We start from the raw sequence: 144,179 nt of genomic DNA, 5'->3' as shown, positions 1-144,179 counted from the left end.
AAATGATGACAACACTCTTGCGAAAACTCTTGGCGCCTTCTGAGATCTGCCATCCAAGTAGTTAATTAGGCCAAGCAACTCAGCGTCGTCACGTTGTTGCTGCGCAATGGCGGTCGTGTCGAGGACACCGAGAAATGCCATTTCCTCCTCTTCAGGTAGGGTTGCCGACTCAATGGGTGAACGGGACAAACAGTCGGCGTCCATATGTCGCTTGCCTGACTTGTGTACGACTACAATATCGAATTCTTGCAGCCTGAGACTCCAACGTGCTAATCGCCCGGTAGGGTCTTTTAGACTTGTTAACCAGCACAATGAGTGGTGGTCGCTAATTACTTTGAAGGGGCGGCCATATAAATACGGGCGAAATTTTAAAACCGCCCATACCACGGCGAGACATTCCTTCTCAGTTGTAGAGTAATTGGCCTCAGCACGTTTTAATGTTCTGCTTGCGTAAGCGATTACCCTCTCTGTGCCCTCTTGCTGCTGCACAAGCACAGCTCCCAGACCAACATTGCTCGCGTCTGTGTGAAGCATCGTCGGGGCTTCTTCATCGAAGTGGGCAAGCACTGGGGGCGTTTGAAGACGTTGACGCAGGTCATTAAAGGCAGCCTCCTGTTCTTCGTTCCACTCAAAGGCAACGTCGTCTCTTGTGAGACGAGTTAGTGGCGACGCGATGCGGGCAAAGTCTGCGATAAATCGGCGATAATAGGCACAAAGGCCCAGGAAGCGTCTGACAGCCTTCTTATTGGAGGGTACTGGGAACCGTGCGACAGCGGCAATTTTTCCAGGATCGGGTCGGATGCCTACGTTACTGACGACGTGACCGAGAAACTGAAGTTCATGGAAACAGAAATGACACTTTTCCGGTTTCAATGTTAGGCCCCCAGACCGTATGGCACGTAACACCACTTCCAGCCTTTGGAGATGCTCGTCAAAAGTTGTTGAAAATACTACAACGTCGTCCAGATAGACTAGGCACGTCTTCCACTTCAATCCCGAAAGTACCGTGTCCATAAGCCTTTGAAATGTCGCGGGCGCGGAGCACAAACCGAAAGGCAAGACTTTAAACTCGTATAAACCATCTGGCGTCACAAAAGCGGTTTTCTCTCGGTCTCTTGGGTCTACCTCGATCTGCCAGTATCCACTCCTCAAGTACATGGAAGAAAAGTAGCGAGCGTGCCGAAGTCTGTCAAGGGAGTCATCAATACGTGGGAGCGGGTACACATCTTTTTTGGTCACCCGATTCAGCTTCCTGTAGTCCACGCAAAAACGCAGCGTGCCGTCCTTTTTCTTTACTAGCACTACAGGCGATGCCCAGGGGCTCTGTGACGGTTGAATTACATCATCTTCAAGCATTTTCGCGACTTGTTGTTGTATGGCTTCGCGTTCCTTTAAAGCTACACGATAAGGGTTCTGGTGAATAGGTCTCGCCGTGTCCTCGGTGATTATTCGATGCTTTGTCAAAGGTGTTCGACCAACTCGTGAGGTCGATGAAAAGCAGTCGTGGAATTCGGCTAGTAGCTGAAGAAGTCTCTGTCGGTCATCCTCTGACAGAGTGGGGCTAACATCGAGAACGGGTTCTGGTTCTTGATTAGGCGCTTCATCTAATACCGATAAACATAAACTGCTTCGCATGTCTACGATATTGTCGTAAGAAGCGATAGCTGTGCCCTTCGGAAGGTGCCGGCGCTCAGTACTGAAGTTGGTCAAAAGTAAATTCGTGCGCCCACCAGTGAGACGGACGATACCTCGTGCGACCAAAATGCCATGGCTAAATAGCAGCGAGCCAATTTGGTCGGCAATGCCTTCGCCATCAAACGGTTCGTGCCCTTCCACCGAAACAAGAGTGCATGACCGGGGCGGGACGACCACATCATCATCAATTATACGTAAAGTGTTACGTATTGCGTCTGAACAGTCAACCAAACCAGGGCTGTTGCGGAACGTAATTGAACGGTCCGGGATGTTGATGACGGCACCATATTCTCTTAAGAAGTCCATCCCTATGATCAGGTCCTTGCAACATGAGGTGAGGATGACAAACGTCGCCACGAAAGAAGAGCTGCCGATGCCCAGTCTCGCTGTACACCTTCCGACAGGCATCAACAGCTGGCCGCCTGCTGTCCTCAGGTGAGGTCCCGTCCACGGAGTCTTCACTTTTTTTAGGCGCACGGCAAGGTTTTCACTTATGATAGAGAAGTCGGCACCGGTGTCAACTAAGGCTGTTACTTGCTGTCCGTCTACAAAAACGGTAAGATCTGTGGTCACAGTTTCGTCAACGTTACAACTAGTCGGCTTTACGGCGTCCTGTGGTAAGAGTAACGGGGGCCTTTTTTCGTCGCCTTGGCGGCCTGCAACCTCACCCCCGGAGGTCGCCGCCTTCAGTTTCCCCGGCGTGGACTTGGTGACCTCCTTCCGCTGGCGTCGGCTGTAGTGCGGTGGCGCGACGAAGGCGAATATGCCGGAGACGGAGAACGTGGTCGACGTCCCAAACCTGGCTGGTAATTAGGCTCACCGTCGTCATTGTTGGCTCGGCGGTTGTCAAAATGGAACCGAGACAAGGAAGGTCGTTGAGAATCAGCGTCCCGGCGTGGTGGGTAGTCGTCGTTGGGGCGTCGATCGTCAGACCATTGCCGAAGAGGTCGAAACGTGTCGGAGCGGTGCCAGCAATGACGAGAAATGTGGCCGACACCTCCGCAAGTAAAACAAAGCGGACGTCTATCCACGGTGCGCCATACGTCTGTTTTACGAAGCTGTGGACGTCTCAACGGCTCATAATGTTGTAAATGCCGTGTCTCGTTGGGAGATGGCTCTTCGTACGGCAGCATTTCATACGGTGGCACGACGGAAGGGCGCCGCGGTGTCTGTTCTTGCGGTGGCGACCAAGGAACGGCTGTCGATGGCTGGCGGTACGACGGCGGAACGGGGGGCGGGCGGCGAAGCGCGGCTGCGTATCTCATAGGTCGCTGATCGTGAGTAGAATCAGCTGCCGAAAACGCTTGGCGTATTTCTTCGCGGACGACTTCAGCGACAGACGCCGTGAGTGGTTCCGTGACCAGAGTCCGCAGCTTCAGCAGCTCTTCGCGAACAATCTCTCGTATTAAGTCGCGCAACGAGCTTTGATTGTCAGATGTCGTAGCGGCGACTTGCATGTGGGCGTTGCTGGACAAGCGATCGTATTGTCGGCATCGCAGGTGAAGCGCCCGTTCGATAGCTGTTGCTTCTTTGATGAAGTCTGTCACGGTGCTTGGCGGGTTCCGCAAAAGTCCGGCGAACAATTGCTTTTTAACGCCGCGCATGAGGTAGCGCAGCTTTTTGTCGTCGGTCATGTGCGGATCAGCTTTACGGAAGAGACGGACCATGTCCTCTGTGAACATTGCGACCGTTTCATTGGGTTTCTGAACCCGTAGCTCGAGTAAATGCTGCGCACGTTCGCGCCGGTCGACATCGGCAAATGTGTCAATCATCGCTCTTTTAAAGTCACTCCATGTTGACAAACTGCTTTCTCTGTTCTCGTACCAAGTACGAGCACTGTCGTCGAGATAGAAATAGGCGCGGGAAAGCCTTTGTTCAAGAGACCACTGGTTGGTGTTGGCGACACGTTCATAGTGATCAAGCCATTCTTCGACGTCTTCATGTGCTCCACCACCAAAGCGATCAGGCACCAGCGGTGAAAAAAGGGTTACCTGAGATGGGGTCGGCAAAATACTGTCTCGTAGTAACTGTTGTGGGCTGGCGGTGGCCATTGGTAGATGTGAGCGGTGCCTCGTAGAGTGTTCCTGTGAGAGGGTGAACTCTGGAAGGAGGCCTCGCAAGCGATGACTGAAGCGATGCACGGGAGTGTCGACAAGAGCTTCTGGGCTGGATGAACGGCTCCCCGTGGGAGTGTGGAGCATCAGGCGGGGTCGCGGGCCAGCACCTCCACCAGTGTCGCAGTACAACGCGAACAAAGTACAAGTACGCCTTGAGGAAGCGAAAGCAGCGTGTTCTCAACAGCTGAGCCACAAGATCTTCTTCGTTGCTGAGTCAAGCCAGAGGCCCACTACTTGGTGTCTGCTAAATCCCCACATCATCGTTGTCGTTCACACGCAGACACGGGTCAATATGTGCTGTGAAAGTGGATGGAAATGTCATAATATTAATATCATGGAAGAGATGTAGTCATCGCCGCCACGACCACGGTACAGAGGTCATGCTACGGATGACCTCAAAATATCGGGTGAAAGCTATGCACATCTTTTAAAAAGGTGAGAAGTGTATGCAGTTTAAAAAGCGGATCCCTATCGATGAGCATCCCAGGGTGTAGTGGGAGCTGCTGTCGGTAGAGCAGTAAAAACCGCTTTTTCCTTAGAGCATCAAGCTCATTGCACTGGACCAGAATGTGGAGAACAGTAAGTGGTTCTCCACATCTCTCACAATACGGTGGATTGCCGGTAGACAAGAGATAGGAATGTGTAGAGTATATATATCCTGTTCTAAGCCTTGTTAGTGTTACTTCTGTGTGTCGTGATTTTGATAATGGCGGCCAATAACCTAGTTGCGGCTTAATAGCATGGAGTTTATTGTCTGTGTGTTTATCCCACGTGCTCTGCCACTAACCCCTGAGCTTTCGTTTTAGAAAAGGTTTTAGGTCAAGTGCAGGGATTGGTATTGATGCATTGGGAGTGGTGTCGTTGGCGGAAGCAGCCACCTTGTCGGCCAATACGTTCCCAGCAGACAACAACGTGCTGTTTTGATGTGTACAGTGTGCACAAAAGTGAGTAAAGTGACACCAGCACGGGGTTCTTGTGTTTTTTAAAAGTTTACAGGGATTTGACCACGCTTAGGGAATCTGTGTATATTACCGCCTTTTGTAATTTTATCTGTTTGATGTGTTTTACGACCGCCAGTATTGCGTAAGCTTCTCCTGTGAAAATGCTTGCACCAGGATTAAGAACGCCAGCCTCGGAAAAGGATTGGTCTACTGTAGCATATGCCACAGAAGTGTTTGATTTTGACGCGTCGGTAAAGAACTCGGGATATGTGTATTTATGTTGTAGTTTTAAGAAGTATGTATGTGTGCAAGTGGTGCGTGCTTTGTGACTTCAACAAAAGAGACATCACAGTCTATAAGCTGCCACTGCCATGGTGATAGATGTGTTGCAGGAGCCATCAAACTGTGTTTGAGGAGAGGCACACCTGTTTCCTCGGCCAGGCCCCTTACACGGAGCACGTAGGGTTGCCTAAACGAATGACGGTTCTCGAACAAGCCAGAACAAGACAAATCATTATATGTGAAATGGGAAGGGTGTTTCTTGTCTGCCTTCACCTTCAAAAAGTACAAAAAGGACAGGAAACATCTTTGTAGGTGGAGCGACCATTCATTCGAATTCACGTACAAGCTCTCCACAGGGATAGTTCGGAAAGCACCTGTAATGAGGCGAATGCCTAGATGGTGGACGGGGTCGAGAATCTTCAAGGCTGATGATGTTGCCGACTGATTGATTATAGCACCATAATCTAGGTGTGTGCGTATAAGGCTTTTATATAAGTTCATTAGACATTTCTTGTCACTACCCCATGTAGTGCGTGACAACACTTTCAAAATGTTCATTGTTTTTAAGCACTTGTCCTTCAAATACTTGATGTGTGGGATGAAGGTTAGTTTAGTGTCTAATATGAGACCAAGAAACTTGTGTTCGGTCTTCACTGACAGAGGTTGACCATGCAGGTCAATATCGGGGTCAGGATGGTGGCCCCTTTTTCGGCTGAACAAGACACAAGTGCTCTTTTGCGCATTGAGTATAAAACCATTCTCATTTACCCATTGAGATATTTTGTTCAACCCTAGTTGAACTTGATGCAGGATGGAGGCCCCTCTTTCGGCTGAACAAGACACAAGTGCTATTTTGCGCATTGAGTATAAAACCATTCTCATTTGCCCATTGAGATATCTTGTTCAACCCTAGCTTAACTTGATGTTGGCACATTGAGATGTTGCACGATTTGTAACCAATCTGCACATCATCGACATATATGCAGTAAAACATACTACGTGGGAGAGACAGGTGCAAGGAATTCATTTTAACTATGAAAAGTGTGCAGCTCAATACACCTCCTTGTGGCACTCCTGTTTCTTGGAGAAATACTCGAGATAGGACAGTGCCAACTAGCCCACGGAATGTACGGTTGGACAGGTAGCTTTCGATAATTGTCAGCATTCTACCCTGCAGACCTAAATGTGACAGGTCTCGCAATATCCCAAAGCGCCATGTAGTGTCATATGCCTTTTTTCTATCGAGAAACACAGAAAGAAAAAAAAATGCTTATGAACAAAAGCGTCGCGAATCTGTGCCTCGATACGGACAAGGTGGTCAGTGGTGGACCGAGCCTCTCGAAACCCACACTGGTATGGGTCAAGTAGGCCATTCATTTCAAGGAAGTGCATCAGGCGCCTGTTAATCATTTTTAGATGCGGAAGCATCTTATACTCGCGCCTTGTAGTGCGCCGTCCGCGCCGTCCGCACCGCTTCTCGAACATTCGACAGCTGACGCGCGCGCATGCGCCGTCGCGCCGTCGCCCACTCTTCCACCATCTGTGCATCCCTTCCTCCTCTACACACCGCGCGCGCTTCACTCCTCCACCATCTGTGCACCCTTCCTCCTCTACACACCGCGTTCGACATCTACAATTCTCCTGATTCTCCAGTGGACGCGCGTGTGGCGTCGCGCTTCGAGAACATTCAACAGCTGACAGTGCATGCACCGTCGCGCTGTATATATACTCAAGGTCGGCGCTCGCTCGCTCAGTTGCCGCTCGTCGGTTGGTTTGTACGGCGCGTCGACGTCCAAGGTCGCGGAGAAATGAATTCCAACGAATCGACAAACACAATGATCGACGTCTCTTCGACCAGCGCCGCCCTTTCGCATACGTGTGTACGTGTTCACTCATTTAACACCCCCTCCTACAACCACGTTAACCAATTTAGCCATCGACCCAAGTAAGTCGCAATTTAACACCCCATTTCACAACCACGTTAACCAATTTAGCCATCGACCCAACTAAGTCGCACTTTAACACCCCGTTAACCAATTATATGCTCCGCATCCTCCTCAGTGTTCCCCCGAGGGAAGCTGCGGGCAATTTTTTTCAAAGACTTTGCAAATACAGCTGGTTAACGCTATTGGCCTGTAGCTGGAAACTGAGGCCGGGTCCTTGCCTTGTTTTAGAATTGGGGTAACGATAGCTTCCTTCCAGGCTGAGGGTAGCTCGCCAGAAGACCATATTGCAATATACAGAGAGAGGAGAGCTTTCTGGGTTTCAGTGTGCCGGTGTTTTAACATTTCATATGCCACACGGTCCGGGCCTGGGGCAGATTTATTGCAGCAGGCAAGTGAGGACTGCAGTTCAGCCAAACAGAAAGGTTCGTTGTGTGCCTCATGTGTTGTGGGCTTGCGCTCTAATCTGTTTTTTTATTGCGGTTTTGTATCGTCGGAACGCTTCACTATAGTGTGTTGAGCTGGAGACCTGTTCAAAGTGCTGTCCGAGAGTATTTGCCTGGTCTTCCAAACTCTCCCCTTGTGTGTTCACTAGAGGAAGCAAATGTGCTCCTCGTCCTGCCACCTTACCAACCATGCTCCAGACTCTCGACTCATCTGTGTATGAATTAATGCTTGATAAGAATTTATGCCAACTTTCTCTTCTCGCCTGTAGGCGCACCCTCCTTCCTTGCGACTTGATCTTCTTAAAGTTTATAAGATTCTCGGCTGTAGGCGAGTCTCTAAGCAACTTCCATGGTTTATTTTGTTCTTTGCGCGCATTACGGCACTCATTATTCCACCATGGGACTCGTCGTTTGTTTGCCTGACGGTTCACATGTTTGTGGTATACATTTCGTTGCAGCATCAATCAAAAATGCTGTCAGGTAGCTCACAGCAGCTTCTACGCCTAACCCCTTCATGTAAGTCCAAGTTAGGAGGGTCATTTTTTGATACTGTTCCCAATCGGCTTTGTCGGTGAGCCATTTGGGAACCTGTGCAGGACATATATTCGTTATTGATGTGCCGATAACGATAGGAAAATGGTCACTGCCATATGGATTATTAATCACTTTCCATTTAAGTAGAGGCAGGAGCGATGGAGATGTTATGCTGAGGTCTATGGCTGAGTACATATTGTTAGCGATGTTGTAATATGTTGGCTCTTTCCGATTCAGAAGGCACGCAGTGGAAGAAAAAAGAAACTGTTCAATCAGGCGACCTCGCACATCGCAGCGAGAGTCACCCCATAAGCTACTATGAATATTAAAGTCCCCTAGGACGAGATACGGTTCTGGAAGTTCTGCTATCAGTGACTTAAACTCGTGTTTAGTCAGTTGATGGTGTGGCGGTATGTATATAATGCAAATTGTTACCAATTTGTTGAAGATGACAGCTCGGACAACTACTGCTTCCAGGGATGTCTGAAGGGGTAACCGTGTACAGGCTGTTCCTTGATTAACAACTAAAGCAACACCACCGGATGACGTAACAGCATCATCTAGGTCTTTTCGAAAGATAATGTAATTTCGAAGAAAGTTAGTGTGTTTTGATTTTAAGTGTGTTTCTTGCACACACAGCACTTTTCGTGTATGTTTGTGCAGAAGTTCTTGGATATTGTCGAGGTTCCTCAGTAGGCCTCTCGCGTTCCACTGTATTATAAGTGTCATTTTAAAGATGTGTGGTGCTGTGTGTACAAGAAGTGTCACTTCAGGTTACAGGGCCCGTAACTTCATGTTTTTCTTCCTGGGCACGCTCCAAAGAGTTGCGCCTATCCTTCGGCGTCTGAGGCGCCGGAGGAGTGGGACTTGTATTGATCACCTTCTGCGAGGTGGCGGTGGTGCCTGATGAGCAGGCACATTCACAGAAGTTTCGGACGCAACTGCAGGTGCAGTGGTCCGGGGTCCGGCAGACCCTGAAGTCTGCTGAACTTGTTTGGCAGGAGGCGGAGCAGCACAGGCTACTCCAGCCTTGGGCGCAGATGACGCGACCGCGGTCACACTTCGAGTGACATTCGCAGACGCAGAAAGATGTGGCACGGCGCCCTGGGGCGTCACATCTGCAAAAGAAGGAGAGTGCTTGTACTGGAGGGAGAAGTGCTGGCGCGCCTCTTGAAAAGACAGATTGAATTTAACTTTGAGTTGAAGAATATTTTTTTCCTTTTTCCAGGATGGGCACTTTCGTGAGTAGGCGGGATGGTCTCTTTTGCAATTCGCACAGCGGGCTGCAGCAGTACAATTGTCCGACGGGTGTTCGTTGGAGCTACAGTTTGCGCAAGCCACGCGCCCTCTGCAGTTTTGCCAACCGTGTCCAAAGCACTGACATTTGAAACACCTACGAGGATTTGGTATGTAGGGCCTGACTCGAAGCTTGCAGTAGCCGGTTTCGATTGAATCGGGTAAATCGCTAGTACCAAAGGTGATTGTGATAGTGTAATGTGGGCCCAGGATCCGGAATAAATCAACCGGCAGTCAGGTGACTGTACACACAACACAGACTTTAACACAACCGATAACTCTTACAATTCACACACAACACACTATAGCGTTCCTTATTCGCATGCCAAACGTCCTACGCGCCTCGGCACACGAACTGTCCTACTCGCCGTTATGACTGTTGCCGCTGCGGCGAGGTCGGTCGTCACCGGTGTTCCTTGTGCAGTCACGCTGCCTTGACCGTGGTGAGGTGGTGGTGGTGGTGATGGTGGTGCTGCAGGCCGGTAGATCACCAGGCCACTGCAGTGCAGGTTAATGGCCCGTCGCCAACATGAGCCGCGGCCACCTCGTGCCACCACTCGGGACCCAGGACCTCAGGCCACGAACAGACTATGCTGCCGGTCCCCGTGTCAGCGCCGGCCACAGAGCGGGGAGCCAGCTCACCAGGTCCGCAAGGCTGCCGGACACCTGGTTGAGTGACGCAGCCCGAAGCAGGAAGCCAGCTCACCAGGTCCGCAAGGCTGCCGGACGCCTGGTTAAGCGATGTCGCGACCCGAACCGCCAACCAGCAGCTGCCGTTCCCCGTGTCAGCGCCAGCCACAGAGCGGGGAGCCAGCTCACCAGGTCCGCAAGGCTGCCGGACACCTGGTTGAGTGACGCAGCCCGAAGCAGGAAGCCAGCTCACCAGGTCCGCAAGGCTGCCGGACGCCTGGTTAAGCGATGTCGCGACCCGAACCGCCGACCAGCAGCTGCCGTTCCCCGTGTCAGCGCCGGCCACAGAGCGGGGAGCCAGCTCACCAGGTCCGCAAGGCTGCCGGACACCTGGTTGAGTGACGCAGCCCGAAGCAGGAAGCCAGCTCACCAGGTCCGCAAGGCTGCCGGACGCCTGGTTAAGCGATGTCGCGACCCGAACCGCCGACCAGCAGCTGCCGTTCCCCGTGTCAGCGCCGGCCACAGAGCGGGGAGCCAGCTCACCAGGTCCGCAAGGCTGCCGGACACCTGGTTGAGTGACGCAGCCCGAAGCAGGAAGCCAGCTCACCAGGTCCGCAAGGCAGCCGGACGCCTGGTTAAGCGATGTCGCTACCCGAACCGCCGACCAGCAGCTGCCGTTCGAACTGTGTCACGCTCCAACTTCCTTTTCCTCGTCTTCGCCTCCAAGGCATACCGCAGAGCAGAACTGCCGTTCCCTCTTCGCCCCGTCACGGGCCACACAATCCGCATCATCACACCACCCCCCACTCAAGATAGTTGTGAGCAACTATTCCACTCCACGCCAGGCGGTGAGTAGGCAAAAGTACAGGCGCGTTTGTAAAGAGGGAACAAGTTCACACGAATCCGAATGGTTGTGCTCCACACAGCACGTAATGAAAAAAAAACACACATGAAAAATACACAAGTGGAGAAAGATTAGAGCAGTTAAGATGCGACTTAAGTAGTCCGCTCCTACATTGTCTGAGCCTTTTATGTATTCTACGGTAAAGCTGTACTCTTGCATTAGTAAGCTCCATCGTAACACTCGATTATTGATGTGTTTGGCTGACTGCAAGTACCGGAGTGGCTGGTGGTCGCACTGAATAATGAAGGGTTTGCCGCATAAGTAAATGTGGAACTTCTGAACAGCCCACACGAGCGCTAAGCATTCACGCTCTATTGTGGAATAGCGGGCCTCTCTAGGCAGCAGATTGCGACTAGCATAAGCAACCGGATGTAAAATATCGTCCCCACTGTTTTGCAGAAGGACTGCGCCGATGCTTGTGCTTGAGGCATCAGTACGGAGCACAAAAGGCTTCGAAAGATCCGGTGCTTGCAGTATGGGACTTGCGGCGAGCTTGTCTTTAGCACGGTGAATGCTTTTTTTTGCGTCGGTCCCCACAATACGATGTGATGTTGGCCTTTCTTGGGAAGGTCAGTCAAGGGCTTGGAAATCTCTGCGTAGTTCGGAATGAACTGCCTGTAATAGCCCGTAAGACCGTGAAAGGATTGTACAGCTTTCTTCGTCGTGGGGCGCTTGGCGGCTAGGATCTTGTCCAGCGTTTTCAGCATTGAATCTACCTTCGCCTCGCCAATGCGATGTCCGAGGAATGTAATGGTACGCTCTCCGATCTCACACTTGCTCGGTTTGATTGTGAGGTTTGCATTGCGGATTCTTTCGAAGACAAGTCGTAAGGTTTCCATATGTTCATGCCATGTGCTAGTAGCGATGACCACATCGTCAAAATAATAATGCACATTCGGCAAATCGCCTTGAACTCTCCTCATAAGGCGTGCAAATATCGCTGGGGCAGTCTTAATCCCAAAAGGCATGTATTTGAAGTGGTAGAGCCCCGACATGCTTGCAAATGCCGTCTTTTCACGACTGTCTGGAGCCATGGGCACTTGCCAATAGCCCTTCGTGCAATCAAATTTCGAGAAAAATTTCTGTTTCCCCACAAGACCTAGAACAACATCAATTCTCGGAATGGGTTCACTGTCGAACACCAAGGTCTTGTTCAGCTCCCTAAAGTCAATGCACAACCGTATGGTGTTGTCGGGCTTCTTGACGACAACGATCGGCGCATGATATGGCGACTTTGATTTCTCGATTATGCCCATTCGAAGCATCTCCTGTACCTCTTTCTCGACGTTCTCACGCAGCGCTAGAGGAATCGGGTGCTGAGGCACGTGAACCGGCTTTTCGATGACGAGGTCAAGAGAGCATTCGACAAGTTGTGTCTTGCCGGGAAGGTCCGAAAATATGTCTGCAAACTCTTCGCACAATTGTCGAACATGTTGAAGTTGGTCTGTCTGCAGTTTGGGCGATATCTTGACGTCTGATGCCGTTTGTGTTTGGCATAGACTGAGAGAGGGGATGTTATCTTCAAAGTCGTTGCTCTCACTGTTCGCCTCTTACCCAGGTGTTGCACATGTAGTATTCACTGCAGCCACCTGATGAGGAGACGTTATTTCTCTTTCCTCATACTTCTTCAGCATATTCACGTGGAAGACCTTGATGCTCTGCCCTAAGTCAATTGCATAATCAACATCATTCTTGGCTTCAGCAACTTTGAACGGGCCCTTCCTCTGCATGAGAAGCTTATTGGTGTCTGTAGGAAGGAGAATTAAAACCTTGTCACCGGGCCGTAGCCTTCTGTGGCGGGTCTTACGGTCGTAATAAAGCTTTTGCTTTTCACGTGCTTTACCAAGCTCTTCATGAGCGAGCTTACAGGTGTGTTCGAGTCGGTTTCGAAGGTCCACAAGGTAAGTGTACGTTGTTCGCACTTCATCCTCAATGTTCTCGTTCGTCCACAGCTCCCTTAAAACACTCAAAGGTCCACGCACATGTCTGCCGTAGATTAACTCAAATGGTGAAAAGCCCAAGTTGGCTTGCGGTACTTCGCGATAAGCGAAGAGAAGAGGAGCAATGCAGCGATCCCATCCCCACGGCTTCTCCTGACCCACCTTTTTGAGCATGGCCTTGAGCGTACCGTTGAAATTTTCGACCAATCCATTGGTTATGGCATGATATGGGGTGGTACGAAAAAACTTTACAGTTAGTAGTCGGCCCACTTCTTTCATGAGTTCCGACGTGAAACTTCTACCTTGATCGGTAACTACTTCTCGAAGCAGGCCCACCCGGGAAAATAATTCAAGGAGGGCTTCTGCAATACTGACAGCGTCGATGCTGGGTAGGGCTACTGCGTCAGGATAGCGAGTAGCGAAGTCAATGAGGGTAAGCACATAGCGGTTTCCCTTATCTGATCGAGGAGATAACGGTCCGATCAGGTCAATGGCGACTCTTTGGAATGGTGTCCGTATGAGAGGCATGTTGCCCAACGGAGCGACTCCGACTTTCCCTTTCGGCATTGTCCTCTGGCAGACGTCGCACGGCTTGACAAACCGTCTGATTTCTTCATGCATACCTGGCCAGTAAAAATTCCCAAGGATATGGTCTGTGGTACGTCGCACGCCTTGGTGACCAGCCATAATGCCCTCATGTGCAACCTTCAAAATGTGTTGTCGAAGTGTCCTTGGCACGACTACTTGCTTAAAGGTCCTCCCCGTAGAAAGGCGGTAATGTCGATACAGTAGACCAGCCTCTTCAGAAAAGTGGTACATCGTGTCTTTATTGGAGGGAAACTCCTTCCCAATCTTGCTGAACAACTCTTCAGACTTGGGTCGTCTTTTTGGCTCTCAGTTAGCTGCACTCGGGTCACTTCTAGCGAACCAACTAGCGGAATCTTCATCATACTCTCCGTCTTCCCCTGCGTCTGGACGACGGCCGAAAGCAAGGTTGACTTTTCCCAGCATGCCGGGATTTTGCTCGAACCAGTCGATTCAGGGAACAGGGCGTCAGAGTACTCCCAGGTAGTATCTGGCTCCTGTGGTCCTTTTACTCCTGGAATATTGCCGAGCACGAGGTCGTACAAAGGGTTAGTCATGCATAAAGCGTTTACATCACCAACGAAGTAGGGCGTGTGTATCTGTATGTTTGCTTCTGGTAGTTCCTTGGCCTTTCCATCCAAAAGCATAACTCTTGCCATCTTCCCGGTCAGGCATCGATCCGGCACGAACTCGCGTCGGATGATGGTCGTGTTGCTCCCTGTGTCTCGTAAGACACGTGCGCGTTGTCCAAGTACCCGTCCTTCGACCACTGGCATGTTGTCGACTAAGAACATAGGCTGGTTCTCGCACTTCTTGGGGCATTCAGCAGCGCATGTCTCATCTTTGGACTTGGCCATAGGGAAGTAATCCTGTTTTTTCTGTTCTATCATGGCACAAGACACCGACTTGTCTTTGCTCTGATCCTTGCAATCGGTGGCTTTGTGGCCAAGCCGCCCACATGTTTTGCATTTCACAGACTCTTTCGGAACCGCACGACAATCCGGAGCGCTATGTCCTTTGCGGTGACACAGAAAGCAACTCGGCTGTTTGTACTGTGACATAGCACCGGGTTTATTTGCCTCCTTTGTATCATCTGCAATTTTACCGATGTTATTGACTCCCTGTGCTTCGAGAAAGCAGTCGGTGCACTCTGAAAGGGATGTAAGGGTTTTGCTTTCCCTCTCTTTCAGGAAGATGGCCAGCTTCAGATTACAGCAACGCAAGAATTGTTCGGCTATAACATGGTCACGAAGACCCTCAAATGTTTTGGGCACATCAGCCATCTCAATCCAGTTATCAAAATAGCTCGAGATCCTTGCTGCTAGTTGTTTCCCTGTTTCGCCATCTTCAGGCCGGGCTTTCCGAAATTTGTCTTTATATCCTTGTGCCGTGAATCTTAAGCGCTGAAGTAGGGCTTTGTTCACTTTATCATAGTCGAAGGCCTCGTCAGCAGTCATTCGACCAATGACAGTGAGTGCCTCACCAGTTAGGCACATGCTTACGGCTACTCCCCATTTATCTCTTGGCCATTCTTGCCCAGTATCCACGCGTTCAAACCTCTGCAAATACGCGTGCAGGTCATCGCGTTGCTCGTCAAATAGCGGTAGTAACTTCTGCGGATTCAGGCATGACGGGTTTGCCGATGGGGCGAGTGCTGCCGCCGCAGATGGCTGACTTTGAGCACTTTCCTGAAGCTGGAGCTTAAGTTGGAGGATTTGCAGCTGCCTCTCGTCTGCTAACCATTGCCTCTCGTCCGCTAACCATTGTCTCTCGGCTGCTTCTTTGGCCTCTTCTCTCTGAGCTGCGCGCTCATCTCTCTGCCTAACTTGCTCTCGCTCAATCCATTCGCGAAGTTCCGCGCCAGACAAGCCTAACTGAGCTGCTACAGCCGCTAACTTATCGAGATCCATGTCTCTCGTCTTGTGCTGCGTGCACACACCTGACTGGCGATTTCCGCGTTCGGTATCCTGGCAGGCTCGCCAAGTTTGTGATGGTGTAATGTGGGCCCAGGATCCGGAATAAATCAACCGGCAGTCAGGTGACTCTGTACACACAACACAGACTTTAACACAACCGATAACTCTTACAATTCACACACAACACACTATAGCATTCCTTATTTACATGCCAAACGTCCTACGCGCCTCGGCACACGAACTGTCCTACTCGCCGTTATGACTGTTGCCGCTGCGGCGAGGTCGGTCGTCACCGGTGTTCCTTGTGCAGTCACGCTGCCTTGACCGTGGTGAGGTGGTGGTGGTGGTGATGGTGGTGCTGCAGGCCGGCAGATCACCAGGCCACTGCAGTGCAGGTTAATGGCCCGTCGCCAACATGAGCCGCGGCCACCTCGTGCCACCACTCGGGCCCCAGGACCTCAGGCCACGAACAGACTATGCTACCGGTCCCCGTGTCAGCGCCGGCCACAGAGCGGGGAGCCAGCTCACCAGGTCCGCAAGGCTGTCGGACGCCTGGTTAAGCGATGTCGCGACCCGAACCGCCGACCAGCAGCTGCCGTTCCCCGTGTCAGCGCCGGCCACAGAGCGGGGAGCCAGCTCACCAGGTCCGCAAGGCTGCCGGACAACCTGTTGAGTGACGCAGCCCGAAGCAGGAAGCCAGCTCACCAGGTCCGCAAGGCTGCTGGACGCCTGGTTAAGCGATGTCGCGACCCGAACCGCCAACCAGCAGCTGCCGTTGATGATGATGATGATGATGATGATCCTTGACACTCTGGCGCACACCCACAAAGGGGGATCGGCCAAGAACCGGGCGGCAGGATCTTAACTAAAAGGCTAATGGTTTTTCAAAGAAAACGTAATTTTGGGCTAAAAAAATATAGAAAGGAAAGCCGAAAATCGAAAAAGGAGTATATCTGAGCAGGGAGCGATGCAGGCCATCAGATGCGATTTAAGACAGAGGTAATGGTGGGTATATATATATATATATATATACATACACATATATATATATACATATATAGGCAGATTAACATGGCAATCGCTTTGTTTCAATTATGTATTCAAATACCGCAGAGCAGACGTCCCTGTGGCTATAACCAAATTTAATGCTGCCAAACGACAAAATTACTGCCACATTTAATTCTAATCCCAATTTTTCAAGTGGAGCTACCAGGTATCTTTTCCGCTGATGAGAATACCGGCGACAGAACAAAAAGAAGTGATCTATCGTTTCCATTTTTTGGCAAGTCTGACATAAAGGTGACGCCTTTAGACCAACTTTATGCAAATAATAATTCAGTTGAGGAATTCTGCAACGCAATCTTGTAAAAGTAACTTCCAAGTGCCGTGTTGCACACCACTGTCTATTCCAACGGCATCTTAGATGTGCGAAATCTCGATATTTATCCAATGAGTAGCAGTCGTATTCACGCAAACAGAGGTTTCTAAACCTTATTGCTGTCGCGTAAGCCGTATCAGGCAAAATCGGGATAATGGGACCGCTAAGAGATACTGTGGCTAGTGCATCCGCCATCTCATTGAGATATATGCCACGATGACCTGGTACCCATAAGAGCTGCAGTTTTTTCAAGTTTGTCGGTATGAGTTGTCGAAACATGTGCATAAGTGTTAAGTTGGCTCCTGAAGACAGAGCAGCACGTTCCAACTGTGTCACGCTCCAACTTCCTTTTCCTCGTCTTCGCCTCCAAGGCATACCGCAGAGCAGAACTGCCGTTCCCTCTTTGCCCCGTCAAGGGCCACACAATCCACATCATCACAGTGATAATTATAAGTTTCGTTGGTGTTTCTTTTTTGTCTCGTCGTATTACTATTCTTTGAACCTTCACGGCATTCGGGTCTTGCCAGCTTTCCAATAATTCACTCTCTTATAATCCAAGAAGGTCGTCGTCAGAGATGACACCGCGGACTGTGTTCAAGGACCTGTGGGGGCCTACGGAAACTGGGACACCCCCGAATGCTACCAGTTTAGTTGAATTGTCATATTGCAGCTTGTCGCGAACCTCCAAAAGGAGGTCGCCGCTTCCCAACTTGGTTACACGATATCCTGGCCCGTTTGCTTCTGTGAGTGTTTTTGAGACAAGAAAGGGTGAGATTGCTCGGAATGTTTTGTTTTCTTTCTAGCTATGCATGACATGAAACTTGGGGAAAGACTGCTTTGGTTTTGAAAGGAGGAACGGGTCTTCGGTTCGTCACCTTTTCGGGCAGTGATCAGAGAAAGGAGGGAAAAAATTAGCCATACAGATTGTTTAAAGTTCGGCGGTGATGGTTGCCACCCACCACCGACCCCAACAAGGGGACGCTACAAGGTTTAATAGTAAACACTTGGAGACGCCAGCCATGCATCGCCGCTATAACTGAATTTAGCTACCCAAGGTTGGGTAACTACACAGGGTTAACCCTTGGCGCCTGGAGGATGGAAGTAAACAGAAGTGAGGAGATGACAGGAAAGATCGATAGAAATAAAAAAACAAAGATCAGGGGAGAGAGAGAGAGGAAAAGGCGACTACCGATTTCCGCTGGGTGGGTCAGCCCAGGGGTGCTGTCTACGTGAAGCCGGGGAAAAAGAGGTGTGTTGCCTCTGCCGGGGGGCCTTAAAGATCCAATCACCCAGCGTCAGCTCAACCCCCAGGATCCCCTTTTCCCCGGACACGGCAAAGCCGTGCACGGCTAGGCGTGGGAGGGGGTCGAAACCTCCCTGTTAGCTCAGGTCCGTGGTGTCACTACACACCAAACGTATGCTTGCTCAGACGCCCCTGCGGGGTGTTGGGACATGCAAGAGAGTGGCAGCTGCTTCGCAAAAGCTGACTCTGAAGCATGACGAAGCAGAAACATCTGGCAAAATAATGTCCACCAATACAGCACGCCCGAATCCATTGCAAGGAAAATTTCTCTCTACCTTTCGGTGGTAACTTGGGAAGACATGGTTAAACCGCTGACCTATTGGAAAGCGAATGAGATCCGATTTCCCGCCTCGCAAGCGCTGTTTTCACTGTGAATGCGAAGTTAGCTGAGAGGTATAACGCGTGTTTTCTACGGCACAACAGCGAAGTGAAATCTGTTGTGATGCACCTCTTTTGAGTAGCTCATGCTTGCGGAGCGCGACTCTTCTCGGTTTTTATTAAGAACCAACTGTTGAAGCAACAGTAATTTACATTTTGATTTTTTTTTCAAACTAGATGGCGAAGCGCACATTTACCGTAACAATTCGTTGCAAAGTTTCGGCGAATAAAGCCAAAACGAAGCCGTTTTGTTTTGTTTTTTCACCTTGCACTGCTTGCTATGGTTATAGGAGCATTTGAAAATTACGAGGACACCGGGGCACTCTTTATCACCTGGTAATTGCCAATAAGCTACTGATCAATTGCCGGGCTTCTTGTTGTTGTAGAAACGTGTGTTTGAGCCGATGAAAATAAAATAAACCTGCGTGACCTCTTCGAAGTTCACAAGGCTGCGAGCGACCGCGGCTGCTCAATTGATTGATTTGTGGGGTTTAACGTCCCAAAACCACCATTTGATTATGAGAGACGCCGTAGTGGAGGGCTCCGGAAATTTTGACCACCTGGGGTTCTTTAACGTGCACCCAAATCTGAGCACACGGGCCTGCAACAATTCCGCCTCCATCGGAAATGCAGCCGCCGCAGCCGGGATTCGAACCCGCGACGTGCGGGTCAGCAGCCGAGTACCTTAGCCACTAGACCACCGCGGCGGGGCAGCGCGCGGCTGCTCAAGCCTGGCCTTTCTGAATCTCGGAGTGCAAGCTGGTTATCCCGCACTCCCAGTTCTGTAAGGCGGAATCATTTTATCATTATCGTTATGTTTTACGTGCGAAGCTTCTTAGGCCGTGGGTCGTTCTCTCCTGTGTAGTAATGTGTAGCCTGTAATGTGTAGCCACATCTAGTTTATGAGTTGCTCAATAGATGGTGTTGTGCGTGTATGTCCTTGGGAATTATATAACTAGGTGGCGTTAGTGACTTTCACGGCATATTCACGGAGTGAATGATTAGGAGTTGGGCGAAGCGTCCGTCCGTCGGATCGATGGACTCATGGATGGACGGATGGACTTTTCGCCACACTTATCTCAATTCACTCCGTGTATATGCTGTGATTTTTTTATTTTTTATTTGCACATTTTCTTCGCTGGGTTGCTACACCATCAATCGCTACTACTGTAATATGTTCAGATTAGGTATGGAGGCCTCAGTGCATGTTTCTTTTTTTTCAAAATCAAAGGCCACAACGCATTGTCTAAGTTAATCTTTATTAGCCAGGGCCAAGGGTATGCGTGATGTAAAAGTGTGAACGATCTGCCAATTCATAAAACAGAAATCGAGGCATAACAGTGTACAAACAAATGCATTATCACAGCGTGCACTGAAAGGATAAAGCAATTATCTATGAGCTTTGGTTCGCACTGCTACTGCTTCGTGAAAGTGGCGAATACTTTATGCACAGCCTGATCTTTTTTTTGCACGAGCAGTTTAGTACCTGACACATGAAAATAACCTTTGCGACGACGAAGAGGTTGCATACCTTTGTTTTTCTCGCCCCAACCTGCTAAGAGCGCTTGACAAGTTCGAGTACTGACGAGCACTGCAGCCAAGTCTTACTTACTCGATGCAAAGGCAGAGGGTGCCCGAATGGTGCACTGTTACAGCTAGTACCAGTAGATCTAGAGTGCTTCGTTCACCATTAACCAAATCTTAGTTCACCCCATGTCGACCGCTCCATGTGCGTGGCAAAACTGCTTGGTCTTCTCGAACGCTATTTCTGTGCGCTATTTGTGTTTAAGCAATAGTAAAACATCAGATCATAGATCGCATACACAAAATAAGGACATACTGGGCCAGGACTAACCTGTGCGCTTGTTTTTTGTGAAATCTAGTGACTGGAACAGTCTTCTGTCTGAGCAAGTGTGCAGTGACAATGAAGATGTTTTTTTTCATGTTTGTAACCTTCTGCTGTAACGCCTCTTGGTAAAGCGGGATTATGTATGAATAAAGAATGAAGCATCGTCATTTGTTCAAGAACGCTGACCATGCAAGAATAGTAGGTAGCGGGATAAACTGTTCCTATCGGAATTAGTAGGGTGTTTTTAGCGCCACCGACCTATTATCACTCTACCTTGGTAACGTATTTTTCGTACTTTCCCAGTTCTTGAAGCGTGTTCTGACATTACCTTAATGGGGACTTCATTCTTATCTCAATAGCACTATCGATATGACTTTCCTACGTTGGAAAATTAGAGGAAAGGAATTGAATTGCGTGGCCATTCCCAGATTAGAATGCTGAAAAGTTTTTATTTCTAGGAATTCAAAATAATGGAATTGAGGTGAGTTGTGTTTTTCCGGAACGGAATCGGAATAGAATGGAGGCACCCATTTCGCTACACTGCCAGTGTCGAGATAGTTTGCGGGATTCAGCCCTTCGAGCGACGAAACGACACAGTGACGTCATTACGACATCATTATGTCATTTGTGATCGCGTGATTTTATGCAATGACACGTCATTAGGGAAAATCGCTTTTCTGGGCCGGAAAATCACCGAAAAGGAACATTTCACGTTTGATGAAGCATCTAAGGCTTTCGCAGTAAGAAAAAAAAATAAAAGGTTGGGCTACAGCGTCGAATGCGCAGCAATAACAGCAGGGCATGACATGAAGTCATGGCCTTTCTAGAGCCTTTTACAGCGAAAGTTATGAGATAAGAACACGGGTCACGCGCGGTGCTGTAATAGTCCACCACCGCCGGTGTCCGTAAGCAGTATCGATTGAAAAAAACTGAGTAAATGAAAACGATAACGACACAATCGGTTTCGAACCCGGGCCCGCTGCGTGCCAGCTCAGTATTCTCTCACTCAGTCAAGCCAGTACTTGGAACACGTTTCAAAACTTAGGCAGGCTTGATGTCGGAAAAAAAATTTAGGTAATGTGAGGAACAAACTGTTTCAGAACATCAAAGAAACAGCCAGGGGTCACACAATGTGATTTGCGTAACGAATAGGTTGTCCAATGCTACAATCATTTAAAAAACTTGTTCTTGATCACCTATTAGCTGTGACGCATACAAATTTCTGGCATAATTCTTCATCGTCGTTAGCCACTGCATAAAAAAAACAGGGTGACCATTAAGCTTCACCTTTAAGAGTTGAATGCGAGAGCGAAATGCGGCCCCTAATGCGCCCATTAACCGCTAAGTGCATACATATTAATATGTTTTGTTGCATACACACACGCACGCAACCCCGCCGCGGTGGTCTAGTGGCTAAGGTACTCGGCTGCTGACCTGCAGGTCGTGGGATCGAATGCCGGCTGCGGCGGGTGCATTTTCGATGGAGGCGAAAAATGCTGAGGCCCATGTGCTAAGATTTGGGTGCACGTTAAAGAACCACAGGTGGTCGAAATTTCCGGAGCACTCTACTACGGCGTCTCTCATAATCATATGGTGGTTTTGGGAAGTTAAACACTACATATCAATCAACCAAAACACACGCACGCGCGCGCACACACACGTACTCTGTAGATTGTACCAGCGCGCGCGTGCCAATGGCACATACAGCTTTTTGATATATGGGCCAAACCTCATAGGCGCGAAAATGCACGCGTCAGCGACGAGGGATGCGACGTAGATCGTCTTCGCGCGATCAGTCGCTAGCGCAGGCAAACCTCATTCACGCGACGGCTTCGGCGAGCAAACTTCACTGTTGCTGGCATGAGGTCGTCTACTCGCACCAAAAAAAAAAACCGCGTAGTGAGCAGTATGCAATTTAAAAATTAGATAGATTGTTGTGTAATGGAACGGAAAGAGTTTATGAGTGCCTTGCAGCACTTTTTTTATATGCACATGCGTAAACATTGCGTTATTTCTTGTTGGGCATACGTGACTCGGGCAGGGTCACGTGCACCTATGTAGTCTTTGTCTTTTCCGGTTTTTCGCTACTGCCTGCTTGAGCCCAGCACTTCCGGGCGATGAGCGACGGTTTCCAAATCTGGAGAACCGAGCAATCGCGCGAGAACGAGCACGCGACACGTCGCGCGAACGCCCTGTTTCATCGCTCATAGTATCGCTCGTCGCTGTCGCGTGCATTTTTGCGCTTATGAGGTTTGCTCTTAAAGCAAGAGTCGCATTGCCTCCAAGATACGTGCTGCACGCTTGCCATCTCGGAGGCTATAAAGAGTCTGACAATGCCTCACAGATTTCAGCACTTTATATAGCGCTTCTAATTTGCTTGATCAACACCTCTCGAAAGGCATTATATGTTTTCCGCTTGATGGACATAGCCGTCCATTTTTAGAGCTGTTTGAAAGTTCCTTTGTTGTTTTAGCGGCGATGGCTGTATTATCCCGGCCTTTTGGACGTAGTTTGAGTCCTCCCAAATGCGCCTACAAATCGCCGAACGGTCTCGTTTTTGTTGTGACACCTGTCGAACAAAATGCGTTAAAGCGGTCCTGAAACACTTTTTCAAGTGACCATGGAATGAATTCACTAGAAGAGCTTATTGGCTCATGAATTCAACGAAGCAAAAATTTTAGGAATCGGTCCAGTGCGAGTGGAGTTAATAATGTTTGTCGCATGATGCAATTGCATTATCTCTTCTCTCGTCCCGATGAAAGTGCTGGAAGCTAAGCAGGGGGGTGGGGGGTGGGGGGAGGTGTCAGTGGCAAAGAAACTTCATCATCCGTGCCTCATCACCTTGAGCACTTTTTCTTCTTTTTTTCTTTGTAAGCGCAGCTTTTTCAGTGTGATCATGCGCGCACAAATAGCAACCTCTCGCAGCGATCTCTGTAACGAGCTTTCTCGCTCACGGACAATTTTTCGCTCACAACCAACAGGGCCGAGGTAGACGGCGGAATTTTTTTGACACGAGCTCTCTAACACTATCGCGTTAAAATTGCCCTGAATTCTTAACTTGTGTGTAGCGGATACCACGCTTCTCCAAAGGCTGACGAAGGGTAGCACAGTGAATGCTCGCCTACTACACAAAAATTATGATTATTTATGGTGTAGTGGGTACCGAGCCGTGTGTTTGTAACAGTTACTCAAAAAGTGTTCAGAAAAGGCTCCGAAAGGCCACTCTTCTAGCTTTCGCTGTGACAGTGCTGCGCGTTCCACGCAAAAATAAGCCTGACCTTTTTTAAAAACATTTTTGGGGCAACCAATACAAGCAGAGTTACATGGTACCCACAACGCCATAAATTATTATTATGGGGTGTCCCATATGCCACTATACGCCATTCTTATTAGAAACGTGGTTTCTTATTAGAAACACTTTAAGACATTACGCGCACTTTTTTAATTCTGTGGCTTCTTTACGCGACATGAAGCTCGCACAGGGTCAATATGGTACAAAATTGGAAGTACGGGCGTAAATAGAGGGAGAGAGAGAAATGCAGGGAAAGGCACGGAAGTTAACTAGCCGCATGACTGGTTTGTTTCCCTGCACTGGAAAAGACATACAAAAAAGGAGGGGGGGAGAAGAAGAAAGGAAATCCAGGTTCGAACCATGCACGTCACATCCTGGACTTTTTGTGTGTTTTGTTTCTTATTTCGCGCGAAAGCACTTACGAACACTGAACGCTCTGGGTGAGTGTAAAGGGCCAGTTCGAATTGGAGCGGTGGTCGAGTTTGCATCGGTGCTGCCATATTGATTATTAACCGCATGCAGCTACTAGTGGATACTGATACAATAAATGTTTTTGGTGGAGGCGAAAATGCTGTAGGTTCATTCTCAGATTTGGGTACACGTTAAAGAAGCCCATGTGGGCGAAATATCCGGAGCCCTCCACTGCGACGCCTCTCATAATCATATGGCAGTTTTAGGACGTTAAACCACACATATAAATCAATAATACTATAAGTGAAGAAATACGACGTAAATATTTTTGCGGAAGAGAAGAGACGCCGTATCGACGAGCAGTGGATGAAATATATTTCGAACCAGCAGCGGCAGCGACATAACTGGTAGATCAGACACCGAGCGGAGACCACTCTTCGTCCTCTTCGTCAAGAACACATGCGCATCGTCCCACAAAATGTCAACAAGCATGTAGCATAATCTCCAGTGGGAGAAGCGCCGTTTCGGCGCATCTGAATGTCGACGCCAGCGGGAGAGTGGTAAGACTTCAAGCGTGCCACATGTGCCATATCGGTGGTTCTGCGGGCAGTTGAAGGCGATGAGACAGCAGGGGCAATTTAGTATGTCACAGGAGTAACCTCACGAAGGACTCAATATGGACCTTTGTAGCGGTAAAGAAGTTTTTTCGACAAGCCGACTTGACGGCTGGAAGAACGGTTCTGACGGAATGTCAAGTGGTTGAAGGCATCCGGCGGGAAGTGTCGATGGTGTTTCGCAGCGCTGGCATTTCTCCCAAGCCGCAACGCATCTTTTGACTGAGCGTGCAAGCAAGCTCTGGCCGAAAGAAGCGTCGGCGTATTCGGTCGTAAGTGCGTGACACACCAAGGAGGCCAGCAGTTAAAAAGTCATGAATTTCATGTAGAACTTTCTAGACTTGGTGTTTTGGAATGACAAGCAGCAGGGCCGGTCTATCCGGTTCAAAACTTTGGCGGTACAATACACCATCGTGGAGCATGAATGAGCGATGGGACTGATTGGAAGATGGTGATTCGAGGCGTTCAATGATAGCACGAAAGAACGCATCATGGCGCTGCTCGTCACCAATGCATGTCATTTGCGAAAGGGAAAAGACGCAAGGCTCGGTATCGGTGTCAGTCCTAGTGCTCGCCTCAGCAATCGGGTAGCGGCACAGGCAGTATGCGTCCTGATGTAGGCGTCTGGACTTGTACGTCACCGTGTAGGTATACTCTTGCAGTCGCATAGCCGAGTGCCCGAGTCAGCCAGTAGGAACCTTCAGTGACGAAAGCGAAGATAGCGCATAGTGGTCCGTTATTACAGTGAAATTCGTGCCTTATAAATATGCAAGAACAAGACATTCACACTCTGTTATTGACTAGTTGCGCTCGGCAGCTGTGAGTAGGCGGCTAGCGTAGGCGATAACTCGGTCGTGTACCCGCAGGCGTTGGGCTAGGATGGCTGCAAACCCATGACCACTCGTATCGGTGCGGACTTCTGTCGGAGCGGACGAGTCAAAGTGAGGCCAATATAGGTGGAGTCGTGAAGTGGATGATGAGGTGAGAAAAAGCGGCAGCTTGAACTGAACCCCACGTAAAAGTCACGTCTTTCTTCAGAAGGTTGGTGAGTGGTCGAGCGATCGTCGCAAAATCTTTCACAAACCTTCTAAAATAGGAACAAAGTCCCATAAATCTCTGGACATCTTTGACAGACTGGGGTACAGGAAAGCTCGTGACGGCACGAAATTCCTCCGGGTCAGGCTGCACACCTGAGGCGTCGACAAGGTGGCCCAACACCGTAATTTGCTGGCGACCGACGTGACATTTCGACAAGTTTAGTTGAAGGCCAGCAGTGCGAAAAATGCCGAGAACCGCTGAAAAACGCTGAAGGCGTGTCTCAAATGAAGGCGAATATTCAAGAACGTCATCCAGGTAGCACAGGCATGTTGACCACTTAAACCCTTGTAATAGTGAGTCTATCATGTATACGCTCAAACGTGGCTGGGGTGTTGCATAGCCCAAATGGAATCACCTTGTATTGGTATAGGCCTTCGGGAGTTACAAACGCAGTCTTTTCTTGGTCTTTCTCGTCCACCGCAATCTTCCAATAGCCAGAACGTAAGTTGATTGAAGAAAATTATCGCGCGCCATGAAGACCATCGAGGGCATCATTGATTCGGGGCAAAAGATAAACGACCTTTTTCGTGATTCGATTAAGATGGCGGTAATCGACGCAGAAGGTCCACGTGTCAGCTTTCTTTATAACGAGCACAACAGGAGATGCCGAAGGGCTCGAGGAGGGTTCAATACTTCCTATAGATAGCATCTTGTTGACTTCTTCTTGAATTAGCTTATGCTCTTGGGCAGACACCCGGTATGGTCGGCGGTGAATGGGAGGAGAATCACCAGTAATAATGCGGTGCTTAACGAGGGAAGTCTGACCGAGTGGAATGCTGTCGATGTCAAATATGTCGCGGTAGGAAGCCAGAAGGCGGAATATGGCATCGGATATCTCAAGTTTGAGTTTCGGGTCGATCATGGGGCGCAAGACCGCATCGAGGGATGTGGCATCCTGTGGGTGACATGGGAGATCGGAGCATGCGTCTGCCGCAAAAGCAGTGACATAGGCGTCTATTAAGGGTCGAAGCGTGGGTACCAAAATTCTGTGTGGTAGAACTTGCTGCGTGAAACTGAAATTGATAATGGGCAGACATGTTCGGTTAGATGCCATGGTTACGATGGAGTGTGGCACAGTGATGTCGGGCACCAGGAGAACATCTTAAATAGGCGTGAGGACGTAATCATCGTCAACAACGGGTGAGCTTGTTGCCAATTCGATAAATTTTGGGGCCTTTGGCGGTATCCGACTGAATTCTTTAGTACAGAGGCTTTTTCGGCAGCTCGGGGCAAGAATCTGAAAGAAGAGGAACATCTAAACAGAGAGTGGCGGCGGAACAGTCGATCAGGGCAGAATCCGTCGATAAGAAGTTGATTCTGAAGATGAGGGCATGAGGGCGATTTTGGAGCATGGTCAATAAAACACGAACATGTCGGCTGGCAAGGCTAATACGAGCGGTACACATTCCAATGCCGGCCAAAGTTCCACCATCGGCGACATGGACGGCTGGTGTTGCGGCAGGCGTGAGGACTTTTTTGAGGCGGCGACAGAGTTGAGCACTCATTATAGACAGCTTAGCTCCAGTGTCAACTAAAGCCGTCGAAGAAAGACCATCCACATGCACGTCCAGCAAGTTCTTATTAGTACGTAGCGTCAACGGAAGATTCCAATCAGTCGCACTTGATAACTAAATATGTTATTGATGTGTGTGCAGCAGCAGATGCTTAACAAGGGCAAAAGTCACAACTTTACCAATTGTTAGGCAATTATATGTGGAACAATGTTTTTTTGCGCAAGCGTGTGTCAAAGCTACGGGGTCATTACACCCTGTAGCTTTGACAGTGTTGAGCCGTAGTGGTGAGGCAGAGCATCGAAAAACCAGGTGGTGTGCAAAACTGTGTACAAAACATCCTAAAGAGTTAACAAACTCGTAGCATAGTAATTTACAGCTGTCTCAGAATTGACCGATGATATTTTATAAACGAACGCATCGCTCCCCACTAAAGTATTAAAGGTGGCCACAGTTGGCTTGGCGCAGACCACCTGACACGTCAATAATCGCGCGAAACTGAGGTGGAATGCTACCAGACTGCGTAATGCAATGCCACGAAAGCGAAACCGCGGCAAATTGTAATGTATACATTCAGCTTTACATCCATTCATTCTATAGTGCTGAAAACAAAGGTACCGAGGAAGGAAACAGTGCGCGCTCTCTCGGACCGTGTGTCTTCAACATTATCTATTCATTGAATATAACGAGCATATGCTTGTGCTGCTGGTATAAGCCTGGGCAGTGTAACATAGCGCCACAAGATGGCGGTTTCACGCTCGTACGATTAGTGAAATAAACTTGCTGCTGGCCGCATACGTCAGTCAGCATTTGAGCCGAGCTTCGTCTGTGTGCTTCTTCGGGAGAAAATAAAAACCGGCGACGAGATTGATATAAAATCTGCAAGGTGGGTGCGGCAGCAAACACCCGCGCCTGAATTCAACAAGAATGTCGTTCGTGGGCCAACTAGAAGCGTTCGACGCAAGCAAAAGAGAGTGGCCGGAATATCATGAGCGTGTTTTGCTTTTTTTCGCTGCGAACAATGTGGCAAAGGATAAAAAAAGGTGGTATTCCTGACAAGCTGAGGAGCAGTGACGCACTTTGTTGCTACGGGACCTGCTGTCGCCTTCAAAATCGAGTGATGGGGTAAATGCAGCTATCTTCACGCTCCTCGGTGCCACTTCAAGCCAAAAATTTCCGAAGTGGCCGCAAGTTTTTTTTTTTGTTTTCCTACAAAAAGACACGAAGTCGAGGCCGTTGTAATACTACGTAGCTGCACTTAACAAAGTAGTAGGCGATTGAATCTTTGGCGCAGTGCGTGAGCGAATGATGCGGGACCAGATTGTCTGCGGAATAAACTATGCCGGAACGCAGACTCGCTTTTCGGAAAGTTTGGCCTTCTCAGGCGGAAAGTTTCTCCAAGTGGAACCGCTTGAAGTGGAATATTGAGCCTGGACTTGAAGTGGAACCACCTTCAAGTGGAACCACTTACAAAGTGGTTCCATTTGAAATCCAGGTTCATTAATCTACTTGCAAGTAAACGACTTGCCAAGTGGTTACAATCTAGGTTCAATAATCCACTTCAAGTGCTTCCACTTGCCAAGTGGTTTCACTTCTCTAGTGACGCCTGCCTAATGTATCCTCTTGTCAAGTGGAATGAGAAACCACTGGTGCACTTTCACGAATATTAGAAACAAATCTTATTTCTCTAATAACCTATTGATAAGTGAATGGCACTTAAAAAAGAAAATTATTGTGAAGTCAAAATAAAACATTTTTTGAAGCATTCAATCTTCTTTTCTCTTCGTCCGCCTATATACTGAATTTTTTTAGACAAAATGTTGGACAAATTGTCCAGCGTTTCTTTAACTGGGACTCCGCCCCTTGACCCCCAAATGTCTCAGCCTGTCTGCAAAGAAGGCAGAAATTAAACAGTCATGGGATATATAATTATGTGCAGCAAAAATCAACCACTATCCTACCAATAATCAAACCAACATTGTGAGGACTCGGCTGCTTCCACACGACTGCTTAGGGATACTTGTGCTGCTTAAGGGCTAATTTGCCTCTATAACTTTGCTCTGCCAATCCTTTGTGACGCCCTATAGCTTGGGCCCTGACCTTTACAACAAGTGAAGGTTTTTTATGGCCCAGGATTTTTTCAACCTGCTTGCTGCCAATCATAACGCCGTGTTTCACATGATACTGTAAATGAAAACAAAAAAAATTAAGAGAGCGCAGTCATGCACTTACCTTGGCATAACCAATGTCAGTAAGAGGAGTGTGGGCTTTTGAGTCTGCAGATGATGAGAAACAAAGAGTGAAGTTGGTGTTTACACCAAAATAATAGCAACATAAAACATTTGGGCGTCTATCTTCGGGGAGTGTGTCTCCAGCAGTCTTGAATGTCCTGCCCATTTTTGCTGGTGGGGACGTTGGTGTGGGATGTGAAATAATAGGTGAAAGTGTTTACATCAAAATATTAGCAACACAATTACATTCGAAACGTTTCGGCTTGTGATGAGTGTAGTTCAAGATTACGATGTTGTCGGTGTAGTGTTCTCGGTGCGGTGCTGTTGTGGTGGCGCGAGCGATGCAAAATCGTTGTGCAACGCGATGGTGGCATCACACAACGGACACGTGCACAACGAAAAGAAGGACGACGATGTCGGGGCACGGCACGTGGTGAGCAGACGAGGGAAATCAGACAAAATAAAAACCAATGGAAGCTGACACGAAGACGAAGAAGAGGAAGAGGACGACGGGCTGGAACGTGGACAGGGAGATCTGAGGAAGCGATCGAACAACACGGTGCTGGTACCAAGGTCCGTACTGTCCACCTTCGGGCACGAGTACGAAGGGCCCGAGAGCAAGGGTCTCCTCTACCAGTTGTTCACTGGTCTGGCTGCAGCCTGCTTCACCCATCCCTCCCAGAAAGCTGTTGCCTTCCTGCGTGCGGCCTGCGTGGACGAGGGGATCTCCGGCCGCCGTGCCAAGACATTGACTCTGTGACGTCGCAGCATGCCTGCCTTCTCGTCCGCCCTACCAGTGGCCGTGTCACCGTTTCACCATGTGCGCAATGACTACGCCGCCCCAGCTACTGCAAGCATCGCAACAACTGGTGAGTGTTTCTTTTCCCTTTGAAACGTTCAACAGGATTTTCTTTAGTCTCGTGTGCGGGTCAAAGTAGCTTTGTCGTAAACTTGGCCTAATCATTTCTTACAGTTGCTTGTATATTTTCCATCTTTATTTTTTCTCGTGTGCTATAAAGTTAGACTTCTTGGTGCTGTTTGAAAATGGCTCCACTCCTTCCCGGTCTGAGCCTTTGTTTCAAACGAAAACTTTGAGTACACAAAAGCCTGCTTAACAGGGCTTCTACTGGGGGCGAATGCGCCTGCAACAGGCTTGGATGCCCCGTTCATGTGTGCTTGTGGTGGCGTTGGTGTGGGGCCTGAAAATAGAAAGCAAAGTGGATGTTTACTTCAGAATAATAACAACACATTGGCATTCAAAGCGTTCGGAAACCTGTGTGGAGTGCGCCTGCAGCAGGCTTGGATGTCCTGTGTAGGTTTTCTATGGATGTAGTGTCCATGTGTGCTTGTGATGACAGAGTGGGGGTTGTCTTTGACGGTTTAACTTCATAATCCAAACCATTAAAGTCTTTGCCATCCTTCCACAGATCTACACCCGTAGGATAGAAATGTACGAAAAAATTACAGAGGATATTATAAAGATACAACTATAATTCGCAATATCTAGTCAAAAAGCTGAAGGGTTCTGCTTTTGACCAGCAAAACAGTTAAGCTAAATTATAGTTCAAGCAGTGCTGCAGACTTTACCCATAGGGGACTGTTGTGCTTGATTAGGAAGCGGGGCACTTTTTCGTACCTTTTGAAGCTGAGGGGCACTTCTCTCCTGTAGCATTTCGACAAATGCAGGTATAGAAAAGAACATTTGTCAAACATATGCCAGTAACACTATAGACAAATGTAAAGAGCACATAAAGTAAGATGTTGTGCTTTTGGCGTGAACTAAAGCATGAGCAGCCGCACACAATCGAAGTGCTTTAGTGTACGATGTTCAGACCATTGACACTTTTTTGGTTTCTACCAAAAGAGCATTTGACAACGAAGCTATAGCAATATAAGAAATGGCAGCATACTTACTTATTAAAAGGTTCAAGTCTATTGATCAATTTATTCATTGATTGTAGTAACTATTAGTCGTATTTCATTGCGCTCTTTAAGAACACTCTCATAAGGCTCCTGCCAAGCCTGTCTCCTCATTTTGCTTGTGTTAGATTTCTTCGTTTGTGGTGTCTTCTCTGAAATTCACACACCTTTTCGAGAATGTCTGTGCACAAGAAAAGAGAGCTGGGAGTTGGAAAGGGCCGCCCAAAACCGAGAAGTGTACAGTGTAATGCCTTCTTGAGAAGCTCGGGCGGCTTTATTATTTTTTTTCTGAGGCACTGGAGGCCTGCTGGTCAGAATTTCCTCATAGGCAGCACTTTTTGATGCCGACTGATAGTGCATTATTTTTTGTGCCTGCAAAGAGAAATAGAAACCAATAGGCATTTTTGGACTGAAACTTGACAAAAGTTTGCGCAATTATGGTAGTACTTCTTTTTCAGTCTGCTTGGTGTTTACTGTTGACAGCTGCACATCAATAAACTCTCCCTTTTGGTCAATATCTGACTGGTGTATCTGAGGACGTGGAAGGCACTTGCTGCCACTTTAATCATGTATCTCTTGTTCCAAGTCTGTTAGGCACAATTGTAAAGTCGAAATTCACAAATATTTGTCTGGAAAAGATGGTATATATGTACACGCTGCGTGTGTGTTCAGCAGTTTCGTGCCAGTGAGAAATGCAACACAATTCAACATAGGCTGTAATTATAGGATAAAGGCGAGAAGCCATAGTTTATATCGGCGTTATTCAAATGACATAGTTTGCGATACAATGAAATGCCCGAGGTTTTTTTTTAGCAAGAGTAATGCTGGTTGATGGAACATGGCTGGCGCTTTTCAGCAAGCAACATAGTTTAGATGAGGACTCCTATATTGATTCTACAAGCATGTGTCAATAACGAAATACGTTAGTTGTAGATCACATGACTGTACGCACGTGAAGCACATGCCTCTAGATCGATAAGGCTCTATTGCGTTGGCGCGGGCACATGTTTCGGCCAGAGCTCGTAGTGATGGGTGATGTTTTTGGCACGCAATGACGCTACATACGCAGCATATGTCGAATCGCAATAAATTTCTAGCTTCATTTACTTACCTGCCAGCAGTGAAATTCGACACGTGTACGATTTTGTGTTTTCCGGGTCTTCATCATCAATTCACTCTTTCATGTACACTTTAGTTTTAATGAAGTAAAGTAATGAAGTGGAGTAATGAAGCATTTTTTTATATTTTTTGAAGGCTTTCGCCAAGATTAATCATCACCTACAACTCTATAGGCTTAGGACCCTAATTATTTATGGCGGCATTCTTTCTTAGATCGAGTTTTTTTTCATTATACGCTCACAATTCGTTGTTGCTAACATTTACAGCCCACCCTCCTTTCCCGTTACTTCTGGTGTGCCCTAGGGCTCTGTATTGGCCCCTTTACTATGCCTTATTTATATTAACGATTTACCCGGGATGTCGTAAATTTTTGTTTTTACTCCTAGCTACATTACGGGTGACCTGTCTTTTGTGTGATTATTAGGTCTCTTGTTTTCAAAATATATAATGGCCCTATGGCTTCTTCTTTATAGTTAAGGTGACTGTATAAATTTCTGCGAAACCGCTTGTTCGGAAAATTTGTCAGAATATGTTGCACAATTTCAATGTGCATCCACCTTTAATTATACTGAATTACACATATAGATAAGCTCTGCTGCTGAATATATTGCTTGGGTGGGTGTATATGAAACTATAAGCTTCATAGGTGCCCTTTTTCGCATATACTTACGCCATTACTTCTGAAAATCGATCGCGTAAATATTCGTTTCTGTTCCTTTTCGCGCTGAATAAATTTTTTTTGAAGTTCAGCAGACTGTCAGTATATTATGCAAGTGCATGTCGCATGCATTTCATATGTTATAAGGGTATAGCGCACCAGGACAAGGACACACAAAAAAAGAGACGCGTCTCTCTTTTTATGTCCTTGTCAAGAAAGATGCTTGGGCTAGTTTGTGATTGGGAATCAACATATTTGCACAGCTCAAGGCTACGAGTAGTTACGTCGTAACTACTCGTAGTCTTGCGCTGTGGAAATATGGCGTCTTTGTCGTGGGGCGCTATAACCTTATAAATGATGAAACGTGATCACTTTGCCCGGCTACGTGCCTTAGCATTCCATATAGCAAAACTTGAGCATGTTTAACTCGTTCTATAAGGCATGAGTACAGAAGAACGAAATACCGAAATGCTCAATGGAGCCTGTTATGGATCGCTACCTCGTAATATCCACTTGACAGCAAGTAGGACCACTTTATAAACTGCAAGTTGAACAATGCAACTTATGTAGCAAGTGGTACGGAAATCCACCTTATGGCAAGTGGAACCTGTTAATAGGTTCCACTCGCGTTGAAGTGGTCTCACTTGAAAGCATGTGGGACCACTTTCTGGCAACTTGAACCCTTAGTAGGACCACTTGGCAGCAAAGGGGACCTGTTCATGCATCCAATTGCTCTGAACCGGTCCCATTTTAAAGCAAGTGGAACCACTTGAGAGAACTTTTAGCAGCAAGTGGGACTACTTACGGGACCACTTGACGGCAAAAGGTACCACTTTAGAGACTACTCGGCATCAAATAAGTAAAACCACTTGAAATCCCACTTCAAATTTTCACCTGGGTTCGAATCTTGAAACGGCGAAAAATTTTGTCATGGCGATAGAAATTGCAAGAAGAAGCACATTAAGCTCCCCGTCTCTTTCTGCAGATATAGAATAGTCAGCAGACTTCATAGAGCAGCCGACAAGGAAGATGATGGAGCTAAGGTGCACCCGGCACAGTGGCAGACACCAGACGACACGCTGCCGGCACCGCAACGCTACCTGCTTTAAGTACGGGTTTGCAAATCCTTCCAGTAAAGGTTTGCAAGATAACTGCGATTATTGGAAGGAATGTGACGAGTTCCCGCTTCGTGCAGAGCATGAACGACCTTCCCGAACAACACAGCTGAGGCAAGGTCAGGAATACACTTTGTGGTCTCATCGTGCCATCGAACGGGAACCAGTTAAAACTGAAGCTCGTGTGAATAACGTGTCGCTAGTGATAAAACTTGGCACCGGAGGCACTGTTTCGTTATTAAGCGATGCGAATTTTAACACCCTTTCCCCAGGAGAGCCGTTGGAGCATACCGACATGCAGCTGAACAGCTATTGTAGAGAGATGTCGGCAGTATTGCGGAAAAGGCCAGCCACAGTAAATGTGGCCGCCCTGGAGGCAACGTTGCCGTTATTAGTTGTGAACGGAGCGTTCCCGACACTTTTTGGAAGAAACTGGATGAAAGCAATCGGTATTACCATCTGGAAGCCGTTGGACGTGAAAACAGTCAGAATCGTTTAAGGCCTGGTCGGGCAATTCAGGGACGTTTTTTTCAGACAACCTTGGTACAATGGAGGAAGCCCTGGCCAGAATAACGTTGCAAAAAAGAGCCAGGCCAAAATTTTTCAAAGCGCGACTGGTGTCGTTCACGCTTGTTTACAGGTATATCAAAAACGATTAGAGCCTGAAGGCATCATACGCCCTGTAAAGTCGTGTAAATTGGCCGCGACAGTATATAGCTCCAGTAATGGACCAAGAGGGTGGACTGCGCGTGTGTGGTGATTTTAAGGTCACTATCATTGCCGCCGCGACAAATGTTACCCGACTCCCAGGATCGAACAGCTGTTCGCCAAACTGTTCGGTGGAAAGAAGTTAGAACAATTGTATTTGAAGGACGCCTACTAGTAGATAAAGTTAGATGCGCAGTCACAGGAGCTGGTTACAATCAACACAGTGAAAGGCTTGTTTCAATTCACAAGGCTTCCGGTTGGTGTCGTTTAAGTGCCAGCATTGTTCCGGTGGGAAATAAAAAACTTGCTTAGCAACCTTTTCGCACGTCGCTGTCGATTTTGGCGATATCCGGATGACAGGAAACACTGACAAGGACCACTTGAAAAACGTCAGCGAAGTTCCCAGGCGCCTACAAGATGTTGCTTTCGCCTGAAGCTAGCGAAGTGCGAATCTATGAAAGACCGCGTTGAGTTTATAGGACACGTCATCACCGGCAAAGACTTGCATCCCTGCACCAGGAACGTTAGAGCCGTCCTTTCGGCACCAAGGCCAAAAGACGTCACAATTCTTTAAACCTTTACAGGGGCGATCAACTTCTACCAGAAGTTCATCCCTAGCTTGTCAGTGGTGCTCAATTCATTGAATGGTCTGTTGGTATCAAGTACACCATAGACCATGGCACCTCTTAAAGAGGAGGCCCTCCGCGGGAGAAAGGAACTTTCTGCATTTGCAAAGGTATTACTGCACTTCAACCCGAAGAAATCTACAGTGGTTGCTTGTAACGAATACGTCGCCATATAGTCTTGGCGCAGTTCTTGCCTTGCAGGAAGCGTGGTGAGAAAAACGGCCAATCGCTTTCGCGTCCAGAAGCTTGGCCACAGCTGAGCAAAACTGTAGGCAGCTCGACAAGGAAGCCTTAGCAGTTGTATTCGGAGTAACACGTTTGAAGCAGTATCTTTGGGGACGGCGATTCGAGATAGCAACCAATCACAAGCTACTTTTGGAGCTTCTGGTGGCAAATATGCTGATTCCAGAGTTTTGCGCACCTCGACTACTCCGCTGGACACTCTTCCTTTTGGGCTATATTACGTGTTCCGACCTTGTGATTACATTCTACACGCAGATTCCCTAAGCCGACTTCCGCTTCCAACAGTTGATTTTCAGATCAAGAACCTATAGATTCTTATGCTCCAGAGGTCTTACCCCAGAGTGATGTCAGGGCAATTTGTTGCGGTCACTACAATCAAAGACCTGCTGCTGTCACTTCTTCGCGAAGCTCTTTGGGCTGTTAGGGGAGTTCTCCTAGAAGCTCATTGGAAGAAACACGCCCCTTACCCTCATAAATCTAACGTGCAGAATGACTGAATTCTGCTAGCAAGGAGGGTGGTTGTGCCCGCGTCTATCCAGGTCGACGTGCAACGACTGCTACATAAAGGGCATCCAGGAGTGACGAAAATGAAAGCAGTGGCTCATAGCCATGTTTGGTGGCCAGCCAATGTTGACGACGTCATGGCAGTGGTGCAATAACGCCGCACCTGCAGAGAAAATCGACGATTATAGAGACAGGTGCCAATGAAGCCATGGCCGTTCCTGGAGAGACCATGGTCCCGCATTCATGCGGACTAATCTGGACCACTAAAGAAAACCTACTTGCTCATAGCGGTCGACGCATACTCGAAGTGCACAGAAGTGTTCCCCGTATCGAGCCCGTCAAACGCAGCGGGTACTAGTTGCTTGCGAAAAATGTAGGCTATACATGGACTCTCTGGCGTACTCATATCTGAAAATGGCCCAGCGTTCGTGAGGGAAGAATACAAGTTGTTCTTGCGTAGAAACGGTGTCCACCAAATTCTTGTATCATCGTACCACGCAGTCTCTATTGGAGCAGTGGAGCGTGCAGTGCAGACCAATAAACAGAAGCTGAACAAAGCACAGCCAGGAGATGATTTGCACGTACAGATAGCAAGAATTTCGCTCACATCCCGGGAGACTCCGCATGAAGTAACAGGTTGTAGCCCCGCTGATCTTCTCAAGGGCCGGAAGTTGAAAGCGGCATTGTATTTACTACGGGCTGACTTACAGGCCACGGTGATGTCTTAACAGATCTCCCAGATTCTCCGGGTCAACACAGGATCAACAGGAGCTGTAGCCATGGCACCACGAACCTCTGCTTTCGCTCGCAATTTCGGTCCATGTCCTGCCTGGGTACCGCCAATGGTAGGAGCGTAGAAAGGACATGCGGCAATGCTACGACCACCAGATGGCCACAAACCGACATGGCACCACGATCTCATGTACGGCCGTCGCCGTGACAGCCATAGCTGTCAGATTATTCTGGCCGCTTTCATACAGACCCTCCGGATGCTGCAAGCGAGAAACGAACTGTGCCTCTGGATGCCGTGGGTGCATGCTGCCACGGCCTACGCACTAACAGGGAACACCTGTAGCACTGCAAATACGAGGGTTTCTTCTGGGGAATCCGAGGACACATGTGACACCAGTAATCTGGTTGGTTGTGCCAGTTTACCGGTGATTGCTCAGAGGCCCGGGGCCCTTCTTCAGACTCCACTTCGCCGCATCTCGCGAGTGCGGCATTCAGTTATGTGTTTATACTCCCCAATCATCAAGCTGAACTCTCTGCTTGCCCTTTGTACTGCTCGTTGTTTACTTTTGTTCTTGTTCTTCCCTTCTTGTCCTTATTTTGTCAAGGAATAAAGGAATGTTATGTTGCTGCAATCAGTCAGGGAAGTTCAACATATCGCCGCAAGATGTCGCTGTTATCGCTTTTATAATACAAATATTGCTTTTAAATACAAATATCTGGGCGTATGGATAAGCAATGGGGCCGAGTACCTAAAAGAACACGAAATATACGTGACGACTAAAGGTAACAGGAATGCAGCGGTAATGAAAAACAGGGCACTATGGAATTACAATAGGTATGATGTTGTGAGAGGAATATGAAAAGGGGTCATTGTTCCTCATCTGACGTTCGGCAATGCGGTCTTGTGCATGAGATCAGAAGTTCAAGAAAGATTAGAAATTAAGCAACGTGGAATAGGTAGGCTTGCCTTAGAAGCTCACAAGAATACACCAAATCAGAGAGTACAAGGTGATAAGGGATGGACATCATTTCAGGGCAGGGAAGCTAGCAGCAAGATAAAATTTGATAAGCGATTGAGAGAAATGGGAGAGGAGCGTTGGGCTAGAAAGGTATTCAGCTACTTGTACATGAAGAATGCCGATACAAAATGGAGGAAGCGAACCAGAAAATTGACTAGTAAGTATTCTGAAGACAGCAGGGGGCCAAACCAAAAAAAATATCGGTTAAGAAGAAGGTGAAGGAAGCCGAGACCAATATGCGGAGAATCGGCATGATTAAGAAGTCAGCACTAGAGATCTGTCAAAGTTTTAAGCAGGAAATTGCCAAGGAAAGGATGTATGATAATACTCGGGGTAGTTCTCTACTGTTTGAGGCCAGGACGGGAGTATTGCGAACCAAGACATATCGAGCCAATTACGAAGGGTCAGACACGGTATGCAGTGCATGTGTAGAAGAGGAGGAAACTGCCGAACACTTGATAATGTTCTGTAATGTGCTTCATCCTATAGTTCAGGATGATGGCGCAGAGTTTTCCAAAGCACTGGGCTTTAGGAACAGGGAGGGCAAATCAGATTCTAAGCGGGTAGAATTCACTAGAAGGAGGTTATCTGATTGGTGGCTTAAGTCAAGGCACGAGTGAAAATTAAACCGTTCACTGCAAAGTACCAATCCTCAACCTCACTATATAAAGGATAAAAAATAAATGTAGTTTTTGGTTCATTAAGTATTACGGCTTGGTGGCGCTAGCCACTGCCCGATCTAAAGGGTATAGCCATATCCATCCATCCATCCGTGCGTCCGTCCGTCCGTCCGTCCGTCCATCCGTCCATCCGTCCATCCATCCATTCATCCATCCATCCATCCATCCATCCATCCATCCATCCATCCATCCATCCATCCATCCATCCATCCCTCCCTCCCTCTCTCCCTCCCTCCCTCCCTCCCTCCCTCCCTGAAACTGGATATCATTATAAAATATGATAGATTACAAAAGGGCATGTTCTCGCCTCGTCACCCAAAATTGAAAAAAAGCAGTCTGTCGAAAGATGGTGGTTACAAGCTAGGACGGATCTGAATCCTGCGCTCTCGCACATTATATCCCGATGTATATGGAACAGACAAGTGCAAGCGTTGTGAATACAGTGCCATGCACTTCGGAGCATATATGCTGGAAAGGCCTAGATATTAGTGCCCATAACGAATACGCGGCATTTAGTGACAGCCTTCACGTGCGCTGGGAAGCCGCACTGCTTAGCCTCGCCCTTGAAGATCAGTTGTCGGCCGTCCAGTGGGAGAATGAGGCCGCCAGGATTCAAGGACTCCTTGCCGTAACCTTGGCGGGGCTATTTGCCCACTCCACAACTCGCCGGGCTCTAAATAAGTTTTTTTCCATTTATCCATTCATGATACAACAGACTCATGGCCAACTCCAGGTGGGTAGTTGCGAATCATATACCAATGAAGCCTACAGGTCACAGATCTGTGACAACTGGGATTTCTGTACCACTCACGTTATTCGATTGTGTATGCCCCAGAACATGACATACCTGTTGGCTTCAAGTCAATAAGGCCACTGAGAACAACCATTCGAGACAGCTGTGCCCTGCCAACCAAACCTATGGTAACCTTTCAAAGTGTTACAGCCAGTGCCGTGGACAGATAACTGCAGCAATATGAAGAGTAACAGGTTTCAGGCAGTCAAAACTGCTTTTTTTCACAGTTCCGAGCAGGTGGGTGCCCTTAGAGTTCCTCGCCACCATCGTTTTGTGCACCCTCAGTAGAGTTGGTGCCAAGCCCCTCGCAGTCATCGAGGGTGGCTTACATCGTGAGGGCGGCTAAGTCCTCCATGGCCTCGGAGAAAAAATTTTCGTCCATCCCTTCGCCGGCGTACTAGCGGACGAATTCCCGCTTGGCGTTTATGAGGTCGAACTTGTGGCCGGGACATGCCCAGGCCTCCGCAATGGCTGTTGTGCTGGGCAGCATGCACGCTGGACCTTGGTGAGGTCACCACCGGGTACAACAGTTGGAAGTTGGTATTTGATGACAACCTGCAACACAAACAAGGTGTAAAGATTAACACCCGAGGACACACAATGCAACAGCAGACGATTGCAAGGATACAAGAGGGAAGCTATTGTTTAACAGCAGCCACTTTTGAGGAATATGGAAACAGTTGGAACTTTTGGAATCGTAGGCAGTTTGGAAAAGAGTCAAATAAAATTGTGCACTAAAATCTTGTCAGAAAGTCTGACCTTTAGTGGTGCTTCTTTGGGGGCTAGTTGGTATGGCATCGATGCAAAACTGCTCACAATTCCTGGCAACTTATCAGCACACTATTCGGATTGTAAATGCGCCCCAAGTTTTCAAAACACAAGGAATGTAGCACATGAGTGAAATAAAAGCATAAAAGAAGTGATGGAAGCGTCCTTCACGAACGAGATAACGGGCAGCGATTGCGTACGCACACTATCGGTGGCGTCCGGTTGGATGAACTGATTGATATCTTGAAGGACACGTGCTCACTGGAGCTATTGCGTCCCACTGCTTTGTTGATATTTTTTTATTTTGTCATTGCAAACGTCGTCTTCCAATATATATATATATATATATATATATATATATATATATATATATATATATATATATATATATATATATAAACTGAATTATGATGTGTGCATTAACATGTGAAATTCGGAAACCACTCGTTTGATTCCATTAAGGTTACACTCATACAAAGCGGTTTCTCCGGTACAAGGGAACCTCAACAGTGCGAATAATATATGTTATAAATTTAATACATTAAAATGTGGTCTAAATATCACCTCAGGTATACTGTCTTCGATTCGCGCTCTGGAAGATTGAGGATAATATTTATCCTAGCTAAAATGTTTTCCTATTTTTCTGATATCGCCAAGAGCACGTGTTCGGGCATGAACATATGCCCACGCCTTCCGAGAAAGGTGGGCAACTGTCGAATAATCCTCATTTTCCCCCATCCTTATGAAATCACTCTTCAGACAACTGAGTGAATGAAATATGCTGCTCCTACGGCAAAATTTGAAAAAAAAATTGTCTTCATTCTTTTCCAAATATTCATTCTTCAGTCACAGACCAGAGATAGTAGCTGTACAGTGTACTAGAGTGTAGCTGCTACACATGTGCCTATCCTCCTCTTTTTTCTGTCTTTTGCTGAGCTTTGACACGCGTCAGCTGTATTTTTTTAGCATTTAGCACATCGTTTCAACGTGGACCTCCTCCCTAGACTTAAAAAGCAACTAAGGAGAAGGTTGGGAGAACTGGTGGGATGCGAGAATGATCGCAAGGAATGTACTTTGTTGTTTTGTTCAAGCTACGGGGGAGATGATGAGGGGTGAGCCCGAGGTGCGCAACTTCACAATTTACTAATGAAATGTGCTTAATTTATCCACCTGGACCATAGATGTATATATACTACATATTTGTTGTTTGTTCAGTTTTCTTCTTGAAAACATGTGCGGTTCTTACACCTGAGTATGTGCCGAGGGTACTTCTAAGATAAAAGGGTGGCATTCATCATGACCGAGGGCACCACAGGGAGGTACTTCATGTGTCCATTTGGTATTCTATCTCTGTTTCTTTATTTATTGAAAAAAAACTTTTCTTGATGTCTACGTAAATGCATGTGTTGTTTGACCACTTGTTTATGTGTACACCTTTTTATTGTTTTCTGTTTCATTTTAATTTTTTTCACGGAATGAACGTGCTATGCATATGTGAAAGTGCGCACACGCGCACGTTGACGTGTGACCATTTATCAGTAGGAACCGTTCACTCTGTGGCGTTTTTTTTTGTTTTCTCACCCTCTCTCTCAGCTCGGCGATGACATATAAGCGCATCCGAGCATAGTAAATTTTGTCTGATCAAGATCGGTCTCCGATCGAAGCGTCACAAATAAAGGTTTTTAGAAAGGTTCCTATCAAAACACCGAAAATGAAAAAGCCGAACTATGAAAAGGCCGAATGTCAGAAGGACAAAAAATTGAAATGCCGAATAAGTGACATGCCGAAAAATCAAAATGTCGTAAAATGAAAACACCAAACAGACAGAACGCCGAAACAACGTGTGGCTAATTTTATTGAACCACGTGGAAAATACACGATGCGCTTTGTGACTACTACTTGTTTACTTTCTGCCGTGTCACTGACCACTGACACGAACTTAGTTGTTTAGCTTGTTGAGCAAATGTACCAGCATCATCATATCAAAATGACGTAAAACTTTGTCTTTCTACCTGTTGTGAAAATAGGTATATCAGGTGGACAGAATGGCTTTTACGGTTCCGCAGAAAAAAAACGGTGCTGTTCAACGTTCGTAGTACAAAAGCAGCAGTAATGTGAGATACCTGTCATTCGATTGAAAATGGCAGAAGAAGGTTGTTTTGGTTTGCTCCTTGAAGAGAAAAACAAACTTTGATGCAAAGATGATTATGTGCATGTTCTTGAAAAAAAAGTATATGTCCTAGACACTACTGGAGGTGCGAGAGGCTAGGCAGGTGTAATGCTAGTATGACTACCGACCTTAAGGAAAATGTACTTCCGTATACGTTCAGAAAAAAGCGGTCCATGCTCCGGATGTGTCTATAGCGACAGTTCTTCGCACTCTAGAGCAGATCAAAGCTCTGGTGGTGTCATCAGGCAAGACGCCCGTGACGCTTGTGCAGTAATTCACGGCATATGCACCTGTGTCTTCAAGGCAACACCTTCCGAGGGATGAAGCCGTGTGCCAGATTGGGAGAATAAAAAGGAAAGTGGACTTACCACTTAAGTCATACAGGAGCTCAGCCTAGAGGGTGAATCCTGAACATATACATGGTCGTGAGTTTCGAATGGCTGAACCTTATGCGAAGAGAACATGGCTATAGGAAACGAGGGTGAAAGTGCATGCATGTTGTACAAAGCCGATAAAACTTTTGTTGCCTTTTTCTTGTTATTATGCATCATCTTCGTGATGTCGACATTTGGAATGCTTTGGTGTTTTGATTTTCCAGTATTTTAAATTTCGGCATTCCGACAGTTCAGATTTTTGAATGCCACCCTTTTTACAAGCGTCTATTCATCATTTAGCCTTTTACTAAGGGAACCGAAGCCAGACTCTTCAACATATATATATATATATATATATATATATATATATATATATATATATATATATATATATCTTATAATAAAGAACTGAAACAGTCAAAACTATGATTTGAAACTAGGTAGCAGCGTAGGCTTAGCCAGCGAAAGCAGCGATAACATTCGACGCGAGAGTCGTGCTTAGCACTGACGATGTGTTTTCCAAGCTATGTATGACCCACTACATTCATCATTACAATATATATATATATATATATATATATATATATATATATATATATATATAAGAGAAAGAAGTGTATACCTAAGGGCTCGTATACCTAAGATGTGATCGGATATATATTTATATATATATATATATATAGGTTATCAAGAGTCTGGCTTCGGTTGCCTTAGTAAATAGGAAAAATGATGAATATACGCTTCTATAAAGGGTGACATTCAAAAAGCCGAACTATCGGAATGCGGAATGCCACCCTTTTCAGAAGCGTATATTTATCATTTTTCTATTTACTAAGGCAACCGAAGCCCGATATATATAAATATATATATATATATATATATATATATATATATATATATATATATATATATATATATATATATATATATATATATATAAATGAGGTGTTTTAATGCTGCACTCTTTTATATAACAGGAGAGCGGTCACGACAAGTCAAGTGGTAATGGCGGAATCAGCCTGTGGACCCATACTCAGCCAACCAAACGTGACAAGAGAGGGATCGTAATACGGTTTTAGGCGGTGTATGTGGACGGTCTCACGTCCACGGCGTCATTGTTCATGGGGCTGCTCAAGCGGCTCCATGATATAATTAACGGGTGATGTTTGTTTAACCACACGGTAAGAGCTATTATACTTGTACATCAGTTTCGTTGAGAGACCAGGGCTGGTTGAAGGGATGCGAAGCCAGACAAGGTCATCCAATGCATAAGAAGCAGGAGGCGTCGGGCTATCACGGTGGTGTTTCTGGCGTTGCTGTTCAGCACTTGAGAGGGAGCGAGCAAGCTGACGACACTCTTCAGCGTATTTAGCAGATTGTGACATCGTCGTCGACTCTGCAACATCCGGGAAGTAAGGAAGGATGGTGTACTGTGTGCAAGAGGGCTCGCTACCATAAAGGATGAAGTATGGAGAGAAATAGTTGTCTGGACAGCAGTATTATGCGCGTAAATTACAAAAGGGAGAATACTGTCCCAGTTGGAGTGATCGGTTGCGACGTACATTGACAGCATATCTCCTCATGTATGGTTAAAATGTTCTGTAATGTCATTAGTTTGAAAACGATACGCGGTGGGGGTGCGATGAATGACTTGGCATTCTTTGAGAAGCAATTCCACGGTGTCCTACAAAAACACCCGCCTTTGGTCACTCAGGAGTTCACGTCTTGCACCGTGACGCAAAATGATCCGATGCAATATGAAACGACCGACGTCCCTTGCTGACGCAGTAGAGAGTGGTGATGTGTCTGCGTAGCACGTATCGTAATCGATATCGACGATTACCCAGCGATTTTCAGCCGGTGTAATCGTAATAGGTCCATACAGATCGGTACCAACACGGTCAAACGGTCAGGCAGGACAAGGTAAGGATTGTAGTGGAGCTGGAGAATGTGGAGTGAGATTCTTCCGGCACTGGCAGCGAGACAGGAACGTACGTAGCGATGAAGGAAGCGATACATTCCATGCCAGTAGTAGCGGTGGGACAGGCTAGTATAGGTTTTCAATACTCCAGCATGGGCGCATTGTGGGTCGGCGTGAAAGGAGGTGCGTATGTCTTAGCGGAGACGTCTGCGAATAACTAGGAGCTATTGGCGTCCGCCGGAGAGATAATTCCGTCTGTACAGCAAGCCATCTCTGACAACGAAATGCTGTATTTGACGGCGCGTACCTCTAGGGATGTCTCGCGAGGGAGTTCGACTCAACAAGTTCATAAGTGAAGCGATCCAAGAATATTTTCGTTGCTCCTGTCGCATGTCGCTGACACTATGTGCAAATACGTCGGGGGCAGGTGAAGACGGTGACTTGTCACTACATCGTAGAGGTGATCGGGACAAAGCGTCTGTGTCGGGATGTTTTCGCCCAGATCGGTAAACAACGTGAATGTCGTACTCTTATAGCCGAAGCGCCCAACGGGCGAGCCAGCCGTTGGAATCTTTTAATAAGGAGAGTCAACATAATGCATGATGATCTGTAAGCACGCTGAATGGGCGCCCTTAAGGATAGGGTCGAAACTTGCCTGTGGTCCATATGATGGCTAGACACTCTTTTTCGGTGACTGAATAGTTGGCTTCTGCTTTTGTGAGTGCACGGCTGGCGTATGAGACGACGTACTCATCAACGGCAGATTTACGCTGGGCGAGCAGAGCACCGAGACCAACTCCGCTAGCATCCGTATGTGTTTCCGTCGGGGTAAGAGGATCAAAATGTTGCAGTATTTGAGGTGAAGTAAGAAGGTGGCGGAGTGTGGCGAATGTATCAACACAAGCTGACGACCAACTAGATAGGTCGCTGTTGCCGGCAAGAAGGTCAGTCAAGGGCGATATGAAGGAGGTGAAGTTGCGAATAAAACGACGAAAATATGAAAATAAACCGAGGAAGCTGCGAAGTTCTTTTAAGGTATTTGGCTTAGGAAGTTTGGCAACGGCACGGAGTTTTGTCGGATCCGGAAGAATGCCATCTCCAGATACAACATGGCCCAAAATTAGGAGTTTTCGAGCACCGAAGCAGCACTTCTTTAAATTTAGCTGTAGACCAGGGGAGGTGAGGCAAGCAAGCACTGTCTGTAGGCGCTGAAGATGCGTTGAAAAGTCGCTTGAAGATATCTTGACATCGTCTAATTAACCCAGACATATCTGCCATTTAAGGCCATGGAGGATGTCGATCATGGCCTCGAATGTGGCCGGCGCATTGCAGAGCCCGAATGGCATGACATTAAATTCGTATAAGCCAGTGGGGGTAACGAAAGCCGTCTTGGGGCGATCAGCCTCAGCCATGGGAACCTGTCAATAACCTGAGTGCAGATCTGGTGACGAGAACTCCGCGCCTTATAAGCAGTCAAGGGCATCGTCTATGCGAGGTAGCGGTAAACATCTTTGCACGTGATCTTATTCAACCGGCGGTAGTCAACGCAGAATTTCATTGAGCCATCCTTTTTCTTAACTAGAACAACTGGGGAGGCCCACGGTGTTGTTACTTACTTTATTCATCCCTCGCAGCAGAATACCAGTCATCATCATTATTGAGCCTCCTCACGAGCAGACGCTTAGCCTCGTAGCAGCGCCGGCTCTACCTTGTCTTTTTCTTTCTTCTTTAGCTCCAATAAAGCCTTTCATCTGGCAAGACGTGTTTTTGCTTGATGTGAGCCGCGTCGCAGCAGAAAGGATCAGCGGTTGAACACATGGTGCCGGAAACCCCGGACCTTTGACGACGCCAACATCATCGACGTTACGAGCCGCAACACCTCGGAAGACGGCGCCTGCGATCTTGGCGAGATACATCGACTGCGGGCGGCAGAATGAAACGACATCTTAGACGACGCCACAGCCTGCGGTCTCAGCTGGATGTCCTGTTGTCCGAGGCGGCAGACCACTTGCGAAGAAATTAAGCCGTCACGGCAGCAGCAGTAAGTGTATTCCTTGACTGAATAAGCTCATTTTATGGTTAGATAGAGAAAGTGGATGAGGCAATTTTTGAGGAGACGCCAGATGACCTGTTGGACAGCGAGACGTTAGACGCTGGATAATACCGCGATAAGGTTGTTACTCTCACAGCGAATCTACGAGTCAAGCTGAATGAATGTCTGGCTCCTCTAGGCCCGCTACTTACGAATGTTCACCCGTTATCATCTGGCAAAAGCAAGCTTCCCCAACTAGAACTCGTAAAATTTGATAATAACCACAGACTATGGCCGAGATTTCGGACGCAGTTTACATCAGCAGTGCACAACAACAGCGAGTTAAGCACAGCTGACAAGTTCAAATACTTGAACAGTTTGGTTACCGGAGCGGCCGCGTCGGCCATATCGGGATTACAAGCTACCGAAGCGTGCTATAAATACGCTATTGAAATTTTAAAGAAGCGTTTCAGAGATGAACAGATGATTGTGCACGACCATTTGCAAGGTTTGCTGGATCTTAAGGCAGTGTCGTCGTCTGCAGACGTTCGTAAGCTGAGGCAACTTTACGACAAGGTACCGGTTCATATTCGAAACCTCAAGGCGCTTGGCACAAACTCGACAACTTATTGCTCCTTGCTTCGGGAAATCCTGCTAAGAGTTGTACCGACGAACATGGTGCTGCGTTTTCACGAGATGCACAAGGCATCCTCGTCGGCTGCATCCTCTTCGAATACGCAAGACAATCTAAACCGCGTAATGGTTCCAGAAGATAACGATCTTCGAAAGCTTCTGGAATTCTTCGAACTTCAACTCACTTGTTGGGAAGCTGTTGCTGAACGAGATGTAACAGAAACTCGTCGAGCCCCAGATAAGGGAGGACTAAAACACAGTCATCCACGTGACGTTTCCACGACAGCTGCTCTACAAAGTTCAACAAAAAGTCCACAACAATGCCTGTTCCGCCGGTCTGAAAAGCCTCCTGCCGAAGTCTGCGATACGAAGAACATCGGGTTCTCAAAAAAAGGGAGATGCTCATCAAAGCTGGACGATCTTTCGTTGCCTAAAGCAGGGCCACATGGCTAAAGATTGCAGAAGCCGGTTAAAATGCGGCAAGTGCGCAAGAAGGCACGCAACATCTGTTTGCGCATCCGACGACATCAAAAACGACAAGAAGGTGATATCTGCATCGATCAATCTGGTGTCCAAGCAGGCAAGGTCAGTCGTATCTCCAGAGTTCATGACTTCATGTGGTTCATGACTTCACCTCAAATGGACAGCGCACTACCAGAAACAGAAGTTTGGAGAATGACGAGAGTGCCCTTTGGAGCTACTTCAAGCCCTTTCCTATTGACTGCAACCTTAAAGCACCACTTCAGATCCGAAGAAAATCGCTTTCCTTCGACAGCCCGGCTATTGAAAGACTCCATATATTTGAATGATCTTCTTATTGGCACTGACACCATTGAACAAGCTAGTCAAATGCATAAAGAAATAATTGAAATCTTCAAAGATGCTTCAATGAACATTCGTAAATGGGCCAACAACGACCCCGTTGTATCTGCCGTCTTCGTACAAGCAATAACGTCTTCCGAAAAATCACTTTGCTCACCTTCTGGACCTCTGAAAGTCCTGGGACTTTATTGGAACAAACAGACGGATACCTTTTCGTTTAGGCCCCAGGATATTCTACAGTTTATGGAGGAGCATCGAATTACCAAACGCTTTGTGCTCCAAGCTGTTGCAAGAATCTACGACCCTTTGGGGTTTCTGTCACCCTTTATAGTAAGGGCAAAGATCTTCCTACAAGATTTCTGGAGGGAAAACCTCGGGTGGGATGACACCATGCCAATGAAGCTGTCAGCTGTCTGGAAAAAATGGAGCAAGGAGGTAGCCATGTTACATGAGATCAGTATTCCCAGGTTCCTCGCAGCGGGCAGCGAAGGCACTTATCAAGAGGCAGAACTGGACATCTTTTCCGACGCTAGTAAGTCAACATACGGTGCTGTAGCCTACTTTCGTACCTTTGACTCAAGTGGTACCGTCCGCACTATACTATTAATGGCAAAAAAAAGCGCAAAAGACGGTTACCTTGGCGAGGCTGGAATAAATGTCAGCTTTGCTTGCAGCCCGCTTATATGCCTACTTCATCAAGAACTGTGACCTGGGCATTGGTGAAGTAACATTTTGGTCAGATTCCCTGATTACCCTTTGCTGGATTTACAAGGACCCCATTTCTTGGAAGGCATTCGTACGGAACAGGACGCAGGAGATCAGAAATTCGACAGAATATTCTCGATGGCAATTTTGTCCCGGAAAAAAAACCCTGCAGATTCGCTCACTCGAGGCTTGACTGTACACAAACTGAGTAAATCACAGTTGTGGTGGTGTGGACCCGGATTGCTTGCCATGTCTTATACATTTTGGCCTGAATTCAGGGGAAACCTTGACCTCGAAAACGGAAAACTCGAAGCAGCTGAGACGGGGCCAGAAATCAATATCCACGCTGTTAACACGAGAACATCGATGCCAACGTTGATTGATAACGAACGATTCAGCAGCCTCACAAAACTTGTAAGAGTAACGGCATGGGTTTTCCGTTATGTTAAAAATTGAGGAAGGAAGGCGATAGGTTCAAAGAGCTGTCTGCTGAAAAAATTCAACAGGCGGAGTGCTACTTGATTCGCGTAGAACAGAGAGCTCACTTTGGTAACGAAGCCAACTGCGTCGCAAACGAGAATCCGATTCCTTCCCAAAGTCCAGTTGGACAATTAAGATTGTTCCTCGACAACAACGGGCTGCTTCGGATACAAGGAAAAGTTCAGATTACGGACGACTCGTACAGTTCTCGCCATCCAAACCTCCTACCAAAAGTCTGTCACCTCGTTACTTTAATCATCAATCATGCTCACGAAAAAGTCTTCCACGGAGGAGTACGAGACACCCTGACTCAAATAAGGAAACAATACTGGATTCCACAATTACGACAGCTCGTGAAAAAACAATACGACGGTGTGCCATCTGCCAACGCCTACAGTCCAAACCAGTTGAACAAGTTTGACCTTGTATGCCCCAGGATCGTTGTAAACGAACGCCTCCGTTTCATGTAAGTGGAGTAGATTTTGCGGGTCCACTTCACATCGAAGGGCATCTTCACCAGCGCTCTTACATCGCTCTTTTTACTTGTGCTGTAAGTAGAGCTGTTCACTTGGAACTTGTTGAAGATTTGACGACGGTGGCTTTCCTTTGTGCACTTCGGAGATTCGTATCACGTCGAGGCCTCTGTCACAAAATGTACAGCGACAATGCCCGAACTTTCGTCAAATTGTCCAAAGATCTAGAGAAGCTCTGGCGAACGATTCGGCATCCCGATGTACTTGCATATTTCTCTTCCTCGAAGATTCAGTGGAATTTCATTTGCCCGAGTGCTCCTTCCTTGGCGGGGCGGATTTTACGAGAGACTCGTACGTTCTGTGAAGACCTGCTTGAAGAAAATGCTTGGTCGACGTTTGGTAAACAGACAGAGTTGGTCACTTCACTAACGGAAGTGGAAGCAGTAATGAATTCTCGGCCTTTAACATATGTGTAAAATGATGTGGATGAGCCGTGCCCCCTATCTCCAGCAGATTTTCTCGTTGGAAGAAGACTGACAACGCTACCACCTTACGACCTCAAAATCAAAACCGAGTCGACCAACGATCAACTGAAGAAACTTTGGAGCAAGAGAGAAGATGATCTGCAAACTTTCTGGTCTCGTTGGTTGAAGGAGTACCTCAATGAACTCGGGAATCGCACATTTAACCAAGCACAAAAAAATCGCATATTAAAGGAAGGCAATGTGGTTCTACTCGGAGAAAAACATTGTCCCAGGCAACTGTGGACCCTGGTTCGCATAGAAAAACTGATAGGTGGACGTGACGGCATCATGAAGACTTGCTTTCTACGCTTGCCTGACGGCACTGTTGTGAAGCGTCCTGTGCAGCTACTCTACCCATTGGAAGCCACCTAGCGTCATCTGTCGGCGCGGGAGACTGTTGGGACTTCCTTTATTTATCCCTCGCAGCAGAATAGGAGTCATCATCCTTATTGAGCCTCCTCACGAGCGGACGCTTGGCCTCGTGGCAGCGCCGGCTCACCCTTGTCTTTTTCTTTCTTCTTTAGTTCTCTTGAAGCCTTTCATCTGGCAAGACGTGTTCTTGCTTGAAGTGAGCCGCGTCGCAGCAGAAAGGCTCAGAGGTCCAACACACGGGATTAGAGAGCTCAATAAAACCGCGCTACAACATGTCGTCAACTTGTTCCGCGATTATACGACGCTCAGATGCCAATACCCGATACGGACACTGACGTAAAGGAGCGTGAAGGCCAGTGTCGATTCGGTGACATACTGTGGAAGCACGGCCCAAAGTCAGTTGCTGGTGGTCGAAGCTGGCGCGAAAGTGCTCGAGAAGGGCGATGATGTCGACGCGCTGCGGGGCTGTATGGTTGGTGTCGACGCAGTGCGAAATTGCGTCGGTGAATGATAGAGAAGAGGGTGACGCGGAGCAATCAACAGCGTCAATAGGTAGCGTTGTCGAGTGGTCAGGAATTACACGTGCACTCGAGGAATCAATGTCATCAGCAAAGCCCATGCACTCTCCGCACAATAAATGTAAGGCGAGGGAAACAGATTTGAAACATATATTGCACTTAATTCATCGTGAATGTTCACAACGACGAAAGGGATCAGGAAGCACTTGCGTCGGACAGCGGTTTCAGAAGGCGTAAAAAGAACTGAAGAGCCATTATAGACGTCACAGGAAAGCGCAACTAGGGCAGAAGAGAATGCGGGAATGGAACTGTTGGCGGCAACAAAAACTTTAGCAGGTGAAAGGGCTAGTCGAGTGAAGCAGCGTCGAAGAACGGCGAGAACTCCACTTTGGCACGAGCACAGTCGTTGACGGCATGATGAGTGCAGAGAAAGTCCCAGCCTAATGTAATGTCATGGAAAAACTGCGAGAGCACTACAAACTCGATGACGTAAATATTGTCAGCAATAACGACGCGTGCTGTGCATGCAGCCCCGCCGCAGTAGACATGTGGCTAAGGTACTCGGCTGCTGACCCGCAGGTTGCGGGATCGAATCCCGGCAGCGGCAGCGGCATTTCCGCTGGAGGCGGAAGTGTTGTAGGCCCGTCTGCTCAGATTTGGGTGCACGTTAAAGAACCCCAGGTGGTCGAAATTTTCGGAGCCTTCCACTACGACGTCTTTCATAATCGTATGGTGGTTTTGGCACGTTAAACCCCACGTGAAAATCTTGTGCTAGCAGCAAAAGGGCGAATTCGTTGCTCGCTCGCAGTGCTCAAAACAAAGTAATGAAGAAGCATTGTTACTTTTTTTAGTCAACGGCAAAGTTTTTCAGTCATTACAGACTTTGTGACGCCAGTATCGACTAATGCAAAAACAGGTATACCTTCGACAGAGACAGAAACGACGTTGGACGGCGAAAAACAAGGTCTTGTGGAGTTCGAAAGATCCGCAGTTCTTGCCCCCAGAATGGCGGCTCTTGGTTTTCCTCAGAGACAGGGCGAGGTCGACGTAGCATAGGGAAAAAATAACGGCGTTGAGGTGAAGGCGACCGGTGTCTGTTGAAGTTCCGGTGAGGTGAAAATATGTCCATGGGGGCAGGCTCGCTAGATACAGCAGGCTCAGGTCGTGGTGGGAAATCATAATTGTTGGGTCGGACGTCGTCAAACAAGAAAAACTCACACCATTGACAAAACCGTGCCACGTGACCCGCAATTCCACAAGCGAAGCATATGGGGTGGTTGTCTTGAGTGCGCCAAGGGTTCTGGAAGCGTAGTGATGGTGGTCGGGAGAAAAGATGGGCAGCCTGGTACATAGGCTCAATCGGTACGACAAAGGGGCGCGTGGACGTAGGCGTTCGCGACAAAGAAACGTGGGCGTTCGCAATAGGCGGACGTTGGGTTCGATTCAGTGCTTTGGCATTGGTCAGTGGAGCAGCCACAGGTGGTGCGTGAGCTGCTGGTAGCGCCTCAGACACTTGCTCCTGGTCTACTCACTGTATTGATGGCGCTAAAGTAGATGGGGCACCTTCGGAGGTTTAAGGCATGAGGAACAACTGGCATGCGACCTCCTCTCGTACAAATCGCTTGATCTCGAGAAGCAAAGTGGTGTGGCCTACAGCAGTGCCAGCCGACGTTGAAGCGGAGATTGTTGAACATGGCGTGCTGGCACGACGAGTGGTGTCACGCTGTTTCCAGAGCTCGTCATAGCTCTTACAAAGTTGGATCACTTCCACTACCGTTTGGTGACTCTTGGCGACAAGCATCTGAAATGCATCGTCAGTCACGCCTTTCAAGATGTGTTTGATCTTCTCGGCTTCTGTCATGGCCGAGTCGACACGCCGGCAAAGGTCGACCACATCTTCGATATAACTGCTGTAAACTTAACCATTCTGCTGAACGCTAGTTTGCAAGTGCTGTTTGGCCCGTAGTTTGCGAAACGCTGGACGGCTAAACAAGTCCGCAAACGCCGTTCAGAAGGCTGACCAGGTGGGAAGGTCTCTCTCGTGATTACGGTACCACAGACTGGTGACGTCGGTCAAAGAAAATTGGACGACGGTAAGCTTGTGCGCATCGTCCCACTTGTGGTGCTTGCTCCCCCGCTCGTATTTGTCGAGCCAGTCTCCCACTTTCTTGTCATCGGTTCCACTGAAGGTAGATGGATCGCGTTACTGAAAGGAGCCAAGACAATTGGAGCTGCAGTAGTTGGAGCCGAGGCGGCCGCCTGCTGATCGTCGTCCGTGGACATCGTAGCAACTGGAGGCAACGTACGGTTTCGCCTTTCCACGATTATGCGTTACCCAGCAGCTCCACCAATTCAAATGAGGCGTTTTAAAATGGCACTCTTTTATACAGCAGGAGAGCTGTCACGACAAGTCAAAAGTGGTAATGGCGGAATCAGCCTGTGTACCGAGCCAACCGAACGTCGTCTTCTTCACAGACTTAGTGATACCCTCTGTGCCTTTCTGAGTGGCACTCATCTTATTCACTACAATATATATATATATATATATATATATATATATATATATATATATATATATATATATATATATATATATATATATATATATATATATTAAATTAGAGGGGTTGTACGTCGAGAAAGGTTCAGACGCAGCTTGGCAAAGTGTGCTTTATCAGGCAGGTCTGGCTATTGGCGAGCGGCGTGCGCGAGCTACTACCACAGCCACCGATCATCATTGCCTTCATCATTACCAGCAGAGCGTCCGTTATTCAGATTCATTACAATTACTCCCCGCAAAATAAGGAGCCGTCCTGGCGACCTATAGACAAGAAAACACGGGAGGGTCGTAGCAGGGCTCAAGTCTCGATACGTGGACGATTTCCTGGCCACGACGACGTTGGTCAGAAGATGGTTCCAGTGGCTCAAGGAGGTAATTCACTGGTGACGTTTTTTGTAGCACACGATATGGGCCGTGATACTTGGGGACCAACTTGGTAGAAAGGCCAGGTGTAGGAGAAGGGACATGCAGCCAGACGAGTGAACCTGAATCGTAGTAAGTAATGTTATTTGATGCGTCATGGTCGTGCTTTTGGCGTCCTTTGTCTTGGGTTGTGAATGATCTTGCGAGTTGGCGGCATTCTTCAGCGTATGTAGCGGCTTGAGACAAAGTCGTCGACTCTGAGGAGTCAGGTTTGTACGAAAGAATGGTGTCCATAGTGCAAGAAGGTTCGGGTCCGTAAATGAGGAAAAAAGGTGAGAACCCAGTAGTGCTTTGAATGGCGGTATAAGAGGCGAACGTGATAAACGGAAGCACTCGGTCCTAATTGGAGTGGTGTGACGAGATATACATAGACACCATGTCACCAAGGGTGCGGTTGAAGCGCTCTGTCATTCCTTTGGTCTGGGGATGATAGGCGCTTGTAGTGCAGTGAACGACGTGGCACTCACGCAGCAATGCTGTGATGACGTCTGACAAGAATACGTGACCACGATCGCTCAGTAACTCCCGAGGGGCTCCATGACGTAATACGATGTTGTGAAGAACGAAAGTTGCAACGTCCTTTGCTGTAGACGAGGGAAGGGACGAAGTTTCGGCATACCGCGTGAGATGGTCGACGGGAACTATGATCCAGCGGTTACCGTCAGCAGTGTTGGGAAGGGGACCGTAGATATTGATGCCGACGTGGTCGAATGGTTGGGATGGGTATGGTAAGGGTAACAAGGTACCACTGGCGTGATAAGGGGGAGTCTTTAGTCTCTGGCACGTCGAGCAGGCCCGAACGTATTGTCGTATAAAACGGTACATGCCACGCCAGTAATATTGGAGACGTATGCGAGATTAAGTCTTCAGGCAACCTACGTGGCCACATTGGGGGTCGTCATGAAACGTGGAACAAATTTCGAATCGCAGATGACGTGGAATAATGAGTAGCCAGTGACGTCCACCGGGTGCGTAGTTGCGTCGGTACAGCACGTCGTCGCGAGTGGCGAAGTGCTCGACTTGCTGACGCAACGTGCGAGAAGGGGGGAAAGCCGTCCGCCCAGCCAGGATGTCTAGAATCGAAGCAACCCAAGGGTCCTTGCATTGCTCAGATGGCATGTCGGCGATGGCGACGGCAGTGGCATCACAGGTTAGACTTTTGCAGCAGTCCGGGTCAGGGCGTAGGGACGAACGGCATAGGGCGTCTGCGTCCGAATGTTTCCGGCCGGGGCGATAGACCACGCGAATATTATATTCTTGGAGGCGTAATGCCCATCGGGTGAGGCGACCGCTTGGATCCTTCAGGGACGACAACCAGCAGAGGGCGTCGTGGTCAGTCACGACGTCAAAAGGGTTCCAGTACACGTAAGGTCGAAATTTCTCTATTGGCCAAATAATGGCAAGGCATTCCTTTTCAGTGACGGAATAGTTGATTTCGGCTTTGCTAAGAGTTCGGCTTGCGTAGGCGACCACGTACTCTTGGAAGCCATCTTTCTGTTGTGCAAGAATAGCGCCTAGCCCGACACCACTAGCGTCGGTGTGGATCTCTGTGGGTGCCGATGGGTCGTAGTGTCACAGAATAGGAGGCGACGTGAAGAGGCCGCGCCATTCATTGAAAAAATCGTCCCAGGTGGCAGACCAGGCTGAAAGGTCTCTAGAGCCGGCGAGGAGCTTGGTCAAAGGAGCGATGATCGTCGCGAAATTGCGGACGATGCGCTGGAAGTAAGAGCAAAGGCCTATGAAGCTTCAGAGCTCTTTCATGGTGATCGGTTTGGGAAACGCTCAAACGGCTGTAAGTTTAGCAGGGTCAGGAAGAATGCCGTTTTTTGAAACCACGTAGCCAAGGATCGTAAGCTTTCGAGCAGCGAAATAGAACTTCTTCAGATTCAGTTGCAGCTCCGCGGCAGAAATACACGCGAGGACTTTCTCGAGGCGGGTTAAATTGGTTGCAAAATCACTTGAAAAGGCGACAATGTCATTTAAGTAACAAAGGCAAACGTTCCATTTGAGGCCTCGAAGGATAGAGTCCATCATTCGCTCGAAAGTAGCTGGCGCGTTGCAGAGGCCGAAGGGCATGACTGTGAATTCGTAAAGCCCGTCGGGCGTGATGGAAGCTGTTTTTTTCGCGATCGGCCTCTGTCCTGGGTACCTGCCAATATCCAGAGCGCAGATCTAAAGAAGAGAAAAATTCGGCTCCCTGTAGGCAGTCCAAGGCGTCGTCATTGAGTGGCAGCGGCTAGACATCCTTGCGCGTGATTCGGTTGAGATGTCGGTAGTTCACGCAAAACCTGATGAATCCGTCCTTCTTCTTCACCAACACAACTGGAGAGGCCCAGGGACTACTTGACGGTTCGATTATGCCTCGTGTCAGCATGTCGTCAACCTGTTCATTGATGGCACGGCGTTCGGTAGTTGACACATGATATGGACGCTGCCGTAATCGCGTCTCTTGATTGGTATCTATACGGTGAACAACAAATGACGCTCGACCTAAGGAAGGCTGATTGTGGTCAAACGAGGCTCGAAAACGCTGTAGGAGCTTGATCAGCTGTTCCTGCTGCCCAGGCGTAGGTTGCAATCAATGAACTTGCAGAATACATCCATAGGTTCATTAGCGTCAGTTGCGGGTGTAATGGCACAAGTCAGTAAAAATGGCTTGTCTAGATAGATCAGGTCTTCAAAAATACAATGTAAGGTTTCGAGGCTTCCCAGACACTCGCCGCGTAGGAGGATGTAGGGACAAACAGAAACGTTTCACGCATAAAGTACCGCCGAACCATTGGAAAAGTTCATAACGGCAAACGGGAGGACGATGGTTTGGTGTTGCACACTAGCTACAGTTAGTTGGAACAGGAGCGTCGAGTTAGTGGCAGCAGGGGAAAACACAGGCACTAGAACAGCGGACAACGGCGCGATGCGGACGTCAGCTGCGGCAAACACTTTCGAGGGACTGTGGTGGTCGATATCAAGGCACGGATTCGTCCACGTGAGTTCAGCACGAGTGCAGTCGACGAGGGCCTGATGGGTAGAAAGGAAATCCCATCCTAGTATGAAGTCGTAAGATAAACATGGGAGAACAACAAAGTTGACGGCGTACCAAACATCTTGAATAAGAACGCGTGCTGTGCACTGAGCTGTCGGCTCGATGAGATGAGAGGTGGCTGTACGCAGAGCAAGATTTGTAAGCGGCGTTGTAGCTTTTCTCAAATCGCGACACAGTTTTTCACTAAATACAGAAACGACGGCGCCTGTGTCGACAAGTGCACGTACAGCAACACCTTCTACTAGCACATCAATTTCGTTTGTCGTACAAAGAGGAGGTCTTAGAAAGTTCGACGACGACGCAGTTTTTGCCTCCGGAACTGCGGCTGTCAGTTTTCCTCTCGACCGGGGCTCGTGCGCCGAAGCATCGGGGAGACAGATTGGCGACGGGGCGGTAATGACCGGTGAAAATCGAGAGGGCTTCGTGGGGACAATCAGTTGGTGATAGGAAAAGATGGTGAATGGGGATTCTGGACAGCCTGGTAGTTTGCAGAATTCCCATGGTCTGGAGGCTGGAAGTTGCGACGGCGACAGTAGCGTGCTATATGCCCCATGAAACCGCATGCGAAATAGATGGATCGATTATCCAAGGTGTGCCATGGGTTAACGACAGAAGGTGCAGGGGGCGAAACGGGATGGGGTGCCGAGTATGTAGGCAGCGTCGTAGGGTAAGAGGACCCGGTGCCCCGGTATGCGCCAGAAACAGGTGGGGCTGGGGGTCTAGCAACGACGACAGCGTAGGTCAGCGGCGTAGGGACAGATGGCGATGGAGGCAGTGCCTGCGTGACCTGTGTCTCAATGACCTGGAGTAGACGTGGATCTAATGAGGTCACTGGGGCGGATGCTTCGGCCACGAGAGAAAGCTGACGCGCAACTTCTTCACGAATGAATTGCTTGATGTGGGGCAGTAAGATGGTGTGATCAGCAGTGACGTCGTGCACGAGGGCGGAAACTTCAGCCGTATCTTCAGCGGCCCTGCGCGTCGAGACACGCTGCTTACGCAACTCGTCGTACTCCTGACACAGCTGGACAAGATCGGTGACGGTCTGTGGATTCTTAGCGATGAGCATCTGGAAGGTATCGTCGTCAACTCCTTAGATAATGTGCTTGATTTTGTCGCGTTCGGTTAGAGATTCATCGACGCGCTTGCAAAGAGACAAGACATCTTCAATGTAACTTGTAAAGGTCTCGTTCCTGCGCTGGACTCGGCTACGGAAACGCTGTTCCGCGCGAAGCCGGCGCATGGCGGGACGACCGAAGACCGCGGTGATGGTGGTCTTGAAGGCGGACCAGTTGGTTATTTCGCCTTCGTGGTTCTTGAACCAGAGGCTGGCCACATCAGCGAGGTAAAAGCGCACGTTTGTGAGCTTGTCGCAGGCGTTCCACTTGTTGGAAGCGCTTACAATTTCGTGCTCGACGAGCCAGTCCTCGACGTCTTGTTCGTCGTCGCCGCGAAAAATTGGTAGGTCGCGTTGCCGAGGCACGCCAGTACAGTAGACTGTCGTTGGTAAGGCAGCGTGAGAAGGGCCAGGAGCAGTCATGGTGAACGGTGAGGGTAGCGTCCGATTGCGAAGTTCCAGGTTGATGAGAACCCCGGCTCCTAAACCACTTAAAGTAAAGGTGTTGTACGTCGAGAAAGGTTCAGACGCAGCTTGGCAAAATGTGCTTTATTAGGCAGGTGTGACTAATGGCGAGCGGCGTGCGCGAGCTACTACTACAGCCACCGATCATTATCGTCTCCTTCATTACCATCATTACCAGCAGAGTGTCCGTTATTCAGATTCATTACAATATATATATATATATATATATATATATATATATATATATATATATATATATATATATATATATATATGACGTATGAAGCGATGATTGGTAGAAGCAGAGAAGGAAGAAGTGAGAACAGAATAAACATGGCATATGAGCCGGGCCACGTCACCCATTCATCGTAGCGTCACACGAGTCGACCGGACGAAGACCTGGCGGCCACGTCATCAACCAGCCACACATCATTCACGAAGCCACCAGCAATACGCCTCAACTGAATATCGACCACAGAAGAGGTGATCTCAGGCGCAAGCAGTTACCGGCATCATGGCAGAACCATCGACCGACCTTCCCATCCCCAAGTACACCGGAGCAGCGGACGATGGACCTGTACAGGACTGCTTCGACCAGTTCGAGCTCCATGCTACCGCTGCATCTTGGTCGGAACGGGAGACGGTTACGAACTTCAGCGACTATGTCACCGGTGAGGCATTTAGGTTTTACCTCACCCACATATTCGACAACGACGAGTCTTGGCAAAAGATAAAAGAAGGAATGATCATCTGGTTTCAAGACTATAATGAAGATTCGATTAGCACACGCACTCTCAATGCATTCAAGCTCAGTCATCGCAGTCATAAGCAGCCTTCACGCACTCGAGTACAGAACATGAATTTACAATTCCCATCAGGTGAAGTTAGCCACATGCTCACGGACAGACCACGTGGTCGTGTTCCCAACCTTCCACCTGGTTCCTCATCCGCGGATATATCACCAATGCTCAACTCACCGCTGCATAAAAGAATTGAATCCGCTATTAATGACCGATATGCATTTAATACTTCATGCCACATGCATACTTTGCAAACTGATTTGGCATTCAGCTCAGCAGTGCCACAAAGACAGAAGAATTCACAATCAGCATCTTGTGAAGGAAAGTCTTCTGCAGAAGCGTCTAGTGTTAATCAATTACAAGATCGAAGTGACATGAATCTAGTATACAACCTCACTGCCAACAATGAAAACAAAAGCAGAGGTGCGACTTCTGATGACACAAGTAATCTTCAGGCAACCACCAACAATGAACGATTTATGAATACAGAAGATTCAAGTGCACGAAACCCCGCACATTGTTTTGTGCCGGAAACATCTGCATTGGTTCACGTCGTAGAAGCCTGCGAAGGACTTGCTAAGAATCCTGACACAGCACGATCAATGTCACACCACAAGCAAGTCGACAAAACCAAGAAACTACAACGTCAACGTATACTTCAACATTGTCAACGACGAAAGAAAACCTCATCAAAACCACTTTTAAGGCTCAAAGAACATTGCAAAAAGGCCCATCGTCGTGAATACATTCTCCACCAAAGATCAAGAATGTGCCTTCCATCAAACCATCTGCGACATGCCATAGAAAAATCTCCAAAAGCCACAAAAGCACCCCTTGTACTCGGCAGAAACACAGGCAGCGCCCAATCAACCTCGATCAACGCGCACGCAAGCTGCCTGCACAACCTGTGCCACGACGAAGAATCCCATGCCTACGACACCCGAACTGTTCATTCTGCAAGGTGTTCAAACCTCGTTTGTTCTTCACAAGAATCCCGGCTGCAATTTCCACTATCTCTACGTCCAAAGCATTCTTGTGTTATCCAGGACGCAACCATCAGCCTCGCCCACCAGAACTCCTGCGTTAACCGGACTGCTGCACTCTTTCCTGAAGTTTTGCGAGTTTACGGAACACCATGGGGCCATGAAACCAATTGTGCATGTTGACATTTGTGACTTCTCAACCTCTCCATGTGTACTTTTCCTTGTTCGTAATCCATGCCTTCTTTCGGAGGGAGGGGGAATCGTGTGACGTACGAAGCGATGATTGGTAGAAGCAGAGAAGGAAGAAGTGAGAACAGAATAAACATGGCGTATGAGCCGGGCCACGTCTCCTGCATCTAGCGTCACATATATATATATATATATATATATATATATATATATATATATATATATATATATATATATATATATATATATATATATATATATATTGTTACGCATGCCTGGGAAGAAAACGAAGATGGGTGAAAATGCTGGCTGCCCCAAGCTGAAGGAAGAAAGAAGACGACGAGACTGCGATCATCAACCTGTTGGCCGCTCCGGCGCTTCTCTTCGTGACCAAAATAAACGGCCTCCTTCAGCCGTATACGTCCCGGTCCTCCTTGTGCGTAACAGATTGGTGGAAGCGTGCTGGGTAAGACAGGCCCAACGACGGGAGCTGCACTACCTGGACTACGCCGCAGCCGCCGCCTTGCCGGACTGCCGCCTGCGCCCATCGTAATGGCCCATGATCAGCCATCTAACGCTTCAAGGCCAACTCCAATGGGTTCGGTGCCCTACTACCGAGTCCCGCCAACCTTCGGAGGAAAATCGGGAGAGGATGTCGACGCGTGGCTCGTCCAGTACAAACGACTCAGCAAGTCCAACGGCTGGGATGCCACCGCTCAGCTCAGCAATGCGGTATTTTGCCTTAGGGATACTGCGCTCATGTGGTACGAAAACCACGAGGACACACTGACGGCGTGGGACAGTTTTGTTGCAGAGCTAAAAGCGTGTTTCGGTGACTCGAGCATCAAAAGGAAGCGGGCAGAGCAGTTATTGTCTCAACGCTCGCAGCTTCCAGGTGAGACATGTACCACGTATATAGAGAATGTGCTGAAGCTCTGCAAGGTGGTCAATGATTAGACGTCAGAAGACGACAAAGTAGGGCATTTGCTGAAAGATATAGCCAAAGATGTCTATAATCTTCTCATCGGAAAAGACCACCTGAGCTCGGTGTCCGACGTGATTCAGCATTGCCGAACTTTCGAACTGCTGAAAATGCGCAGGATTGCTCGAAAGTTCGGCCGGTTCACTTATGTTACAACGGTCGCCAGCATCGACACGAGCACCTGCCCAGACCTGTCCTCGACCAATCGAGAGATTGTTCGCGAAGAACTTTTTCGCTATAGAGAACAGACGCATTCAGCAGTGGATCGCCATTCTGTAAACGACCAACATTCGGTAGATGTGCCACGTGAGGCTGTGACTGCGCTGCCGCCTTCTACGACTCCTTGGCAATCGATGGTTAGTGCAGCAGCTGTTGAGAACAACGCACCCCCACAGCCAAGGAGAGCACCACGCTTGCCAGCTCCTCACCATGGCCGACGCCCCGAGATTCCGCCTTCTTCGCGACGCCCGGTCTATCCCTATGATATACGGAACAAACCGACCCACTACGCCAGGGAAGACGATGTTCGATTCATCGACGAACAAAGAGAGTTTCGACCTCTCACAGTTTGCTACTCCTGTGGTGTACCAGGACATATTTCGCGATTTTGCAACCGCCGACGTGTAGCCCCACGGTATGGCTACCCACCACACTTTGCACGGCCTTACGAAGGACTTCGCGATGACCCGCGAGCAACGTACTATGGCCCACCACCACACTTCACACGATCGTCTGATGGACCGTACGACGACCCTAAGACAACACACCTGCTGCCTCGCGACGACTACTGGACACGCAGCTTCCGGAACCACTCCCCTACATCTGACAGGAGGTTGACGCCTCCACCGCCTCGTGTTCCCCGTTCTCCTTCACCACGGCGTCGCAGCACGTCTCCTTTGCCACAGGAAAACTAGCAAGCGCGGCCGATGAAGGTGAAGTCATCGGAGACGTGCTAATATCAGAAATACCTCCTGTGTTGATGCTCAAAAACAAAGTACGTGTTTTTGTTGACGATGTGCCTGTGTTGGCTTTGGTGGATATGGGGGCAACCATTTTGGTCATGAGTGCGTGTTTTAAAGATACCTTGGGGCAGAAGGTTTTATTTAAGTGGAATCAAGCTTCGAAGTTTTGCGGAGTGAGCGGTGAGGCACTGCATCCTGTTGGTGTGTGTCAAGCTGACGTGTTTCTCGGGGGCCGCGTTATCCCAACGGATTTCGTGATTATTGCGCAGGCGACACATGATGTTATTTTGGGTATGGACGTTTTGAGGGAGTGTGGTGCGACTGTCGACTGCCGCACAGGGACAATACTCTTGAGTGATCACGTTCCGCCAGCACTCTTGGAACTCCCTGTGGATGGTGAGACGGCATTGTGTGTCTGTGGTGACACTATCATACCACCGTTATCAACCGTTTGTGTACCTGTTGATTGCAGCGACAGCTATTCCGCCAACTTTGATGCCAACGTAGAACCAGTGTACACCAACTGCATGAAGAAGAATGTGTTGATCTCACATTGTGTGGGTTTGATCAGACGTGGACGCGCTGGTTTATGGACTGTCAATTGCTCTACAGAACCCGTGATGTTACCAGATGGTCTAAAGTTAGCCGTCGTCAGTGAACAACACGAGGCCTTACTGGTGACCGAGCTTAGAGATGCGCCGAAAGAGCATCGTAGTCACAGTTTTGAAACGGCTCTTCTGTCAATGGTGAATAAGTCGCTGAGCACAAGTGAACGCCGAACATTGGTCAATGCTTTTTCGAAGCACGTCTCTGCATTCGACTTTGCGCAGAAAGACAAAGCACCCCTAATCCCTGCTTCTCGAACATGTCACTCTATCAACACGGGTTTGGCCAATACGATTAGACAAAAGCCATACCATGTTTCGCCATCCGAGCGGCGGATTAATAATTATCAGGTGAACGAAATGATTGAAAACGGTATCATTCAAGAGTCGGTAAGTCCATGGGCAGCTCCTGTAATTCTCGTTAAAAAGAAAAACGGATCCTGGAGATTTTGTGTCGATTATCGCCGACTGAATGCTGTAACAAAAAAGACGTGTATCCACTTCCACGCATTGATGATGCCGTAGACTGTCTGCATTCGGCCTCTTACTTTTCCTCTGTGGACTTAAGATCGGGCTACTGGCAAATTCCCATGCATCCTGAAGATAAAGAAAAGACAGCCTTTGTAACCCTTGACGGCCTTTTTGAATTCAACGTGATGCCATTTGGACTGTGCAACGCGCCGGCGACGTTCGAGCGATTTTGGACACTGTTCTTCGTGGCTTGAAGTGGAACATTTGCATATGCTATCTAGACGACGTCGTGATCTTTGACCGCACCTTCAGCGAACACAATTCACGTCTGGATACTTTACTGACTTGCAAAAGAAACGCTGGCCTTGTTCTTAACTCAAATAATTGCCACTTCGGAGACCAACAAACCCTTGTTTTTGGACACCTAGTTGATCAGGAGGGCATTCGTCCAGATCCCCAGAAGACAGCAGCCGTTGAAACGTTCACTGTGCCAAACTCTGTGAAGGAGCTCCACAGTTTTTTGGGGCTTTGCTCCTATTTTCGCCGCTTTATACCTAAATTTGCCGATGCCGCTTATCCGCTGACATGTTTGCTACGGAAGAATACTCCCTTCGAGTGGACTCCGGAGTGACACTCCTCTTTTCGTCAACTGAAGTTCCTCCTGACGTCGCGGCCTGTTCTTCAACACTTCAACCCATCAGCTCCAACCGAACTGCACACAGATGCCAGCGGCATAGGAATTGGTGCCGTCCTAGTTCAACGCTATGATAACCGCGAGCACGTGATTGCATACGCAAGTCGTTCCTTGAGTAGGCCCAATCAGAATTACACTGTCACAGAACAAGAATGCCTCGCGGTAGTATTTGCGATTCAGCGGTTTCGGTCTTACCTATATGGACGCCCTTTTACAGTCGTCACCGACCACCACTCATTGTGTTGGCTCGTCAACCTTCGGGGTCCTTGCGGCCGTCTAGCGCGCTGGGCACTTCGGCTTCAAGAGTATAACTTCATAGTCTCGAACAAAAGTGGTCGACGACACGCCGACGCAGATTGCCTTTCGCGCATGCCACTGAGCACTACAGAGTGTGACGCCGATGACCTCGATCACCTCGTAGCTTCTGTGTCACCAAGGTTTGCCGACCTCAGTACTTTCAAAGATGAACAGCGAAAGGACACCAGGCTATCATCGCTTTGCACAGTTCCTACGGCATGCCATTTCTGTGTACGCAACGGACTCCTATATAAGAAGAACTTTTTAAGCACTGGCGCACGTTTCCTCCTGGTAGTGCCAGAAAGCCTTCGGACAGCTATTTTAGGTGCTATGCACGACGATTCTACGTCCGGACATTTAGGTTCTGCGCGGACGCTTTACCGTGTTAAGGAACGCTTTTATTGGCAAGGAATGCGACAGTCAGTCGGGGCGTATGTGGCCACCTGCACACAGTGTCAACGCCACAAACGCCCATCTACTACTCCGGCTAGTCTTCTACAGCCCTTGCCACCTCTGAGCACACCTTTCCTACAAGTGGGCATTGACCTCTTGGGCCCTTCTCTAAAGTCGGCTGAGGGCAATCGCTGGATAATTGTATGCGTCGATTACCTCATGCGTTACTGCGAGAAAGCGGCCATACCAACCGCAACGGCCAGCGACGTTTCTGTGTTCCTGCTACAGCACGTATCCTCCGACATGGCCCATCTCACGTTATCATCAGTGATCGCGGACGACAATTTGCAGCAAATATAGTAGAAGAGCTGCTTCGATTGAGTGAGTCCCGCCTTCGTCACTCGTCACCATACCATCCGCAAACAAATTGGCTCACGGAGCGCACCAACCGCACAATTGTAAACGTGATCTCTATGTATGTGGCATCCAACCACAAGAACTGGGATGACGTGCTACCATTTATAACGTACGCGTTCAACACGGCTAAGCACGAGACAACAGGCTATAGCCCCTTTTTCTTGATGTACGCACGAACACCATGGCACACACTCGACACAGTTTTGCCATTCTCGGCGCACGAGAACCTCTCAGTCACCGAAATTCTCTGCCTTGCAGAAGAAGCGCGTCGTATTGCTCGTCTACGCACTTTGTCATCACAGGAAAAATCGAAGGTACGCTATGACGTCCGCCACCAGCCTGTAACTTACCATCCAGGTGACTTAGTATGTCTGTGGACTCCGCTACGAAGACGCGGGTTATGCCAAAAGTTCTTGGCCACATACGACGGACCGTTTGTAGTTCTCGACAAAATCACGGAAGTCACATACAGAATAGCTCGCCTCACGAGAAGTGGTAGAAGAGCCGCTAAAACCCAAGCAGTCCATGTCGCTTGACTGAAGTTGTACACACCAAGGTTAATCAGTTACCTTGCCCGGCGGGCTTCGTCTTCAAGGGGAGGAATGTTACGCATGCCTGGGAAGAAAACGAAGATGGGTGAACATGCGTGCTGCCCCAAGCTGAAGGAAGAAAGAAGACGACGAGACTGCGATCATCAACCTGTTGGGCGCTCCGGCGCTTCTCTTCGCGACCAAAATAAACGGCCCCCTTCAGCCGTATACGTCCCGGTCTTCCTTTCCTTGTGCATAACAATATATATATATATATATATATATATATATATATATATATATATGTATATATATATATATATATATATATATATATATATATATATATATATATATATATATATATATATCTTAGAGCACAAGGTTTTTGTTCGTTTCCTGTTCTTATATCATTCATCTCAGTTCATCTATCCAGGGCATCGTTATCGTTTCATGTCTGTGAACACAAGTGTAGTTTCATATTTTGGACACATTGTGTTGAAAAGGTGAAATGGCATTAATATGTCTTCTCAGACACTCTGACGATTTTGAACAGGCTTAATTTAATCTCTGGCTCCCTCAGCTGTTTCGTCCTAGTCCTTAACGAAAAATAACATGAGCTTGACCTAAGAAGAGAAGAAAAAGAGAAGAGAAAAAGTAAGGCTTTTATTTGTCCTCATTCCCAGTTTCCACTACAGTTTTCACTACTCTCCCAACGTTTACGTAAGTTCGATGCCTAGAATCACAAATGACATCTCTCGGGTTCCTTGCCATTATAATGAGTTATCATTGACATTTAGCCCCTTGATAATTTCCCGGTCTTTATAATTACACGAGCTACAATACAGCAGCAGCAAACGCACCTGAAATCCCAGGGGGGGGGGGCGAGTCCACAAACTTGATTGTGCGCATTGTCTTGATAGTCGCAATCACTTCCTTTACATCATTTGGCACAACGTCCCAATGGTACAAAAGACAGCAGGCCATGTACTTTACGCCACGAGGATCGCACTTGGCAATCTGGTGGGCGGGCATGAAGCAGGCTATCGTGATCTCGGGGACCGTAAGCTGCTCGTGGTATGCGTTTTCTGCAAAAATCGCCAGAGCATAACTCACGAGGGAGAAGTGCACGCGAGGGTATGATTCCAAGTCGGTCTGGAACTACGTCAAGTTGACGTTCAGGGCGCCGTCAAACCAAGGAGAGGCAGTGATGAAGGAGACTGACTGGACGGTAAGCCTGCTTATATTCGTGTAGGTGGGCCACTCAATGTCGAGGCTGCGGCTGCAGATGCCGTAGATCACCTCGTTGTCGAACATGAAAGTACAGTCTGAATAGCCTATAAAATGTTGTGCGTGGATAGATCCGAGTTGTATGGGATTGCACGATCTCAGGACCTTCTCGATCAACCCATGTATTTGACTCAATAGCCTGAATGAAACTGGTCTTACGTTGCTAATACTCATTCGCATTAAAGACTACTGACGCACATATCATTAGGGTATAGGCAAAGTTGTGCACAGTTAAGCGCGAGATACTATTTTCCTTTTGTCTGGAGTGTGAAGCATAGTATGCATATAGAGCTTCACTTCGGCAGAGGAGTTAAACTGAGGTTTGTGGCGCCCACCTCTGACGTCGGTGGTGTGAGAACGGGGCCCCGCCTGTAATAAACTTTGGTTTAATAATTGTTGTATGAAGACGGGATTGGTTGGCTGTAAGTCTTGATCGTGCCTAAGGCGCGCAAGCTGGGACGTGTTGTTAACTTGTGTTCATTATTTTAGCACGCCTATACACTGTGAGATATTAAGTTACCGTGTCTAAAACAGTTTCACAAGCGGTACATTCCAATTTCAACAACAATGGAATTATTAAATGTTATGACTACCATCAGACGTCCTTTGCTTGCAGGGTATCTACGTGTGTCGGTGTATGCATCCGCGTTGGCACGATTCCTTAAACATATATTGATAATCGAGGTTTTGCGTGTTGCAGTATGTCGCTTTGTATTACGTAACGCTCGCAAGGCTCGAATATACGTCAAAGTGTTCATGCAGCCCGTTGCGTGAAATTCGAGCTCATTTTTTTCAATTCTTCCGCAACGTAGGTTGACGGATGCGGCCCACACTCTTGCATATTGCGGAGTTCGTTAAGAACTGCATTCGAGCAAATCCATGTCTGTTCACGGCTGAATTACTGTCCTTTAAGTTTACATTCTAAAAAAAGGAAAAAAATGGCGGAGAGCTTGAAACCACAAGCGTAGAGTTAGTAAAAGAAGCTGTCGCTAACTTTTTTAGGCATTTATTTTCTTTGGTGACCTTTTTACTACGTAAGTTTGCAAACGCTTAATTTTGCAGTGGTTCATTGTTCACTGTTGCTAGCTTTTTGCCATGCACCTGTCTAACGAGGTATAATTGCGGTAATATTATTTGTAATATTATTTTATTAAAAACCTACGCTACGTTACCTCCGGCACCTAATATAATTGTACACTGTCTAAACAAACAGGCCTTTAAAAATATTTATTCTGGAGAATTAGCGCGCACCAGCAACTTACGTTCACCAAATGTAGGAAAATAGCCAGAAGCATGTGCGAGCCGAACGTGTCATGTGGACATATCGTTGTGTGCAAGAGTGGATGCCGAGAGCCGTTAGAGTCTTGCAATTCAAGTTGACGCTTTGTGGTGAGTGATTCGAGCCCGACAATGCCCTTGTACGAAGTTTTTTGCTTTTAGCCGCTTTCTAGGACAAGGAATAATTCGCTCCTTACCTTTTTATTCACTATTTTACATTATTAGGCTAACCGTAGACGTAATTACTAATACGTATAGCTGACTCCTGTCTGAGGGCTACTGTCTACTTCTATATCTATTTACCAGAGTTTTTAATTTCTACCCTAACACTTCAGCAAAATAAGATGTAGCCTTAGAGACAGTGCCTGCCCATTATTTAGCGGTTAGAAACTTTTCGCGTTTAACTTTCATGCACTCCAACCGCCCGTGATGTATGTGTTTAACGTAAGAATAACATGGAAGTGGCCGATTTGTTGCAAAACAGGTGCGCGCAACTCGTCAGTTGATAGGATTGCAAACACTGTCAATATTGAGCGAGGCACGAAGGGATTAGCAGAGAACAGACGCGTGAGAAGAAGGGGCATCCATTTAAGGCACTGATCCGGCCTAAGCTCGCAAGGTCAGAAGTTCTAAATCATGCAGGGTGATTTTTTAAGGAAAATAGATTTTCAAACAGATATGAAAAGAAGGCGAGGCGAGCTACGAGTCAGATGAAGTTGGGAGTTGATAGGCAGTCAGGTGGTATTCCATTGCTACAAAAAGTGCAACAGAACCCCCTACTTAGAGCTAGCGCAGCAGCCTAGCATGCCATGACAAACTTCTGTTTGAATGGAGATGCCGGACCATTCACAGTCGTATATTCACTTAAAATGTGCGAGAAGGAAATTGTTAAAAAAGAAGAACAAAAAGTGGTCTGGGGTGCGGCCTCAACTGCATGGCGACCAGCTGCCGGTAATGCCCTCCCTCACTGGAGCAGGATTGACCACCCAGGTGCAGTACATGGCTCCGACCTCCCATGAATACAGCAATTAACTCTTGGCCCTCAGTACCCAGTGGCTGCGAAGCAACTGTCCAAAGCGGCGGTGAGACCTGTGACGCAGTGGAGGGTGCTAAGAATCCCTGGGTCCTGACAGACCGCCATTGGAATCTGAATTTGGCTGCCTTAAACGCTATGTAGTGAGGCTTTAATAGCTGTGCTCTTAAAGGAACAGGTGTTAAATGGAATGTAATAAGGCTCAGCGAAGTTAAGAGGACACGTGAAGCTTATACAGTGCTGAATAACGGACACGTCCTATGCCACAGTGGATTAGTTAACAGAAAGAAACTAGGGGTGGGGTTTCTTATACACAAGAGTATCGCTGGCAACCTAGAGGATTACTATAGCATCAGGGAGAGGGTGGCAAGTATTATAATTAAGTTTAGCAAAATGTACAAGAAGTAGTTGGTACCGGCCCGCGCGCCTCATCAAGCCATGATGATAATTCAATTTAACGCTTCTATGAAGACGCATAGTAAGCCATTAATAAAGTAAAGACAGAGTATACTATTCAGATGGACGAAAATAGGCAAGATACAGGCCGGAGACCATGCAGTGGGCGAATATGGCATTGGCTCTAGAAATGCCAGAAAGGAGTTGTTGATAAGGTTCGCAGAACGTAATGCTTCACAAATCTTGAATAACTTTTTTCAGAAAACGGCCTTACCGTAAGTGGATGTGGTGCAGCCGTAATGGCAAAACTAAAATTAGACGTCATTCTGTATGCACGCCCAGACATTGTATAAAATGTAGAAGTACTTGGCAAGAGCAGATACAGCAACCGCAGAATGGTGAGACTTCGTACACCAAGATTTAAAAAAGCAAAGGCATAAGCTGATACTCAAGATAAACTGGCGGTGAGAGGGAAAATACAGGAATTCAGAGTTTCGCTTCAGAATAGATTCGAGGCACTAAACGAGATAACCTACGTTAGCGTTGACACAATGAATGATAACTTTACTAGTATCATAAAAGAGTGCGCAATTGAAGTTGGAGGTACAATCACTAGAGAGGAAACTGGCAAACTATCTCAGGAAACGAAAAAAAATCTTCTTAAGAGACGACAAACGATGAAAAAGTCAAACGCAACCGACAAAACAGAGCTGGTTGAGCTTTTGAAGTTAATAGGCGTAAAGTAGCCGACATCAGGAGGTATAACACGGAAAGAATTGAGCAGGCTGTAAAAAGCGGCAGAAGGCTGAAAGCTGTGAAGGCTGACTTGTGCATAGGCAAAAACCGGATGTACGCATTGAGGAACAGGGAAGGCAATGTCATAAACAATATGAATAGGATAGTGGAGATGGCGGAGGAGTTCTACAGAGAGCTCTACAGAAGTCAAAAGAAGCAGGATAATATTCTGAGAAACAACAATGGACCAGAGGAACTCGAAATCCTACCAGTGACGACAGGGGAAGTTGATTGGCGGATTATGGAAGAGGCCTTTGCCCTACAGTGGGCATTGTCAGGCTGATGATGATGATGATGATGATGATGATGATGACTTCTACAAGTCTTTCAGCTCCAGTTGGGGAACGGAGAATAAGGGAACAGAAAGCAGAGGAAAGGCAAAGATATGTCAACCATTTTGAAATAACCAGTATGCTGCCCTGTAAGGGAAAAAAGAGAGAGACAGGACAGGGTAAGAGAGAGGTATAAAAGTAGGGAGCACACACATACCGTGACAGTTGATCCGTCTTGTGCAGTAGCCATAAGCGTCGGGCTCTGCTCAGGCGGCACTGCGAAAAGAACCGCCACCAGCGCTCTCATCGCCGCGTTAGTCATAATGGGTAGTGCAAAGATTGCCATCCACAAGTGAACGTTCCTATATAGACAATCTTTTTTTGTTGGTGTTAAGGCAAGAGTTCCTAAAAATCAAGGACCTGGCAAGCTTCTTCCGTCAATCAAACCTCGCTCCAGAAAAGTGGGAAGCTCATCAAAGCGAACTGCGGGTGCAATGCAAAAGATGTTTCAAATATTTTGGCGTGCTGGGACTAGCAATTTCAGTGCAACCAAGCATCATATGACATCGAGTTCGAGGCGAGCATTCCTACGTGCGTTCTTTAGAGCTTAAATTCGTTAAATTTTGGCGCATGCATGATGCCAAAGCGAAGAAGTACGTACGCGAGGAAGGTATCTCACGATACTCGGTTTATCAGATGGCCACGGCGATTTTCGCCTTTGTAGTTGCATTATACATCAATTTCTCCCTTCCTGTGCGTTGAGCTGTTTTATTACGCATCCTAGAATGTTCTACTCATGGTTGTTGTCAGTTTGTATATGTTCCAAATAGGGATACATGGGTTCCCACTTTCTCGGTGTACGATTGATTTATATGTGGGGTTTAACATCCCGAAACCACCATGTGATTATGAGAGACGCCGTAGTGGAGGGCTCCGGAAATTTCGACCACCTGGGGTTCATTAACGTGCACCCCAATCTGAGCACACGGGCCTACGACATTTCCGCCTCCATCGGAAATGCAGCCGCCGCAGCCGGGATTTGAACCCGCGACCTACGGGTGAGCAGCCGAGTACCTTAGCCACTAGATCACCGCGGCGGGGCTTTTCTCGGTGTATGATGTATGCAGAACCGAGTCCTCCGAGATGCCACAGACAATCGCAAAGACCAACAACAAGAAAAACCTGATAACAGTCACGACCAAATTTTGCGATTTACCTGCATGACGTATAGGTGTTAGCATTCACTAATTTTAAAGCCGGACTTTACATCCTACGTGCGCGAAGCAGTGTGGTAGCGACCACTTCATATTTGCGGTGGTCGTGCACGGCGTGTTCGATGTTTCTAGCACGCTACTAAAAACAATAACAGCACTCCTATATTATCGCACTTTCTCATGCGACCGGCGGTAGAGAACGTGAGTAATTCGGTTACTCAAGGCATTCGCAACGGCCCGTATCCAGTGCACTCCTAAAAAAAAGTTGGTGAAAAGGTAGCAACTACAAGGTTACGGGTAGTAAATGCAGTGGTTACCACCTTTCTTGAGCCATCACTACCATTTTGCTACCTGTTTATTACCTTTGTTAGTAAACAGTTACTAGCTGCAACCGTTACTAGCTTTGTGCGACCTGTTTACTATCTACGTTAGTAAACAGTAAGTGGGATGAAATAGGTAGTACTTCAGCCTTTGCGACCTTTCTTGCCCCGTTAGCACCGTTTTGCTACAGGGCTGTTGACTATCTAATCTAAAATATTGTGTGGTTCCGATTCTGATAATTAATGAGAGAAATCATCTCGCCATATCAATAAACCAAAAAAATGACGCTAAAGATCATCATCATCATCACCATCATCATCATAAGCCTGACTACGTCCACTGCAGGACAAAAGCCTCTGCCATGTTCTGCCAGTTAACCCGGTCCTGTGCTCGCTGCCACTTTATACCTGCAAACTTCAATCTCATCGGCCACCTAACCTTCTGCCTCCCCCTAACCCGCTTCCTTTCTCTGGGAATCCAGTTTGTTACCCTTAATGACCAGCAGTTATCCTGTCTACGCGCTACATGCCAGGCCCATGTCCATTTCTTCTTCTTTATTTCAACTATGATATCCTTAACCCCCGTTTGTCGCCTAATCCACTCTGCTCTCTTCTTGTCTCTTAAGGTTACACCTACCATTTTTCTTTCCATTGCTCGCTGCGTCGTCCTCAATTTAAGCTGAACCCTCTTTGTAAGTCTCCAGGTTTCTGCTCCGTAGTTAAGTACCGGCAAGATACAGCTGTTATATACCTTCCTCTTGAGGGATGGTGGCAATCTACTTGTCATAATTTGAGAGTGCTTGCTGAATGTGCTCCACCCCATTCTTATTCTTCTAGTTATTTCAATCCCGTGGTTCGGCTCTGCGGTTATTACCTGCCCTAAGTAGACATAGTCTTTTACAACTTGAAGTGAACGATTACCTACCTTGAAGCGCTGCTCTTTTCCGAGGTTGTTGTACATTACTTTCGTTTTCTACAGATTAATTTTAAGACCCACCTTTCTGCTCTCCTTGTCTAACTCCGTAATCATGAGTTGTGATTCGTCCCCTGAGTTACTCAGCAATGCAATGTCATCGGCGAAGAGCAGGTTACTAAGGTACTCTCCATTAACTCTTATCCCTAACTGTTCCCATTCTAGGCTTGTGAAAACCTCCTTTAAGCACGCGGTAAATACTATTGGGGAGATTGTATCCCCCTGCCTTACATCCTTCTTGATTGGTATTCTGTTGCTTTCTTTATGAAACACTATGGTAGCAGTTGATCCCCTGTAGATTTTTTCCAGAATGTTTATATACTCTTCATATACGCCCTGATTCCGCAGTGTCATGCAGACACTGCGGAATCAGGACGCAAAAGATATCCATAGATAAAAGATACATTTTGTTTTAAATTACGCTATTCAGATATGTAAACGTCGTTTTGATATTGTCCAATCGGAGAAGCAAAAGTTAACGAGCCATAAGCAAATGCTAAACGCGTTGTAATAGACAATCACAACAAACCTATTAATACACAGCAAATTACAGCAACAAGCGAAATTACAGCAACAAGACTGGTAAACGAAAATAACCAGACTGTCGCAATCAGCCCCGAGGACGGGCATAACAATCCACTGCGGCGTGTCTCCAAATATTGTCATTGTTTTGGCGCGTCAAACCCCAAGAACGATTATTATTTTTTCACCGCTGATATACTAGCTTTTAGAAGCATTGAAATGCACTGAGAATAAGTTCGGTACCTTGTTTCTGCCACTGTACATACCGCCTTTTTGTGACTGTTTTATAATAAATAGATATGACATATAATTTTTATAAATAAGGCTGCCTAAAAGTCTTGATCTACGTTCACAAATACACCTAACCAGGTAGTAGAATATATTGCTATAGGTTCAGAGTTGTTATGTATCCTGAAACAGAAGTGCTCCTCTGTGCCAGACATGCACCTGCAAAGTAGGGGCTATATATATATACCGGACGCTTACTTCATGCTGTATGCTTAAAAACTAGTAAACGTGTTAGGTCTATGTATTCTTTGCGATCATGGCACACCACGCTACGTTACCCAAAGCTGTGTAGTAATGAAAGCATGAATTCACTAACATTAATAATGAAGAATTATTATGCCAAAATAAATGAACAGGTTAATAACGGTTACTAAAAACCATCAAAAGTTACTACCCATGGGTGGTAACAGTTACTAAATGCTGGTTGTAACAGCAGAGATAGTAATTGTTACCGCCCTCACCGTTGCTAACTGCGCTTACTACCTGGGTTGTAACATATGTGACAAACCATTACTATCCCGAAGATAGCAAATACTACTACGTTTTTCTAAGAGTGTGGTCTCGCCGTTCTCGGCTTCGCGAAAGCTATGATACGTAAATCGGTAAAACTGATGTCCTTTACGTCCGTGGCAATGCAACATCAGCGTTGGCTGAGGTCTTTCTTCGTAGAGCGCGGTGCTGTTACGTCTGCTCTTGTTTTCGCTGTTGGTTTGGTGAGGTAACCAGCAAATACTTCATGGCACTCTGGTGACGCATCCGGATATAGCGGAGAGAAATTTGTATCTCTTAGTGTTTCATGCGGAAAGGCACGTAATATCTAGATCAATCGTTGTTTCACACGCGCTAGTTGCTCCTGGTTGCGCACCCAATAGTGCCCGTTTGCACTACCCAAAACTGCGCCAACAAGTGGCGCTACGGGGTCGGCAAAACTACAGTGTCTGACGTCTGTTCTTATTATGGTTGGCCTATAACTGCCTCAAAAGCAGGTGTGGGTACAGGGGGGTCCTGGCTTTTTGTTTTCAGTAGCACACGAACCTTATCATAACATAAATACCGTTAAATTGTGCTCACAGTCATAAGCGTGTGCATAATTCCCCTTCAAAGGGGGTGAAGGTTCGTCGCAACGCCGCCCTCCCTATCATGTCAATGTATGGAGACGTCTTTGCACTTTCTCTCACCCCCTTCCCTATAAAGTCAATGTATTGGGTTGGCTTTGTGCCCCCTCTCGCCAATTCTGTGCCCCCTTCATGCACATGCCTATGCTTTCAGTGGTGCCACTCATATGGTCTCAATAGTAATAAGAGGGGGATGACAAGCACGGAAGAAAGAGAGAGGGTCTTTTGTGGAAAGGTTGATTGCCCCTCCTCCCCCCTCTTCTGGATTCAACACTGCTTGGAAGTTTGTTGCTTTCAAAAGAGTTGCTTTCGGACAATAAACGTGTCTGAAGAAGAAGACACGTTTGCAGTGAATATCTTACTTCCATACCTACATGGCAACGTGTCGTTCCACTTTCAGTAATTTCTTTTGCTGATGAACCAACTTCATTTTTTTCAATTAAATTTGCCGTAAACAACCCCTTAAACTTGCTGCGGCTAACCATAAATATTTCTGTGGGGCCCTGTGAAGGTTAACTTTAACCCGTTTCGCAGTCTTCTTACACTTAACTCACGCACTTGAGTACTGTTCCTGGCTTGGGGTCTCTCACTTTTTTTTTATTTTTCGCTTCACAAGCCTTCATAATATAAATGTTTTTTGTCTCTTTCCCTCTCGTTTCTACAATTCAAATAAGTATTTCGCAAGCTAACTGGTGCCTCTCGATGCTTGAGCTATCACGTTCGTAGATTCGCATCATAAGTGCGGTTCATTATCAGCATCCTAACTATAGGTTCTTGCAGATGCAAAAGTTACAGCCGCCATCATCAGCATTGCGGAGTTCTAGTGTACAGAAATTGCACCGTCTATAAACGTATTGCAAAACTGGTGCGAGTGAAGCCAACTTTGCTAATACAATTTGTTTTAGTGGCCTTCTTTTGCAGGTAGCGGGCCCAACGACAGGAGAAGTAGAGAGGCAAAAGAAGCGTAATCCGCAGTGGTGCTCACGCGGCTTGCGTGTGATAAACGCGTGGACTTTCCGCAGAAGACGGTCAGTCAGCAGTGTTGTCTTTGATCTCTGCTTCCTAAGTGCACTCCTCGATTTGTTGTCGCGTACGGGAGCAGCTTGTCCGGCCCTAGCCTTACTCGAGCTAAGTTTGAGCATTGACGAGAGGGGCTCACAGCTATCTGCTGGTAGGTGATGGACTTTTGTGTGTTTGCTTGTTTGCTTTAACCGTTGTTGGAACCTTCGGATGCAACGCTACGTGCCACTTGACTTGGGTGACTGAGACGGCAGTGAATGGGGGTTGTAGAAAATCCCTCGAAATTAATAAGGTGTCAGCGTTTCGACAAGTGTACTTGACGTCTTCAAAGACGCGTTGTCACGTTGAAACGTTAGTCATTGACAGCATTTCACACCAATGGTTGACGTCTATTGAAATACTAATAGATTTCCCCAATACTTATTCCCCTGAAGCACTAGCAAGCCAATAATAAACACATAATGAATTCAGAAGTTAGTCCTTGTGGAACGAGTTCTTGTGGAGCCCCGCCTACGCACCCGCGAGCACCACTCTCCCAGCGCGGTGGTTACGTTCGCGCACGCGGGCGTGGCCAGCTCGTTGTCGTTGTTAACGACGGGGAGACCATAGGCCCCATATGGGCAGATGGGCAGGGAACCAGGTGATGAAGTGGGGGCCGTCTTCCGCCGAGATCGAACCTGAGGCGAAGGCCCGAACGACCACCCGGCAATCCGTATATATGTGCGATCTGCTTTCATCCTTTCTACCACTTGCTCCACCGGAACCACAAACGAGCCCCGCACCAAAGCGCTGTCGAGTAGGTGCCACTGTAATTTATCACAGTCGCCACAAACTGGTTGGATGGGCAGAACGTCGACGAACGTGACGGTTTGAGGATCACAGGTGACTTTTCATAACTGGCGAGTACTTTCGCCGTGGGTTTGACTGTGCAGTTGCTTTTGAAATTGCGCCATATGATAGCTTTAGATACTATATTTTACAGCGATTGAGTAAGTTTGTCGCTTCTCCCAACATACATGGTTCCACCTTAGCCACATTCGCTACGTTCGTCTTGAGCCTTGAACTTACACCTCAGCTGTCTTATGAGCTCGTCGCTTCTTATGACATAGATGGTTCCACCTTAGCCAAATTGGCTATGTTCATCTTGAGCGTTGAACTTACGCCTCAACTGTCTCATGAGCTCATCACGGTTGGTTCGGACTTAAAATATTAACTGTTGAAGTTTAAAGGGACACTAAATGCCACTATTAAGTCGATGTTGATTGTTCAAATAGTGGTCTAGAAACTTCGTAGTGTTACTTTTGTGCCAAGGAAGGGCCTATTTCGAAATAAAATCACGTTCTAGCAGTCCGCGTTAGGTTAGCGCACTTCAAATTACCCGCCTTAAGAAGCAGACCAACCGGACCTACTCCCGTCATTGGTGCCGTGCACAACGTTGCCTGGCTTTACTGCGCTAGTAGCAGCAGACCAAAAATAGTAGGAGCCACAGCAGCAACAACGGTCATTGATGAATTTACCACCATTGGCTGCGAAATTTCAGACGTTTTTTTTTTGTTTCAACGCACCCCGCTAGACGGCACCACCTGTCCTGTGTAACCATGCGACAATCGAATTTTTTAATCACTCGCACCATTCCCCATAGTAACGTTTGACAATTCTTTTTTGCATGAATCAGACAGAAACGAACAAGCAGCATTTTATTGCGTCTCTTCATGTACGGAAGGTTCTTTCTTTAGTGCAGTTAGATCAATTACTAGTGAATTATTGTAGACGATATGTCTGATCTCATCAGAAGAACCGAGCGTGTCAACGACACGCTTTTGTCGCACTGGTTCATGACAGCGATAAGCAGTCACAGCGATTATCCTTTTTATGGTCGATAGCAAAGCGTGTTCATCGTAAAGGCGCGACCATTGTTGCGGCCCTGTCGAGACAGCACAATGGGGCAAATGTTATGGTCGTTCGTACGCGGAACGTTAGGGAGCACTAGAATCATTGCGCCCATTGGCGCACGAGCGGAGTTGTCACGTGGTATTTTTTGTACTTCGCGGGCATTTGTAATTAGCAGAAAAACACTAATACCTAACAGATATTAAGATCAAAACTGTATAATCGAACGTATTGCAAGCCGATCTACAACTTTCTCATTGAAACTTTTTATCAATCTTCATTTCTTGAAAAGTTAGGTAATTAAACATATTTAATAAACAATATTTGAAAACACAAAAAAATAGTCCAACTCCATGCAACGGTGAACATGCATTTGGTCGCGTCGTGATTACGTGTTCCGGCATATTTTAAATCTCTGGCTTAAGTTACGTGGGACATCCTTATATATGAAAGCGCAAGAAAGAAAAAAAATGCCAGAAAATAGACTCCGGCGCGCGGAATCGAACGTGGGACCTCCGTGTCACGAATGCGAGGCGTTAATCACTGTGCCACCAAGAATTATTTGTTTGTTATGAGCCACCGAGAGGTATACCTCCTACAACGTTTGAACGGCAAGCTATTCATATTTACCACTTACCGCTGTTGGCGGGCATCTCGGAGAAAAACTATCGTGTTTTCAGCATTATCGGCAAGATGGCGCAGTGAGCACACGGCGGCTCTCATATCTCACGCGTAATTAGGCTCGCGTAGAGAATAAGGGGGTGTACGTTCGATCGCGCGCCCTTATCTTGCAGTGGGGAGAATCGTACATCTTGGCTGGCATTTGAGTTTTGTCGGAACAATTCTGTAAAGGTACCAGGCACACAAAGTTCTCTGCAATCGTTGCAGAGCCTTCGTTTGCCAAAAGGGCACGCTTTTCAGACACAGCGAAGTAACAACTGAGGCGCTCAATCAAGTTATAATCTGTACCTGTCAATGCGTTTCGTGCGTCCTTTATGCGGCAGAAACGCAGGGTACGTTTCGATCTGCTTTTTTTAAAAAATAAAGTGTACTCCTTGCATGCAAAACTTCATGAGTATATTTATATTCATGTTAAATGTGTTAACATAATCCTGTAGTTATTTTGTTGTTCATCTGTATTTCCACCCCTCCCATCTATAATGTACAAATGTAATCTGAGGGTTTTACAAATAAATAAATAAATAAAAATACGCGTGACCTTCCGATTTGTTGCTATCGCTTTCATTGCTACGCCTTTGTAGCAAAGCTGTGGCTTTTTTTTTTTTGAAACTTCACGCGATGTGGTTTCGGACACCGGTGGAGGCGGTGGCGGACAATTACGGCGCTGCGCGACACCCGAGTTGTGATGTCATAACAGCTTTCGCTGTTAATTGTGCGCTGTTGTGTGGGTAAACGCGGTTGTAATGTTACTGAGATAGAAAACCGGGTTTGTCTAACAGCACGGTGAATCTTAGTAGGATAGAGATTAACACATAGACAAGTGGCAATGCAGCACAGCGGAATATCTTCAGCTCGCGGTGGCGATTCTGACAATTCGTAGGCAGCAAGCTAGACGTAACTCGCATTACTTAGAAATCAAACGCTTTGAAGTCCTCCATGACACTACTGTCCCCGAGGCAACAGCGCGATATATAAGTAGCTTGGACCTTCGTAAGTCATGTAGTTGACTCCCCATTTAGACGTCTTCGACTTGTATCGCTACGGGTGGGCTTTAATGACTGCGTGCTGAATAGTAAAAGTGCCACGTGACAGCCTGCGCAGGTGTTTGCCGAATCCTGCTGCCGTTGGAGCACCGAGGCAACGTGGCCTCATGCACCGACAACGACTTGCACAGCGAGGAGGAATGTGACAGCGATGAAGAATGCGTTGGGGACGCCAACCTAAATTCTAGCCTGGAGTGCCACTTACCGAACGGCTCGGTAGCGCGCTCCGGCTCGGCCTCATCGGTACGCTGACCACTCGTATTCACTCTGTTTATGAATATCTAAAGGGGAGTGCAAGCCCCCCCCCCCCCCTGGCATTTCGGATATTTACTACATAGTAACAATAGGCCACCGTGACCAGTGCATGCAGGTCGTGGCCTGCAGGATTGCCAGCCAATTTCACCCTTTATCGCCTATCTTGCCGGCCGTGTAAGGGTAGTGAAAAAAAGGCTGCCATTTGGTCTTATCGTGAATCATGGACTTGAAAACACGTGAAATTAATCCTGTTTGCCAAAAGAGACTAGAATAGCGCATGTAGTAAAATGCACGGCACACACATATGACAGAATGACAGGGACATGTACCGTTCTCTAAAAAGGTTTACTTCGGGTGGCTTGGTCCCACAACAAAAATAATTGTGGTTGCTTGCATTTCCTTTTTTCGTGTCTGTAATGATGGAATGTTATTCATCCCCTGATTTATTCATCAAATCGGTGTCATCCGCGAATCGCAGGTTAATAAGGTATACCTTATTAGTATACTTTTCATGCATTAACTCTTATTCCTACCTTTTTCAAATCTGGGGCACAAAAAAGCTCCTGTAAATACGTGGTGAATAGCATTAGAGAGATCGTGTCTTCCTGCCTTACACCCGGAAAGCAGGAAACTAGGCCTGAAAATTAATATGCACAAAACTAATGTGCAACAGTCTGAATGGCAGAAAACAGTGTGTTGCGGTAGGTGAAGTGACGCTGGAAGTAAAGGAATATGTCTACTTAGGACAGGTATAGTAACAGTGGAGCCGAACCATTAGAGAGAAGCAGCTAGAAGAATAATGATGGGGTGGATCACAACCGGTAAGCATGCTCAAATAATGAATGGTAATCTACCACTAGCCCTCAAGAGCAAGGTATATGACAGTGACATCTTTCCGGTACTTACCTATGGAGCAGAAACCTGGAGGCTCATGAGGAGGGTTCAGCTTAAATTGAGGATGACGCAGGAAGCGATAGAAAAGAAAACGATAGGTGTAACCTTAAGAGACAAAAAGAGAGCAGAGTGTGTCAGAGAACAAACCGGAGTTAAGGATACCATATATTGAAATTAAGAAAAAGAAACGGACACGGGCTTGACACGTAGCACGTATAGGCAGAATAACCACTGGCCATTAAAGGTATCAGACTGAACTCCCAGAAAAGGCAAATGCGCGAGGGGGAGACGGAAAGTTAGGTGGGCCGATGAAATTGAAGTTTGCAGGCATAAAGTGGGAGCAGAAAGCACAAGATCGTGTTGAATGGCGGATCATAGGAGAGGCCTTTGTCTCGCAGTGGGCGCAGTCAGGCTGATGATAATGATGATGATTTCCCTTTTAAAACGCGCTCGTCTCTTTCCTGTAAAGAATGCATGTCACAACGTTGGCGTGCAGGCCGTCCGCCACCTGCAATTGTAGGGCGCGTGCGATAACGCAAGGAAGGGCACGCAAGGCAGGTGATGGTTATCATTGCGGGACAAAGACACCCCAAACACGCCTTTTGATTTTAGTGTGCATAAACTGAATTAGTTCGTTCATACTTAAGGAGAAAAAAGACACGATGCAAAGACTACGGAGATTAAGTAAAAAAACGAACTGACAGCCAAGGGCGCGAAGTTCTAATAGTTTATTCACAGGAACCACGATATATTTATAAAGGCTGTCAAACAAGGTAATCTCATCAGGAATAGGCGCATGAGAACACTAGCAAATTATAATGAGCTACTAATACAGAGTCTGGTTTTTTTTTTCAGTTTGGCTGAGTATAGATTCCGGCGCATGGTTTAACACTGTTTTAATGACTGATGATAATTTGATTGTGATTCCATGTGCTTATTCTTGATATGAGATTGTTTGATAGCCTTCATATATTGGTGTTGTTCTTGTGATTTATTAGTTGTAAGTTGACCTCCATATCTGTCGGTTCGTTTCTTCACTTCGTCTCCGTACGCTTGATTAATATGTGGCGTTTAACGTCCCAAAACCACCATATGATTATGAGAGCCGCTGTAGTGAAAAGCTCCTGAATTTCAATCACCTGGAGGGGTGGAAATTGCCGGAGTGGTGGCTGCAGAAATTTCGAATCCTGGCTACGGTGGCTGTACATTCGCCTTCATCGAAAATGCAGGCGTCACAGCCGGGATACGATCCCGCGACCTGCGGGTCAGCAGCCGATTACCTTAGCCACTAGACCACCACGGCGGGGCCGTCCCCATACGCTTTGTTCCCTGTCTGTTTTTTCGTTGTGTTGCCTCCCCTTAAACTGTTTTTTTTATGATCTAGCTTGATTTTCAATGCTTTAAGAATCATTAGACATTCAGAATCATGCTGTGACAAAAGTTATGTCTTTTCGGTTCTGTTCGAGAGTTGTTTGTTCGTTTTTACAATTACTGGTAGACCTCCATGAAACCGAAACTTATATTTTGTGTAAACGAAACACATTTCAATCTGTTGAACATACTTATGTTTGTGCGTGAATTCGCAGTATGCATTTAATTTGCGGTGAAGTACACTACAGCCTAACAAAATTAAGCAATGGTAATTTCTGCTATTTTTTTATTTGAACTGCGCTAAATGCCAGGCGGGAGCACACGAAGTGACACCGTCTTGACACTGCACCGATATGTTATACAAAAGTTTTGAAAGCATTTTTTGGGGCGAAGCTTCTTAGGCCGTGGGTCACTCCCTCCTCTGTAGTCGTAGTAGTATTATGTAGCCACCTGTAGCTCATGAGTTGCCCAATAGATAACATTGCTTGAATATGTCCATCCGTCCGTCCGTCCGTCTGTCCATTCATTAATCTATCCATCCATCCATCCATCCATGGTTTCGAATCCCGGCTGCGGCGGCTGCGTTTCCGATGGAGGCGGAAATGTTGTAGGCCCGTGTGCTCAGATTTGGGTGCACGTTAAAGAACCCCAGGTGGTCTAAATTTCCGGAGCCCTCCACTACGGCGTCTCTCATAATCATATAGTGGTTTTGGGACGTTAAACCCCACATATCAATCAATCAATAAATACAGGAAGTCATGCTAAAGATAGTGAAAAATACAAATATCAAATATCTATTCAAATATCAAATATCCATATCCAAATCCAAATATCAAATATCAAAAATATAAATATCCATCCATTCATCCATCCATTTTGGGGAATAATATAACTTGATGGCGTTTGTATTTCACAGACGATAGTCTTTCTTGGGAACCTACGACGACAATATTTTGATTGGTCTGTCTGTTTGTCTATCTGTTTGTCCGCCGTCACAACACCCTACACAGCACCAAAAGATACCCCAAACAGCCAACTCGATTCGCAGCAGCTACCAATATTGCTCAAGTTTCAGCGTTCATACTTGTGCGATTTTCAATCAAAAAGCAATTCCTGCGCATATCTGAGGCACCATAACAACACGTGTCGATATTTTTTATGTGTGTCTTTATACTAGAGAAGGCACACATAAGTAATTCTAAGGCACACATAAGTAATTCTAAGCATGTCGTGGTGACAGTGCAATGCGATGCTCAAAAAGGTAAGTGTTTCCAACGCTTTGCTATGACGACATAGGGGTGGCACCTGCTGTCGCTTTGCATTCTAAACCTTATCACCGCCGAGACAGGCACGCATCTTTCTCCATGGGCGCGTACGCCTTCTTTTGTTTTCCAAGATAACTGTCAGATAGTACTCGTGTCTAACGTGTCTCGATATGCCCGTTCGTCTTTCCTACACGGATTGTGACTAACGCAGTGCTTCCAGAATACAATTCACCGATTTTTGCGCGCAGAACATCAAATAAACTTTTTGTTCGCTCCCTCCCTACGCAAGACTATCGTCTTTTGACGTCATTTGCAGTGAAACATGCAGATACAGGGCCAGTGTTTTGCACAGCATATCCACCGAGTGAATGATGATAAAAGGCATGAAGCGTTCATCCCCCCATCCTTCCGTCCATCCGTCTATCCATTCATGCTTTAGTCCGTTCATCCATCTGAACGTCTCTTCATGTGTTCGTCCGTGCTTCCGTTCATTCGACCGTCTGCACGGACGATCGCTTCGCCGCACTCATCATCAATCGCTCCTTGAGAATGCTATGATTCTTTTGTCAATCGGTGTCGTAGATTGTTGTCATAAAGTATATAACAAGATGTGGTTTCTTTCAGAGTGAAACAAAGGTCGAAACGCAAAATGTCAAAAATTGGTGTGCCTTAAACCGAGTGAAAGCTCTGGCTAGAGGACAATACAAGCACAAGAGAGGCATTTACAAGACATCCTGAACAAAAAAAAAGCTGTGTGAGAAGGCCTCTGTTTAGACGATATATTTTCATGAAACATGCTTGCAGGAAAACTCATAACGTGAATAAATGCTTTTCTGGGACGCTTTGACAGCGTGTCCCAGAAGATGTCAATGTAGAGTCAATGTAGTTTGGCAATGGAAATGGTGTCATGCTGGATATATATGGGCAAGCAGATGTCAATGCTGGCTTCTACAGCCCCGCATGGCTTGCCTCAGCAGGGACAGAACTCGCTTGAACACTTGTAGCCAATTAGCGGTTGACGAAAAACAAGCTTAATACAAAACTAGTAGCTGCCAAACCACCTCACGGTGAACTTGTCGCAGCTAAGGAAGATGTAGGAGCCTCGTGGCTCCTAGCGTCCCACAACCTTCGAACGATGTCTATAACACGTTCAGAGAACTTTCTCGTTTTTTCTAAACATAATTTTAGTTGTTTTTTTTTGCACAAGACATATTGACTTCTGAATGATCCAAAATTTCTCAAAAAAACTTCCTACGCTTCTTTGTGGAACACTAATCTCTGCGATGAACTAAGACAAGTGAAAACCACCTGTAACTTTTGATGTTATAAGGTTTCGACTGAAATGAAACCACCTGAAATTACACAATTTAGGGTTCTACATCATCGCACAGTTTTAATGTACAGCTACATTGCTGCCAATTAATCTGTGTTTCTGGTATCAAGATCGGTAGTTCACTATCGCACAATGGGCACCTTTTGGGCAATTTCTGTAATTAAATTGTGATAGTTGCACTTTTTTGTCAAACATACTTGAAGTGTAAATTTAAACAGTCCTTCTTAAAACAAACACAAAACAATCAATCCACGATCAAAATAGAAAATGATTACCCTAGAGGTGACAACATACACTCGTTCCATAGCCCTGCAATCAGTATATAACCAACGGCCAACGCAGCCAACACTGTCACACGACCATGTAGTGATATGTTCCATGGGTTCATTTCAGACACCTTCGGATCTGTTTGGTGCGTCATCCGAAAAGACTGCACTGTCTCCAGAGTGAGCTGCCATTTTAGTCATTTTTATACGCGTGAGCTGAAGTGTACCGTACTAAGGCGCGAACGTCGAACTCGAACGCGGTCAGATGCATGCTCGTAGCCCAAAAGGTTGCGGTACACCACCCCCCTCCAGTAAATTTCTTTTAGGGTGGTGTTTTACCAAAAATGTGTGATTAAAATTACAGCATATCTGCGGAGTGAATGATGATGAGTGGGGCGAAGCGTCCGTCCATCCATCCCTCTGTGTGTCCGTCCGTACGTGCATGCGTCCATGCGTCCGATCGCGTTTGAGAATGCGGATGGCGCTCGGGTAACGCCAACGAGACGCGAGTCAAGAAGCCGAGCGCAAGCGCCTTCAACGTACCAGCCACTCTGCTTTGTCCATGCCCCACCAACGATCCGCGACGTTCGGTGACTATGCAGGAGACAGAGAGACACTCGTTCTCCGCGTACCCAGGCACAGCCCGCGAAGCAGTCAATCGGAGAGTAGCGGTACAGCGCCATCTAGAATATACTCGCTCAAATGCAGTTTGTATGTACTTATATAAGACAGCACCGTCTATCATACTGTTCGGGAGATATTGCCTTTGTTTCTTTATCATATATTTTTCTCTCGGTTACGTGTGATGCATGACATGGTTAGACTAAAAGAAGCTTCGCCCCTAAATTAGGCATAAGCGTGTGCAGGGTTCCCCTTCATAGGGGAAGCTTCACCGCAGCGCCCCCACTCTATATCATGTCAATGCATGAGACTGACTTTTCGCCCTATTACTTTGATTTATTCAGTTGTTTATTTATTTCATTTTACTTATTTAGTACATAGTGCTAATTCCATCAGTGGTTATAGCAGAAAGAACACAAGTTTATAAAGGCAAAAAAAAGAAAAGGCAATTCATGCAAAGTAAAAGTTTTTGTGTGAATGGCAGTGTAACAGTCAACACAAAATTTTATATATGTAAAACGTCTATATACAACTGCGAAATCTAACTGTAAAAGACTGACACATTATAACACACCAATATAATTACGGTTAGGTTATACAATTGAACTCACACGTACATAGGTAAGCTTTACAAAAAAAGTACCAGAAGGTATACATTTCAATGGTATACTCAATCGCATGTGGGTAGTGGTAGAGGTACTAAGTTTAAGGTACATCGATAAGAAATTGTGGAAAATATTTGTAGTTTTATGTTTCTGTATCATGTGTGTACTTTTCAAGAGGTCTTCGAAAGGTGATTACTGAATAGGTATTGGTAATAGTGGAAGGCAAGTTGTTCCCCTGCCTTATGGCTAGTGGGAAGAAAGAGTATTTAAAAGAGTTAGTATAAAAGCGATATTCGTTTAGCGTGTAAGAATCCTTTAGTCTAGGTACTCTTGTCGGCAATAAAGATGTGTTAAGAACTGTTAACACGATCTTCTTAGGAATTCATTTATCAAGCAACTTCCATCGGGCGAGCGTAATTCAGTTGTCAATTGTGAGTAATCCGGCCGATTTAATTAAAGCTTTTCGAGAGGCTGTGATTTGATATTTATTTGTTTAGTGCATACTGCAGTCCGTACTACAAGCAGGAGGGGTAAAAAAGGGAACACAGTGAGAACAAAGTTAACAGGTTATACAGCAAGTTTTGTAGCTATCTGGCGCTAAAACTGAAAACTGAAAAACAAGTACGTACTAAGTAGGGGGAAATAAATAAACACTGCTAGAAAAAACGAACACATTTGTAGAAACAGTCTCAAGCACAACATTAAAGCAACGCAACTGAAATCAAAGTGAAACCATGAGGTGGCGTTATCTATCATGGTAGTATAACCAATATTGTCGAAGCGAAGAGATGCATGTATTTTGCGAGGTCAGGACTGCCATGTTCAGGAACAGCATATGTAGGCTATGTATTCCACTCGCTAATAGTTCGCGGAAAGAAGTAGTGTTTGAAAAGGTTAGTACGTGCAAAGTATGGTGTCAGATTATGATTGTGACTATGTCTGGTTTTCCTGGAAGAAGACGGCGTGAGAAACTCACGAGGATCAATATATAACTGCCGATTTTGAAGCAGGAAAAGAAACTTGAGTGTGGCGATAGCTCTACACCGTTTCAAAAGTGGAATGTTGTCTGTAGCCATAGGTCATGAAGGGGAATCAAAATTGTGATAGGCATTATAGACGAATTTTACCGCGATCCTCTGCACCATTTCGCTTTTATAAATGTCATTAAAATGAATTTAATTGCTTTCCTTTGCATTTCATTTATATTGGTAAAAATTAATTAGTGGATGGAAATCAAGCAGGAGTAGCATATTCTAATACTGATCTGATTAGTGTATTATAACGCAGTAATTTAGTATCACGGGTGTATTATAGTGAGTGTAATATAATGAGTGGCCCCGCCGCGGTGGTCTAGTGGCTAAGGTACTCGGCTGCTGACCCGCAGGTCGCGGGTTCGATTCCCGGCTGCGGCGGCTGCATTTCCGATGGAGGCGGAAATGTTGTAGGCCCGTGTGCTCAGATTTGGGTGCACGTTAAAGAACCCCAGGAGGTCTAAATTTCCGGAGCCCTCCACTACGGCGTCTCTCATAATCATATAGTGGTTTTGGGACGTTAAACCCCACAAATCAATCAATCAATTAATATAATGAGTGATCTAATAAATGTATTAAAAGCCATTAACTTCGCTTCGTATGCTAATGTATGGGGCTTTGCGCCCCCCCCCTCGCCCCCTTCCCCCTCCAAGCGCAGGAATATAAAAATAGGTGTTTTTCTCATATACTTGAGGTCTTAAGCAAGTGCCACCCTTCCGTCTTCAATTCCTTCCTCCAAACGAGAAATGAAGAGTAATGGTTACGGGCCTGTTCAGATGTAAGATGAATGTGTTGGGAGGTGAATAGTAAAGGTAGCACATGTACTTGGAAACGTGAACTGGTAGAAGACAGGATGGTATTACGTTATGTGCAAGTGATAAACACTCGTGTGAAACGTGGGAGACAAATAAATGCTTTAATTCACACTATAAAAAAGTTTCTCGTGAAAAAAAAGAAGTCCCTGCATACACTGCCCACTATACTGCGAGGCTGTGTAGTGACCTGTTTATCATTTATATGCTAATTAAGGAGCTGGATAATTAAACAGGTTCGAATCTAAAATTGCACAGTATGTAGAGATTCACCATGGCTGCGCCAAAGAAAAAGTGTTTGCACCTTGTCAGTGTGTTATAAGCTCTAAATCATGAGGGCGCGGCTTTCATCACACTATACTTAATTTCACTCATTATTTAGAGATAACTGCTAGCGGGCTCATATAATCACGAATAGGCGCTTGACAGTGAACAGATGTTTGTGTTCTGACATGCTTCCTCCCAGCAAGGAGAGTCTCACAGACAACCAGTGTGACTTCCAACCAGGCGATGACATGCCCATTCCAAGACTCTCACCAGTGCTCAAGATCACGACAGATCCTCTGGGTATGTCAGTACGTTCTGCGCGGTTCTTATAAGCTCTTTCGTGTGAGACTTGCCTATTAAAAACGCGGATAGTGACAGGTAAATACCGTTGTTCTTTATTATACGTATATATATATTAATATATATATATATATATATATATATATATATATATATATATATATATATATATATATATATATATATATATATATATATATATATATATATATATGCTGCACTGTCAAGCTGCGCTGTCTGATGGCAGGTTTCCATATCCTAAAGAGCGAAGTAAATGAAATTTAATGGCTTCCGTGACATGCGGGATAATCGCCACATCTGATCAGAAACATCATGCATGTCTTACTGTATGATTTGTGTGATACGTGAGGCCCCTGCACTGATGCTGGCAAGATAGTGAGAATCGCGAGGTGGCCCGGCATGGTCTATTGGCTGAGTGTGACAGGTGCCAGCCACGAACACTGGCGAAATAGCGGTACTTGTGCAGCAGCTGTCCTTAGAGTTCAAATTCTGGTTTTACTACGACGTCACAAGTGATGTTTTTCATCATATTTTGTTTTATATGAAAAGAATATAGCCATTATTCAGCGCCCAAAAAGCCCTAAGAGCATCTTTTACAGATATATGCACGTGAACACTAACACATATAAAGAATTTTTGATTGCGCTCTTAACGAGTCGAGGTAAGCATGATTGATTGAAGGTCGTGAAATGGGTTGAACATGTGACTTGTATTCATGTGAAGCGATATTCTGATGTAGTCTGAAGTAGCCCAGTTACTGCCCTGCAGTATAGAGTGTTCTTTCTTCCTATGCACTCTGTTTACTGCGAAAAGGTCATAGAGGGCAGTGTTGGTCATGCAGAAATACCATGTATCCCGGAATAGAGGTATCAAATTATGTGTACAGATATAAAAAAACACATTGAGATGCATTTGTCGTTGACATTACGGGATATTTCCGTAATTCTTTTGAAAAAAAGACAACGAAAATTATTCCAGAATACAGAAAAAAATGCAAGTACCACAATGCTGGTTTCATTTCGGGGATACTGATGCTCTGCAAAGAAATTCGTTAGGTGCAGGATAATATCGGGAAAAATGTTTCATTGCATTGAAACTTGTTAGTGAACCATATCTCTCGAATCCTTAATGAACATTAACTCAACAAAAAAGTATACATTTATTCTAGGTACAACATCTGTATTGCGGATATTATCGTTCCATTAGCTCCATTCGAGCAACATCAGATTCTCAAATAGGGTGTCGTTTGGACAACGCTAGTACGGCCTGAACAGGAGACTTGCGAAATGACTTGCCACCGAAAAATATAGGCGTGCGGCACCTGCCTCCGCGATGCTGCCGTCGAAATGTCGGGTGCTGTACCCTTCGACGTCTTCCACTTTGTCGGCGACAAAAGCGTGCCTTTGCTTGACGTAGCATGAAATTCTTCCGTTGCCTCACAGAAACATCTTAGATGATTTCGACAAAAAAAACAACGATATACGCAAGTCCTGCACAATATCCCGATATGATCAGTACATCAACGTATTCTACGACAGAGATACGAATACATTTTGCAAATATCTCTGAGGTTTCTCTCAATATGTATCTCTCAATACAGAGATACAGCTACCCAAAAATATATTTATGACTTATCGCCATACTGGCTGGCCCTAATATAGGGAATGAAGCAATGCGCGTAGGTGGATGCGCTTATTTTGAACGACATCGTTCAAAATGTGTGCCGTGAACAAGATAATATACACATGCGATGGCAGGAATGTTGTACTGTCTGTTACCGTATACATACATTTGTTAACCTCACAGACCGCGATGAACAAAGCAATCACTCATAGGCGAAGAATGACATGTGCTTTCGTTACATTTGCACGTTTTTTCGCCGTTTATCATTTGCCCTTCCCACTTGCCATCAGTATCGTACCCAGAATTTTTTTTCAGGGGTGCAAGGTGAGTAGAAGTTTAACCACGCTTTATATATATGCGCGCACGAGTTTCCATATATTGCGCGTATATATACGCATGCAAAATGAAAAATTTTCAGAGAAGGGCGCGGTTGCACGAATCCCCACCCCTCCCCCCACGGTCACGCCAGTGTTTGCTATAATCTATATTTTGTCATGCGAGTGATTTGAGTGCCGTGCCTTCGACCGCAGTGGCAGACATCAGTTGTTTGGAGGACGATGAAGGGCAGTCACCGTTCCAAAAGTATCTGACGGAAATACCCGAAACAGAACTGTCACCTTTTTTCCTGTACATGCCGACGATACCCGAGGAGCCAGACCTGGAGGCACAGATGGCCATTGAGCATCTGACCGAATGTTGCCACGAACAACTCAGCGTTCTCACGGAGGAGGAGCTAGTCCCCCTGAACCTCGACGTGCTCTTCAGCGAGGACCGCGAGGTCACCACAGATGCCGAAAAAGGTACGAGACAGGGCTACTATTGCGTCTAGTTATAACGCACTAGAATGGCACCGCCGACGTGTCAGTAAACTATAGAAACTTCCACCATTTTGGTTGCTTGCAGGCATACACATTCGAGGTGCTGTGAAATCACGTTTGTTGGGGCATTATGTACAACGATCGTGCCACTCAGAGTTTCATTAGGGATCATGGGGGCCAGTAGCTATGGAGTGCGGCAGCGCGTTGCAAGCGTAATCTTTTGGATGCGAAGCAGCTCTGTGACTAGCCTGTGTAACGCTGTTCCTCCGTAAGAACACGCGGCGCGCCGCAGGTGTTGGCGCGGTCCCAAATAGGTCACGCCGCTGATGCGCATTGACGTCACGCTGTCCTCGCAGTGTGCTCTGACGTCACTCTCTCCTTCACCTGCCGCGCGCTCGTCGCGGCACCCGGAGCTGCCACCTCGTCCGTTCGCCTGCAACACCTGCCGCAACCACCGCTCCCTACACCGCCGACTCGTCGGTTCACACGCAATAAACCTGACGCGCTCCTAACGTATGCGTTGAAATATGTTTGTGTGTCACCTACAAGACCTACGCTAGCCATTGATTCAAACAAATCTTCCAGCGCTCACCGCAGCGCCCTCGTTAGCGCCATTCAACCTGTGTCGCCACCCACGCGCAACGCGGCTACTGCGCATCCCATCAGGGTTTTTTCTTCAGGGAAATGGTCGAAGTTTTTTTACCACAATGCGCTTGTATAAAGTTCTGTTATGCGGCGGTCGGCCGCTTCACTTCACATAGTGTAGTTAACACTTAGTTATAATCACACTACCATGGCCCCTACAAAGTGTTACGACAACTTAGTGACGTGAGCTACGAGATCGCACCCCTAAACAATGCCTTTTCGACCACCTCACTCCAGACACACGTTGTACACGTTTCCAGACTGAAACCGTATCACCCTCCTCGTTCGTCGCCGCCGTACTAAGCGCCGTGACGGCGCTTCCGCCGCAGGGGAGTGATGTTACGGTGCATCATCGACAGGAGCAAGCGTGGCACTTAGCGAAGATGAAGAAGACGCCTGTGCGTTAGGCGCTTGCACGAGAGGCAACTCAGACATCTTGTTCGGCTGCCGACTCTCGGTGGACGCTGTCCTGTAAGCCAAGACCTCGCTCCGTCACAATATATATTTATATATATATATATATATATATATATATATATATATATATATATATATATATATGTGACGTATGAAGCAATGATTGGTAGAAGCCGAGAAGGAAGAAGTGGAGGGTAGAATAAACATGGCGTATGAGCCAGGCCACGTCACCCATTCTTCATAGCGTCACAAGTCGACAGGCTGAAGACCTCGCAACCACTTCATCGCCCGGCCATCATCATCGAAGACCTCAGCGAGACGCAGTGACCGAACGCGGACCACCAAGACCACCAAGCATCATGACAGCATCATCAGACGACCTTCCCATCCCCAAGTACTCCGGAGCAGCGGACGATGGACCTGTACAGGACTGGTTCGACCTGTTCGAGTTCCACGCTACCGCTGCATCTTGGTCGGAACGGGAGATGGTTACGAACTTCAGCGACTACGTCACCGGTGAGGCATTTAAATTTTACCTTATTCACATATTCGAGAACGACGAGTCCTGGCGAAAAATCAAAGAGGAGATGATTACCCGTTTTAATGACTATGACCAAGACTTCCTCATTGCCAACCATCTAGAGACAACTGCACACTATCGTCAATTTCCTAAGCAGTCCTCAAGCATTCGAAAGTCCAGTGCGAATCGACAAGTGCCTCAAGACGAAGTGGCACATGAGTTTACTTTCAGAAGACCATGCGCGTTTTGGGAAAAACCTAACCATCAAGCACGCCTCCCTTCTGCACAAAAGCTGGCATTTCGAAAGTCCTCACTCCAGCCTACGACGCGAGACATTGCCCACCGACCTGATGCTCGTAATTCTTCGTCTCGCATACGTGGTCCACCACGCGGTTTTCCATCACGCGGTTCTTCAAGCGCTCCTGACGCTCACCGTTTGCCTCATAAGGACATCATGTTCACGATAGACGAGTTTACAGACCGAGAAAATACACAGTTGAGCCATGCTCCTTCCGCACGGGTTCATGCATCACCGCCCTGTGCATACACACTAGACAGTCGAAGCAACACCGAAGAGTTAGGCACATCGAACGTCAGACGCTGCCATGCGCAAGAGCCTCTCGTAGTGAACAGTGCAGAAAAAGCTTCTGAAGAACTTTCTGTCAACTCTGAAGCATCATCTTCATTGCCTGCATTGCATGACAACTGCTCAAAGACTACCAGCTGCCGACTGGAGACCCCATCAGGTTGTCATGAAAACCAGCGCGATGTTCAAGAAGGGCTTCCACCGCGATATGGTCCACAGCAACGTCAGCAACGCCAGCAAAAGCAAGTCCGTGAATCGCAGACACTCCAACGGACACACCAACAAGCACGACGACGCAAAGCAAACCTCTTAAAACAAATTCAAAAATCGAGGCAACTTCGCATAAAGGATTGGCGCCAGAAACGCATTTGGAGCAAAATATCAAGACTGCGCCTAAGATTACAGCTCCGAAACCTAAGGAAACACCGAACAAGACAAGAAGTTACCAGTTCTACCATGCAAAGATTCAGACACCATCCCATTAATTTACGACAATGGAGCCAACGCCACAGAGAACTACGAAAGAGACTGAACGTTATAATTTGTACAACGCACGAACATAGACATAATTCCTTGAACTTCAGTTCTTGTACACGCAGGCTGCAAGCACTAATTCTGTCTCATCCGCGACACAAAATACAGTGCGTACGACAGAGGATTCGGCGCCCACGACATTCGACCTTCAAGTGCTCCAAGGACTTAGAACCTTGTTCGTTCCTCCCAGCTGCTCAAGTCATGTCATGGTCAGTGCAGTTTTGCAAGACGCGGTTACCATCTCCAGAACGCCACAGCCAACCTCGCCCACCAGAACTCCGCCATTTACCGGACGGCCGCACTCATTTCTGAAGTTTTGCAGTTTACGGAACACCACTGGGACATGAAACCAATTGTGCATTTTGACGTTTGTGACTTCTCAACCTTGCCTTGTTTACTTTTTCTTGTTAGTAATCCATGCCTTCTTTCGGGGGGAGGGGGAATCGTGTGACGTATGAAGCAATGATTGGTAGAAGCCGAGAAGGAAGAAGTGGAGGGTAGAATAAACATGGCGTATGAGCCAGGCCACGTCACCCAGTCATAATAGCGTCACACATATATATATATAGGGAAAGAAGTGCATACCTAAGGGCTCGTTTTTCGTGTTTTAACACAATATTAATGAGATCTAACAGACAGTAATGCCAAGGAATGTACAAGGGAAGTTATTAGAACCAATGGAATGTAAATAAGAAGACAGAAAAGTGGATGAAAAATAACTAGCCGTGAGCAGGAATCGAACCTTCGACTTTCGAATAACGCGTTCGATGCTCTAACCACTGAGCTACCACAGCGGCTTTCCCTCCATCCCCTTTTGTTGGGTTTATATGTGAATTTAGAAGTAGGAGTGACAGTCAGTGCCATCTATAAGCCAAACGACGAGTGTGAAAACACTCTTATGCGCATGTTTGGCGTCACGTAGCACGTGAACTTATTATGAGCGGGCAGCTGATTAATTGTCCCTCTTATACAACCTAAACACACCAAGTCTGCCAGTACGAGACCCTCGTTCAATGAAATAAGGGAAAGAAGTGCATACCTAAGGGCTCGTTTTTCGTGTTTTAACACAATATTAATGAGATCTAACAGACAGTAATGCCAAGGAATGTACAAGGGAAGTTATTAGAACCAATGGAATGTATATAAGAAGACAGAAAAGTGGATGAAAAATAACCAGCCGTGAGCAGGAATCGAACCTACGACTTTCGAATAACGCGTTCGATGCTCTAACCACTGAGCTACCACAGCGGCTTTCCCTCCATCCCCTTTTGTTGGGTTTATATGTGAATTTAGAAGTAGGAGTGACAGTCAGTGCCATCTATAAGCCAAACGACGAGTGTGAAAACACTCTTATGCGCATGTTTGGCGTCACGTAGCACGTGAACTTATTATGAGCGGGCAGCTGATTAATTGTCCCTCTTATACAACCTAAATACACCAAGTCTGCCAGTACGAGACCCTCGTTCAATGAAATAAGGGAAAGAAGTGCATACCTAAGGGCTCGTTTTTCGTGTTTTAACACAATATTAATGAGATCTAACAGACAGTAATGCCAAGGAATGTACAAGGGAAGTTATTAGAACCAATGGAATGTAAATAAGAAGACAGAAAAGTGGATGAAAAATAACCAGCCGTGAGCAGGAATCGAACCTACGACTTTCGAATAACGCGTTCGATGCTCTAACCACTGAGCTACCACAGCGGCTTTCCCTCCATCCCCTTTTGTTGGGTTTATATGTGAATTTAGAAGTAGGAGTGACAGTCAGTGCCATCTATAAGCCAAACGACGAGTGTGAAAACACTCTTATGCGCATGTTTGGCGTCACGTAGCACGTGAACTTATTATGAGCGGGCAGCTGATTAATTCTCCCTCTTATACAACCACTTTTTCATCCACTTTTCTGTCTTCTTATTTACATTCCATTGGTTCTAATAACTTCCCTTGTACATTCCTTAGCATTACTGTCTGTTAGATCTCATTAATATTGTGTTAAAACACGAAAAACGAGCCCTTAGGTATGCACTTCTTTCCCTTATTTCATTGAACGAGGGTCTCGTACTGGCAGACTTGGTGTGTTTAGGTTGTATAAGAGGGACAATTAATCAGCTGCCCGCTCATAATAAGTTCACGTGCTACGTGACGCCAAACATGCGCATAAGAGTGTTTTCACACTCGTCGTTTGGCTTATAGATGGCACTGACTGTCACTCCTACTTCTAAATTCACATATAAACCCAACAAAAGGGGATGGAGGGAAAGCCGCTGTGGTAGCTCAGTGGTTAGAGCATCGAACGCGTAATTCGAAAGTCGTAGGTTCGATTCCTGCTCACGGCTGGTTATTTTTCATCCACTTTTCTGTCTTCTTATTTACATTCCATTGGTTCTAATAACTTCCCTTGTACATTCCTTGGCATTACTGTCTGTTAGATCTCATATATATATATATATATATATATACATATATATATATATATATATATACATATAAAATGCATCTTAATTGTCATGGCAAACCATTTTGTTTTTTTACATTATAACTCTTCTTCAGAATAAGGTAAATACTACGCTTCGAAATGAAAAAAAAGTCATACAGCAGGCAATCATTGACATGAGAAGCACAAATAAGGAAGGTTGATATGTCCCTTTAAAATCAGCACAATATTACGAGGTGGACGTAAATTATGCCGTACATCACTTCCATGTCATGATTATCATGTTTGGAAGTGTCGTTCACCTTTGTCGTCTATTCGAATAACGTGATACCAAATTCGGTAAACGGAGAGCTAGCGGAACGGCCACGAGAGCGCTATGAGTGTAGCATGTAGTAATGTCTTTACATGACACGAATCTCATGATTATTATTTTCACCACTCATGTGCATTCATCTATTCATGTCCCGTAGTAGTAAATTTGGTATATGTGAAGCTAGCGAAATGACCGCAAGTGCATCATGAGCGTGGTATGTTGTCATGTTCTTACTTGTAACGTGTGTGAAGATTATAATGTTTGCACCAGTCATATACTTTCGTCATTCATTGACGTCACGTAACACCAAATTTGGTATATGTGAAACTAGCGAAACCACCGTGAGCGCACTATGAGCGTAGCATGTAGTCATGTTTCACATGACACGCATGTAAAGTTTTCCACGTTAGGGTCTGTCACTTATGCTCGCCATGCAGTCATGTCATACTATACCAGTTTGCAATATGTCTTGTGAACGAAACCAATGCAAGACCAGCAAGACCATGAAATGCAAATCGTGACATTAATGACACACATGTCACGATTTTCATGTTATGACTTGCCACTTATGCTCGTCATACAGTCATGGTATACCATGCCAATATCGGTATCCATACTATTAACGAAACGGCCAGGAGAGCTAAAAGTCATAGACGGCTATATAGATAGATAGATAGATAGATAGATAGATAGATAGATAGATAGATAGATAGATAGATAGATAGATAGATAGATAGATAGATAAATGGATAGATAGATAGATAGATAGATAGATGGATACGTGGATAGATAGATAGATAGAAAGATAGATAGATGGATACGTGGATAGATAGATAGATAGAAAGATAGATAGATTGATACGTGGATAGATAGATGGATACATGGATAGATAGATGGATACATGGATAGATAGATGGATTCATGGATAGATAGATGGATACATGGATAGATAGATGGATACATGGATAGATAGATGAATACATGGATAGATAGATAGATAGATAGATATGCTCAAAGTTGCCGAAGTTTGCTAAGAAATGCTTCACTTTTAGAAGTAGCATTGTCATTGCGTCAGATCGGGATGTTTATTCAAACCGTCTTAAAATAGGACTTTTGGGCCACTATGTGTAGCTTAGAAGTCGTCATAGCACCAGGCGACTCGTCGCCCTTGTCGTTGTGATCTTGCTCTAGAATACCTTCAAATCAACGTGACAGCACTGAGCAATTTTTGGCGTGAGCAACCAATGGCCTGTGCTAGTGAAGTTGTTTGCTTTATTATACATTTCCTAAGTCGGATTTGTACTTCCCCCCCAATGGTTCCAACTAAACCGCTGACATGAATAAATGGTGGTGTGTGATAAGGGTTTCTTTATTTACCTTGCAGTTTAAAGTTAAACATAGTATGTGCAGAATGTCAGATTTCAGAAGCAATCTGTAACGTTTGACAAAGTTTGCTTTGCAGTTCTATTTGGAGCAAAAAACGTTTTCGACTTTATACTTTGTTTTTGCTTTTGGGAAGGACTTCAGATTCCGGGGTTCGTTTTATAGTGATGTCGAAAGCTGTTTCAAGTCGGTGCACTCGCAAGGGGCCAGCACTCAGCCCAGCATAAACAGCAGGACCCTCTTGATTAGCGCTGCTGTACATACTGTTGCTTTTCAGAAATGACATCAATGCGCCTACTTGCTGTCCCTTTCATGGAAACCTCCTAAACAACGTAATGGAGCTGACATCGTGTATGTAGCTGCTATAAAACAAAGCCCCACTGATATAGGTGATGCTTTTGCAACTATGTAGTGGGAGCAGTACTCGACAGCTTTTAACGAACTGGTTCCATATTGTCAAATAAGGTGCACTAGCTGAGCCCATACTTTCCAGCACACTTCACATAGGCTGAAAATGCAGGTATTGTATACACGATTAACAAATGAGTGATCCAGCATCAAAATTCGGTTAAAACAATATACAGTTATCTAAATTTCTTCCAGCGAACTAAAAATGTGTTGGCCAGGTTAGAACTGAATTTTGTACAACGGTGATTGCGAATTTAGCCTGGATACAATTTCAAGATTTATAGCTGTCTTGTCCTATTCGGTATAGTTGAGCACATGGTTTTTTTGCGTAATGAAAATGTTTAATAAACGTAAAAGCGACCTCAATATTTTATTATTCTTCATATTTGCTTTCAAGCTTACCACTGCGCTGTTCTAGCTCAGATCTCGCAGAAAGTTTGTATTTTATTAGCCACATCCGAGCACAAAACTGGAGAAACAGGCATTTGCAGAAAAGAGGAGAATATTTGTTGGTTAACGGGTATGGCACACAAACTCACAAACAAGAAAAGCTGCCTCTGAGTTTTATCGGAAGTGCACATAATACATGAGAAGGGAAAAATTTTATAATTCAAACGTGACCGCATTGCTGTTGGAAACGAGTTCGGGTTATCTTAGAACGTGTAATTAAAAAGTAACATTCGGTAAAGGACACACATTTGTTACTTAATGTAAGAAATATGGAGGAACAATACAACACGTTCTCATTTAAAAATATGCATCACAAGTGAGTGTTTAGGAGCTAGTTTACATGAAGACCAGGGTTTATGGGAGAGGGCACAAAAGGTAAAAATGTCCGCAATAGAGGTATGCAAAAGGCGGTTGGAGTATTAATGATGGAAAAGTAGAGTTAACGAAAAAAACACAACAGGAAAACCAAAGTTCATCTGCGATAAAACGCGCAAAGTTAAGCTATTAGTTTACAGGGGTTGTCAGAAAAACATATTCAGTTCACGCAGAAAAGCCACTATATAGAATAAGCTTTTTTTGTTCATGGTGTCAATGCTTCTTAACACCAGTATCTCACGTAATCGGTGCTGTTTCTGGCGCCTTTGGATATAGTACCTTCGACTGCGAGATATAAATGGTTGAAAACAAGCGAAGACATTTTCATTGAAGGAGATGACAACTTAAGATATATTTATTGAGAACTTCCTTGGTAAAGTTGGTAGAGGGGGATTACAAGGTTCTAGTTACAATCCAACTCGGTAACAGGTGGCTTTGGCTTAGAGACTGGCATATATATAGGCTGCTTAGAGCTGTGCCAGTTGAAGGCAGTGACAAGTGAAAGAGTTGTACTTGCCATAGTATATTGCTCGCGCCCTCATGGATTCATTTCCATGAGGTACAATCGGCGGTGCAGATTTGTCTTCAACGTAAAAGTGGCACCATCGCCACCTGTCACAGAGCATGGTTGGTTTCACCGCAGTGACAGCTAACACCACCGTCTTTCTTCAGTAATGTCGCAAGCGTCTTGTCAGACCATACAGGCTTCTTGACAATCTGCGACGATGATAAGCCTACGTGGTCTGACAGGAAGCTTGTTGCGTTACCGCAGCAAACAGTTATTTTTAAGATAAGCGATATGTACGCCTCAGTGGGTCAATGGCTATAGGGTGCTCGGCTGTTGTCCCGAAGGTCGAGGGTTCGATTTGGCTGCGGCGGTCGCCTTTATATGTGGGCAAATCAGTAGAGGTGTACTGTGCGATGTCATAACACGCTAAAGAACACAAAATGAGCAAACTTTCTAGAGCCCCTTCCCCCTCTGAGGCGTCTCTCATAACAATATCAGGGGTTTCGGATGTAGAATACCATATAATAATAAAGATGATAGACACAACATTCGAATTGCGCTTTAGCCTAATTCTGTGGCAAAATGTTTAATGGCATGCAGGGTAATGATAATATTTCCATCATATTTGCTCTTCTTTCAATTTCTCCTGTAACCAACAACCTCGTTTAGCCATACAAACTGATTTAGCATTGTTTTTTTAAAGTGGGATAGAACATTCACCTGCAACGTGCAAGCAGATGAATTTTACTTGTGAAAACCCGCTTTAATACGTTAACCTTTGCAAACAAAAGGCTAAATTCGTAAAATTGCTTGTATTGCGCAACCTTGCAAACCGCAGGGGCAGAAAAAGTTGTTCCATCATCGCCATTCGAAAGCCGGCCTGTGCTGTCACAAGAAGGCCTACAGGAAGCACGCCCCAAGGTGGCGCCACTTTCAACGGAAGTTGAGCGCGCGCGTTCGATGAGTGCTGCAGTTGTTCCGTCAGCAGTCACCAAAGACTTTGTGGCCAATGAGTCCCTCGAGATGGGCAAGTCACGTGGTGCCATTGTGCTGTCTGAAGATAGCCAGGACGTTTCAACTCGGGCTAATGACCTTATGAGCATGGAGAGCGCGCTAATGCACCCGGGAAACTACCATCAGGCAGAGTTCGGGGAACAGTTCGCCAAGAAGTTGTGAGTTACTGTATACTTTGGTCTTCTTTCTCTACGAGCATGTGAAAATAGATGCAATCTCTGACGTAAGAGTGTACAGTCAATTGCACTGGCATTTTCGGTTACATGTTGAATATAACGAGCACTTTGACCTGTACGACTTCGATGTAACACGAAACGACACATCGACATGAGAGGGCACATGAAAAGTTTCCCAAGGACTTTACCTTGGTTATCTTGCTTAAGCAGTGGCTCAACGTTATCTTCCTAAACTAAAGTTAACGGCGTACATGCACAAGACGCCCCATATAAAAAAGATACGACACGCACGAGCACCGACTAACCACGGCTTTGTTCTTTCGGTGGTCAAATATATATATATATTTATATAGCATCGAACACGTTATTCGAAGGTCGTTCAATTCCTGTTCACGGCGAGTTATTTTTCAGCCACTTTTCTTTCTTCTTATATACTTTACCTTGGCTCTAATAACTTCCACTATACATTCCTTGGCATTATTGTCTGAGATGTCATGAATATATATATATATATATATATATATATGAAAGTAGATGCGCTTTCACATAACAACTGTTTATTGTGCCGAGGTTTGGACGGGAACCCCGTCTTTTTCAAGGCCTTGAAAAAGATGGCGTTCCCGTCGAAACGTCGGCACAATAAACAGTTGTTATGTGAAAGCGCATCTACTTTCATATTTATAACCTTGCGGCAACCGAAGTTATTCTTCTGCATATATATATATATATATATATATATATATATATATATATATATATATATATATATATATATATTGATGTCTTGGGAGTCTTGGTTGCGTCAGCGTTTATTTGAGGAGAGACCTCGCAAAACGAACGGGTAGAGCCAGTACACAGACGATGACGATGATGGTGCCACAGAGTGGCCATGAGGACAAAGCGACAGGCGGATGATGGTGATTGTGATCATGCAGGGATGAAAACGATGTAAGCAACAGACGCCCACACTAATTTCCTCCCTCCCCCCTTGGAAGCGTACACCTTGGCCACCGTAAGTCAAGGTGACGGGGAACGTCGCGTGAAAGGTTTCGTGCGACAAACGTGGACAATCTCTGTGCTGCTGTAACGGTGGTCTGTTGGGGCGACAAGTGGTGTCGAACGATAATTGACAGGTGAAGTCGGTTCTAAAACAACGTATGGCCCGATAAAGCGCGATAGAAATTTGTCACGGAGACCAGGAGTGTGATTAGGTGTCAAAAGCAGCACCTTGTCACCAGGCTGGAAAGAGAAAACGTGATGGGATGCGTCATAGATGATCTTCCGCTCGTGCTGTCTCGCTTCAGTATTGATGCGAGCCTGATGACGAGAGTGGGCCAGGTGGGACATGTATTCTTCGCTAGAAGACTGACATGAATTCTCATGGCTGTTAAAGAAGGAGACATCGAGAAAGGTAGTCGGGGTGCGTCCGTACAAGAGGTAGAACTGTGAGTAGCAAGTTGTTCTCTGAATGGTGGTGTTATAGGCGAATGTGAGGAATGGTAAAAGAGTATCCCAGTTTTTGTGGTCGGGTTGGTTGTAAACGGCTAACATGTCAGCAAAGGTTCAGTGAAATCCTTCTGTGTGACCATTTGTCTGAGGGTGGTAGCTTGAAGCTGTCTTGTGAGTAGTTCCAGAAGCACGCAGTACTCCATTTACCGTTTGTGACAGGAACACTTTGCCACGGTCACGAAGCAGTACAAGAGGAGCCCCATGACGTAGGATTATGGCGGGAAGAATAAAGTCTGCAACTTCCACAGCTCAGCCTGTAATAACAGAAAGTCTCAGAGTAGCGTATCAGGTGGTCCACGGTGGTCTCTATCCATCGTTTGCCAGCAGATGGGACGGGAAGAGGCCCGTAAAGGTCGACTCCTACAACCTCGAACAGCATTGAAGGCCACGAAAGTGGCTGCAGAGGTCCAGAAGGTGCAGACGTCGGGAGTTTACGACGTTGGCATGGGTAGCAGGAACCGACGTATCGCGCTCCACTAGAAGAAAGGCCAGCTCAGTAATAACGACATCGAATGCGGTCAAGAGTTTTTTTCAAACCCGGATGACCAGCAATCAAGTCATCGTAGAAGGCTTCGAGCACCTGAAGACGAAGAGAGCGTGACAGTACAGGAACCCAGCGGTGGCAGTCAGGGTGGTAGACGTGGCGGTAGAGAACTCCATTGTCCAGCTTAAAGTACAGGAGTTGACGACGAAGTCGTGCGTTTGGTGGAAGGGAAACTCCCGATAGGTGGCCCATCATGCGTCTGCAGTATGAATTAGACCGCTGGCGGGAGATAAATGTTGGTTAGTCGTCCGAAAAAGGGTTGCCTTATTGATGCGAGCGTATGAACTTTGGTAGATAAGACGGTTGAGTTCTCACCAACGCTGATATGGGTAGTTGGAAGCGGGCAACGAGATAAAGCGTCGGCGTCTTGATGTTTTCTACCTGACTTGTAAGTTATGTAAAAGTCATACTCCTGTAAACGTAGTATCCACCAACCCAAGCGTCCGGACAAGTTCTTCAGTGTAGCATAATGAATGGTGGTCCATAACGATTGTGTAGTGACGGCGTCGAGACAAGGACGGCACTTCTGAACCGACCAAACCACAGCCAAACACTATTGCTCAGTTATCCTGTAGTTCTTTTCGGCTGTGGTGAGTACGCGACTGGCATATGCAACAACTTTCTCTAGCTAAGACTTGTCGCGTTGTAGAAGAACGGCTCCAACACCAAGGCCGCTTGTGTCGTTATGGAGGATAGTCGGAGCGGCTTCGTCAAAGTGACAGAGCAGAGGTTCAGACGTGAGGGCTCACTTCAACAGGTGGAATGCCGTTTGACATTTTTGAGACCACAGAAAGGGGACGTTGGAAGCAAGTAGCTGGTGTAATGAAGCAGCAATAGAAGCGAAGTTCTGGATAAACCGGCGAAAATAAGAGGTGAAACCAAGGAAACTGCGAAGCTCCTTTGGTCTTTCGGGACGCGGGAAGTGAAGGACTGCAAAAAACTTGTCAGGGTCTGGCCGGATGACATCTTTGCTTACGACGTGTCCTAAGACCTTGATAGATTTGCTTGCGAAAAAGCATTTCTTAGCGCGTCAGAACTTGATCCAATCATTCAAGGTGCTCAGGAAACGTTCACAAAAATATGATAATGTTGTCCATGTAGCAAAGGCAGCTTTTTCATTTCAGGCCGCGCAGCACGGTATCTATCATGCGCTGAAAAGTCACGGGTGCGCTGCAGAGTCCGAAAGGCATCTCGTGGAATTCATATAGCTCGTCAGGGCTTGCGAATGCCATTTTCTCGTTATCGTCTTCGTGCATGGGAATCTGCCAGTACCCAGAACGCAAGTCGATGCTTGAAAAGAATGCCGCGCCTTGTAGGGAATCAAGGGCGTCGTCAATTCGTGGCATAGTGTACACGTACTTGCTTGTGATCTTACTGAGCGCCCGGTAGTTCACGCAAAAACGCACAGAGCCATCCTTTTTACGGACCGAAACAATAGGAAACGACCAAGGGCTAAATGAGGGATGGATGACTTCCCGTTTAAGCATGTCAGCAACGTTTTCTCCTATAATTTTTCTTTCAGCTAGAGACACGCGATAGGGTCGGTGGTATACGATAGATCTCCGAACGGTTTGAATTCGATGAGCTGTAGTATTAGTGCGGCCCAGCTTATACGAGCAAATATCGAAAGAATTTGCGTGTTTTTGTAACAATGCGAGCAGCTGCTGCCTCTGTGAATTCGTCAAGTCACTGCTGATAGCGGTGGTAAAGGCGGAGGAAGAAACATGCTCACCGAGAAAAGGGTCATTGAATGCGATGGTCTGTAGTAGCATGACAAATACAGGCTCGAATTCGGCAACACAGGCCATAGTAGTGCCCTGTGGCAGTAAGGTCTTCCCCGGTTTAGAGTTTACAGCGTTGAAAAGTGCAGAGCCATTGCAAAAACGAACAACACTGGACGGAAAAACTATGCCCTTACGAACGCAAAGTACTGTCGGGGGGACCAATAGATCACCGTGATAGATGTCGTTGGGCGTAATGCTGACAATTTGCTCTTGTAGTGGCGGCAGTTCGATGGCTTTCGCAGCGACCAGACGAAGTGGCTTGTGATTGTCGTCGTCAAGCATGTAGTCGGTGTCAGTAAGGTGAACAACGTGTTGTCCACAACGAATCGCCGCGGAAGCAGATGACAGAAAATCCCAGCCTAAAATTAGTTGGTGAGAGCTGTGAGACAGGACAGGAAACTGGACATGATGGCGCATGCCGTCAAAGAAAACACACACAGTACAAAACGTGGAAGGGCGAATGAGGTTCCCCTGGGCAGCAACTAGCGTGGGACCATCGTAGGGCATCATTACTTACCTTAAATGTTCACACAGCTCAGCACGTATCACAGAAAATGTCGCGCCTCTGTCCACCAAAGCATCGACTCGCACTCTTTCCACTTCCACGTAAACTACGTTACACAAGCCTTATGGAGGAATATTAGTTCTAATTATGAATGCGGTTTTTCCTCCAAAAACTGCATCATTTAGTTTTCCGCATGAATATTAGAGGAGAATGAGGCGGGCTGGAGTGGAGAAGTGAAACGGCGGAAGGGCGAAGGCGAGCAGCGTCTCGTGTTTCGGCTGTTCCATGGTGCAGGTGCGGAGGAGACGAATAACGTCGTCCTTGATAGGAGGGCCCGCTGTACAAATGCCGTTCGCGCATGTCGTTCCAACGCTCATCTTGCTGGCGCTTTTGGCAGAAACGAGATATGTGGCCGCGATAGCCGTGGTAGTAACAGACAGGGTGGGACGAGCGTCACGGTGGGGAGTAGAAGGCGTTCGGGGCACCTGGAGATAGCGCGGTCAGGTGGGCCGATTAAAGATCAGGGGGCGTGGAATGGTAGTTCACTGGGCTAGCGACAGCAACCGACGCGTAGGATGGCAGCGGCAATGTCACGTTTGGGTCACGGGGAGGCATGGCAGCAACTTGAGGGTAGGTGTATATGGGGTGAGAAGCAGTTGGCTGTACGGGTGCAACGCCGTTCAGGGATGTAAGTTCCTCCTTGATGATGTCACGCAAGGCCACTCCCGAAGACTGTGTAGGACGCGGTGTAGGAGGTGTGAAGCGCATAGATCACAATTCTTCGCGTACACTGTCCCGGATGAGGTCACGCAGATGGCCATGAGACGTGTAGTGGTGGTCGCCAATGTCCGGTTGGAGACGAATGGAGTCCAGCGCATCAAGGCACTGGCATGTCCTCTCGACATCAGCTATGGTAGCTGGGTTTTGCACAGCGAGGGCATTAAAGGCAGCAGGCCCAATGCCTTTCAATATATGGCGCACCTTGTCCGATTCTGGCATGGATTGATTGAAACGCCGGCACAGTTCGAGGACATCCTCGATGTATGAAATGTACGATTCGCTCACAGTAAAAATGTTTACACCCAGAAGGGTATAAATGAGCTTGTCCCGTCGACGACACCCTAAGGGTGTTAATTCAGCACCTTCCAAAAAGGGTGCTTTACCATGCACTCTTAGAATAGGGTGTACATGTAAAAAAACTGTAGGGTGTTACAAAAACACCCTTAAGGAAGGGGGCCTTTGATGTCCTTCACTTTTCTAGCACCCTCTGAGGAGGGTGCGAGAAGGGTGCACAAGGGTGTTGAGTGCCCATGGAAGGGGTGGCAGTATTCTTTTAGACTGCACTACTAGATATGAGCATGCGCTGATTACACACTACTTGAAGAAAGTGGTCCTGATTATCGATGGTGCGCCACCTGTCGAGCTCCATTCATTGCGTGTGGGCAAAAATAGAAACGCGTACAATCGTGTATGAACTTGTGCTGAAACTATATATACAGAGTAAAAATTTCTACACCCAGAAGGGTGTAAATGAGCTTGTCCCGTGGACGACACCCTAAGGGTGTTAATTCAGCACCTTCCAAAAAGGGTGCTTTACCATGCACCCTTAGAATATGTGTACATGTAAAAAAACTGTAGGGTGTTACAAAAACACCCTTAAGGAAGGGTGCCTTCGATGTCCATCACTTTTTTAGCACCCTCGGAGGAGGGTGCGAGAAGGGTGCACAAGGGTGTTGAGTGCCCATGGCAGAGGTGGCAGTATTCTTTTAGACTGCACTAATAGATATCAGCATGCACTGATTAAACACTACTTGAAGAAAGTGGTCCTGATTATCGATGGCGCGCCACCTGTCGAGCTCCATTCATTGCGTGTTGGCAAAAATATAAACGCGTACAATCGTGTATGAACTTGTGCTGGATCTATATATACTTCACAGTATATGCATAACGCGCGTTACAGAAAATGAAGCCTTGCTGCCCTTGCATATTGCGTTTATTTAAAAGGCAAATAAAACATAAACTTTTCCTCTGCCACACAACTTTTTCACCAGATATACGTTCACGTATACGTACACTACACATGCAACACCTCAAATGTTTATTATATTTTTTCAGTTTCACTTTATTGACAATTCTTTGCAACATACAATTACACTGGTTTCAGTTTAGTATACTGCTTCAAGTATATAGAGACTGCAAATGAAATACACGCTAATATATCCCTATAATTCTTTCTAGTATCTACAATCCCAGTGGTTTTCAGTTTAATACTCCTTCGTGTACACAATCGGTTAATAGGAATGAAATACAGGCAAATATATACTTCTGATTCTTTCAAATATGTACAATCACCATGATTTCACAATATACGCCTTCATCTACACAATCGTTCCCAAGAAGTGATGCACACAAAAATATATATGAATAGTGTTTTCAAATGTATACAATCACAGTGGTTTAAGCTTTGTATTCCTGGATGTATAACAATTGGTTATGAGAAATGTTGTACATGCAAACATATACGGGTTTTCGCACATATATCATTAGGGAATACTTAAGAAACCAATACAATGATAAGAAACACAATAAGCTAAAAACGAACACAAAACTGAGTCAGGACACACAAAAAACAAAAGAGGCAATGCATAATTACGGCTAATGACACAGCTGGGTCACTTTATGCCAAATGTCCCAGCCATTTTGGCAACCATCTCAAATGTATTCGAAAAACACGTACTGCATTGAAAATAGTGAACTTCTGGAATATTTAGGAGAGGAAAAATATTTGGTCACGTGGCTGCCTTCTGAACTTCCTGGAATGTCGTCTAGTGAAAAATTTTATTTTAAAAGCACCGCTCCATCTTTCCATACGAAACTCGGTCTACGTGTTACGTAACAACAGCTTAATTTGGGAGAGTTGGTTCATTTTGGTTGTGTGCTAGTCACAGCGCGACAATTTTAGGAAGAGACAGCTAGGACAGGAAAGAGCACCGACTGTCAACTGAATTTAATGAATGTGCTACGAGCGCTTTTATACGGAGTACAAGAACCGTGCTCCTGTGCGACGACACGTGTGAACACTACAAAATAATCTTAACTGTGAAAAGAATACTCCCTCTCGGAAAGGATAAGTGAACGTGTAGTGATGCACTGATCATTGGTTTACCTGATAAAAAATACTTCTAAAAACGTTAAATTGGCATTAAGTAAACCTATTCTCGTGACGAATGTGGCAAGATTGACTATTCCTGTTGCTGTTTAGTACACACACTTTTGAAAGCTTGCAAGGGGTGGAAAACAACACGCTAATATCATATCTGCTGGCTATTTTTAATTGTGAGACACATGATGTCGTATAACATGCAAAGGTTTTGGTCATTGTTTTTTTGTTGGTGCTGTCTTCTTTAACATTACTTTCTGCAGGAGGGTTTTGCAAACGGGTGTGATGATTCTGTTGCGATACCCAGCATCTTTTAGTCTTTTAATCTGGTTTTTAAGCCTGACCTCACCCTTGTACTAACATGACTTCTGAAGGGTGGCCTGAATACATGTGGTATCAATACCTCTTTCTACTAATTTTGAATGGCCACTATCAAAAGGCAGAACATTCTTAGCACTCCTGGGCTGACAGCACCAGCCAATACACCAACAGCATCATCACACTCGTTTGCGAAACCCTCCTGCGGAAAGTAAAGTTAAAGGAAACAGGACCAAAAGAAAAAGAGAATGACCAGTCACCTTTGCATGTCACATGGTACTACGTACATAAGGTGTCTCACAATTTTAGGAAAAGAGCCAGCAGATATGACATTGTTGTTTTCCACCCCTTGCAAGCTTTCAAAAGTGCATGTACTTACATCAAGAGGAATAGTCAATGTTGCACCATTCGTCACTAGAATAGGTTTACTGAATGCCAATCTAATGTGTATGAGATACTGCTAACACGTGGAAAAGTAAACATAGGACAAACTGGGCAATGCTTCAATGATCAAGCAAGACAGCATGCTTTAAATGTTAAGAAGGGCTATAGTGATCTCTGGCTGGACACCGTAAAGAATGTAAGTGTAGTCCTAGGTTTCATAAAACACGGTTTTTGAAAAAAAAGCAAGCAGAAAAATGAGAGATTTTAGAACTCTTTATCAGGAAGGCTAAGGATCAATGCATCAGTACACCTTCACTTATCTTTTCCGAAAAAGAGTATTCTTTTCTCGGTTAAAAATATTTTGTCATGGTCAAACATGTGTTGTTGCAGATGAGCCCTGGTCTTGTGCTCAGTATAAAAACGCTCGTAGCACCTTCAATAAAATTCAGTTGACAGCGCTCTTTCCTGTCCTTTTTGCGATAGGATTTTTATTACAGAAAAGAATTTCATTTTCATACAGTTTAGGTATAATGATGAGTTTTCGTTGTAGCAAAACATCGAGCAAGTTTATTTATTTATTTGACAATACTGCTAACTCCTGGTGGAGTCGCCGCAGAGTGGGGTTACAATAAAAAATGAAGACAATACATAGCAAAGAACCAACACAATTAGTTAAACAAAACAGGCGCACAATGTGTAATGTGCAGGCGCACAATGTAAACAGGCGCACAATGTATAAAGAAAAAACCAGAAACAAAAACGGACACCCATTCAGGCCGAAATATAAGGCGAAAGGCAAGCAATGCATAAGAAAGGAACTCCACACAATCAACCGGCAAGCAATGAATCGAACAATTCCACACTGTTGGCCTCAACGGTGGGTGCATCCAGGGCGTTCCACTCATCGATCGTTCGCGGAAAAAAAGAATACTTAAAAACATTATTAGCCGTTTGATATGGAGTGATTGAAAAACAATGTCGCATTCTGGTATCATAACCTGTTGAAAAATGCACATAATTGGATATACTGCCGTTGAGATGACCTTTAACTATTTTAAACATAAAACGTAATCGTGCGATTTTATTCCTCGCCGAAGTGTGCTTCAGATTAGCCTTAGCCACTAAGCCTGAGACCGAGACCCTATCGTAGCGATTGAAAATAAATCTTACGGCTTTGTTTTGGACTCTTTCTAGCTTATTAATATTAGATTGTGTAAAGGGGTCCCAAACAATATTAGCGTATTCTAGAATAGGTAAGACAAGTGTTTTAAATGCTATAAGCTTAGTATCACAAGAAGAATGACGAAGGGAGCGTTTTAAGTAATGCAGTTTCGACATTCCTTTGTTAGTGATCTCTGTTATATGATCATTCCAGCGCAGGTCGCTACGAATAAGAAGACCAAGGTACTTGTAGTGCTCGACGCGAGATAGGATGGTACCGTCAATTGTGTAGTCAAATGAGTGTATATGTGTTTTATTTGCGATAGACATGACAACACTTTTCTTAAGATTTACTGACATTTGCCATGTATTGCACCATTGAAAAAGCTGATGAAGTTCCCTGTTCAGTTGCAGTTGATCATTAATAGAGTTAATAACGGAGTAAATTACACAGTCGTCCGCGTACAACCTAATTTTTACATTACAATTGTCAGCAATATCATTGATGTAGAGTAAGAATAATAATGGTCCTAACACCGATCCTTGGGGTACTCCCGAAGAAACCGGAAGCATGGTTGAAGTAGCTTGATTAAACGAGACACACTGTTTTCTAGAAGTTAAGTAAGACTCTATCCAGTTACAAATTGTACTATTCTTTAAGATGTGCGAAACTTTAAGTAGTAGTTTTGGATGCGACAGTTTATCGAACGCCTTGGTGAAATCCAGAAAAATAGCGTCAATTTGAGTGTGATTGTTGATCGCCGAAGCAAAGTCATGAATTACCTCAACTAGTTGTGTGACGGTGGAGAACCCATGCCTGAAACCATGCTGTGCAGGTGATAAAACTGAGTTGGCTTCCAAGAATTTCATAACATGCTTGTAAATTACGTGTTCCAATAGTTTACAGCATGTACAGGTGAGGGCTATTGGTCTGTAATTGGCTATCAGGTGTTTATCGCCTTGCTTATGTAGGGGTTTAACTATCGACGTCTTCCAGTCATCAGGTAAAAGACCAGTGGACAGAGATAAGTTATAAATTAATGTAAGATACTTGGCGCACCATAACGCGTACCGCTTTAAAAACGCATTGGGTATTTCATCTGGACCAGGACTTTTTTTTATATTCAGGTCTAACAATAAATTAAGTACCCCAGATTCTGATACATCTAAATTTTCTATAGGGGGCAGATCACTAAATTTTTTATAAAAAGGGGAGCTTCCATCATCTGTGACAAATACAGATTTGAAGTAATCATTAAATTCACTGGCAATTACAGTAGCATCAGAGGTAGAAGCATTATTTACAATGAAGGTATCACAGTTTGAGATCACCGGTTTTATGAACCTCCAAAAAGAGGCAGGGGACTCTTTTATCATTTTACTCAGCCTAACATTGTAAAAATTATGTTTCTCTTCTCGCATCTTAATTTTAAGTTCTTTAGATACGCTTAAGATTTGATTATGAATATTTGTGTTATGGTGGAGCTTTTTTTTAGCTTTCTTCAAACGCTTAACCTTCCTTTTTAAATGAATAATGTCCCGTGTAATCCAAGGATTGGATACGTTAGTTTTTTTAGTTCTAAGGGGTACAAAAAGTTGTATGCAAGCATGGACCATGTTTCTAAATTTTACCCACAAAGCGTTAACATCACATGTGTGAACACTGCGAAAGAAATCGTCGTAAGATGATTCCAACATTTCCAAAATAGATACATCATCAGCTCTTGCAAAGTCATGAAAACTTATAACCTTAACATGTTTCGTCGCCTTTAAAGAAGGAAACTGTACAAGCACCGCATGATGGTCGGAGATGCCATCAACTACATCACACTCAATAGTTCCCGGAATGTTGCTTCGAACAAAAACGAGATCCAGAATGGATTTAGACTCACCGTGAACACGTGTACAATCCTTAACTATTTGTCTTAGATCAAAGCGAAACGCAATGTCGATAAGTTCTTCACCACACACTATATCATTATTAGTAGCTGAAAATGTATTCCAGTCGATTCCCGGCAAATTAAAATCACCGCAAAGAATGAGCTTTGTGTTTTTCGATATAAGGGAAGCTATAAATGCTTTCAGCTCTTCCAGGACTTTTACATCTTCGCCGGGTGGTCTGTAAACTACTCCAATTACTAGGCATTCGTTTTCAAAAAACAATTTGCAGAACATAGCTTCAGCTCCAGGTGGCTCGGACAAGCGTACTACTTTTAAGCCTTTTCGAAACAGAAGTGCCACTCCCCCACCCCTGAAATTCCTATCTCTCCTATGAGCGCAAAACTGAGGGGGCGTGAATTCGCTATCGAAGACACCGTTGTGAAGCCATGTTTCGGTTAAGGCGATTACGTCAGGATCGTGAATTGAAGTTAAGTGCTCTAAATCGAGGCCCTTGCGCACAATACTTCGACAGTTTGCGTTGAGCAGTTTCAACGAAAAGGGAGGGTGCTGGGGTCATTGTTTTGCGTTTCTAGAAACTGCAACCTTATCGTTAGATGCTTCATCCCAGGTATACAGAGTTCCATTGACAGACACCTTGTCGAAGGAAAGTTTAACCCGATCCCCGCGTTCTCTGTGTACACTGGTACAATCCCACAACCTTTTTCTTATGTTCCGTACTTTTTCTGAGTAATCTTCGGTCACATACATACCAGAATTTTTTAGTTTGCCACAGTTCTTTAGAATTGATTGTTTTTCTCTATAATCAAGTAATTTAATAACGATTGGTCTCGTTTTGTTTGGGCGTTTTGATCCAATCCGGTGACATCTTTCCATACCATTTATAGAAAGCTGAAGCTTTTCTTGAAAAAAATCCCTAGAAACACATTCACACAGAGATGACAATGTTTCATCTGCGGGTTCACGAAAACCGTGAATAATAATGTTATTGCGCCTGCTGCGATTTTCGAGATCGTCAACTTTATCAGCAATAGAGGCAATGCTTTTATCTATGCTCTGCATGTGGGATTTCATAGAAGCAAATTGCTCCTGAGCATTGGCAATCGGTATGACCGATGCCTCCAAGGAATCTAGCCTGTCTTTGAGCTGAACTAAGGTGTCCTGTAAAGAAGTCTGCGCCGTGCTATAATCGTTCATACGGCGAATTATTTCCTTTTGGCCTTCAAGAACGTGAAGTAGTAATTCATGATCACTTTCAGAGTCTACTTTTGAGCTGCGCAGTTGGCGTGATACCTTATCATCATTAGGCCCTGGGTTTTGCTCAACGTCACCGCACAGTAATAGCACATCAAAAAAGAAAGAACTTAACGAACATAGTAGACTACAAAATGCACATTTTCGCTTCTGTGGGCAAGGCAGCAGGACAAGAAAAGGATCATTGCTTCGAAAACATTTAGCACCGCTAAGGTAACTGACCTGCACAAGGAAAAAGACGTGCTTGTTCAGCATAGTTGCAGGCACGCTGCCGCCTCGCCCACTGAAGATGCGCAGGGGTGGCGGCGAGTATATAAGTCCTGGGCCGGATGACGTCACGTGAAAGGAGGTGAAGGCATGGCTCGCAAGTGCACACGAGGCGCCTGGTTGTTCGATGAAACTGCAGTAGTTCATGAATGTTGAATTTCCGTGTACTTCGCCAGATAGGGCACGAGAAACGTCGGCTGGGCAGAAATCCTGATCGGGTGCCGGCATAGGGCTGGACGAAATGGCGACCAGCATCTGCACAAGGAAAAAGACGTGCTTGTTCAGCATAGTTGCAGGCACGCTGCCGCCTCGCCCACTGAAGATGCGCAGGGGTGGCGGCGAGTATATAAGTCCTGGGCCGGATGACGTCACGTGAAAGGAGGTGAAGGCATGGCTCGCAAGTGCACACGAGGCGCCTGGTTGTTCGATGAAACTGCAGTAGTTCATGAATGTTGAATTTCCGTGTACTTCGCCAGATAGGGCACGAGAAACGTCGGCTGGGCAGAAATCCTGATCGGGTGCCGGCATAGGGCTGGACGAAATGGCGACCAGCATCTGCACAAGGAAAAAGACGTGCTTGTTCAGCATAGTTGCAGGCACGCTGCCGCCTCGCCCACTGAAGATGCGCAGGGGTGGCGGCGAGTATATAAGTCCTGGGCCGGATGACGTCACGTGAAAGGAGGTGAAGGCATGGCTCGCAAGTGCACACGAGGCGCCTGGTTGTTCGATGAAACTGCAGTAGTTCATGAATGTTGAATTTCCGTGTACTTCGCCAGATAGGGCACGAGAAACGTCGGCTGGGCAGAAATCCTGATCGGGTGCCGGCATAGGGCTGGACGAAATGGCGACCAGCATCTGCACAAGGAAAAAGACGTGCTTGTTCAGCATAGTTGCAGGCACGCTGCCGCCTCGCCCACTCAATATGGACAAAGTTGCACCTCAATATGGACAAAAATCACGATTTTGTGAAATTTGTGATATTTTCTCGTATATTTCAGCAGCTTCAGAGGTCTAAAGATATTTTTTCCTAAAAATATACCTTCTGCGAAGTAAGTATTCACTGCTCAGATATTCATACAAAGTGCAATATTGCAATAAAAATGCAGACATAACACATTTTGGCTTTATTCTTGGAAGCGAATGTGACAAAGAAATTGCAATATTACTATTGAGCTTCAAATACCTTACAGAAGCACATTTACATAACAGGTAGACCGAATTTGCTTTAGAAAAAAATAAGCGGAAGTTTTAAAACCAAATTTTCCACATACAGCACACAGACGGCATTATGCCAGGAAGTTATAAGCCAGCCACATGAACAAAACTTTTTTTCTCGCTGAAATATTCTAGCAGTTCACTGTTTTCAACGCAGTAAGTCAGCACAATTTTTTTTTCAAATACAATTCAGATGGTCACCAAAGTGGCTGCTGGACGTTTGGCATGGAATGGTCCAGCTATATTTGAGCAAAATAACTTACACAAATAACAATATTTACTTACACAATAACAATCTACCATGACCACACTGGAAAAAGTTGTTCAGGCATTGTGGCACTAAAATTTTCAGCGTCGTACTGCCTGAAGAAAACTCACGCCAAGAAAAAGCCGCTCAATCATGGTGGTTGTTAAAGGCCTTGCGGCCGTAGACATTGTTAAAATAAAAAAATCAACTCATCAGTGCTGTCACTCCTTCTTCGTCATTACTGACACGGAAGATTTTTCGGTTATCCATGTGGAGGTTGAGGAATTAGGCCTGCTCTAGGCTGGGGCCGGGGTAGACTACGCAGGACGTCAGCGCCACCCTCTCATCCTGTAATAAGAGCAAATATGACTTCTCATAAAAGGATGTTCGTGCTGTTCTGGCAGCACCATATATAAAGAATGTGTAGTGTTTATCCTTTGAAATGGCGTGTAATTGACATTACACTGAACTCGAAGCATACAACCCATACATTCTAATAATTTTGTATGCTAAAGATAATTGTTTTTCAGCATACAGCAAATTCCTGAAATGAGGTGAAGTGTAAGACTACAGCTCAAAAATGGCACTTACGAAAGCCTGAACTCACCTAAGAATCAAATTCCTTCTAGGGTAGAAAGCCAGTGTGAAAAACAATTCTTAAAGTACAACGTTCAGAACATGTAGCATTAATCAAAACGCACAAGAAACTTACCTTTTCATGTACAAACAATGAAGACATCTCTGCTTTCTCTTTTACTTGAGAACAAATGATCTTGGGCGTGGCACTAGCGAAGAGGTCTGCAAAAAAAAAGTAAAAGATTTGCTTACTTTAATCACGCCTCTAACAATCTGAGGAATTGTTACAAGTCACGAATCAGTGCAATTCTGCCTCTATATTATCATCAAAAATGAACAATTTTCTCGTTCTTTCTACCCTCACAAGACGCTCCGTAAATGGAATCTAATCCAAATTTGACGCTGTGCTTCCTATTTGTCTGCTTTCTAGACGTAGGGCTGCGAACATGTGTTTTGTGCACCTAATCTAGCAGAGAAATTCGTCATCTATAATTCAATCATCTTAATTCATTGTAATTTGATAAATGATGTGATAGCTCGTCCAGTTTTTAAAGAGTTGCGGGCCTGCAATAGGCACTGCCTAGCACGTATGAAAGTATTTCTTTAAAAAAATTTTTTCAAAGCTTGCTTTCAGAAAAAGCGTCTGCCATATTTCGACAACCGAGCCCATCCTTTGATGGCAATCAGGGGCACGCTATTAGCGATTATTGACCACGGGATTTACAAACGTAACCCGTGCCTAAATACTCAGTTAAACACAATCCAACAAGTAGGAGCGCTCGAACGACAACAACGCGCGCGGACGCCGTCTACGTTGCAGCAGCCATGGCTTATGCTAGAGCTACCGCACATGGCTCTCACAGTTACGTATACTCTCTCGATTCTGTTTTAACGCCGAACGTTATCGCAGATGAAGGCAAAGCACGAAAACAGCAAACAGAAACGAGGGAAAACAACGCACGGCGATGGCCACAACAACGCGCCTTTGGAAGTCTGCTAGATCTTTCCCTGTTGCTGGTGACACTTGTCCTAAATAGCTTAAAAGACCGAGGCGTACGAACTCGGAGCATCGCGGCATATTAGCACCTCCAACTAACCGTCTTTAATAAAAAAAGCCATTTCATACAGGTCGCCTCTCTACATAATTTTTTCTTTTTCTTTCTTCTTTTACGCTTACACCTACAGAAGCACGTTGCACATTTGGGTATTAATAGAAATGTTATTACGATGTAGCCCAAAGCACATCTTAAAACAATATCAATGACTTTGTGCAGTGTAGAGACAATGTGCGATCAGCAACTAATCCCGCCCTTGTTAAGTGATCACATCACTCACTGTATGAGTGATGCAGGCACTTACACAACATCGCGCATAGCAGTGTGAACTCGTTAAGTCACACGTTTAATCGGGCCTCTGCAACAGGCCCGCGAACGCATGCTGTTGTAAATGGCTGGCAGCCTACTTCGGCAGAGATGCTGCAGGCGCCCAGCTAGCGCTGTATGATTACTACCTACGAAAACAGTACACTCAACGTTAACAGGCATACGTTGTCCGTGTCCGCCACTCCATGAATATTCCTTAATCCGAGCGTGACTTCGAACATGGTGTCATGCGTGACCACGATTGAATATGCACCTGTTCGCTAGAACACACACAGCGACCAAGACCCCCGACCAACGCAACGCATTTGAAAGACTGATGAGACAGAGAGGGCAACGTAGAGAGAGAGAAGGAGGAGGCACTGGCGGCGGCGCCGCAGCTGTCGGCGCAGGTGCTCGGTGACGCAACTATTCGCTTATCTACGCCGCCGTTGTGGGAGCAACGCTGGCCGGGGTGAGCGGGGGGAGGGGAGGAGCGGGAAACCCGCCAAGACGGCGCCAAAAGGCAAACGCTACGCGCATATGGCGGACGGCCGTTTGACGCGGAATGACTCCTTTTAAACGGCAACTCTTCTTCCAGCCAGTCGCACAGCGACGCAGGTTATTTACCAACCTCGGGTTCTTTGAGTATTTTGACGGAATGCGATTGCAGTGGGCGAAAAATAGTGAAGCAAAACTTGCGGAAAACAAAGTGCACCATGGAATGGCCAGAAACAATATTTATTTCGTCCTCGGTGGAATTAGCGAGAGAGCATCGCTACACCTTTTTCCAGAGGAATTTCTTTTCGCATTGTCTATGTCTGGCGATTCCGCGTATGGTGCCGCAAACACTGAATGCGTAGTCGAAGCTGGAACAAAAAAATCCACAGTCGCGGATGATAAGAAGGCTTGTCACGCACCACGAAACGGGCCGAGGTTGTTATAACAAACTTTTTGCTGACCACATGATCAGCACATAATTCCATATGGTTACCCAATGAGCTAGCTAAGCACCTGTAGCAAAGGCAGGGCACGTTCTTCTTAAACGTTGTTAATATAAACGATGGTTGTGCATAAGTGCAGCGACAGCTTTCCGTGTGAATTGGTCATAACCCCCGTTTTCGAGAGTAGACGCACCTCAGCGGACCTAATCAGCTACCACAGCAAGTTCGTAAGCAACGATCAGGTACGAAAATGTGCAGCTGTTTTCCATGTACTGAATAGTCCGTGTACAGTGCGTTGACCACCGCAATTTCTTAAGCCACCTCCCATATAGACTCCCAGTCTGAACAGGTGTGGGACCTTATACACTAAGAAGCAGTGCCCCCCTCCCGCACACACACACGAAATTTGAGGGCGCACGGGCTGATACACACGCATACTTATTCACAGGCGCACACACATACGGCAACACACACACGCGACCGTAAACGAATGCATGCATGGGCGTACACATATGCACAGGCACGCTTAACACGAGCACGGACTCGCACATACACGTGCACGCACACATGCACGGGTGTACACACAATCGCGCTTACACGCGAACACATGCGCAGGCTAACGCACACACACCCATACTCTGGCGAACATTATGTTCCTGTATATAATCCGCAGCAAACATGTAGCTTATAACCAACGCTAAAGTGACCTTTCGTAACGTGGATTGCAATTAATTGCCATTATAGCTGAAACGCGATTTGCTTCTGCTGGCATTCTGCTGTATTCGGAGTGCACCTTCACACATTCTAAGTCTAGGCCGTCATTTAACGCAAGGTCCACATATTTGTGCAGTAGCTACGCTGCTTGGCCGCCAATCCGAAGGTCGCGGGTTCGATGCCGGTCGTGGCAGTCGAATTCAGATGGAGGCGAAAAAGTAGAAGCCTGTGCACTTTGCGATATCAGCGCCCATTACAGAACACTAAAGGGTCAAAATCTCTTGAGCTTTCCACAACGACGACCCTCATAATCATATCGAGGTTTTTGAGACGTAAAATCCATAATATTATAATTATGTGTTGTTCTTACGCTGCATATTCCATCTAATGAATCGTCACCTACACCCTTTTCAGGCACAAAAGCACCCTTAGAGCCTATTTTAGGGTGCTATCGAGGCAAGCACCCAAACAAATGGGTGTTTTTTTTTCAATCGACCATTTATGGGTGTTAAAGGGTGTGGCAAAGGGTGCTTTCTCGTAAAAGCACCCTTTTCACACCCTTTTGGGTGTAAAATTTTTTACTGTGTACTTTACAGTATATGCATATTGCGCATTACAGAAAATGAAGCCTTGCTGCCCTTGCATATTGCGTTTATTTAATAGGCAAATAAAACAAACTTTTCTTCTGCCACACAACTTTTTCACCAGATATACGTTTACGTATACGTACACTACACATGCAACACCTCAAGTGTTTATTATATTTATTCAGTTTCACTTTATTGACCATTCTTTGCAACATACAATTACACTGGTTTCAGTTTAGTATACTGCTTCAAGTACATAGAGACTACAAATGAAATACACGCTCGCTAATATATCCCTATAATTCTTTCAAGTATCCACAATCCCAGTAGTTTCCAGTTTAATACTCCCTCATGTACACAATTGGTTAATAGGAATGAAATGCAGGCAAATATATACTTATGATTCTTTCAAATATATACAATCACCACGATTTTACTGTATACGCCTTCATGTACACAATCATTCCCAAGAAGTGATGCACACAAAAATATATATGGATAGTGTTTTTAAATGTATGCAATCACAGTGGATTAAGCTTTGTATTCCTGGATGTATACCAATTCGTTATGAGAAATGATGTACATGCAAACATATACAAGTTTTCGCACATATAACTTTAGCGAATACTTAAGAAACCAATACAATGATCAGAAACACACTAAGCTAAAAATGAACATAAAAACTGAGTCAGGACACACAAAAAAAAAACAAAAGAAGTAATGCATAATTATGGCTAATGACACAGCTGGGTCACTTTATGCTAAATGTCCCAGCCATTTTGGCAACCATCTCAAATGTATTCGAAAAACTCGTGCTGCATCGAAAATAGTGAACTTCTGGAATATTTAGGAGAGGAAAAATATTTGGTCAAGTGGCTGCCTTCTGAACTTCCTGGAATGCCGTCTATGTGTTGTATGCGAAAAATTTAATTTTAAAAGCACCGCTCCTTTTTTCCATACGAAACTCGGTCCACGTGTTACGTAACAACAGCTTAATTTGGGAGAGTTGGTTCATCGTGGTTGTGTGCTAGTCACAGCGCGACAACTTTAGGAAGAGACAGAAAGGATGGGAAAGAGTGCCGACTGTCAACTGAATTTAATGATTGTGCTACGAGCGCTTTTATACGGAGTACAAGAACCGTGTTCATGCGCGACGACAGGTGTGAGCACTACAAAATAATCTTGACTGTGAAAAGAATACTCCCTCTCGGAAAGGATAAGTGAACGTGTAGTGATGCACTGATCATTAGTTTACCTGATAAACAATACTTCTACAAACGTTAAATTGGCATTAAGTAAACCTATTCTCGTGAAGAATGGGGCAAGATTGACTATTCCTGTTGCTGTTTAGTACACACACTGTTGAAAGCTTGCAAGGGGTGGAACACAACACGCTAATATCATATCTGCTGGCTATTTTTAATTGTGAGACACATGATGTGGTATAACATGCAAAGGTTTTGGTCATTGTTTTTTGTTGGTCCTGTCTTCTTTAACTTTACTTTCTGCAGGAGGGTTTTGCAAACGGGTGTGATGATTCTGTTGGGATACCCAGCATCTCTTAGTCTTTTAATCTGGTTTTTAAGCCTGACCTCACCCTTGTGCTAACATGACTTCTGAAGGGTGGCCTGAGTACATGTGGTATCAATTCCTCTTTCTACTAATTTTGAATGCCCACTATCAAAAGGCAGAACATTCTTAGCACTCCTGGGCTGATAGCACCAGCCAATACCCCAACAGCATCATCACACTCGTTTGCGAAACCCTCCTGCGGAAAGTAAAGTTAAAGGAAACAGGACCAAAAGAAAAAGAGAATGACCAGTCACCTTTGCATGTCACATGGTACTACGTACATAAGCTGTCTCACAATTTTAGGAAACGAGCCAGCAGATATGACATTGTTCTTTTCCACCCCTTGCAAGCTTTTAAAAGTGCATGTACTTACAGCGACAGGAATAGTCAATCTTGCACCATTCGTCACTAGAATAGGTTTACTGAATACCAATGTAACGTGTATGAGATACCGCTAACACGTGGAAAAGTAAACACAGGACAAACTGGGCAATGCTTCAATGATCAAGCAAGGCAGCATGCTTTAAATGTTAAGAAGGGCTATAGTAGTCTCATGGCCGGACAACGTAAAGAATGGAAGTGTAGCCCTAGGTTTCATAAAACACGATTTTTGAAAAAAAAGCAAGCAGAAAAGTGAGAGATTTTAGAACTCTTTATCAGGAAGGCCAAGGATCAATGCATCAGTACACGTTCACTTATCTTTACTGAAAAAGAGTATTTTTTCTCGGTTAAACTTATTTTGTCATGGTCACATATGTGTTGTAGCAGATGATCCCTGGTCTTGTGCTCAGTATAAAAACGCTAGTAGCACCTTCAATAAAATTCAGTTAACAGCGCTCTTTCCTGTCCTTTTTGCGATAAGATTTTTATTACAGAAACAATTTCATTTTCTTACAATTAAGGTATAATGATCAGTTTTCATTGTATCACAACATGGAGCAAATTGCATCTCTATACGGACAAAAATCGTAATTTTGTAAAATTCGTGATATTTTCTCATTTATTTCAGCAGCTTCAGAGGTCTAAAGATATTTTTTCCTAAAAATATACCTTCTGCGAAGTAAGTATTCACTGCTCAGATATTCATACAAAGTGCAATATTGCAATAAAAATGCAGACATAACACATTTTGGCTTTATTCTTGGAAGCGAATGTGGCAAAGAAATTGCAATATTACTATTGAGCTTCAAATACCTTACAGAAGCACATTTACTTAACAGGTAGACCGAATTTGCTTTAGAAAAAATAAGTGGTAGTTTTAAAACGAAATTTTCTACAAACAGCACACAGACGGCATTATGCCAGGAAGTTATAAGCCAGCCACATGAACAAAACTTTTTTTCTCGCTGAAATATTCTAGCAGTTCACTGTTTTCAACGCAGTAAGTCAGTACATTTTTTTTCAAATACAATTCAGATGGTCACCAAAGTGGCTGGGACGTTTGGCATGGAATGGTCCAGCTTTATTTAAGAAAAATAACTTACACAAATAACAATATTTGCTCATCGACCATGACCACACTAGAAAACGTTGTTCAGGCATTGTGACACTAAAATTTCCAGCGTCGTACTGCCTGAACAACTTCTTTGATAAACTCCAAAGTCACACCGAGAAAAAGCCGCTCAATCACGGTGGTTAATAAAGGCCTTGCGGCCGTAGACAATGTTAAAAATAAAAAAAATCAACTCATCAGTGCTGTCACTCCTTCTTCGTCATTACTGACACGGAAGATTTTTCAGTTATCCATGTGGAGGTTGAGGAAGTAGGCTTGCTCTAGGCTGGGGCCGGGGTAGACTACGCAGGACGTCAGCGGCACCCTCTCATCCTGTAATAAGAGCAAATATGACTTCTCATAAAAGGATGTTCGTGCTGTTCTGGCAGCACCATATATAAAGGATGTGTAGTGTTTATCCTTTGAAATGGCATGTAATTGACATTACACTGAACTCGAAGCATACAACCCATACATTTCAATAATTTCGTATGATAAAGATAAGAGTTTTTCAGCATACAGCAAATTCCTGAAATGAGGTGAAGTGTAAGACTACAGCTCAAAAATGGCACTTACGAAAGCCTGAACTCACCTAAGAATCAAATTCCTTCTAGGGTAGAAAGCCAGTGTGAAAAACAATTCTTAAAGTACAACGTTCAGAACATGTAGCATTAATCAAAACGCACAAGAAACTTACCTCTTCATGTACAAACAGTGAAGACATCTCTGCTTTCTCTTTTACATGAGAACAAGATCTTGGGCGTGGCACTAGCGAAGAGGTCTGCAAAAAAAAAGTAAAAGATTTGCTTACTTTAGTCACGCCTCTAACAATCTAAGGAATTGTTGCAAGTCACGAATCAGTGCAATTCTGCCTTATAATATCATCAAAAATGAACAATTTTCTCGTTCTTTCTACCCTCACAAGACGCTCCGAAAATGGAATCTAATCCAAATTTGACGCTGTGCTTCCTATTTGTCTGCTTTCTAGACGTAGGGCTGCGAACATGCGTTTTGTGCACCTAATCTAGCACAGAAATTCGTCATCTAAAATTCAATCATCCTAATTCACTGTAAGTTAATAAAAGATGTGATAGCTCATCCAGTATTTAAAAAGCTGCGGGCCTGCAATAGGCACTGCCTAGCACGTATGAAAGTATTTCTTTAAAAAAATTTTTTCAAAGCTTGCTTTCAGAAAAAGCGTCTGCCATATTTCGACAACCAAGCCCATCTTTTGATGGCAATCAGGGGCAAGCTATTAGCGATTATTAATCACGGGATTTACAAACGTAACCCGTGCCTAAATACTCAGTTAAACACAATCCAACAAGTAGGAGCGCTCGAACGACAACAACGCGCGCGGACGCCGTCTACGTTGCAGCAGCCATGGCTTATGCTAGAGCTACCGCACATGGCTCTCACAGTCACGTATACTCTCTCGATTCTGTTATAACGCTGAACCTTATCGCAGATGAAGGCAAAGCACGAAAACAGCAAACAGAAATGAGGGAAAACAACGCACGGCGATGGCCACAACAACGCGCCTTTGGAAGTCTGCTTGATCTTTCCCTGTTGCTGGTGACACTTGTCCTAAATAGCTTAAAAGACCGAGGCGCACGAACTCGTTGCATCGCGGCATATTAGCACCTCCAACTAACCGTCTTTAATAAAAAAAAGCAATTTCGTACAGTGCGCCTCTCTACATAATTTTTTTCTTTTTCTTTCTTCTTTTACGCTTACACCTACAGAAGCACGTTGCACATTTGGGTATTAATAGAAATGTTATTACGATGCAGCCCAAAGCACATCTTAAAACAATATCAATCACTTTGTGCAGTGTAGAGACAATGTGCGATCAGCAACTAATCCCGCCCTTGTTAAGTGATCACATCACTCACTGTATGAGTGATGCAGGCACTTACACAACATCGCGCATAGCAGTGTGAACTCGTTAAGTCACACGTTTAATCGGGCATCTGCAACAGGCCCGCGAAGGCATGCTTTTGTAAATGGCTGGCAGCCTACTTCGGCAGAGATGCTGCAGGCGCCCAGCTAGCGCTGTATGATTACTACCTACGAAAACAGTACACTCAACGTTAACAGGCATACGTTGTCCGTGTCCGCCACTCCATGAATATACCTTAATCCGAGCGTCACTTCGAACACGGTGTCATGCGTGACCACAATTGAATATGCACCTGTTCGCTAGAACACACACAGCGACCAAGACCCCCGACCAACGCAACGCATTTGAAAGACTGATGAGACAGAGAGGGCAACGTAGAGAGAGAGAAGGAGGAGGCACTGGCGGCGGCGCCGCAGCTGTCGGCGCAGGTGCTCGGTGACGCAACTATTCGCTTATCTACGCCGCCGTTGTGGGAGCAACGCTGGCCGGGGTGAGCGGGGGAGGAGGAGCGGGAAACCCGCCAAGACGGCGCCGAAAGGCAGACGCTACGGCGCATATGGTGGACAGCCGTTTGACGCGGAATGACCACATGATCAGCACATAATTCCATATGGTTGCCCATTGAGCTAGCTAAGCACCTGTAGCAAAGGCAGGGCACGTTCTTGTGAAACGTTGTTAATATAAACGATGGTTGTGCATAAGTTCAGTGACAGCTTTCCGTGTGAATTGGTCATAACCCACGTTTTCGAGCGTAGAAGCGCCTCAGCAGACCTAATCAGCTACCACAGCAAGTTCATAAGCAATGATGAGGTACGAAAATGTGCAGCTGTTTTTATGTACTGAATAGTCCGTGTACAGTGTCTTGACCACCGCAATTTCTTAAGCCACCTCTCATATAGACGCCCAGTCTGAACAGGTGTGGGACCTTATACACTAAGAAGCAGTGCCTCCCTCCCGCACACACACACACGAAATTTGAGGGCGCACGGGCTGATACACACGCATACTTATTCACAGGCGCACACACATACGGCAACACACACGCGCGACCGTAAACGCATGCATTCATGGGCGTACACATATGCACAGGCACGCTTAACACGAGCACGGACTCGCACATACACGCGCACGCACACATGCACGGGTGTACACACAATCGCGCTTACACGCGAACACATGCGCAGGCTAACGCACACACACCCATACTCTGGCGAACATTATGTTCCTGTATATAATCCGCAGCAAACATGTAGCTTATAACCAACGCTAAGGTGACCTTTCGTAACGTGGATTGCAATTAATTGCCATTATAGATGAAACGCGATTTGCTTCTGCTGGCATTCTGCTGTATTCGGAGTGCACCTTCACACATTCTAAGTCTAGGCCGTCATTTAACGCAAGGTCCACATATTTGTGCAGTAGCTACGCTGCTTGGCCGCCAATCCGAAGGTCGCGGGTTCGATGCCGGTCGTGGCATTCGAATTCAGATGGAGGCGAAAAAGTAGAAGCCTGTGCACTTTGCGATATCAGCGCCCATTAAAGAACACTAAAGGGTCAAAATCTCTTGAGCTTTCCACAACGACGACCCTCATAATCATATCGAGGTTTTTGAGACGTAAAATCCATAATATTATAATTATGTGTTGTTCTTATGCTGCATATTCCATCTAATGAATCGTCACCTACACCCTTTTCAGGCACAAAAACACCCTTAGAGCCTATTTTAGGGTGCTATCGAGGCAAGCACCCAAACAAATGGGTGCTTTTTTTCAATCGACCATTTATGGGTGTAAAAGGGTGTGGCAAAGGGTGCTTTCTCGTAAAAGCACCCTTTTCACACCCCTTTGGGGGTAAAAATTTTTACTGTGTGCTTTACAGTATATGCATATTGCGCATTACAGAAAATGAAGCCTTGCTGCCCTTGCATATTGCGTTTATTTAATAGGCAAATAAAACAAACTTTTCTTCTGTCACACAACTTTTTCACCAGATATACGTTCACGTATACGTACACTACACATGCAACACCTCAAGTGTTTATTATATTTATTCAGTTTCACTTTATTGACCATTCTTTGCAACATACAATTACACTGGTTTCAGTTTAGTATACTGCTTCAAGTACATAGAGACTACAAATGAAATACACGCTCGCTAATATATCCCTATAATTTTTTCAAGTATCCACAATCCCAGTAGTTTCCAGTTTAATACTCCTTCATGTACACAATCGGTTAATAGGAATGAAATACAGGCAAATATATACTTATGATTCTTTCAAATATATACAATCACCATTATTTTACTGTATACGCCTTCATGTACACAATCGTTCCCAAGAAGTGATGCACACAAAAATATATATGGATAGTGTTTTTAAATGTATACAATCACAGAGGATTAAGCTTTGTATTCCTGGATGTATACCAATTCGTTATGAGAAATGATGTACATGCAAACATATACAAGTTTTCGGCCATATAACTTTAGCGAATACTTATGAAACCAATACAATGATCAGAAACACAATAAGCTAAAAACGAACATAAAAACTGAGTCAGGACACACAAAAAAACAAAAGAGGTAATGCATAATTATGGCTAATGACACAGCTGGGTCACTTTATGCCAAATGTCCCAGCCATTTTGGCAACCATCTCAAATGTATTCGAAAAACTCGTGCTGCATCGAAAATAGTGAACTTCTGGAATATTTAGGAGAGGAAAAATATTTGGTCACGTGGCTGCCTTCTGAACTTCCTGGAGTGCCGTGTATGTGTTGTATGTGAAAAATTTTATTTTAAAAGCACCGCTCCTTCTTTCCATACGAAACTCGGTCCACGTGTTACGTAACAACAGCTTAATTTGGGAGAGTCGGTTCATCGTGGTTGTGTGCTAGTCACCGCGCGACAACTTTAGGAAGAGACAGAAAGGATGGGAAAGAGCGCCGACTGTCAACTGAATTTAATGATTGTGCTACGAGCGCTTTTATACGGAGTAAGAGAACCGTGCTCCTGTGCGACGACACGTGTGAGCACTACAAAATAATCTTGACTGTGAAAAGAATACTCCCTCTCGGAAAGGATAAGTGAACGTGTAGTGATGCACTGATCATTAGTTTACCTGATAAAAAATACTTCTACAAACGTTAAACTGGCATTAAGTAAACCTATTCTCGTGAAGAATGGGGCAAGATTGACTATTCCTGTTGCTGTTTAGTACACACACTGTTGAAAGCTTGCAAGGGGTGGAAAACAACACGCTAATATCATATCTGCTGGCTATTTTTAATTGTGAGACACATGATGTGGTATAACATGCAAAGGTTTTGGTCATTGTTTTTTTGTTGGTGCTGTCTTCTTTAACTTTACTTTCTGCAGGAGGGTTTTGCAAACGGGTGTGATGATTCTGTTGGGATACCCAGCATCTCTTAGTCTTTTAATCTGGTTTTTAAGCCTGACCTCACCCTTGTGCTAACATGACTTCTGAAGGGTGGCCTGAGTACATGTGGTATCAATTCTTCTTTCTACTAATTTTGAATGCCCACTATCAAAAGGCTGAACATTCTTAGCACTCCTGGGCTGATAGCACCAGCCAATACCCCAACAGCATCATCACACTTGTTTGCGAAACCCTCCTGCAGAAAGTAAAGTTAAAGGAAACAGGACTAAAAGAAAAAGAGAATGACCAATCACCTTTGCATGTCACACGGTACTACGTACATAAGCTGTCTCACAATTTTAGGAAAAGAGCCAGCAGATATGACATTGTTGTTTTCCACCCCTTGCAAGCTTTTAAAAGTGCATGTACTTACAGCAACAGGAATAGTCAATCTTGCACCATTCGTCACTAGAATAGGTTTACTGAATACCAATGTAACGTGTATGAGATACCGCTAACACGCGGAAAAGTAAACATAGGACAAACTGGGCAATGCTTCAATGATCAAGTAGGGCAGCATGCTTTAAATGTTGAGAAGGGCTATAGTAGTCTCAAGGCCGGAAAACGTAAAGAATGTAAGTGTAGCCCTAGGTTTCATAAAACACGGTTTTTGAAAAAAAAAGCGAGCAGAAAAGTGAGAGATTTTAGAACTCTTTATGAGGAAAGCCAAGGATCAATGCATCAGTACACGTTCACTTATCTTTTCCGAAAAAAAGTGTTCTTTTCTCGGTTAAACTTATTTTGTCATGGTCACATATGTGTTGTAGCAGATGATCCCTGGTCTTGTGCTCAGTATAAAAACGCCAGTAGCACCTTCAATAAAATTCAGTTAACAGCGCTCTTTCCTGTTCTTTTTGCGATAAGAATTTTATTACAGAAAAAATTTCATTTTCTTACAATTAAGTTATAATGATCAGTTTTCATTGTATCACAACATGGAGCAAATTGCATCTCTTTACGGACAAAAATCACAATTTTGTAAAATTCGTGATATTTTCTCATATATTTCAGCAGCTTGAGAGGTCTAAAGATATTTTTTCCTAAATATATACCTTCTGCGGAGTAAGTATTCACTGCTCAGATATTCATACAAAGTGCAATATTGCAATGAAAATGCAAACATAACACATTTTGGCTTTATTCTTGGAAGCGAATGTGGCAAAGAAATTGCAATATTATTATTGAGCTTCAAATACCTTACAGAAGCACATTTACTTAACAGGTAGACCGAATTTGCTTTAGAAAAAATAAGCGGTAGTATTAAAACGAAATTTTCCACAAACAGCACAAAGACGGCATTATGCCAGGAAGTTATAAGCCAGCCACATGAACAAAACTTTTTTTCTCGCTGAAATATTCTAGCAGTTCACTGTTTTCAACGCAGTAAGTCAGTACATTTTTTTTAAATACAATTCAGATGGTCACCAAAGTGGCTGGGACGTTTGACATGGAATGGTCCAGCTTTATTTAAGAAAAATAACTTACACAAATAACAATATTTGCTCATCGACCATGACCACACTAGAAAACGTTGTTCAGGCATGGTGACACTAAAAATTTCAGCGTCGTACTGCCTGAACAACTTCTTTGATAAACTCCAAAGTCACGCCGAGAAAAAGCCGCTCAATCACGGTGGTTGTTAAAGGCCTTGCGGCCGTAGACAATGTTAAAAATAAATAAAATCAACTCATCAGTGTGGTCACTCCTTCTTCGTCATTACTGACACGGAAGATTTTTCGGTTATCCATGTGGAGGTTGAGGAAGTAGGCTTGCTCTAGGCTGGGGCCGGGGTAGACTACGCAGGACGTGAGCGGCACCCTCTCATCCTGTAATAAGAGCAAACATGACTTCTCATAAAAGGATGTTCGTGCTGTTCTGGCAGCACAATATATAAAGAATGTGTAGTGTTTATCCTTTGAAATGGCGTGTAATTGACATTACACTGAATTCGAAGCATACAACCCATACATTCCAATAATTTCGTATGATAAAGATAAGAGTTTTTCAGCATACAGCAAATTCCTGAAATGAGGTGAAGTGTAAGACTACAGCTCAAAAATGGCACTTACGAAAGCCTGAACTCACCTAAAAATCAAATTCCTTCTAGAGTAGTGAGCCAGTGTGAAAAACAATTCTTAAAGTACAACGTTCAGAACATGTAGCATTATTCAAAACGCACAAGAAACTTACCTCTTCATGTACAAACAGTGAAGACATCTCTGCTTTCTCTTTTACATGAGAACAAATGGTCTTGGGCGTGGCACTAGCGAAGAGGTCTGCAAAAAAAAGTAAAAGATTTGCTTACTTTAATCACGCCTCTAACAATCTGAGGAATGGTTACAAGTCACGAATCAGTGCAATTCTGCCTCTATAAGATCATCAAAAATGAACAATTTTCTCGTTCTTTCTACCCTCACAAGATGCTCCGTAAATGGAATCTAATCCAAATTTGACGCTGTGCTTCCTATTTGTCTGCTTTCTAGACGTAGGGCTGCGAACATGTGTTTTGTGCACCTAATCTAGCACAGAAATTCGTCATCTAAAATTCAATCATCTTAATTCATTGTAATTTGATAAAAGTTGTGATAGCTCGTCCAGTTTTTAAAGAGTTGCGGGCCTGCAATAGGCACTGCCTAGCACGTATGAAAGTATTTCTTTAAAAAATTTTTTTCAAAGCTTGCTTTTAGAAAAAGCGTCTGCCATATTTCGACAACCAAGCCCATTCTTTGATGGCAATCAGGGGCACGCTATTAGCGATTATTGACCACGGGATTTACAAACGTAACCCGTGCCTAAATACTCAGTTAAACACAATCCAACAAGTAGGAGCGCTCGAACGACACCAACGCGCGCGGACGCCGTCTACGTTGCAGCAGCCATGGCTTATGCTAGAGCTACCGCACATAGCTCCCACAGTCACGTATACTCTCTCGATTTTGGTATAACGCCGAACGTTATCGCAGATGAAGGCAAAGCACGAAAACAGCAAACAGAAACGAGAGAAAACAACGCACGGCGATGACCACAACAACGCGCCTATGGAAGTCTGCTACATCTTTCCCTGTTGCTGGTGAAACTTGTCCTAAATAGCTTAAAAGACCGAGGCGCACGTGCTCGGAGCATCGCGGCATATCAGCACCTCCAACTATACTGTCTTTAAGCAAAAACAAAAAAGCCATTTCGTACAGTGCGCTTCTGTACATATTTTTTTTTCTTTTTCTGTCTTTTTTTAGGCTTACAACTTCAGAAGCACGTTGCACATTTGGGTATTAATAGAAATGATATTACGATGTAGCCCAAAGCACATCTTAAAACAATATCAATCACTTTGTGCAGTGTAGAGACAATGTGCGATCAGCCACTAATCCCGCCCTTGTTAAGTGATCACATCACTCACTGTATGAGTGATGCAGGCACTTACACAACATCGCGCATAGCAGTGTGAACTCGTTAAGTCACACGTTTAATCGGGCATCTGCAACAGACCCGCGAACGCATGCTGTTGTATATGGCTGGCAGCCTACTTCAGAAGAGCTGCTACAGGCGCCCAGCTAGCGCTGTATGATTACTACCTACGAAAACAGTACACTCACCGTTAACAGGCCCACGTTGTCCGTGTCCGCCACTCCATGAATATTCCTTAATCCAAGCGTCACTTCGAACACGGTGTCATGCGTGACCACCATTGAATATGCGCCTGTTCGCTAGAACACACACAGCGACCAAGACCCCAGGTCAACGCAATGCATTTGAAAGACGATGAGACAGAGAGAGCGACGTTGAGAGAGAGAAGGAGGAGGCACTGGCGGCGACGCCGCAGCTATCGGCGCAGGTGTTGAGAGACGCATCTATTCGCTTATCTACGCCGCGGTTGCGGGAGCAACGCTGGCCGGGGTTAGCGTGGGGGGGGGGGGGAGGAGGAGCGGGAAACCCGCCAGGACGGCGCCGAAAGACAAACGCTATGGCGCATACGGCGTACGGCCGTTCGACGCGGAATGACTCCATGTAAGTGGCAACTCCTTACAGCCAGTCGAACAGCGACGCAGGTTATTTACCAGCCTCGGGTTCTTTGAGTATTTTGACGGAATTCGATTGCAGTGGGCGAAAAATAGTGAAGCAAAGCTTGCGGAAAAATAAAGTGCAGCATGGAATGGCCAGAAACAATGAATATTTCGTCCTCGGTGGCATTAGCGGGAGAGCATCGCTACACTTTTTTCAGAGGAATTTCTTTTCGCATTGTCTGTGTCTGGCACTTCTGCGTATGGTGCCGCAAACACTGAATGCATAGTCGAAGCTGGAACAAATTAATCCACAGTCGCGGATGTTTAGAAGGCTTGCCACGCACCACGAAACGTGCCGAGGTTGTTATAACAAACTTTTTGCTGACCACATGATCAGCACATAATTCCATATGGTTGCCCAATGAGCTAGCTAAGCACCTGTAGCAAAGGCAGGGCACGTTCTTGTTAAACGTTGTTAATATAAACGATGGTTGTGCATAAGTGCAGCGACAGCTTTCCGTGTGAATTGGTCATAACCCCCGTTTTCGAGCGTAGACGCACCTCAGCGGACCTAATCAGCTACCACAGCAAGTTCGTAAGCAACGATCAGTTACGAAAATGTGCAGCTGTTTTCCATGTACTGAATAGTCCGTGTACAGTGCGTTGACCACCGCCATTCCTTAAGCCACCTCCCATATAGACTCCCAGTCTGAACAGGTGTGGGACCTTAAACACTAAGAAGCAGTGCCCCCCCCCCACACACACACACGAAATTCGAGGGCACACGGGCTGATACACACGCATACTTATTCACAGGCGCACACACATACACGTATACACACATACGGCCACACACACACGCGACCGTAAACGCACGCATGAATGGGCGTACACATGTGCACAGGCACGCTTAACACAAGCTCGTACTCGCACATACACGCGCACGCACACATGCACGGGAGTACACACAATCGCGCATACACGCGAACACATGCGCAGGCTCACGCACACACACCCATACTCGGGCGAACATTATTTTTGTATAAAAAATCCATAGCAAACATGCAGCTTAAAACCAACGCTAAGGAAAGCTTTCGTAACATGGATTGCAGTTAATTGCCATTATAGATGAAACGTAATTTGCTTCTGCTGACATTCTGCTGTATTCGGAGAGCACCTTCACACATTCTAAGTCAATTAGGCCGTCATTTAACGCAAGGTCCACATATTCGTGCAGTAGCTACGCTGCTCGGCCGTCAATCCGAAGGTCACGGGTTCGATGCCGGCCGTGGCAATCGAATTCAGATGGAGGCGAAAAGGTAGAAGCCTTTGCATTGTGCAATATGAGCGCTCATTAAAGAACACCAAATGGTAAAAATCTCTGCAGCTTTCCACTACGACGACCCTCATATTCATATCGAGGTTTTTGAGACGTAAAATCTCAAATATTATAATTATGTGTGCTTCTTATGCTGAATATTCCATCTGATGAATCGGCACCTACACCCTTCTCAGGCACAAAAGCACCCTTAGAGCCTATTTTAAGGTGCTATCGAGGCAAGCACCCAAACAAAGGGGTGCTTTTTTTTCAATCGACCATTTATGGGTGTTAAAGGGTGTTGCAAAGGGTGCTTTCTCGTAAAAGCACTCTTTTTACACCCTTTTGGGTGCAAAAATTTTTACTGTGTACGATTCGCTGAGATGTTGTCGGTGAGTATCGAGTGTCCTTTTTTTGAAAGTGGATCGAATGTCTGGTGTCCCGAAAACGTGTCGCAGCTGCTGCTGGAAGGTAGCCCAGTCGGGTAAGTCAACGATGTGGTTGAAATATCATGTGTTTGCGACTATGGTCATATAAAAAGGGACGTAACGCAGTTTGGTGGCTTCCTCCCACCTATTAGCGGCCTTTACGTGGTCGTAGTGATCACGCCAGTCTTCTACATCTTCTCCACGAAGACCAGCGAAGAGCGGGGGTTTCCGTTGATGTCTGTGTATGTAAATAAAAGGGGCAGCTTGCGTCGGTGCGTGGTTTATGACATCAGCGCCGGCAGGCTCAGTCTGGGACATGCTGCCTGCCAGTGGGCGCAATCGGCGGCCTGAAAAAGCTCTAGGGGGTAGAGCGGGCTGCGGGAGGTCAGAGGACCGAAAATCCACCTCCACCACGTTTGAAGTCTTGGAAGTCTAGGTTGCGTCAGTGTTTATTTGAGGAAAAACCACGCCAAACGAACGGGAAGAGCCAGAGACGATAACGATGATGTTGCCACAGAACGGCCATGAGGAACAAGCGACAAGCGGATGATGGTGATTGTGATCATGCAAGGATGAGAACATGCAACAAACGGCATATATATATATATATATATATATATATAAGAAAAGAAGTGTATACCTAAGGGCTCGTTTTTCCGTGTTTTAACACAATATTAATGAGATATAACAGACAGTAATGCCAAGGAATGTACAGGGGAAGTTATTAGAACCAATGGAATGTAAATAAGAAGAAAGAAAAGTGGATGAAAAAATAACCAGCCGTGAGCAGGAATTGAACTTACGACCTTCGAATAACGCGTTCGATGCTCTAACCACTGAGCTACCACAGCGACCTTCCCTGCACCCACTTTTTGGGGTTTATATGTGAATTAAGAAGTAGGAGTGACAGTCAGCGCCATTTTTTTCATCCACTTTTCTTTCTTCTTATTTACATTCCATTGGTTCTAATAACTTCCCCTGTACATTCCTTGGCATTACTGTCTGTTATATCTTTCATATATATATGTATTAATGTATGTATATATATATATATATATATATATATATATATATATATATATATAGTTCCCTCTCACTCTCGCAAACATTTTTCAAGGCGAGCGGGACGCGGCAGCAACGAAGTTTGGAAGGTCATGTCAGTATAACTCATCCCCTGATGAAGGGAGCACCCTTCCCGAAACTGTTGGGAAATAAATATATTTATTCTTGTTGACAACGCCCCCGTTGTGCCATATCTCATATATATATATATATATATATATACAAAACATTTATGCATTTGCTACACAGTGGCTGTGCATACCGAGAAAACAGGCTGGAAGATAAACTGGGACAACGCAAGTATCTTATCTACGGGAAAAAAACTGACGACCTCAAATCACTAATCATTCAGACAACGAGTTACAGATTCAGTAAATCATCTGGCACATTTAACAACTTGAACTCCCGTGCTTCACGTCGCGTCATGCACTCAGTGCTACATACGAACCTGTTACTGAGCCATCATTTCGTTGTGAACAAAGAATCCGATCGAATCCTGATACGTCATTCTTTACATTGTTTTTTCACATTCTTACATTGTCGTTTTTACATTGACCTGCGACCTGTTATTTTTCAACATAACTTTTAATGAAGTTATACAGTGGTGATATGGTTGTATGAGATACGCGAAGACAAGAAATGGTATTCAGATGAATTCAGGGACATCGATGTATTGCTGGTGCATGGACGGTCTCTTCTCATAATGTAGAAAACTTCTAGAGCCAGCCGCGCATGCTCATTGAGGCTTGGGCCTATGGTCGACGTCCGATGAAAACGTGCTTCACAACTGGTGCAACAGTTAATATGGGCCGCAAAGTGGGCTCCTTTATAGGTATTCTGTCAATTTTTGCATGTGTGCCCTTAGCTGTTCGTTGATGCATCTCCCCGTTTAACCGATGAAGGTCATTCCCCATGAGAGCGAGATGACAAAAACTACGACGACAGCACACTGGACGTAAAAGACTCCATGTCGGATTCGGCATTCTTTTTTGCTCACTCCGCTGGTGCGAGAGCATAGCTTCGAAAGCTTGTTCGGCGCAGACAATGCCACTATGACACCGTGTCTGCCAGAAACGTTTTTCAGCTGATGGGTGATCCTATGTGGATAAGAAACCGCCACAGGCCTGGACTTGTCGCGTAGGACCTCCACCCTCTTAGTGGATATTTTTGAATTATAGACCAGACCACTGAAATTAGGAGCAACCAGGGGAAACCTGCTGCCAGAAGTCGGCTTACCTGATTATCAAAATTTTCTTACATCCTGTGAGGGCACAATTTTTCAAGCGCTGATTCCATGGCAGAAATCGCAATTCCTCTTTTTATAACTTTGGGTGTGCTGACTTGATAGCCAGAAGTTCTTTTTTTGCTGCTAGCTGGTGAGACGAAGAAACATGTCTTTCACAGAATTCTAGCCTCACTTTGAAGAATTACACCTTGTCTTTTCGAGGAAGTTCAAAAGTAAAAAACAAGACCATGTCTGAGTAGGTTGAAATCATCTGACATCCTACTGAGTAAATCGTGATAGGAGGAGCCTAGAGATAAGAGAACCAAAAATAAGGATTAAGTAAGGGTAAGATAATTGGATAAGGATAATTGGATAAGTAAATGGATAAGGATAATTGCAACACAGCAACTTCCTAACAGTGGTGGCAGCAATGTTATGCCATCGGACCTAATTTCATGATGATGATGATGATGATGATATGTAAGATATAACGTCCCTAAACCACCATATAGTTATGAGAGACGCCGTACTGAAGGGCCCCGGAAATTTCGACCACCTGGCGTTCTTTAACGTGCACCCAAATCTGAGCACATGGGCCTACAACATTTCCGCCACCATCGGGAACGCAGCCGCCGCTGCCGGGATTCGATCCCGCGACTTGCGGGTCTGCAGACGAGTACCTTAACCACTAGACCATCACGGTGGGGGTGATGACATAATCTGTAGAACTCTTGCTGTATACGGCCCCGCCGCGGTGGTCTAGTGGCTAAGGTACTCGGCTGCTGACCCGCAGGGCGCGGGTTTGAATCCCGGCTGCGGCGGCTGCATTTCCGATGGAGGCGGAAATGTTGTAGGCCCGTGTGCTCAGATTTGGGTGCACGTTAAAGAACCCCAGGTGGTCTAAATTTCCGGAGCCCTCCACTACGGCGTCTCTCATAATCATATAGTGGTTTTGGGACGTTAAACCCCACATATCAATCAATCAATCTTGCTGTATACGCATACAATTGCCAATTTTCGCTAGATTGGTCTTTTTTTACGTAGTGGATGCCGTTTGAGCTGCTTGAATTGTACTTATATTTTTTTTTGCCCTGCAGGACTTTCGAAGCACCATCCACATCTAAATCACCGGTAAGTTTTCCATGTATTAGTGGCACCTTTGTCGGTCTCAGATAATGAAGGTTCTAGAATTGTTAAACACAGCTAAAACCTAATACTTGCCATGCTTCGACTGTTTTCCTTATACCGCAGTCGCTGCACCTCATAACAATAATTGGTGGCTGCAAGTTTGAGAGAAATGATACACAATCATTTCTCTGGCTAGCTGAAATACTGGGCTATAGAAAAGGCTATGATCTTCGCAATGCATTTAGGTTGTTGAGTACTGACACAGTTTCATTCATCGATGAGACCTACTGAGACCTGAAGCTTTCACTGGCCCTTGTCACTCTTGCTTTAGCAAAATGTTCTTGCAAATAGCGCATATATAGTGGTAGTATGTGGTATTGTATGTAAATAGCGGTGTGTCGGCTTGTGATAGTATAGTTAACGCCGATCACTAGCCTATTCAACGGAAAGTTAGAGATTACTGTAATTTGGGTGGTGGCATTGTTGGTTATCCAAAAGGTTACATGTGTTTGTTGAAGGCTCAGCGATAGTGATTTTCGGTGCTGGGAAAATGTGTGAACTGTGCAATCCAAAGTTTCATTTCACTACGGTTCAGAGTGTGCTGTGGACATCGCGATGGCCCGTTGTTCTGAGCTATATATATGTCCAGATTTTTAAAGCCTACCTTGGGGAGGATATACATTAAACGTATAAGACAGGCTACTTGGGTGTCGCAGTATACCAATAGCGACTATCATCTGTGCTGTACATCCTTGATGCTATGGGGTGATTGCCACCACCTCTACCATTCTGACAGCTGTGGTGAGAGGCTGTTATGGTAGATCACTTGCTTACAGCCGCTAGGCAGTGTTTTACACTTCTCATATTTGACACGTTTGTACAGATGTTTTTGTTTCGAGTGTGCTTTCTGGAAAGCATCAATCTCAAAAGGTAGTTTAACCTATCAACATTAATGAGCTCTGGGACTGATTGTTGTGGAATTATAAATGACATTAGTTTTTGCGCTAATATTCTTAACAGACTATTCAGATGCATGGACAGTGAAGGGCCATTCTTATTCCATAGAAATTTAAGACGGCAGTTGCGTCTTTCATAGCAGTCTCGTATATCTTCGTTTTTCGTTCCCACTCCACCACTGCCCAGACTCGGAGCGAAGAAGTCGACTCCGCCGACGAAGACTCTGTCGTGGACATGAACCCTCTGCCCATCCGATCCCGCTTGGACCTGTGGAAGAAGCGCGAGAAGCGTGCGATCCGCAAGGGCATGTGAGTACGCTATCTGTGGTCTCATAAACTGACACTCCATTCTCTGGACTGAGATCATTTGTTTAAAATCGCCATGTATTACCAGTATTTGCCTTTTAAAGAGGTAGTAACTAAAAAAGTTTCTTTGATAAACTATGTTACTGGAGGCCCATTTATAAAAAGGCGCATCGCTCTTTGCAGTGTCCGTGAATGAAACAGTTTGTTTATTACTGATTATTCTCACCTTCGTCTTGGGAGAGCTTCGAGAACAATGCGCCACAAAGGCCGTCTAGTGTGAGAAACGGCACTGAGCAATGTGACACACATTGCTCCGATGGTCTTTCGCATGCGGCATGTGCAGCGTAATCACGTGGCCGGTTTATTCATTGTTACCTGGTGGCTTAGACTTTCATGACGCTTCCACACGTTCGCCGCGGGCACGGACTCGTGAGCAGCGGCCGACTAGAAGCCTGCTGGCACAAGCGCGGCAAAAGCGTAGTGGTGACTATGACGTCATGACATGGCTGGATATCTCGTATCTAAGCCACAGAGATGGCACCGTGGAATTTTTGGGGTCACCTTCACGTCACTTTGTGTGATGCCAATGCGGCGAGGCCTGACGCTCAGAGAAGGATCAGGCACGCCAACCTCAATATTAGCGAATTACTTTTTGTTCAGGTTGAATGAAAAAAGTGTAATTGTACGGGCTGGTTTCGTTTGTTAGACGCAATAATTATTAGGACTGATAACGAGGCCAATAGAATTGCAGGAAATGTTATTAGAAGTAATTGTAATGTAATTGTGAACACAGAAAAGGAGACGAAAAGATAACAAAGAAAGTGTTCCACACTCGCCACAACGCCAACAGGTGGCACTCGCCGATGCTCCCACGTTTAAATGGACATATATATTCTTTAAAATACATGAAGGAATGACCGTCACCATAGCTCAATGGCAGATCATTATACACGTTATTCGTAGGTTCCAGGCTTGTATCCTGCCGGTGGAAAGTAACGTTTTCGTCCACTTTTCTTTCTACATATTTACACTACAATTATTTCTAATAACCTCGCCTATACTTTTCTTGGAATTCTTGTCTGCCAGTTTTCTATCATCTTCCATTTAGGTTTGGTAAATGATATGCACAAGTTCACGAAATTTCTTACGCAGACTCTCAGCTGCACGTCTTTCACCTGCAGCCTTCTAACCTGCAGATAAGGTGCATTTTCTAAATCTTCTCAATCTGCTACACTCTAATTAATACTTTTTTGCTTGAATCGATATTCTCTGATATCGATGTCAAAATTCGAGTGGGGCTACTTAGCCTGCCCGCCTCTTGAAAGGATCCTTCTTGTTACATGGATCAGCCTAAACTTCGTTTGACAGGGCGAAGGCTTCGTAAATCAACGGTTGGTCTTGCAAATAGGAATCTGCTGCCAATATTTAGGTTTCAAATAAACTTACTTGTGTCGTATTACATGTGGCCTTCGAATTATATCGAGCCACGTCAGAAAATTCGATTATATTTCAAATGACCTAAAGGGGCAGTTGTGCACAATAGGGCAGGATTTAACCAAAAATGCGATAAAGTTCATTTTTGGGAATAAAAAAGATTGTTTGTCAGGGAATTTTGTTTTAAAAAGGACATAATGGCAGTAACGTTGATGAATGAATGAATACTCGAATTTTGTGTTTGATACGATATAAACTATTTGAACACCAGCTCCTTTGAGGTGTTTATTTGTACACCAACGAAATACCAAGCTACTTGTAACGGTACCCAGAAGCAAGTAAAAGTAATGATGGTCGAGTATGTATATATATATATATATATATATATATATATATATATATATATATATATATAAAGGGAAACAAGTGCATACTGAACGGCTCGCTTTTCGTGTTTATACAAAATTAATGAGATCTAACAAACAGTAATGCCAAGGAAGGTATAGGGGAAGTTATTAGGCCAATTGTAATGTATGTTAGAAGAAAAGTGGTGAAAAGATAACTTGCCGTGGGCAGGATCCGAACCTGCGACCTTCGAATAACGCGTTCGATGCTCTACCACTGAGCTACCAGGACAGCTATCACCCCGGCCACATTTATTGGGTATCTATGTCAATTTAAAGGTAAGAGTGTCAGTCAGCGCCACTAGTAGCCATGGCGGCGAGTGTGGCACATTCTTTATGAGCCTGTTTGGTGTCACGTAGCGCGTGAACTTGTTACTAACTGGCAGCTGACAACAAGTCCCTCGTATACAACCTAAAGGCACCAAGTCTGCCAGTACGAGACCCTCGTCAATGAATAAGGGAAACAAGTGTATGCTTAAGGGCTCGTTTTTCGTGTTTACACAATATTAATGAGATCTAACAGACAATAATGCCAAGAAAGGTATATATATATATATATATATATATATATATATATATATATATATATATATATATATATATATATATATATATGGGGCCGTATTGCTCCTATATTGTTCAGGGTTTAGTCCCCTTTTCATGATCTAACAGAGCATATATATCTCTATTTAGGAGAGAGAGACAGAGATGTAAAACAAATTTTACCGTAAGCGCCAAGAATTAAATGCAATAGTAACTAATTGGAATTTTTTAAGGCTAGGAGCCAAATACTTTGGATGTGTTCTTTTGTAACTCAACCAACAGAATAATGGTTTCAGGGGATACCGCCGCTCCAGCGACCACAGCAGTTTACGTGCCGGTAATTCTCTTTACTTGAAGTAAGGCTTGAGAGCACAGCAAGTTTAGGGGTAGTCTCCCGATATATGTCGCGATGATGCGTGCTCGCATAACTTTCTGAGTAAAGTTCGCAGATGCATGAGTAGCGCACCCCTCCCCCACGTAAAGACGGACGTCGACTACACGTCTCGCACGTGGTGCGATATTTTCACACGCAGCCGTCGTGCGACAGAGATGGCCGGCTCGTTTTGTCTCTGCTTCTGCCGCAGTCGTTCGAAGCACTTGCCTGCTTTAATTCACGCGCAGAACACACGATACACGGGGCGATGTTATCGATTTGGACTTTGTTCAGAAAACTGCGGCGAAGGCAAAAATCCGCTGGGAGTTGTCATACAACTGCTGAAATAAAAATATAGAGATCATTTTATATGGCTTAGTCGCCATATAAAATAATGAGCAAGGAACAAGGGGGGGGGGGGGGGGGGGGGTGACGAAGGGCCACGGTGGCTCCCTCATCGTCTCACTGGGCTTCTTCGCGCCCAGTCGGTCGAGGCATGATGACACTGCCTCCTATTCCTTGTTGGGTATCGCGTGTCTCGGCTTGCGGCTGCATCTGCGCATGGCTAATAGACGGAGTAGACAAGGCGATGGTGAGTCAAGGCAACATTTTTGCACAGCATAAACAAAGGCGTTACATAATCGGCACTGGGGCCGACCGCTTAAGGAGCACACACTGAGGTGCGACAATGAGCCGGGATTTCTTCGAACGCTCCCCCTCTCGTCGCGCCGCTTAGTTTTTTTATAGGCCCGGGGAATCTCTTCCATCAGCCAGTAGTTAGAAGCCTCCCATCAGGAACCGCCGCTGGTCGGGTGCTGGAATTGCTCCCGTGGGCGAGGGGGCTTGCCGCGAGTTGCGTAAGACACATATCGTAATAGATGCCGGGTTTTGCGCCAGCCTGGCGCGCTCGCTGATTTTGACGCTGGTTGCATTAGCACAAGCGAGAAAATTTGGCTTGGACTCGAAAGCATAACACCCTCCCACGTATTGGATCGGTGTGATGCTTCGGCTTTCCGGGCAAGCCCAAATTGCGCTGTGTAGCCCTATCACCGCAAGATTGGCTCTGAAAAATAAGAAGCCTCCGGGTTCATTGAATGCAGTATCACCTGGTCACTGTACAAGATCTATAGCTTTTTCACATGAAATCCTTCTTCTTTACGAATCCTCTCATCGGGCTTGGTAGTGTGCGTCGATTAAAATGTATCGGTATGCTGTAAAGGGGCATCTTCAAGATGGAGAGACTCTCGGAGATAAATCCTCATAAAAAGGTGGTACATACCCCGAACTGACATCATAGCAGTAATGTAACATCCGCCATAGATCTCCCACACTTGTGCAGGTTGAAACCAGAATCTTATCATCCAGTGCGAATAGTGCACAGTTGAAAGTTCATGCGCAGAATTTTAACCTTTTTTATTGATATGACATATAAGGATTTAAACATTAAATGTTGGCATCCTGTAACAAACCTATCTACCTCTAACTACTTCGGAGTAATTGCGTTGCATGGCAAAACTTTCTTCGGCATTGGCACAAAAGACATGCGATGTTATTTTCTTCCTCTGAGGCCTTCAATGTCCGCCTCGGTGGAACAGTGGTCATACGGGGCTCGGCTGCTTACAAAGGTCGCATGTTCGTTCTTGGCCGTGGTGGTCGCATTTTGATGGAGGCAAAATGGTAGTGGCCTGTGTACTGTGTGACGTAAGCTCACTTTGAAGAACACCACATGTTCAAAACTTTCGGAGCCCTCCACTACGACATCTCTCATAATTATATTGTGGTTTTGGGACTTTGGGCCCCTCATATATGATCTGAGGCATTCAACAGATGCTGGAATGTCACTGCAACTTGTGTGTGTGTTGTGTAATTCAAGTGATCTTGTGCAAAAAAAAAGACAGCACGGTTACAAAAATGAGCTTTTTAAACACAACAGATTCACTGATGATCTTCATACACATATAAAATTTTATTCAGGTTGCCACTGTAGGCCTTTATTTTTTAAGTCAAGCAGTCCAACCTAATTATGATTGTAACACTTCCATTTTCTTCCAGGATTGTGAATCCGTACGTGACCAAGTAGGGTCGTCCCGATGTCCGCTACCGGTCTTTGAGCCCTTCGACACCAAAGATGTTCCATGATTTTATTTTCACTCATGTGTTCATCTCAGGTTTAAACTTGTTCCAAAAATAATTTTGCCCAGCTTGTTTTTTTGCTTCGTTTTGACAACACATCGATGTCTAAGCAGCATCGTTTGCCGCAATCTAGCGAACATAGTGCAATAAATGCAAAGATTGAAATAATCGACACAGTATACCAATAAATGATATATTTGTGCCAGTACTACGTTAGCTCAATCCTAATCATGCCCATAACTGTGCATAGAATTCAATGGCTGTTTTTCTCTACAACGTATATTTGATTTTATTGTTTTAAGAGACATAGGAAGCGTATCAGGTAGGTAAGTATAAGCAGACTACGTCTAAGCATGACTCCCAGGTTTGGGTCCACCATGTTTCTCATAATCATCAGGTGGTTTTGGAACGTTAAACTCCACATGTCAATCGTATATCATTAAGCTTAAGCACTGGATAGATCAGCACAGGAACGCTAGGAGGTGATCGTGGATGCAAAACATAAAATAGCTGCGTGGCAAGAAATTGC

The 144,179-nt window shown here is 45.6% G+C and overlaps 1 protein-coding gene and 1 pseudogene across 1 annotated transcript; one reads left to right on the top strand and one right to left on the bottom strand.

Moving 5' to 3' along the window:
• The first annotated feature begins 29,765 nt into the window (after window positions 1-29,765).
• Window positions 29,766-143,743, top strand: LOC142786478 (uncharacterized). The gene is made up of 9 exons (XM_075884185.1): window positions 29,766-30,163; window positions 80,314-80,507; window positions 85,776-85,828; window positions 89,184-89,284; window positions 91,459-91,728; window positions 101,156-101,489; window positions 137,471-137,504; window positions 138,645-138,766; window positions 143,570-143,743. The coding sequence occupies exons 1-9, from the start codon at window positions 30,064-30,066 to the stop codon at window positions 143,595-143,597; spliced, it is 1,236 nt and encodes a 411-aa protein (XP_075740300.1). The 5' UTR covers window positions 29,766-30,063; the 3' UTR covers window positions 143,598-143,743.
• Window positions 39,737-67,451, bottom strand: LOC119184259 (tubulin alpha-8 chain-like; annotated as a pseudogene).
• Window positions 143,744-144,179: the final 436 nt, after the last annotated feature.

This window comes from Rhipicephalus microplus, unplaced genomic scaffold (genome assembly GCF_043290135.1).
Source record: "Rhipicephalus microplus isolate Deutch F79 unplaced genomic scaffold, USDA_Rmic scaffold_24, whole genome shotgun sequence".
NCBI classification, from domain to species: domain Eukaryota; kingdom Metazoa; phylum Arthropoda; class Arachnida; order Ixodida; family Ixodidae; genus Rhipicephalus; species Rhipicephalus microplus.
This window is presented reverse-complemented; position numbering and strand designations above follow the sequence as displayed.

What these genes read in the sequence shown, in the direction of transcription:
- LOC142786478 (XM_075884185.1), top strand. Translation starts at nt 30,064, where the DNA reads ATGCCTGCCTTCTCGTCCGCCCTACCAGTGGCCGTGTCACCGTTTCAC. An exon ending in GCTCCGGCTCGGCCTCATCG is followed by an intron (nt 80,508 to 85,775) that starts GTACGCTGACCA and finishes GGTTCATTTCAG; the next exon opens with ACACCTTCGGATCTGTTTGG. An exon ending in CATCCACATCTAAATCACCG is followed by an intron (nt 137,505 to 138,644) that starts GTAAGTTTTCCA and finishes ACCACTGCCCAG; the next exon opens with ACTCGGAGCGAAGAAGTCGA.